Source organism: Parasteatoda tepidariorum, chromosome 7, assembly GCF_982258835.1.
Source record: "Parasteatoda tepidariorum strain Cologne lab strain chromosome 7, Ptep-v5.0, whole genome shotgun sequence".
NCBI classification, from domain to species: domain Eukaryota; kingdom Metazoa; phylum Arthropoda; class Arachnida; order Araneae; family Theridiidae; genus Parasteatoda; species Parasteatoda tepidariorum.
Genome location: NC_141761.1, coordinates 64611518 through 64737721, shown reverse-complemented (window position 1 = coordinate 64737721; position 126204 = coordinate 64611518). Strand labels below are relative to the sequence as shown.

Below are 126204 nucleotides of genomic sequence, written 5' to 3'. Positions count from 1 at the left end.
GTTTGTCATCGCTTTGCTTGAGGAATTCTGAAGCTCCAAATTCTCAACTTACTGAAACCCCAAGATGTTTAAATCAAAAATTAAAAATGAAGTCAAAATCTTAAGCTGATTAATAAACATTTGTATTTCTGTCTTTAGGAATAAGCAAGCACTCGGGAACCGTTGAGAATCTTACTTTCTATAAATTGTATTTAAAAAATTTAAAAAGAAATCCATTGTCTAATATTTTTTAAAAATATAAGGAGTGACCTCCATTGTTGCTTCTCATTCATTATTGAAGAACAAGAGGGAAAAACTATTTGTTACCATTTTTCGAAGTGATTTCAGCAAAAATACAATACAAACAGAACAAGTTTTCGTTTTCTTGGAAACGGTATGACGCATTTTTCTCTCTCTCTCCTTTTTTTTTTTTTTTTTTCTTTCTTTTTTTTTTTTTTTTTTTTTTTTTTTTTTTTTTTTTTTTTTTTTTGAATTAGGAACCGGGCTGGAGAAATTTTTAACGAACCAAACCCAAACAGAACCTAAACCATTAAAAAAATGATTTTCTTTTCTTATTTTTGTACAAATGTAACATTGAGTTGCTCAGGCTTTAGTTTACAGAAATTTTTTCCGGGTCGATTACTGACGATGTGGTTTCGGGAACGTTCACAGTGTCCTCTCAGAAAGCGTTTTTTGTTGTTTTCCATTTGAATTTCAAGCCATTTCCGCAAACGAATAAGAGTAGCCGGACATGAGTCATTACAATATGCCTTCATTACCTACTCTAACAAAACTTACTTTTCTTCCAATTTCTGCTGATTTTTTCAAATTTCTGAGAGATTTTTGGAAGTCTTCTGGACAGTTTTACGATGAACAATTTCTAGAACCTTTCAAAGAATTGAAAAATTAAATAATTGTTTTAATTAAAGGTAAAAATTTTAAAATATCTGATCTCCTGGAATAAACCAATTTTTGACGGCTGGATGGTGCAATTTCTATCCCGATAATTTTATAAGGAGCTGCGATTCAGAAATAGAGCGTCTTGTTTCTCGCAGCTCTCCTCTTACTTACTCTCAAAATCTTCAGTGACTACAACTCTCCCTGAGAAACAATACTTAAACCTTCTCATGCAGGCAGCTAATATTAAATGGTATACACTCTTAAGGAACTTGGTGGAATAAGCAGGTAAGAGACGTCTTAGTAAATTCGAGTAGATTAGTTTTTAAGTTTATACGTTTCAAGTTTTTGATACTTCGCTCAATCTTTGATGTTTTTAGTACATTTATGTTGGTGTAATTCATAAAGTCTTTGGGTTTATATTTTATTGTTTTTATGGTGGATTTTTAATGATTTTTAGCGAATATATTTTTGTTTGAAATGTTAAAATAAATATATATATCACTAAAAACTAACAAGGTTGGCTATTTCTGACCGGCATGTTTACCGTGTGCTGCGTCTCGTAAACTGCAAAAGGGGATCCTAAAGTTACCTGTTCGATCTTTTATACGAGTATTGGCGATCGAAATGGGCTGCAGGTGGCGTAGAGCAGAACTCTTTTCCTATGGCAACACTTCACATGCTTTCCCCATTAGCGTGTGGAAAGTCATAGAGGAAGGAAGTACGTTAGTTTCACTCTTGATTTTCATATAGATTGAAATCTTTTAACTTGAAAAACTATATGGAACTGAAAACTACATTAAACATAGTTCTAAAGAAAAGTATTATGGAAATTTTAAAAAATATTCTTATTAAATAAAAAGGAAAAATATTAAGAAAAGGGAAAATATCGTAGTACATTCCTATACAACTGAAAAGAGGAGGAGAGGGAAGGGAGAAGGGCTAAAAGCATGAAACCGGTCTCTCCCCAGATGGCGTATTCGAGTGTTGCGATCGCGAATAACACCCAAGAGAGAAAATTTATCCTCCGAGTCAGCAAACTGTGAGCTGTTTGGGCCCGGGTTTCACTCAAGATGAGTAGAAAGGAGTTAAGTCTTTCTCGCTCTTTCAATCAACTGGTAGGGCATGTTTAGCAACCTGCTAGAGACTAAGTTCTGCATCAGAAGAGTGCCTATGATCTCTGATAGTTTGGGCTCTGATAGTTTTTATCAAATCAAAAAACTGAATATTTTTATGTTTCATCATCATCTACCCAATTCCTACCCCGATTCACTATACCATTTCACATCTTTGGCATCTTCAGAAGTTCAACAAAAGATCTTATTTCAGTTGTCATTTATGAAATGATGTATTTTGATCATTGTTCATTTTATAAAGCTTTTAAACCTACATTTATGGGTGGCCCTAAAGTAAATAACCAAGTAGAATCTGCAGTTATTTCACACAATTGGACTTTCTCAAAGAAGGTTCATACTGTGGGGGCAGTTTTTACCTCGGAATGTCATTAATTACATTCCCATTCAGAATAGTCGAAATTGGATTATCTATACCGGGTATAAAAGTTGTTTGTTTAAGCCATAAGAAATCCCGTCATCGAACTACATTCTATCATAATTCGTATGTTTAAAATTGTGCAAAAAATCAACGATAAAGGTTTTAAAATTTTGCTTTTCTGCACTTATCGGAGTACCAGGAAATGAAATCACTGATTCCGCAGTTAAATCTTTCTTTCTAATAGGCTTATTATTCGATCTGATGTAATGACGACAGTTACAGAAACTTTACGTATAAGTTGGAGAACTATATGGGATACAGATGTCGTTAATAAATTGTATACATCTATTTAATGTCTTAAATAGGTCCAGAAAAATTGAAATACTGATAAACAGATTACGCATTGGCCATACAAAATTAACCCATATTAGACACTCTTTATTAAACATACCAGCCACTGCTTACTCCAGTTGCAGAAAACCATAAGTATAAAGCACGTCTTTATGGTCATGATTTGTTGGTCAAGGTGTGCTTTATGGTTATGCACCAGTAACCATAAAGTACATCTTAACCTAATGTTCGAATTTAAAAATTAAGAAACATCGTTATTTTAACTGCGATTCTCCTACTTTACTTAAATTGGTGCAACTTCACTCGAAATTTTATTGACTTTTTAAAGACTCGTTCATTTAAATTTCGGTTTTAAATTGACCAAGTCCTCGGTATAGCCTTTTTTGACTCTTGCGCAAGAAAACGGAAAATGTCAAATTAGGCGCTGCGTGTCTTTTTGAGGACCTTATGCCTTTTTACCCAACCAAAGATCAATCACTCGACCAAACGGACGTCACGGTGAACGTTGACATCACTGGACTAGTAATTAGTTTTTACTCTATATTCACGCCCTCTAGTGAACAGCGGTGTTTCTTTATTGTAGTTGTCTCTTTACAGCAACTCTACATAATTTAAATTATGTACAGATAAAAAAAGAACAATTGTTCTTTTTTTATTTGGTTTTTATATGTTGTAATGATTAATAGTAATTGATAACATTCAGTCTCTTTGCCAGAAAAATCCAAAATTCGCAAATTTTATGAAACATTTTTTTTCCAGATTTTTTTTAAAGATTTATAATTCGTAAATTTTAAAATTAAAAAAAAAACTGATATGTTCTTAAAATTTAATTCTTTATATCATTCTGAAATTCAAATATTTGAAATAAAACAAAGCACAATTTATGTACTTACAATAAATAAATAAATAAATAAATAAAATAAAGAACATTTTAGTAAACATTCCAAGCTAGTCAAAACATTAAATTTCATATAAAGCACAAAAAATTGGAAAATGATAATAATTGCTGAGATATAGTCTCATTATTGCCTGTTAGCGTTCAATAAGTTGGCCAGTAAAGCGCTTTCGTGGTTTTCATTTGTGTGTAATGGAAATTCTAATCATTATCATTCAAAAAGTCTTTCAAAATATAATTTTACTCCTCTATTTCAATTACAAGGTACTTTGATAGCTGGTAATTTTCGCTAGCATTAATATTTTTTTCTTCTTCTTTTTAATAGGTAGTTTTAATTATTATAATTTTATGAATATTTTTTTTTAACTTACTAGTTTTAGTTATTATAATTTTATGAACTTTGTTTGGATCGTCTCATAAGTCAAAAACTTTTCTTATTATTCTTATGTGAAAAATAAAATAAATTTTTTTTTATACTTGGAAACGTTGTTGTTTACAAAAATATTTTTTTTTGAAAATTGAAGGCCTTATTGTAAAGCAGGGATTTATAGTGGCAAAAGTTTAGTGGACAATTTATCTATTTAGCCATCACTTTAATTCCAATATGGCAATTCGGAATAATATCATTTAAAATTATATTGCTCACTGAGATTCACAATATTTTTCACTATATTTCTCACTATGATTACTTCGGTTTCTTTCAAGGTGAAATTAGCAATACCTTCTATCATTTCCAGAGAAAATAAAAAATTTAAAAATAGCGAAAAAACTCATTACTTTCTCAAGGTAAATCCTTTTATATCTACCTAATTTATTAATTGGTGTGTAAAGGAAAGTAACAAATGTAAGAAATAAAAGACAGAAAGAAAAACAAACAATAAGGAAAATTTGAAATTGCTTTCATACATTAAATAGCAGGAAACAAATTACTAAAAATAAGCTTGAGCTACAAAAAACGAAATTTTTTTTTTTATAATTTTTATTTTATGTAATACTTTTATAAACAATGAAATAAAAACGGAAATAAATATGTTTATATTTAACTGAACGCTTTGGGCTTTAAAAAGTTACGATTGAGAATTTACTTGTGCTGTTACAGAGCAAATTTTAAAACTTTGCTTAATTTCTCTGAAAACGTTCTTGCATATTTAATTACTAGAACAGCTTATATTAAGTGAAGCTTTAAATTTTACTCTGTAACAACCCTATGTAAAAAAAAGAAAAAATAGTTATTAGTTTAAATTAATGATCCCTTCTTTGTAATATGTTTTCTAGAGAATAAGAAATCAAAGTAAATTGTTTGAAAAAATATTGCCTATGATAGAAAATTAAAACAACATTAATTTCATGAAAAAATAAAGCTTTTAGCAATTTCAACTTTTTAAACTACACACTTTGTTTGGAAATTTAGGGCATTTTATATTTTATGTAACTGCTTTAGTGTATTTACAATTTTATTTGATTTCATGCACTTTTGAATGAACATGTTTCATCATGTCCATTTCATCCATTTCATGAGTTTCAGTACGAGAAATTTGTAGTATGCATTTTACTTTCGATTTTTTTCTTAAACCGTTTGTTCGGCGTTAACGCAGCATCTTTTCTTCTTCGTTTTTTGACTTAGTGTCATTAACTTCTACATCCAATTCAATTCTTTTTTCTATTCTCAAACTTTCGAATTCATATTTTTTTTCTCTTCGTACTTTTTTTGTTGTTGCCATTTAACTTTTCCTCTTTTTTCTCCTTTTCATCCTATTTCTTATTCTCCACTTTTTCTTCATCTTTTTTGTTCGACAACAATAATTCCCACCAATATCTTTGATATTTTCTGCTTCATAACCACCGATCATATTCTGTATCATAGTTTCATTCTCTTTTAAACTTGACCCTAAAAAAATTATCAAATAGCATTTTCTTTCCCTAAGCAAATAAGCCATTTCTTTATATTAAATTACTGACTGGAGAAATAAAAGAAATTGCAAAAATGTTTCAAAATTAAATTTTTACTGCTTAATATTGGACTTCGATGAATTAAGTTTTAGTTTTTGTCTCATAACATCTGAACAACATGCTTTACTTAATAGCAAAATCAAAGATCAATAAATTCCGCATCGACTGATATAATTAAACGTTAAATTTGATTTAGCGATTTCGCCAGAATCAGAGATAAAAATGAAAATTTTTTTTTGCTTTGGTTAAAAAAAAGCATTATGCTTACTTTTAAACGCTGTAGCCCAAAAATGCATTTTCAAATGGAAAATATAAATTGCGAAAATTTATCTAAATCTATTTTATGCTGTTGCTGTTGTTAATTTACGTCGCACTAGAGCTGCACAATGGGCAATTGGCGACGGTCTGGGAAACATCCCGGAGGATGATCCGAAGACATGCCATCACAATTTTGATCCTCTGCGGAGGGGATGGCACCCCCGCTTCGGTAGCCCGACGACCTGCGCGCGAAGTCGAGCACTTTACGGTAGCACAGTTTAACGAGGACCAATACCGCACACCCTCGGTCCCAAAATCTATTTTAAGGGCGCATGTAATTTTAGTATTTTGTTAATTTCTAGGCATGGATGCAAGCAAATAACTAAAAAAAGAAGGCAAAAAACACTTATTTATCTTTTATGTGGATGTGGCTTTCATTCTATACCTTTTACACAATGTCTTAAGGCCTGTTTACACGGTCCAAGTTCTTGAATTCGAGAAATTGGAGGAATTTCTCTGTTCAAGAAATTGGATGATTCGTCGACACTATCCAAGCTCTTGAATGTGGTCGGAAGAAAAACTTATGCAATGTTCATTTTCAACATTATAAAATCATACTTACATAAGTTTAAAATAACTATATATATTCATAATAACCCAAATAAACCGTATCAGATCAATTTATTTGGACTAAAATATAAAAAAACAAACAACCAAATGACATAATCTGATGCCTGCTTGTTGACGTCACAAAACCTAAGAAGCTGATTGGTTAAGGGAGGAAAAACTTGAATGGAAAGTAGAACATGCTCTACTATCTTCCAAGGACTTAGACCAAGTACTAGGATGATCGTTTTCACTATAAAAGCTCAAAGCAAAACAAGTTTCCATCATATCAATCAATCTTCGTACAAGAACTAGGATCGTCTACTAAAAACAGGCCTTTAGTAAACAGGCCTTTAGTACTTTGAGGGAATCATCCCCCACTTCTGCATAACAATAAACTTCCATTCAAAATTATCCAAAATTTACCTATAAACAGAAATATTGAAATTTTTTATGAAATTCAAATCCAATTAAACTTGTTTTCAAAAAGAAAAAAAAAGCTTTATGAAATGTTTTATTTCATCCATAAATCGTTACATTAACATTCGATTCCATTAAGTTTCGATGTCAGGAAAACGTCTTATAAGAAATTATAAATGTTAAGTAATTGTTAGAACAAAATACAAAATTTGAACAGAAAACATACAAATTTTAAAAATTGAAAGCAGCAAATTAGAATTTAAGTCTGTTACATATTTGTTACAAAACCCCCAGAAAATTGTTACTGTTTTGTAGATTGTTACTGAAAATTAGTCTAAAAAACCAAGCGCTTGTGATTTAAGCAATAGAAGATAATAGATAAGATTAGTGAGTAGGGTGGGGAGAAGGAAATAACATGACCAAATATAATATTTTTTTCTATTTCCCAAATTTTACTCTTAAAAAAATGCTCTTCGAAATATCTAAAATCTTTTTTAAAAAATTAAAAAAATGAATTATAAAGTTATAAATTTTAGAGAACAGTTTTAGTAGGCCCGAAAAAATTTGGGGACACACTCCCGGTAACCTCCCTTTTAATCCTGCTCTGGGTATCGTAGACAGTGTTTTTTTTATATTTACTTCAAATTTTGTGTCTCATATAATAAATTAAAAATAGTTTTTATTATTTGTACGCACCCTCAATGGCTACGAAAGTACTTCCATCTGAAACAGGTAAATATATGCATTATTTAAACATTTATGAAAAAATGTATCTGTGAACCTTAATAGTTGTGGCACATTGCATAGTTGGAGCAAATTTACTTTTCATTTATTTCCTCGGTATTGAGTCATACGACCTATATTCTGAAGTTTTAAGTTTGATTATTTTTAAAATCCGAGTAATTTTTAATGTCATTAAGATTAACATTAAGAAAACGGTCATGAAAGTGCCTATTTTTTCATCCTTGAAAATTATATGAAAATATGTGTATGAACAATATATATATATGTAAAATGATGCAGTCGGACCGAGCAGGAAAACAGACACAGGCTTTTAATTAAATCAGAGTAACTTTTATTTGATCATTCTTAGTTGAGTGGGAGCGAAGAAGTGATGTTTACTCCATCAGCAAACAGTCTTTCTGGTAGGGAAAATCTTGCAAAAAATCCTAAAATGCCTTTATTTAGGGAAAAGAGGGAAATCTCAGAAATTACTATTGGTTAATTAAATGGATCACGCGATTCTCACAAGGCTTAAAAGGAAAAATATCTTTATTTAAATTTATGTATAGTTGGCTAAAAATAGATTTAGAAACAGGATGTGGTTTTTTAAAAGTATCATAAAGTGCTTCGATTTGAAGAATTAAGTAGCAATAAATTAGGAGTTGTTTTATAACGAAGAAACTAACATAAAAAGATTAATTGAAGCTTTTTATGTTACATCCCCCCTCGCCGAAAATTTTTTGACTACTATCAAAAATTTTAAAAATTATCCCTTTGCAAAACTTTCCCTATGATGACACAATTAAAATTAAAAAAACCAATTTGCACTTTTAACAAGATTTCAAATTAATATGAATTATAAAAAATACATATAAGTACACAATATAAAAAAATTTCATGAAAGTCTCGAGAAAAAAAAATTGATGTAGCGCTACCATCAAAGTGAAGTGTTAGATCTACATTTTCAATAGTTTTTTGTGATTTAAGTTTTTTCAGTCCTTTTTGAAAATCACTGTAAATAAAGTTATTACTCATACTAACACAATTAAAATAAACTTTTCACTATAAGAAAATTTATAAAAATTTTCTTTAAAATGTAAATATTCAAAAACATGAAAATACAAGTGATATGAGATATACAAATACAAATTGACACTTTTTCCAAAAAAATTTTTTCTTCAGGATTTGTACATCTTGAAAATAAAATGCATAAAAAAATTTGACACAATGGTCTTTAATCTGAAATTTAGGATTTCAGTGTTGTTAGGGGAAAATTTTTGCTGGATTAGGGGCTGTATTCCCCAAATGGAGGAAAACAGTCCCTAATAGTCTCAACAATGATGTGCTGGAAGATCCTAGTTTCAATAGATGCTTAAGTTTAAATTTTTTTGGTTTTCACCACAGAGAGAAACTACCATCGCCCCATATCCTTTTAGATTGGGTAAACATTGAACTTGAAGAAGAAAATTTGAAAGGTCGGATCTTCCAGAAAAAAGGGGACCACATGTTCATTGAACCATGTGTAATGTTGTCATATTCGGTGTTTTTAATTTTATTTTAACAATGAAAAATCATTAAATTTAATATAAAATATAGTCAATTCCATTTAAATAATTACATGTTTTTTAATCGTAACATAATTTAAGTTTGTCAGGTGGGTGGTACCTTCGCAATTTTGATATATGAACTATTTCTGTATTTTCTTTATTATGAATATTCTTTTTATTTATTTTATAATTAACATCAGAAATTTTTTCAAGAATTATATATGAACCGGAAAAAGTTGGGGTAAGTTTCCTAGTATTGGGGTACTTAAAATCTTCATACATTACAGTATCACTAGGGGAAAATTCAATATGAGTGAATCTTGCATCATAATAAATTTTATTTTTTTCATGATATTGTTTAGTTCTTTCAACTGCAATTTTTCTTGCTTCTTCTATTGGTGGAAAAATTTCTTCAGATAAAGGATGATTAAATGGGAGAAAGCCAAACATTAAATAAGCTGGGGAAAATTTAGTTACCGAATGTGGAGTTAAATTATATTCTTCAGTTACTTCTTTTAATAATTTAGGCCAAGGAACTTTTTTAGAAGAATCATTAATTTTGCATTTTAAACGTGTTACAATGGTTTGTCCTAAACGTTCAACTTTTCCATTAGTTTCAGGTCTATGGGCTGTAGTTAACAATTGTTTGATTTTGCTATGTTTAAGAAATTTTTTAAAATGGGAAGAAGTAAACGCGGCATTTCTATCACTCAAAATACTTTTAGGGGTTTGAATTTGAAAATTTGGTGCAAAAAATTTACATAAGTTTCCGTACTTATTGATTTAGATGCAAAAGACCACATATATCGAGTATGATGATCAATTACTAAAGTTAAATATTTTTTGGTAGAATTGTAATAATTAAAACCACCTACACTATCGATTGCAATTATTTCAAAAGGTTTGTCAACTGGGGGCATTTCCTGAAGTAACCCAAATCTTTTCTGTCTAGGTTTTTTATTAATTTGACAAGTATGACAATGTTTGTTAAATTTTGCTATGTCCAAAGTAATATTTTCCCAATAGTAAACAGGAGTAAGTAAATTAATAGTTTTTTGAATTCCGGGATGGCCAAATTTTTTATGAGTAATTTCAAGTAATTTATGCCTTAAAGAAAATGGAACAACAATTTTGGTAAAACCCTTTTTACGTATACACAAAACATTATCCATTTTAATAAAATTTCCAGTTAAATTATCATTTTGTTGGGCTTCGCGAATTTCATCTAATTGCAATAGATGTGAAAAATGGCTTACATTATTTAAATCAACATTACTTTTGTGTTCAATATTGTCAGGAATATCACGGGATAACATGTCAGCTTCAAAGTTTAAGGTGCGTTTTGTGTATTTTATATCATAATCATACATACTTAATAGTAAAGACCATCGGAACAATCTACCTTTTAGATTTTTAACATTTTTTAACCAAACTAAAGCCGCATGATCTGTATGTATGGTAAATTTATTTCCAAATAAATAGTGATAAAATTTGTTTAATGCATCAACAATAGCAAGACATTCCAGTTCTGTGATTGCATAATTTTTCTCATAGTCTCTAAGAGAACGAGAATGGAATGCTATTGGATGTAAGACACCTGAAACATCTGGCTGTTTCAAAATTGCTCCAACACCACTTTGACTTGCATCAACAAAAATATGACATGGTAATTTAGGATTAAATATTTTCAAAATTGGTTTACAAAGTAAAGCATTTTTTAAAATTCCGAATGCTTCTTGACATTTGGGAGTCCAACACCATATTGTATTTTTCTTTAAGAGATTATTTAAAGGTGCTCTAATTTTAGCATAATTATTTATAAATTTGTTATACACATTTATTGAACCTAAAAATCGTTGAAGAGATTTAACATTAGTTGGAGGTTTCAAGTTTTTAATTGCTTCAATGTTGTTGTTATCAGGAGTTACTATACCATTAGATATTTCGTATCCCAAAAATTGAATTTTAGTTTGCAAAAAAGAACATTTAGAAGCTTTTAATTTTAAGTTTTCAAATCTACATATTTCAAAAATTTCCTTTAGATGATTTAAATGTTCTTCAAAACTATTAGAATAAATTATGATATCATCAAAATAATTAGCTGCAAATGAAACTTTATATTTAGTGAGTATTCTACGTATTGTTCTTTGAAAAATACTAGGGGCGTTCTTCCACCCAAATGGCAATCTTAACCATTCGTATAACCCACTTTTGGTGACAAAAGCAAGTTTTTCAGTGTCTTCAGGGTTGATTGGAATTTGCCAATAACCACTTACCATATCTAGTCTACTAAAATAAACACTGTTCCCTAATTTTCTTTCTTAATGTTTTCTCCATAGTCGCACCATTCCAAGAGTAAACACGACAGTTATTTGAAAAGGGGAATACACCATCTTCTTCGTTAAGATGAGTCACTGACTAACGCCGAAATTAATAAATTTGCAGACTATGCTTTCGATTTCTGGGTAGAAGGGGAAAGTGTCGCCAGCCAGGGTCAATGTTCATCCAAATCCAATTAATTTCGCAGCATTGGCAATGAATTGCTAAGCATTCTCTGTGAAGTCATCGATCCGTTCGTTAATAGGCTCAAATCTTCTAACATAGTAGAAGTGTGTTCTTTTAGTTAATTTTTTATTTTTATGTTTTGAAGAAGCATTTAATATTATCCTGCGCCCGTTTCATCAGTTCTTATAATCCTGCTCGGCTTGTAAAATGATGCAGTCGGACTGAGCAGGAAAACAGACACAGGATTTTAATTAAATCAGAGTAACTTTTATTTGATCATTCTTAGTAGAGTGGGAGCGAAGAAGTGATGTTTACTCCATCAGCAAACAGTCTTTCTGGTAGGGAAAATCTTGCAAAAAATCCTAAAATGCCTTTATTTAGGGAAAAGAGGGAAATCTCAGAAATTACTATTGGTTAATTAAATGGATCACGCGATTCTCACAAGGCTTAAAAGGAAAAATATCTTTATTTAAATTTATGTATAGTTGGCTAAAAATAGATTTAGAAACAGGATGTGGCTTTTTAAAAGTATCATAAAGTGCTTCGATTTGAAGAATTAAGTAGCAATAAATTAGGAGTTGTTTTATAACGAAGAAACAACATAAAAAGATTAATTGAAGCTTTTTATGTTACATATATATTCATTTTTAATTTTTATTTGTTTTTAGCTTGAAATTTAAAAAAATTGAATTTTTAGAAAAGCCAACATTCAGGGTTACTATGACTTAATGTTGGTTTTCCAGCAAGCAGAGAAAATTTAAAAAATATGTGTTTCAAACACAGAATTTTATTAAATTTTCGTATAATATAAATAAAGATTGGTAATTTTTTATTGTGTGATAAATTTCAAAGCATGAGATACAGAGGCCAATGTCACAATCTTGACAGTAGTACCGAGTTTCCTTCCTACATCTAGTTTAAAATTAACTAATTATCTACAATTACCTTGAAAATATCCTGGTACTGCCATCTGGTGTGTAAAATGAGAAATAAAATGTTTTCCGGGCAAAAGAAATGAATTAGTTTTATACTTATTGGCGCGTTACTACTGAACACACTCTAGCCCGGAAATATCACGGGAGCGAGAAATAGAGGGTGAAGCCTCACCTCGTCATTTTCACTGGAGCGAGAAGTAAGGGGTTAACAAAATGTTCTCTCTTTTTTATTTGGAATACATCAAATTTTTAAGTGAAAAATAAGGATGAATGTGAAGCAATCACGAAGTTTGTAGAAATAAGTGAGCAAGGATTTGGTGTATATTAGTTATTAAAAAACATTTTTAAATGAATTAATTTTCGAAAATATTTAATTAGAAATTTTTTTTTTAACCGAATTAAAAATGTGTTTTTATTTTTTAGTGGCCACGGCATTAAATTATTAAGTTTATTAAAATGATTACCAATCTACTTCCACACCGGATATAAATATAAAATTATAACGAGTTAAAAAAATATATTATTACATGAAATATATTTCAAGTGTCATATTTAAGTGAAATTTTTCTAAAAGAAACAAAAACAGAAATATGTATCTACTTTCCAATGCCCATGACTTTAAATTAATAACTTCATTAAAATAAATAACTATCTACCTTTTCCCCAAATATAAATAAAAACATGTAACTTTTTAAAAAAAATATAGTATGAAATTTTTTTTCTGGAGTATTTAAATGTAATATTTATATAAAAAGTAGAAGTAAAAATTTGTACCTACTTTCTTACCCCTTGGACATTAAATAAACTTCGGTAAAATAAATTATTTACCGTTACATCAAATACTCATAAAACATTAATTATTTTCTTTAATAAAAATATTTGTCTTATGAAATATTTATTTAGAACATTCAAGTGAAATGTTTCTGTAAGAAACAGAAGTCAAAATATATACTTGCTTTCTAATAATTATAACATCAAATTAATAACTAAGTTGACTTAACTACATTATTTGCATAACACTGATGTTTGGGATAAAATTGTAATCATTTAAAAAAAAATAATGCATGAAATGTTTTTCAAGAGTGTTTAAGTAAAGAATTTTTGTTTTACCATAGTAAAAATATGAACTTGCTTTTTAGGGTCGATAGTTTTAAACTCATTTCGTTAAAAACTGTGCATCTTTTCACTAGAAATTTATATTAGTTTTTGAAAAACTACGATGTTCTTTTAAATAACTTTTTTCAACTGTGTTTTCATTTGCTGATATTCCTTTTTTTAAAAAAAATAATAAATCGTGATATTTTTCTTTTGTACACAAAGGAACTAACTCAGAAATTCAAAATATTTCGTGAAATGAGATTTACGAAAATGAAAACATTAAAAATGTAGCACTTTCATGATATTACTGGCCGAAAATCTTTTAGATTTCCCTTTGGGAAAAGAGTTATTTAATTTTCCTTAAGCAATCTTCCACATGTTTGCAACTTTGTCAATCATAATAAAAATTGTAGGTGGGATTTCATTGGGGCGTTGTCTTTCTTTTTTTTTCCCTTCCATCTAATTTGTATTTAATAGCGCAAAGCGTTAAAAATTTTTCTTCATTTCTCTCTCCTTCAATATTAACAAATATCGCTTCCAGAACTAAGTCTAAAGGATATCGATCTAAACTTTATTTCTAGATATTTCGTTTCTGTTTATCCTTCCCTTATAAAAGCATTAAAAAAAGACGTCATAGTCCGAGAGTCAAAGTAAGAAAAATTTCGCTAATTTATCTATTTTATCTCAGATATATATATATATATATATATATATATATATATATATATATATATATATATATATATATATATATATATATATATATATATATATATATATATATATATATATATATATATATATGCTGATTATAATGAAGATTGTAATAATAGGTCGGCTCACGCATTGCTTAATTATTTCATGAATTGCTTAAGTCGATTAGTTAATGCCTGAAATAAATTGCATTTAGATTTCAAACTGAGAAGAAGTTTAGGTTTCTATTGGTTTAGCTTTTAGCTGTTGATATCGTAATGGCGTGACAATAATGGACAATCGATGACCGTCTGCGTTTCATCCTAAATGGTGTTCCTGCGACAATACTGGTACGTGCGCAATCCACAGATCCATGCGCATATTATCACAATTGACATAGTAAAACAGATGGTGATTAGTGATCAACCGTCCTTTACACTATATTTCCTAGCAGTACGTGGATTTTTCTGATCAGCGGGGACTCTTCATTAGAGTGGATTTCGAAATAACAAAACAAAATCAAAGAAAGTGCAGTCAGACACAGTACAGAGACAATCGACCAAGCGCAGTCCGGAAAATTGGACCTCGATTCAAACTGTGGTAGGATAAGACTAAACCCATCACACCGTCCTGATAAATCAAAGTTACTTCACTGCTGACAATCGAGAAGAATCCTTATCACCGAGTGTTATTGTCTTTTCATAAGACACAAGACTGTTTTTGTAAGACACTGTTTTCTCTCTCTGAGTGATGCATTCCTGTAATTTGTACAATTTCTTATTTTATTTCATGACTCATAGTATAATTGCATAGATCTTGGGCAATGAAAATAAAATAAATGTGACTATGGCTTTTTAGTTGTTGAAGCAAATTGTCCTTAGAATAGTAGAAGAATGAAAAAAGAGCAGAATAAGCTTACTTGAAGTTAGATAAATATTAAACATGTTATTGTTTTTCAAAATTTAACTTATCTAATTAAAAAAAAAACGAATTGATTTTACAGGAAGGGTTTTAGTCTTGTCTACTATTTTTTGAGGAAGCTTAAAAATTAACAACAACTATTTTCTACTTTTCCTACGCTATTTATACTATATTTCCTATTACTGCGAAAATTCAGAAGAAAAAAAACGCTGAAGGGTATGTGCTTATGCCATATTTTATTTTATTTTTTTATTTTAGATTTCCCGGATTGCTTGGAAAAGTAGAAAATAGTTTTCTTTTCAGTTTTTTTCAAAAAGTAGTTGGCAGGACTGAAGTCTTTTCAGCATACAGCAGTACAAACAATGCAAACTTTATTGTTTCTTCCTGTAGACTCGAAAAATACACTCAAGTTGAAGAAGGCTGGTGTTTGTGAAACAATATTTGGCTATTTATTCGACTGAAAGAATATGTGCGAGGAAGATAAAAAGAGAGAATACGAACGAGTGTCCAATTTTTATGATGGAAAGTCTTTGTTTATCACTGGAGCAAGTGGATTTCTTGGATCGGTAATTACCTAATTTAATCTTAGTAATTTTATGCATACAGTGATTATTTGTGTATTACATTTATATATATATATATATATATATATATATATATATATATATATATATATATATATATATATATATATATATATATATATATATATATATATATATATATATATATATATATATATATATATATATATATATATATATATATATATATATATATATGTATATATCTTTATATATAAGAAGAGAGTGGAATGATAACACATAGCCAATCACAGAAGACTCCTGGTTAGTAACGCACGAAACAGCCAATCAAAATTGAGAAAGCATGTGTGTGAAGATGTAATAATTTTTAATAATGCTATCTGCAGAAATGTTACAACTAAACTTACCAGCTAAATCTTCTTGCGATTTTTATTTTATATTGAATGTGTGAAATATATTGAACAGAGTTTACGTTAAAATACTTATATCTCTTATAAAAAGATTAACTCGCATAGAAGTAGAGAATACAAACATATCGTTGCCAGATTAATAAATTAGAATTATAATAATTTTCTAATTGGTCAAAGTTAGTCCCGCCTACAAACTCCAATTTCACCGGAATCGTGCGGAATGGCGATTTCGATTCCGGATTCCGATATGCTCATGTTGCGGCACAGTGGGTTTTACGAAATTGGCAATCCGATGAAAGCTAGTTTCCGATCGGAATCGTTTCCGAGCGGAATAAGTTTCGATGAGTTGGTAATAGGGCCCAATCGAAACTTAGATAATCGCTTAGATGATAGCTTAGATAACTTAAAATCGCATTAACTTAGAACTGAAAGCTTAAAAATTCATACATTTTCAACAATTTTGTGTTCTAAAAGCCAAGTTTGTGTTTATTTGAAGTATAGAGAGTAGTGTAGAGTGAAATTACAACGTAGTATTTTCAAATGGCTTCACGTACAAAAATTAATATTCGCCTCCAAACAATGATTGTGGAATACCTAGAAAACAATCCAGATTAAAATAAAGGAAGCCTTACCGGCATATCTGGCGTAATTACCACTATAAATATTAAATACCAAATCACTACTATATAAGACATGTTAACTTGCATCCACGTTAAAGTACCATAAGATAGTTGAAGGATAACACAGTCGATAGTAAAATCTCCACACATGCATATTTCAAACAATATAGGAAATTCTAATAGCTAACTTTGGTAATTCCTTTTTTTAGCTAAGATTCTATTGTTTTTCGTACATATTTTTTTTATGTAGCTTTTGTTATTAATTTTCACAATCCGATATTATTCATTTCCACTACTGAATTTCGCCTATGAGTAACACCATTTAAAAAAAAACTAATTTCCAACCTAAATTAATTTCTAAATTCTGTTGTCGGGATATTGGAATACCCAAAATCCTTTAAGCCGATAGATCTTTCTCTTAATAGTGTTTCGATCACTCTCTTCAGCAATAGCTGGCTGTATGACGGAAAACAGCGCCATTTTGTTTACTGAAATAAACAAACTCTTATCGGAATCTAGATTTCGCTTACTCTTAAGGCCTGTTTAGACGATCCAATTTCTTGGACAGAGATTGATTGATATTGATGGAAACTTGTTTTGCTTTGAGCTTGGATCGTGTAAACAAACATCCAAGAACTTGGTCCAACTTCTTGGACGATAGTAGAGCATGTTCTACTTTCCATCCAAGTTTTTTCTCCCTTAACCAATCAGCGTCTTAGGTTTTGTGACGTCAACAAGCTGGCAGCAAATTATGTCATTTTGTTGTGGGTTTTCATATATTTTAGTCTAAATAAATTGATCTGTTGAGGTTTATTTGTGTTATTATGATTTTATTTGAATTTATTTAGTAATTTTAAACTTATGTAAGTATTATTTTAAAATGCTGAATATGAACAATGCGCATGCGCAAGTTTTTCTTTCAACGAATCAGCGACATTCAAGAACTTGGATAGTGTCAACGAATCATCCAATTTCTTGGACAGAGAAATCCGACCAATTTCTCGGATTCAAGAAATTGGACCGTGTAAACAGGCCTTTAAACCTGCCGGAATGGGATTCGTAATAATTTCGCATCGGAATTTAGTTCCGAGTGGAATCAAGAGCTCGTAATACGACTTAACTGACATTCACGGATTTATGACGTCACGAGAGTTTCATTTCGATCGGAATCAGATTCCGTGAAGCTGGTAATAGGGCCCCAGACGTTTAAATGAAAACGAATAGTATGGAAAAGAAATTGATAAAAAATGTTTTATATAATGAGGTTTTAATTTTATCATTGTTTATCCTTGCTTTCAATTGTTTTTTACTTACTTTCAAAAAATCGTTCAGCCGGAAATATTAATTAACAGTTCATATTTGTTTGAGATATTTCTTAAATAATGCGTAAAAGTGCAAATCATTGGTACACAAAATGATGTGAAAAAAAATCAATGAAAAATGTACATAGTGAATATTCAGAATTTGTGAATATTCAGAGATCTATTGTAAATAATTTTTAATCTTATTGTTTTCACCTTATTTTTTTATAACAATTCAGACAAAAATGTTTATTGATCATTGATAACATAATTATTTAATTTTTCATTTGTTTTTTTTTATTAGTATTAAATATGACAAAAAAAATTAAATTGCTTAATTTAATTTGTCGAATTTCAGTTACATATGTTTTTATAATATAATTTGTTTTTTGTCTGATCGAAACTGAAATATTTTGTTATTCGACAGTATTGAAGTTAATTGGGCTATTACTTGCAATGGTTTTCGCTTTTGAAATATTACTCAGCATCAACTTATTAATATTACATGTTTTAATTTGTTTGCCATATTTTAAAATATTTTTTTCATTTGGTTTTAATTGCTTTCAGTTTAAAATTTAAATTACAGGGGGGAGGGAGATGAAGCACCATATAGGGAGAGTCCGGCATCCTATAAGATCAACAATGATTTGAGTTAGGGGTAAAAATATACTTGAGGGTGCCCCTTGGCAAAATTGGCGACTTATGTTTGGCGCCATTCCTATTTGTTTGGAACACCGTGGTAACAGGAATGGCTGACAAAATATAATGTATTTCAATAAAACATTGGAAAATTTCAACAAAACATCGGCCAAAACCTTATAAAATTGCAGAAACCCGATATGAGCAAAATTAATAAGCCAATAAAATGCATTTTGAATCGAAACAAAAATTAATGGAGTAAGCACAGAAAGAAAATTTAAAAAAAAACAATTCACTTCTTCGTTAAGCATGAATATTCTCAGATTTAGGTGCACCGAATTCTCTAATAGCAGTTAGATACTGTCTAAATTTATCATGAATAGAATCTGTGTACCTCCGTCGCCACATAAATTTGGCGAAATACGAATCGAAAATGGCGTTTGTGGTACCGGACTACGATGACATTTTTTTTCTAAAGTATCTTTTTATGATGACTGCCCGCATACCTTCGATCTTATTGACCATAAGCAAAACTAACCTTACCAGCCGGTATCCAACGTAGAACTAACGGACGTCTGAAATAACATATACCGTTGAACATTCAAAAATAACGCTAAAATCTAAATCAATCAGAATCACGATTAGGTTACAACATCGCCCAGCTTGGCGATCACAACTCTGCCACGCGTTATGTACGGAGATTAATCACCGGCTAATACCCTATAGTAATGTGTTAAATAATATTGCTTTCTCGCTTCATATAAGTTTTTAATATTGTTTGTATTAAAATTGCTTTATATAAGTTTATAATGCTGATAATAAAAACCTCTGACATTTTACAATCCTATCATATTCTCTCTATGTGATGTTGGTGCAGAAAAATTGCCAGCTAATCTCCAGGAAAACGACTTTAATTTTGTTGGCGAAGCGAACAAAAATGTAATTGCGTAGCAGTTATCGGGGGTTGGCGAGCGTATATATATATATATATATATATATATAAATTCTATGTAAAGTCATAATTGTCAGGTGATAATATACAGCTTTATTGCTTTTACGCGGCAGAAACCGGTTTGCACTTGTTTTACGTTCGTGTATCAACTGGTTAAGATTGTAATGCAATACGTTAAAAATAAATACAAATAGGAAGTTTATAAAAAATCTCTTGAATAAAAGCCCTTTACATGTATGTTTAAATATAAAAACATTGCATAAAAACTCGTGCAAAACATGTAATTATTAAAAAACTATAGTGTGTGTAAAAATTTTATCTAATTATTACAATATAATAATATAATACCTGATGCAATAAATATTCTATATTTTTATAATATATCGTCTAATTTATCCAATCGTCGAATTTATATTACATATCGCCTAATTTAACCAGTTGACATACGAATGTAAACAAGTTTCAAACCGGTTTCAGTGGCGTAAAAATAATAAAGCTGTATAGTATCACCTGATAATTAAGATTTTACATATAATCTTATAGTGTGTCTAATAATTTGTCTAGGGACTGTATATATATATACACGCAAATTAAGCAATTAATAAGCTTTCATTTCTATGTAGCGTTTTTTATTAGTTACTTTAATTGGTTATTTCAAAAACACCTTATTATTTAGAAACAACTATTCATCATCTAATTAAAAGCTTTTTAAATGAGCTTTCTGTTCACACATCTCGGTCGCATCTGTTCAAGCGTTCCCTATAGGGAAATATGATTTCCGGTATAAAAAAATTTTTACCGCCTTATGAAACACTGATTCCGGTATGACATTGAATCCGGTATGACAGTAATATACCAGACCCAATATTATACCGAAACAGGTGTTTCATAAGCTGGTATCATATGAGTTCCGTTACGATACCGGATTTGACAATCATATCGAAACCCGTGTTTCATAAGCTGGTATAATACTGGTTCTGGTATGGTGTCAGAGCTGGTGTTTCATAAGTTTGCTTCAAACTAGATCCATCGTTATACCAGGATCTCTGTTTTATAAACCAGTTTCATACTAGTTTTAGTGATACTGGTATCTGTCATAAAACCAAGACCAGCATTATACTGATATTAGCATTGTTCTACCCCCAATGTATTGGAATTTGTGCTTTAAAAACTGGTTTATTTGTTTGCACCACCTTACGAAAAAGGTTAACATGATGTCCAAACCTCTGTACTATAGACATAATTATGGTAGCTATACTAATTACATCAGGACCTACTTATCTTATTAAGAGATTCAATGAGATATTAATACAGCTTCAAAATTTATTTATACAACAGCATTGAAAAAAATACTAAGACATTATAACTTACAAGATTAGTTTCAATTATATATAAATTGCCTCACTTTAATAAACTCAAATAAATAAACATTAAATATTGATATTGTTTGCTTAACATTTTTATTAAATTTTGTAAAATGCTTCTGATTGCATTTTTTAAAAAAGTTTTTCATAGGAGAGTATAATTAAAATAGTCTCCCAATTATTCACAATTAGCTGTGTTAAACACTTTTAACCGTTGGAAAGTCCTAAACTAAAAGAGGTATGTGATTTAGCAACAGTCATCACATTCTGTTTTATTTATTTATTTTTATGTAAGAGATTATAATGACCCGACTCTGGAAATGTGAAGTTGCAAGGGAAACTTGCAAGGTAGTTTTCCATTCTTGCTAATACTAGTCTGTTTTACTTAGACTCAGACACCTGTGGCAGCTTTTTATGTCACACAGTAAATGTTCTATGCAGCACAATGTGTACTATGTCACCAGAAAAAAGTTCTCAATCAAGGAATACTTACTACAAGTATAAATTTGAATAGACTTTTTTAAGTCTCATTAGAAAAATTTTTCAAGAGCTTCAAATCTGGTCTTATGCAATGTATAAACTCTAATATTTCAGATTATGGATTTTTAAGGGCATAAATAACGTAGCTAATTGAGGATACAGAGATCCGTGTAAGAGGGGGGGGGGGGGAGGTTTCCTTATTTTTTAATATCTTTTATGTTTTGAAAGGATCCATACTAGTTTTTTTTATCCGCATAAGATCGAACATTCTTGAAGAAACAATTGTCAGCTAGACCAAACAATACAAAGAGAGACCTAAACTCGTGAATAGATGCAGCAGAGAAAGATCATTGAGTTCTCAAAATAATGAATTGGAAAAATTTGGTCTCTTTCGAAGCTGTTAAAAAAATCTTCACTGGTCCATGAAAGACAAAGAATTTTTTCTTTGTAGAATAAAGCACCACCTAAAATAAATAAACCTGATATGAAATGAATTTAGAAATTTTATTAAAATAAGTCAAAAATGCTGAAATATTCATCAGTATCAAAAAAATATCTAGATTCTAGAGTAGACTGACAATATTGTCTGTTAATAGATGAGCTTGCTATAATATAGTTGTCAGGTTAACTTAAGCATAATAAATATCTAGCATTTTTAATCAAGTTTGGTAAGGTTTTAGACATAATGCTAAAAATAATGATTTTCACCATCCTGTCCAAAACTAGTATATTTACAGAAACTTCATTTTAGAAGCATTAAATTTTTAAAATTTTTTAAATTTAAGTACAAAACAAATTAAGCAACCTATAAATTAAGCTATTATTTACTGTTTTAAGTGAGCAATGGTCTACGTGTGATCCTTCGTCGCGAAGCAAAGGTAACTGTTGTTAACAGAGCTTATAACAAAAATGTAAATTTACTTTTATTATATTGACTTCAACATTCTCTCAAATCTAATCAGACATCGGTTTTGAAGGGTGCTTGTTGACATAAGTGTTGGTACTAATATCAAGCAGCATATAGTTAAAAGATTTATTTTCAAAACATTGCCCACAATTGAGAAAAAATATGAAATTTATATTTCTATTTAATTGAAGACTTTATGGCCACTAAGTACTGGTAGGCAGCAAGCTGTTAGAAGCCTGAACGAATAAGATATTTTTAATATAGATTTTATTTTTTAATACTTTATTATAATTTAATTAATTATATAATTAATAATTATATAATTAATAATTATATAATTAATAATTATATAATTAATAATTATATAATTAATAATTATATAATTAATAACTATATAATTAATAATTATTTAATTAATAATTATATAATTAGTAAAATTATATAATTAATTATAATTTATTAATTATATAATTTTATTAATCAATTTTAATTGTAGGAAGTAAAACTAGGAAATTTTTCTTTTGAATGACTGAATATTCATTATCGATATAATGGCCATCCAAGAAGTCAGATGGACTGGAGATGGAATAATTGAAAAGAAAAATCACACAGTTATCTATAGTTGTGATAAGAAGAAACACATATTTGGAACAGGCTTTATCCTGAGTAAAAGGATAAGGCCATTATTAATAGATTATGTCACCAAATCATCCAGACTATGTAAAATTAGGATTAAGGGAGCTTTTTTCAACTACAGTTTCATTACCTTTCATGCTCCAACTGAAGACAAGGACAGTGTGGAAAAGGAGCTCTTTTATGAAGAACTGCATGCTTTATATGCATCCTGCCCAAAAAATGATGTCAAAGTGTTACCAGGGGATGCAAATGCAAAAATTGGCAAGGAAAAAGAATTTAGATCAATAATTGGCAAATTTAGTCTCCATGACATTTCAAGCGACAATGGAAAGCGACTTATTGACTTTGCTGCAGATCATAATATGATCATACCAAGCACAATGTTCCAGCATAAGAGGATACATAAAATGACCTGGCGATCTCCTGATGGGATCACATACAATCAAATCGATCATTTTTTGATTGATTCCAGGCATAAATCGGATATTGAAGACGTAAGAACCTACCGAGGTGCCAACTTAGATTCAGACCGCTTCTTAATAATAGCAAAACTACGAGCTAGAATCTCCAACATTCGAAAGATTCGAGGAAAATGTTTGGAAAAGTTTGACCGTAAACAACTAAAAGATGAGGCAATTAAGCTCAAATTCCGGAATCAAATTGACAGTAACCTTGAAGAATCTAAGGATAACCATGGGGAGGAAGATGCATAAACGATAAATGGAACTCTTTGAAGGAAACAATCGTTAAGACTGGTAACGAGGTTATTGGAAAAGCTACGAAAACTAAAAGGAAATATTGGTTTGATTGTGAATGCTACACGATAACAGAAAAAAAGAATGAAGCATATAAAAAGATGCTGAATAAGAGAAATTCTAGAAATGCTGAGATCAAATACAAAGAGGGAAGAAGGGAGGAGAAGAAAATTCATAAAACAAAGAAGGCATTTCTCGACGATCTTTTAAAAAATGTTGAACATTTAAGGGGATCTAATGAAAGCAGAGCTTTCTTTCGGGAAATAAACCTAGGACGAAAGGAATTTAAACCCAGAACTACCTCATGTCGTGACAAGAATGGGGCAATCTTGACTAACAAAATGCAAGTATTGGAGAGATGGAATGAGCATTTTTATGAACTACTGAATGGAATTAGAGATGAACATGAACCACCTACAGAAGACATTGAAATTTATAACCAACATATTGTGGAACTGCCAACATTAGAAGAAGTCGATGACGGAATAAAAAAGCTAGAGGACAATAAAGCACCAGGCCCCGATGAAATCCCATAAGAATTTCTAAAAAATGGGGGAACAAGTGTCACGAAGAAAATATATGATCTGGTACGAGCTATATGGGAGCAAGAATTAATCCCTGAAGAGTGGAAAACCAGCATGACCTGTGTGATACATAAGAAAGGAGATATACTGGATTGCTCAAACTACAGAGGAATTAGCTTGCTCTGTACAAGTTATAAAGTATTTTCTAACATCTTTTTCAAAAGACTCTCCCCGCTTGTTGAGAATATAATTGGAGATTATCAGTCCGGATTCAGGAAGGGGCGATCCACCTCAGAGCAAATTTTCAACATCCGGCAAATTTTGGAGAAGACAATAGAATTTGGTATTGACACGCACCATCTATATATTGATTTTAAAACAGCCTACGATAGTGTTAGCCGAAAAACTCTAATATCAGCCCTAAGAGAATTTAATATACCGGAGAAACTAGTGAAGTTGATTAGCTTGACACTAAGTGAAACCAAAATCATGATCAAGATACAGAATAGTCTTTCCCATCCAATAGAAATTAGAAATGGTGTACGACAGGGAGATGCCTTGGCATGTCTTCTCTTTAATCTAGCATTAGAAAAAATAGTAAGGGACTCAAACATCAACACCCGAGGAAATATCTTCAACAAATTAGTTCAAATATTGGCTTTTGCTGATGATTTAGATATTATCGCTAGAACGCAGACAGCACTAACACAATCCTTTTTATGTTGGGAGAAGGAAGCCATTAAGATGGGATTAAGAATCAATGAAAATAAAACTAAATATATGCCATGCACAAAAGCTGGCTATAAAGAAACACAGTTTGAAATTGGAGCATGCAAATTCGAAGCCGTTGATAGCTTCACCTATTTGGGATCTAAGATTAACAACAAAAATGACACTACACAAGAAATACACACGAGCATCACGATGTCTAATAAGTATTTTTATGGCCTAAGAAAATATCTTAAGTCAAGCCTAATAAAAAGAAAAACAAAAGTGTTACTCTACAAATGTCTTATACGATCAGTGCTTACATACGCATGTGAGACCTGGACAATGACCCGTGGAGATGAAAATATGATAGCTAGTTTTGAGAGAAAAATACTGCGAAGCATTTTTGGTGGAATAAGTAAAAACGGTACTTGGTTTAGAAGATCAAACACGGAACTCTACAAAGCATATAAAGAACCTGATGTCATTAAATTTATCAAAATTCAAAGGATTAAATGGGCAGGCCACATTATAAGAATGGAGGATAGCAGGACAACCAAAAAAGTTTTCTGTGCCAGGCCAACAGGTACAAGAAAAAGAGGACGACCAAACCTAAGATTTTTAGACTGCCTTGAAAAGGACCTACAAATTTTAAAGATAATTAACTGGAGAACCTTAGCTAAGGGAGCCTCGGCCAAGGCCCATCCTGGGCTGTCGTGCCTATGAGAAGAAGAAGAAGAATATTCATTAAAAAATTAATGAGTAATTGGGAAATAACTTTAAAAACAGAACTAAAAACTTCGAGAAAAAATTAAAATTTCAAAATGCATTTTTAAATGTGAGGTATTTATTCAAAAAAAAAATTTCAGTATATTTATTAATCTAACATGCTATGGTAAGGCAAAAATGTATTTTTTTTTTCTTGAAAAATATTTCACTGTGCCAGAGGTTTTGAAAAATAAATTTATTATTTAAATTCCTGAAAGCATTTACTGATATTTAATTATGTAATTCATTTCATGTTTTGTTTGATTTGATATTTTTTTAAAAATAATTTTTATCTTAAAATAGAATGAACAGCAAACTAAATGTAAGCTGGTATACATTATTTATCTAGAAATCAGTGCATATATCTAACGAATTGAGGATAACAAAAAACAAATTTAATTATTAATGAGTAATATAGATTTTAAAATATGTATGAAATTAAATATAAAACCATTAAAGAAGCAAAATTTGAAAAAACAAATATTATAAAGAATTCTCTTTCCATATTAAATTTATCTGTTTAAATTTTAACTACCTATAATGCTAGACAATTGTATGGTTCATTTTTAGTTTCTTCCATTAAGTTTCTTTCAGCCTTTCGGAAGAAATAGGTCTGATCTGAAAGATTTCCTTGCCTTGTTTAAGTACTTATGTTAAGTTTTACTATGTACCTTGTTAAGATTTACTAAGTGCTTTTATAATATTTTTTCAAGTTGATAATATTTCTTCTACTAATTTACTTATGAGCATGGATTAAATTTCAATGAAGAAGGTCGAACAAAGGGCTGAAGGTCGAAATTAAAAAGTATACTTTCAAGTATACAAAACTGATTAACAATGTATATGATTATACAACTTACAGCCTATAGACTAAATAAAGCCCTCAACTGTTTTGCAACTTTTTGCCTCCTACCTCTAAAATAATAAAAAATATTTATTTAAAAAAAAATTAAAGAAATATTTATTAAAAAAAAATTAAATAATATGTGGCAAAAAATTTAAATAATTTTTTTTAATTTTATTCATTAATTTGAAACATTTAAAACAAAAATGGCTGAAGTATTTCAATAAAATATTAAAATTTAATCTGCAGTTGGTCAAAATAGTAAAAAAAAAAGAAGATTTTCAGGGACCAAAGCTTCGGCCACAGTACAGATTAAGCATTGAACAAACGTTGAATGAATATATAATATCATATTATACTCTATATGTTTTGACATTTATAGCTTTGTGAAATATTTTCAGATTTCAGTGTATTTTTTATAATTGATATCATCAATCGAAGTATTTACTTTTGCTTTGCACTGGTAGTGCCAGGAAAACAGATAATTAATAATATAAAATTCAGATAATTAATAATATAATACACGTGCTGAATAAAAAAATAATCAGCAAATGATAAAAATTTAGACTTTACTTATTTTTTGATAAGTCTCTACTTGTTTGATACTTTGTTGATAACCTTCATCAATGACTATGAAATTAATTAAATTTTTGTGACAGATTTTTTTGAAAAAAGACTAAAATATTATACACATAACTACTATATAAAATATAATTATGAAAGAAACCCCTTAAGAGTTGTCATTATCGTAAAATTTGTCCTAATAAATAACAATTGTCTAATTAATAATAATGAATTGTTTTTAAAAATTTCATATCTAGATATTTAAAGAATGTTTCCTGCAATATTTTAATAGCTTCGTTTTAACAACTAAAATTTCTCTGATAATTAATGCTTGAATATAATATAATGGGCAATAGCCCGAATGACAGTATTTTTTATTATAATAATAGTTGTAAAAAGAATATTCAGAACATAAATTGTTATAGGCTGAATCACAACTTATTATTTCGCCAGTTCAAAGTTGTGGCAGGGTGGCTGACTTCGTTTTATCTGTAAAAATGGAGTTAAAATTTCCAGTTCTATGCAATTAGTTTCTATTTGGAAATTTTATGATTATTTTTAGAAATGGAAGTTATTAATTTCCCCTGAATAGATATTAATTTTTAAGGAGTGGAAAATACTTACCTAATTAACTCTTTGTTACAACACGAAGACACACAGCCATAGCCAATGAGAGTCAAGATCTCTCAGTAAGTTCGTAATTTTATCCACGGAAGTGCTAAGGAACACGGCAATCAGATGTGTTTGAAAACTATAGTAAATATTTCAAATCTTTTTTGAGTGAAATAAAGTATTTTTGCTTTAGTCAATTCATTAGCACTTAAATATTTTTAAGTGGGGAATTTTTAGTTTTTTAAATATATTTAAAGGGTAATTTTCAATTTTTTATTCGAATAACTAAATATTATGTATCATGTTAAAACTCAATAAAATGAACACATAGGGCTATTTGATATTATTATGAAACAGTATTATTTGCATTTCATAATAGAAAATAATTTTATAAGAAAAGATTTCCTTTTGCTTTTAAATTCTGATTCTTTTTCAATATAAAAAGAATGAGCTTCATTCAAATGCATCATTTCTTATTTTCTAAAATGTAATGAAATATTGGATTTAATCATACATTAGAAAATAAGAAAAGATACATTTGAAAAAAGAAACGACTACGAGACTAAAAAATACGTCATATTATGTTAGAAAAGAGACGTCGTATTATGTTAGCAAAGAATTACTGGCATTTTCATAAAATTGTTATTAAAAATATAAGCTTTACAGAATTATTTCAGTACCTCGCGAAAAACATTTGAATTCCAAATGGAAATAATATAAACGTAAACATACTTTATCTGCGAACAACAATTATTCGCAAATAAACCATTCATTCAATATAAAAATGAGGTAAAATAATTTAGCTAAGTGTTTTGATCCTTAAGATTGTAAAACTTTAAAATAGTAGTTATTATTTTCAAAAATAATGTACCTTTTTAAATTTTTTAGTTCTCCAACTGGTATAAAATATTACTGCGCAATAAAACTTATTTCCACTTTTGAAATTCTCACTAAAAATGTTAGCAAAAAAGTGTACTCATTTGAAGTCTCAAAGAAAGGCTTAAGAGAGGAAAAAACAAAGGATAAGGACTAAATAATTTTTTATTATGGATGGTACTTATGAAATACACTGCAAATAAAAAGATGAGAAAAAATTCTTGCAAGTAAAATTCAAAAACTAATCCAAATCTAAAAAATGCAAATTTACTCAATGAATCCTTAATGATTAAGGAGTTAAAGTACCAACAGAACAATTATAATTTTTTTAAAAATAAAATTAAAACAAACAATTTTAAGGCTGTATGACGTGCGCACTTTAAAGGAAAATCAATTAATTTTCACAAGTTAGTAATAAGGATAAGATTTTTTAAATATTCAAAAAATATATATTAAATCTACCAATTTCTAAATCTTAAAAAGCTGTAAGTTTCTGCATCATTTTTTGCAAATTTTTTTTTCTTCAGCATTACGGTTCCTGCTGTAAATCTGCTCATTCATTTGCTTATATGTGAACTAGAAAATTTTATGTAGTGCCCGATATATGCAAAATTGAGAAAAAAAATCAAATGCACTGTATAACATGATGCAAAATTTTTTTAATTTTCAAAACGCTTATACAAAGCGCAATTTTATGAAGTATATTAGGCTGATTGTAAAGTAAAATTTACTTTAAAGTTCTATTTTCAAAAGAAAAAAAAATCCTACGTACTCAAATAGAATGTTAGCATCGAATCATACTAGTGAAAAAGTTTTGTTTTTGCTAGAAAAATCACTGACTATTTGACAAAAAAAGCTGAAAACTATATAAATAATGTAAAATAGAGAAATGAAATTTTTAGTGGTTTTTTGGAATTATTTGAAAATTTAATATAAGCATTAAATTATTTGTCAATACTTTTGTCTAGTTGGTTAATGTGACAACTTAAAATTAAATCACGAAATTTAGTAATTAATTTTAATGTCTGAGTCTATGCCGTAGATCACTCCAAGGACTTTACTCCGAGACTACTAAATATTGGTGTGCAAGAGAGTTTCTGGGGAAATGACTTCGGTCTTTCTTTTACTTCATGTGATTCCTTCTGATGTTTATTGTTCTTCTTTGGTGAATTTGATTGTTTTCCCCGCCATTGGAAAAGTTAGAATTGAAAGTTTTTATGAGAAATATTGATGGAATTTTTTATAAGTGCCTATCCCTTTTACAATTTTTTAAATATATTGTTACTGAAAAGAAAATATCTTTTTTTTGTGAAATTTTTACTTGAGTAATTTTATAATAATAACCGAAATGTTGAATAAATTGCGAGTTATTGTTTGGACATGGGTATAATTACTAGTTTAAAAAAATCATTGCTGGCTAGAGAAGAAAGAAACTCCTGATTCAGGGAACTCTAGTGATTCTTCCACTGAACACGTTTTTTAGAATTATAGCTGTAAATTTCGAAGCATTAGATGTTTGAAATATAACTTGATTGTTTTGCTTGCAGGTTTTGTTGGGAATTCTTTTCCAAAATTTGCCTGAAATCAAACGTATCTTCATTCTACTCAGACCAAAGAAGGGGGTATTGCCAGAAGGAAGAAAGAAGATATTATTGCAGAAAAAGGTAGAAATTTTTAGACTTGTATAAGTTCAGAAATGTTGCAAATAAACCAATGATGCAAAATAATTTTCCAGCTATAGATTTTTTTTAAAAAGACTCATTTATTTGAAAATCTTATTATCCGTACAAATGTGTGCATCAGAATTTTATTCGATGATATTTTCAATTGACTGGAACTAATAAATATTTTAATGGTTTCTATGCGCAGGTAGGGCATAATAAATAAAACAGATTTATTTAACCGTTGCTGTATTAAACAGATTTATTTAAACATTGCTGATGGGGTGTAAATTAAAATTATGCAACATTTTGAAAAAATGCTGATTAAAAAGAAAATTTGAGCTATTCTGGGAAACAAAGTTTATATATTAATTTGCTCTGTTCTAATGAAACACTTCAAAATCACCAAATAAATTTTAATGGCAGACATAGAGGTGTGCAAAAATATGAAATACTTTTAAATGAATCTTCTATAAAACACTTATAGCTACTTCTATTACTTCTAATTTATTTAAATTCTTAAAAAGATTCAATAGAAAAGGATAATTAAGAGTATTTATACAAATTTTATATAAAATGAATTATAAATATTTAACATAAACATTGAAATTTGGAAAGAAATAGATTAGTTACGATTTCGATGAAGAAAAACCTTTCAGAGCTTCATGCAATATTTTCACTGTTTTTGCTTCCTTTTATAATAAACGCTCTTTCATTAATAGATATATCACACGAAAATTATTGGAAACGAAACCGGTAAGTCAATCTTATGCGCAACCGTATCCTCATCCTCCTCGAAAAATTGCTGGAAAATACTTGTGTAATATAGGAATCGCAGTTACCCGAAATATCAGCAACCGCTTCTCTCCTGTGAGAAAAAATTGACTATAATTAAGATCAACTCACACCTGAACCATCAGATCGTTAGCATTTAATGACGTTTCAATTTTATGTGATGACATTCATCATCATGAGTTGACATTCATCATCAATAATCATGGCGGAAATGGAGATGGGGAGATTGTTTGAATAAAATTTTTCTTTGATGAAATTGAACCCTTTGAATTTTTCTTTGATGATGGAAAAATGAACAAGAAATATAAAAGAGGTCACTATATTCATCCCCCCTCCCAATCAGGCATTCACGAAAGACAGATTAGGACCAGAAATTCATTTCATATTATTTGTATATCTTAAGTATGAAAAAGGCAAATAAATAAGCAGTTAAATTAAAAATTTAATAAGTTCTATTAAAAAATAAATTTAGATACGAAGCAATATTAATGAAGATATTGTAACGAAATGCAAACATTAGTTCTTAAGCATTATTGATAGAATTTATTATGGATAGTATAAAATTAACTCTAAATAATAACTATAATAACTTTGTTAAATTTAAACTAAATATTCGAATAATGCACAGAAATTTTAGGTGAAAAAGGGAATTTTTTTTTAAATATATTTCTTTTATGTTTTTATGTTACTCCTCTTATGTTTTCAGCTTTTGACACTTCCTCAGTTTATCTTTGCGTCATTCTATTTTGCATAATGTGCCTGAAATGGAAATGTGTTTTTGCATGCTATATAAACAGCTAATGAAACCGATCTCTTTTCCAGTTTAAACTTAGTTGAATGGTCTGAGCACATGTCTTCTTCTGCCTCTATTGTTTGTCTCCGCTGCTCATCGACTCAATTGCGATGCTATTACTCATTCGTGGCCTCGAGGCCTTTTGTGCTGGAGAGTAAGCCTGAGTATAATCATTGTCTGCTTGGCTTCATTTGTTTCGCCAGATTCTGGATTTACCTTTTGGTTTATTCTCATAGTTCAGAAAAAAAACTTATCATAGGTGGACCTCAGTAAATATTATTTTAAATTACAATGGTATATGCCAATAAATTATAGTGTTCCTTATTTCTCGCTATGAATTTGGAATATTTATTTATTGATATTTACCATGGGCAGGTATATATCATTTCTCCTTAATGTAATTGTATGAATTTGATATGGGTCAAAATTTTACAAATAAGATTATTATTCCTTTATTACATTACTAAGTAATCGCCGATATTATCTGATTATGAGACATTCTTTGATAAATATATTTAGTTTCCGTTTTAAAATTATTTAATAGTAAATAGATACATTTATTTTTATTATAAATATTATAAAAAATGATTTCAAGTAACTTATATAATCAAAGTAATTACATTATATAACTATTTAAAATTCTAAAGATGAATTATATTTAAGAGCAAGTGCTAAGACGAAACATATTTAAGGAGTTTTTATAGAAACCATAAATTAAATAAAAATTAAAAAAAAAAGAGTCTTTGGATGAAATTTCATTGTTAAACGAGCAAAATGATAATATTTATTTTATCTAGAACTCCAAATAAACTATTTCAGAACTAACAAAAAAACAAATTTTTGTTAAAATACCCCCTTTTAATATTAATGACTTCAATTGTGAAAAATTTTATTGAATAAAATTTGTGGAATTGAGAAAAAAAATGGAGCAGCTTGAATGGTGCAATAAGTTTAAAGTAACAAATATTGCTAGAGTATTCGAGATATTGAATAAGAATCGACCTTTTTAACAACTTGAGATGGTTTAAATTAATTTATTACTACTGTGAAATTCCATATTTAGTAAAATTGCAAAAGTTAAAAAACCGTTAGAGTCAAAGAAGACGACTGCAATTCAGATGACTAAAAGACATCAAAATATTACCTGACAATAGTATAACCTAATTCATCATCTATTTTAACAAAAAAGCAAATAAACCCTACCGGAAGTCTTGGGGTCCTCTTCTAACCTCATAGCATTGATGTGACTATTTTGCACCCCGGCAAGAAAAGTGACACAAGTCAAAAAACAGCAATTTCGAGATTATGTCAATAAAAAATATGTATGAAGTGCCTCATTAAGTTCAAATCTCGAACTCACAATTTATATAGCTGAGGGCAGTTGCGTCAGTTTTGTGTCTATTTCAGAATAGGTTTTATAGTATTATTTAAGTGGATTTTTTTCAAATGCAGCATTTTAGAGTAATGACACTGTTCTTGACGGGGTGCAATTTTTTTTTTTTTGACGTCCCGAGTTTGTTTGCATATACGCGGAATACTCAGTTATTCTGAATTTAATTTTTGTGCTGTATTTTTGAGAAAAAATGTGTTCTTCATATTTTAAAATATCAGTTGAAGATATGAAAAAAAGTACTTTCTGAAACTATCCTATATTGACATGCAATTACCTGATCGCTAAGATGTGGATTTACGCAATTCACTTTACACCAGCAGAAATTCTTCTTATTCTTCCCAAGTAAACTCATTCAATTCTTCCTGCTTCCTAATAACTTATAAGCCCCCTAATAACTTCCTGCCAAATTTAATATAATCAGTCTAGTTATACAAAACACTAATGCATGGAGGAAAGTTGCCTAAATTATGAACTTTTGATTTCTAAAAAAAGCATTGTAGAGAACGCCCTAGTAAATAAATTAGAAAGCTTTTTCCTCGTTGAGATCTTTGCAAAAGAGTCTGATTGATGTATTCGTAATTAAATTTTTTTCTTATTTTTATTTATTTATCATTATTTTTAAAATCATTGTTTTTATAAATTTTCAATGTAATTTTTAAACATCCTGAGTAAGAAAAGCAAAAGTTTTGCACATAGTATTAAAAGTATCATATAATTTTTAAAACAAATTATTCTCTTATATTCCACTTTATCCTTCAGTAGTTACTAATTGTTTGAGGATAGGAATAACGCATTTAAAACGTGGTGTAATTGTGTAAATTATACCACTTGTGGGCTCCTAACTCTCATCGGTAAGTGATTTGCCAATCCAGCGACTTTTAGAGACTCGCTCTTCTGTTCGGTATTTTCTTAAATAAAAGAAATGCTCCAAAAAGGACAGCGAATTGATAAAGGCCGCTGGATTTTAAATTAACCACCGTAACAATAAGAAAGACTATTCCAGTTTACTCCATATTTACCGTATAAATATAGTATTAGTTTTATTTATTCGTATAATTTAGCCAGTTGAGAAAAAGTCACACCTTTGCACACGATTGTAATATGTACATGACATCATTTTGTCCTTATCAGAGCTCATTTAAGGAAATGCAAGCCTGCTAATCTACGCTATGTATCATGGGTTAGAGTCCCGTTAACCTCAGTCTTATCATGCTTTCCTTTCAATGTAATACAAATGCGGGTGAGTTCCATTAAAAAACCTCCACGAAGGCAAATTTCTCCCAAAACTTGATCCAGGAGTTCACTTGTCCTCTGGTTAAAGCTAAAAATTTCAAGGCTACGTGTGGAGCATTGATAGTCGTAAACTTAGAATTGGGTTGGCTATTCGACGAATAATTAATTGAATGAAGGAATGGGATTAAATAAACTTCAGCATCTGTCTGTGCAAACAAATTTTGTATCGTTGAATCTGAATCTGCTTGAGCATTTCTATTGCTACTGCATTTGCCCCCTTCCTAAGATTTTGAGATGCTGGTAAAAGTTAATATAAGTTTATTTTTTAAAAAAAAAATGAAATTTATAGAACTAGAACAAAACTTAATAGTTATGAAGTGAAAATTTAGTAGAGATATGAATCGCTCCAAGAAAAAATTAGCTCTGTAATTCAGCGATTAGAATAAAAATATATACTCTAAGGTTAGCTGTTATTTTTGTTTTGTTTGCTGTAACAAATAAACAAGTGAATTCAAGACAAATAAGCACTTCTTTTAAGATAAACAACCAAATCATCAATATAATGTGCTGACCATTCTCATGCAAAGTAATATATAAATTTCTGAAAAATTCTGCTAAATAACGTTGGAGCTTGTGACCAAAAAAATAAGTTCAGTTTTGAAATTTTTTTAGAGTGTTCCCTGGGAACTTCTTGACAAACTCGTAAAACATCACATTCAAAAATAATGATTCCTATGAGATGAATTACGTTGTTTGCATAAGCATTCTGCTTTACAAAGAATAAACGAATCGTTGTTGCATCACGGTGTTATTTAAATCCAGCTCAATTTTAAATTTTATCTTCACAGAAAATCACCAAGCCCGGGCAAATGTATACAGGGCAAATCACCATTTTGCCCGGTATACATTTTCCCGGTATACCCTACACTGATGTTTTTTTGAGGTCAATTGCCATTGCCCGGTATATATTTGCCCGATACTCCAAACACTGATGTTTCTTCTAATCTATCGTCAGTAAGTATTAAAATACAGAATAAATATAAATATATCAAATAAATATAATAATATCAACGAATAAATTAATATAAAATTGGATATAACAAATATTTCGGACATTCACCAAAGCGACTATGTGATTGTTGACATACACCGGTGAGGGTCCGAATGTACAAGAATGTAATAGAAGTATTCGATCTTTCACCTATGTATTTGGTGTTTGTCGACATTCACCAGTGAAAGTCAACAACCACCTATTTCGGTCATTCGCCGAATATATATATATATATATATATATATATATATATATATATATATATATATATATATATATATATATATATATATACACACACACACACATATATATATATATATATATATATATATATATATATATATATATATATATATATATATATATATATATATATATATATATATATATATATATATATATATATATATATATATATATATATATACACACACATATATATATATATATATATATATATATATATATACACACACATATATATATATATATATATATATATATATATATATATATATATACACACACACATATATATATATATATATATATATATATATATATATATATATATATATATATATATATATATATATATATATATATATGTGTATTATTATATATATATATTATAAAGAAAATTATTGTATCCATTCTCATGAAATATAAAATTTGTAACTAATGCGTAACAAGTGGTAGAGTGCACACGAAAAGAATAACTTTTTTTCGAAGGATCAGATTTTTACGTACTAAGTGTCGATCTTAGTGGTTGATGGTTGTGACCTCAAATATGCTAATTATTTGGTTCTAACTATTAAGTTATGAAATTGGTCACGAAAATGTACTTTCTCTGAATAAGCATATATTTCAAGTATTTAGATTTTTAAACTTAGAAATACTAACTGCAATCTGGGAAATAAAGTTTGGTCAGTCGAGAGATCCCCCTAGTGTTATTCTCACTTTTTCCGTGGCTAGTCATATTTTTTTTAAGCAATTAAAAAAAAATATTGAACCTGAAAAATATTGCGCCTTAACCAAAGTTAAATAAAATGCTCTTACTCCTAGAAAATTAGAAGAGATTCTGAATTTACTATGTTAACAGATAATAAAAATCAAAAAATCAAAGTAATCTGTGGAGAAATTTTTAAAAAAATCCACTTTGAGCATTTTTGCGCACGAAGTATGATATTTTGGAAAATCTGGCGTTGTTTTATATCTATTGAAAGGAAAAAATGATTTAATAATGATTTTTCAGTTGTAATTCTATTAAACTTTTATTATTTAAACATTTTACTGCTGATAAAGTATGAAAATGTAACATAATTTAATTATAATTACATCAATTTAAACATGTGAAGCATTATATCTACAAACAGTGCTCGAAAGGTGTTTAGAATAATCCGGGTGATTTGCAGCAACCTTATTAATTTTCCAGGAAGACTTTAAGAAATCAAAATGTACGGACTCCTTCGCCTGCTCCCCAAAAAATGCTAATCCTTCACCGTTTTTGTCACAGAACTGTTCAATGTGAAAAAAAATTGCATGAATCTTTGGTGTAACGCTGACACCTAAGTCCATGTAGCTCTTTTGGAAAGCTTTGTAATTTTGGTCAAGATTATTTCTGAAGCATGCAGAAACCAATTTTTTGAAGTCGTTAAATACTTTAACGTACTTCAATATTGTTAGATTTTTAAACTGGCGCAGAAGTTCTTCTTTATCCAAAAGTGTTTTGCATGTATTTCCTTTAAACTTAGAACATCCTCGTCTGATTTCACGTTGAACGTGCCAAGCTTTCGTCCATGTCAGCGATTCATTTTCACACTCTTTCAACATATGCGTGAAAACAGTGTTAACAACACCAAGCATAAGACGTAATTCTGGCGGTGGAATAATGTCTAGGAATGTTTTGCCTCCAACAGTTGCAATTAGCGGTGGATGAATGCAATTGAAATAATCTTTCGCTTTGTTTTTGGACCTTTTCCTTCAGTCAGCCAACTTGTATAATATGATGAAACATTTTCGGGGGATCTCAATTCGCCATAGCTGCTTAGCTCATCTTTCTTGGCATAACAATAAGTGCATGGGATTGCGCTGCTGTGCGACATTATACCTGCTAAGATATTCGCTAACTTCAAATCGGTTGCAATTGTGCCGTGGAAAGGACTTATATTCAAAGTTGAAATGAGTTGATCTACATTCTTATAATTTTCTTATGCACTCGGAACGGCTGCTAGAATGAATAGTCGTTTAACTCCAGAATCCTTAAATTCCCTTGCAGCTATCCCCTCATCATCATACTTAGCACGCTTACCGCTGCACTCGAAGTCCAACTCATTTGATTGTACAGAAAGACATATTTTTAAAAATCCACCTCCTCCATCAATACCCATCTTTAAGTGAACATCCAGTACATATCGTTTATTTTTCACATACTGAACAAAAGCAGGAACATCTTTGCAGTAAACTTCAAGCGCAGGAGCATCCGAGACTTCATCGCCTTTTATACAAACGAAAGAAAATTCCTTAAAATCAAAATAATCATCAACAGAATGAGCTGTGATATGAAGTTTTGTTTTTTATCCTGGTCCAATTGCTTTTCTACTTCGTGTACACACACGAATGAAAGCTGCCGTTTTTAAAGTCACAGTGCTTGTGTCGTTAAAGTCGAATTAAGTTTTTATTATTTTTGTTTTTTAAATAGTGGTTCATCGACTACAATTAACAATTAGAAAACTTCTAATAATTATAAAATTTATTATAAACGGTTATTATGAATATTTAATACAAATATGTTATTTGTTTTCTATTTATAAGTACAAAATGATAAAATGATGCTAACATTTTTGAAATATCGTACTTCGTGAGCAAAAATGTTCAAATTGGATTTTTTTAAAAATTTCTCCACAGAATATTTTAATTTTTCGATTTTTATTATCTAAGAACATTGTAAATTCAGGATCTCTTCTAATTTTCTAGCTGTAAGAGCATTTTATTTAATTTTAGTTAAGGCGCACCGTGTTTACCTTACGAGAAACTTGACTTACGCGCTCGGAGCGTAAAATGTCATTCACATTTTTTTCGCTAATAACTGATTGCTAATCCTTTTTTTTTCATTATAAAGTAATATATTACTTTTTTAGTCGGCTAAAAATTTATTCGCAATTTTGTAAGAAAATTTAAAAAAAACATCTTATTGAATAAAAAACATTTTATTCAGCGAATTTCAAGTTTCATAAAAGTATGTTTCTGATAAAATGTTATTATACATCAGCTTTTATAAATCTTATTTTTTAGTTTGTTTTTTCTATAATTGATACAATTTCAATAGTATACGTACACATGAATAGATTTGGAATAATATATTTATCAATTTCTTCAATATATATTTTATAATTATTAATACGAATACGTAGTTAACATTTTAGAGCATCTTAAAATTTCTCAGCCTCTTATATATCGTCTTAATCTGAAATAAATTTTCTAATTACTTGTCCGCGCGTGTTTCGTAGAAGTATTTTACCAACTACTTAATTAAATTTTATCATTTCTCCAAATCTTCTATACGCTATCACGCATACTATTTCTTCATTATACTTATCAATTTTTTTAGTACTTTAATTTAGGTTTTCCTTTAAAGGGAAATTTCTTTTTAAATTATTGTCAAGTTTTTATTAAATTAAATTAGAATTATCGCTAGCTGGCTGAGAATCAAATCTTGTTAAGAATTTAAAAACATTCTGCTGTTTAAAATTATTCGGTTCAAAACAGTTGACTATTTGCAAAGCATAATATTAATTCGGAAAATGAAGACAAATTATTGAGTAATGAAAAGTTAATGCGTATGTGTGCACAGCAAGAAATGCAACAGATTGCTTTGTTTTTATACGAACAAAAAATTAAAGACAGACAATTTTATTTTGCATAACTTATTCTCAACCATTAACTTTAGGAAAATTGCCCTTTTAAAAGGTTAATGTTGAAAAATTTTGTTTAAAAAAGTAGTTAATATTATTTCCCAACATTAGCACAGCTCAAAAGACATTGTTATATCAGGAAAATGCTCGATGCGCCTTAGTTTGTTAAACAGAAAATACACAAAAATAAAAAATTGCAAAAATATACCAAAACCAAGCAATTTTTAGAATCAAAAAATTGAAGTATCGAAAAATTGTTAAAAATCTCAAAAAACTGTTCTTTCTCTAAAGTTAGAATTTGTCCAAATACAAATTATTTTATAGCTGTAATTAATGTGTTCAGCGAATAGTTTTATACTTTTTTAGAAATCATAATTTTTTTCAGAATTTGTTTAGAAATTGTTCTTTTAACTCGCCGTAAGAAGACAAGAATGTTAGTGTCTCATTTATGTTTAATTGAAGCGCAATAATGACTTAATTAACTCCATAATTGAAATCTGTTCAGACATAACATTAAATTGCTTGAAAAAGCTAGAACAATAAAACTTTTTAAAATTGTTAGGCATTAAACTTATTCTTTTATTTTATTAAGAGTGACAGGAGAGATGAAGAAAATTAGTGTGAAGTACCGTTTACCATCATACTTACTATTTATACAAGTCATATATCTTGAGGAATTTAAGAAAAAAATAATAAAATGAAAAAAGAGTAAAATAAAGATCCTATTGAAATATGTCCTTAAGTATACACAAAAACATATCTAGAATAGGTTTTGGATCGATGAATAAAAAATATATTTTCTAAAAATTTCGAAGGGGGCAGAAACGTTGTTCTTGTTTGAAATAATTGACTACTTGATTCTAGGAGCGAGAGGTCATTCCATTGTCTTTCTTGACTCTTGAAATTTCAATTGTAGACGGAATTATTTAATATCCTTGAAAATATTTTTCAGAGCAGCAGTCAATAAATAAATAAAACAAAATGAAATGAAATAAAAACAAATAAATAAATGAATAAAACAATTTACTGCTTTGAATATTTTAGAAAGTTTTGACAAATTATATATTATTATGTTTTTTTCAATCTATGAGCCATAACCATTATCCAAAGTAAAACTAATTTTAATATTGCGTTAAGTATTTTAATTTAATATACTGTGTCATGAAATGTAACTGAAGAAAAAAGATGAAAATTTCATTACCATAAAAAATATGGAAAACAAAAGTCGACGTGTTTTGAATGCTCAAAAATTCACGTCGCGAATCATTAACGTCTAGAGAGCCCTGAGAGCCCGGTTTTTACACTTTCAGTTATGCATTCTCGTTGGCAACTTTACATTTCTGTTTCATATCACACTTTTTTCTCTTCATTATCATGTCATGCAAATCTTTAGAATGGGAGTTTATTTTCTTTATATTTTTTGAAGACAATGAAGTTCTTGCCATGAAGTTTAATATGTTACATTTGGATCATTCTTGATCTTTAATTTGATTAGAATTTTATGTTGAAAGAAGCAAACATCTGAAAATTATTATTTCAACAGGGTTCATGCTGTCCTTAAAACACTTAAAAAATAGTGACACCACCTACATTGAAATAAAGAAGCTATCTTTAACTTTAAAATCGAAATTTCGAATAAAGATTTTGTAACCAGATGTTTGAAGTTATATATATTGAAATTGAACATTTAATGTTGTGGTGAATATGAAGGCAATAAAATACATTTATCTTCTTAGTTTTTCTTCCATTATTACAATTTTTAAGGATCTTGCGAATTATGTTTAAAAGAAGACTATCGTATCAGATATAGGTATGCAATGATGATAATAATCGCAAAATAAGTTCTTAATAAAAGAAATAAAACAAAGAAATTATGGCAGCACTATTTGGTGATCGTAACTGTTAAACGTCTTAAGAGACATTTTATGGTGAATTTATGAAAATCCGTTTCATAATATATAAAAAGGTCTGGATGATATTTGCAAATTATTTTCATCTAAAAAAAAGCGTAAGTCATATATTTGTTCGAATGAAACGATTTCTTTAAAAATGAGTTATACACTATTCTTTAACATATATATTTCAATCTTTTTAAAATGTCACGTAGCATTCACTAATAAGAAATATCGTGATTTTTATAAAAACCTTATGAATGTGAATTATAGTCTTTTCCAGATATTTTACAGTTTTTAAGAGATGCTTTTTCGTTATTTGCCCTACTTTGCATATAGATAAAATACTGCAAATTAGGTTTTAGTATAAAATCTTCATATTTAAAGAAGTTAAAAAGAACTTAAAAATACTAATAATGCTTTATTAAAAGTTCACGTGTTCAAATACTAAAATCTTGGAAAATAATAAATAATTTATAAATCGATTAAAATTTTATTTTTAAAAGAGGAATACGAAAGCAATCTTTGCTTTTTGGGCAGAAATCAACTAAAAATGAATCTGTTGCCTAAAAACTTCAAGATATTTTACTATTAAATATTTAAAAACGGAAAAAAAGCCTTTCCGATCCGAACCAGCACAAAAAGAAAGGCTTCAGTTTTCATTTCATTCATTTCTGATCTCTCAACTTAGTTGCTTAGCAACGGAATATTTCTCTCTTGTCGATTGCGCAGTTAGAGTAAAGCTATATTAAATTTATCCTCCGTCTCTAGGGAGATAGTTTTTGGCCTTTTTTAAGGACGATGCCAAATATATATAACTTCCCAGCATCCCAATTTTTGATCCAATTTTTCCGAAATCTTGCCTACCTTCCCATATTGAGGGTCAGGGATCCAAATATGCAAAAAAAGAAAAAAAATGATTGTCAAATGCTTTTTTAATCAAAAAGTGCATTTTTGTGTCTGATTCTTGGATTCAGTTAATAGTCAGCACTAATTATATTTGATTTGAAGCACATATTTGAAGTCACCCCCAGAAATCATTAAGATTGCACTTAGTATGTGAAAATTCGATCATTAGAACGAAAGTTATTCAAGGTGATATATTTTTTTGTGCGCACTGTATATTTGAAGTTTTTAGTCTGTTAACACTTTTCACATTTGCAGATTTTTGGGCATTATAATGCTTTTTGCTATGTCTGGGACATTTTTTGGACAGTCTCGGAAATTTTTGGACATTTTGGCGATTTTAAGCAGTATAACTTGCGTATTCTGACCAAAATCTACATCCTGGTATTACTGTCTCTGATACTGAATGAGGATTTTAATATAATGCATATTTTACAGCTGTTCCATCGTCTTCTTGAGGAGAATCCGAGTGTTGCAGAAAAAGTGATTGCTGTTCATGGTGATGTCAGTCAACCTAATTTAGGAATGAGTGATGAAGATTATGCCAAAGTTACTGAAGAAGTTACGATTGTCTTTCATATTGCAGCAGTTGTAAGTTTCACAAAACCTCTAAGGTAAAAATACAGAATTTTAAGTTCTTGTTTCCAATTAATAAAATATTTTTGTTTTAAATACAATTGACTAACAATAAACCATATTATTCGATACATTATTTGTCTCAGATGAAACTTGCATTTATAAATTTGCGTACAATTCCTGTTCATTATTGTTGATAGAAATACTAGAAAATCCTTAAATTTATGTAACATATTAAGCATAATAGAGTAGTTAAATTCATTCTCTCTTTATATATATATATATATATATATATATATATATATATATATATATATATATATATATATATATATATATATATATATATGTCACTGCGAAAGTCCGAAATCGGTGGTTGTTGACTTTCACCGGTGAATGTCGACAAACACCAAATACGTCGGTGAAAGATCGAATATTTCATTGCATTCTTGTACATTCGGACCCTCACCGGTGTATGTCGACAATCACAGATATGCTTTGGTGAATGTCCGAAATATTTATTACATTCGATTTTATATGAATTTATTCGTGGATATAATTACATTTATTCGATATTTTACCCTACACTGATGTTTTTTAAAGGTTAAGTGCCACTGCCCGGTATACATTTGCCCGGTATAGCCTACACTGATGTTTTTTTAAGGTTAAGTGCCACTGCCCGGTATATATTTGCCCGATACTCCAAACACTGATGTTTCTTCTAATCTATTGTCAGTAAGTATCTATTAAAATATAGAATAAAAATAAATATATCAAATAAATATAATAATATTAACGAATAAATTAATATAAAATTGGATATAACAAATATTTCGGACATTCACCAATGTGACTATGTGATTGTTTACATTCACCGGTGAGAGTCAGAAAAAAGGGTATTTAGCAAATATTTCGGACATACACCAAGCGACTACGTGAACGTGGACATTCTCCAGATTTCGGTGTTTCACCGTAACACAAACACACACACACATATCACACACATATATATATGTCCTTGAGAATAAACAATTTTCTAAACTCGGGTTCAATAACATTTCAATAGAAATTTTGGATTTCATTAAAATCTCAAAAAAACATCTCGAATCTAAGAATAAATATATGATTATTAATGAATCTATTTATCCATACGGTCTAAACAGCAATATAAATTTTAAATTTTTTTAATAATAATGAGGTATTTATAATCTTTCTAAACTTATTAAAAATTACAATGAAAATAGAGATAAAAGGGTAAAATACTCGCAAGAAAAATAAAATTAAATATGACTTCAAAAATTTTGTTAATGAATGCATTAATTGTTATGATCAACCTAACGCATTTAAATCTACTAAAATTAAGATTTTGGAGATTAAGCTTGATTTTCATAACAAACTTCTAAATTTTTTAAAATTAGATAAAATAAAAACTAATTCAGAACAAGATATTTCAAATTTTTTAAACTTAGTTAAAGACCTAGCTAGATATAGGTTCAAAATAATTATAAGTGCAAAAATATACCCAAACTAGACTATTTAATTTAAGATTTTACTAATAAAATTTTTAATAATCTTAACTTAAACACAATTCTTAGTAAAAATAAAAACCTTCTTCCTATTCAACTAAATTGTAAATAAACTTTTAGATATACAAAAAGTTTAAAAATTTAATTTGCAATTATAGGAATTTGGCTATAGATAATTTGAACTATTTCTGTAATTATAATGAATATAAAGATACTTCTTTTTCTGATATCTTCGTAATCGTGTTGTTACCGGAGATTTAGATATTGATAACGATAAAATTAAAAAACTTATGTCTTTGGGTTATAAAATTAAACCATCTTTTCCAACCTCAAAAAATAAGGTTATTTCTATTTTTATTAAAATTCTTGATGAGTTTATTTTAAAATTATCTTACAGACAGAATTTTCCAATTGAAGGTTTTTTTTGAATGGAGAGAAAATATCATTAAAGATTTTAAAATTGGTATTAAAATGAACAAATTAGTTTTTTGTAAAGATTTAAATTTTAACTCGGTACTAAGACAAAAAAATAAAAGAATTCAAAATAAATTTCGTATTACAGCTGTTGATAAAGCTAGTAATAATTTTGTTGTTAGTTTAATTTTACTTTATAACTAACTTTTTTCCAATGAATTTACAGCAATATAATACTCAAAAAACTCACCATCAACAGTGCTATTATTATTAATTAAATAAATGCTATTTGTAAAAGACTGAAAATTAAACCAAATTATATTAACAATTTTCCTTCTATTTTTACTAATTCAAAATTCCATAAAAAAAACACCCAAAAAATTCAGGTTTATTGCTAGTAGCGTTAACAGTAACATGAAAAAATCGGGATTTACTTTGAAAATTTTCTTAAAAAAGTAAAGAATAAAATTAATAAGCATAGTAAAAATATTAATCACCTAAATTGGAATATTGAAAATAGTGTACAGATTTTAAAAACACTAAAAACTTTAAATAATTGTTATTCTTTGCATTGTTTTTATTTCGAAAACAAATATACTTTCCTTCCAACTAATAAAATTCTTGATGACCTTCTTCAAATTCATCTGGAAATTTCTAGTTCATAATATTCTCAACAACAATTATATACTATTTAATGACTGCCTTTTTCAAGAAATTAATGGTATCACCATGGGAAATAATTTTATTACTAATATTCGCAATATTTTTCTTTTTCTACAAGAATATAGATTCGGGAAATCATATGTTAATCTTCCTACTAATTAATTCTTTCTCAGATTTATTAATGATCTTTTAGTTATTAATTTTAATGATTTTTATATTTTAGCTAAACAAACATATCAAAGTGAATTAATTCTTAATAAAACTAATAGTAGTAATTCTTTTGCAACTTTTTTAGATTTAACTCTTAATATTAATGAATATAGTAAAATTACAAATAAACTTTATGAGAAAATAAATTATTTTAACTTTCCACTTAAAGTAATTCAAACTATGAGGAGTTTGTAAAAGAAACTGATAAAATTAAAACAGATTTAATTAATGGCTATTTTCCTAGTTCATTTCGTAAATTTTATTTCAAAAATATATTAACCAACTTAGAACATTAATTTTTTATAGTCTAATTTTTCTGTTTTTAGAATTAGCTCTGATTCATTTCTAACGTAGGAATTAACTATGATAAGCTATTCCTAAAGCCACTGGTTGGAATAGTTTAGACGTGTGACCTTTTATATTTGATTAGTGAAATTTTTTAAGTAAATTTCTAAGTAAATTGTAGCCTTTTTTAAATTACTGTAATTATTTAATTTAAATTGTCCAGTATAATAAACAGTTCATTTTTAATTTTTGCAACTATTTTTTTTTTTGTAAGAATGGAAAGGGTTCTGGTTATTAAACAGCCACAAACGATGAATGCAAATAATTCGTGTATACTTTAAAATTATAAAAGGATGTATGGAAGAAGGTTAAAGTCTATAAACGACTTTCTATCCATTGTATTCTGTATGCAGACTCTGATTTATAACAGTCACTGTATGAAAGATGGGATGCCAATTAAATGGTTTATTCCTGATTTAAGTCTGTAATTAAAACTGCAACGGTTACCTGAATGTGATTATTAAATGTCTTTTTTTTATTTAAAAAAGTAAAAAAAAAGCTTATTTGCTTATTTATGCATTTTATATTATTCATTAAATTTTCTTCCTATTAAGGGTTCTGTTAAATACATTTTCCAAATAATTTTAATTAACTGGAATAAACCAAATAAACTATACTTTTCTTATGGATGGCAGCACTGAAATGCTATTTGCTTCGTATTTTTGCTACCAAATATATTTTAAAAATAATTTTGTTCGCCTTAAGCTATAAGCACTGTTTTTTATTCTTTTCTTCCTTCGCGAAATTTTGTTAACTGTTAAATTAGTAGTCTATTTGGTGCTGTCTCTCCTATTGTGCTATCTGTCCTCTTCTACTTGACGAAGGTTTATAAGCCTATTTTGAGCACACAAGCCTGAAAATTTATGTAATTGCAATTACCAATGTTAAATTAGTACATCTATCTTTAAAAAATGTTTACTTTTGCTACACTCCGGTAAGTTTGTTTCCTGCTTTCTTTTATCTCATACTCATTTTTAACTGCATTCTTATTTATTAGCGATGTAGACACATTATAAAGAGTAATTTCAATCTTAGGATAATTATTTTTTATTCAGAAATATCGCATTTATTGTGAAGGATGTGTCCTGATGAAGATCTTTACGCTTTCCCATTAAAAGTTTTTCTAGTTTATTTTATTTTTCCTTGTGTTTATATATATATATATATATATATATATATATATATATATATATATATAACGATAAAAAAACAAAGAAGAAAACAAAAAAAAAAATAGAAAATTTGTTTAAAAAAAGAAACAGAACCTAGAAGGCAAGAAAACTTAATAACGAAAAGATATAATCTTGTTGTCAGCTCACACGATTATATTTGCAAATTATAATAGTTTCTAAACATTCTATTGCATTAGCCAATTAAAGTTACCATCGTTACATTAGTTAAAAAAAGCAGGACTGTCTGGATTTTTTTAAAAATCAAAAATCTTTTATATGTGCATGTGTGTGGCTAGTTTTTTCAACAAAAATTTCATCATTTTTGTCCTCAGCAGAACAAGTCTCACTTCGTAATTAGGTATCTCACAACTTCGAGATGTCTAAGTAATTTACTCCAATTTTTTTTTCTTTTTAGCTAATCAGACTTAGTTAAGCTAATCAGACTTAGTTAAATACGACTTTTTATAAGCTTATCCAGAATATGTGACGTTGTTGAAATTTGGCCTCGTGTAACAGATTTGCACTCGATGTAATTATCGACATGGCTATAAAATGATTAATTTTTTACAATGTTTTTCTTGCTTAAATACGGTTTATATCATTTTTTTAAAAAAATATTTAATTGCATATTGAACTTAATAAAATATCTCAATTATTTGATAATGCTATTTGAGTACCAAAAATTATCAAAAGCAATTTCTGAAGAATATTTTCATAAATGAGTTGTAAAATGAATGAAAATTTTTTACTTTCAACTTCATGTTTACTTCTCTCTGTATATTCAAGAAAATTGCAGGAGACTGCTGTTTTGGGTGTTTAACTTTGATATATATTTTGTTTTGTTACCATTAACTTATTAATTAACAAAATCTCTCAGAAAATGTACAAAGAGTAAAAGGAAATAAAAATATTAAGACTCGATTATATTTTTTAAGAACAATCAAACGTTAAATTGGTTGTAAAAATACTATTCTACGCGATCTATAGTCCACTGAAACTCTTTTACAGAGTTGAAATTTGATGTGCAAAAAGAGTCTTTTCATTAATGAACTTAAAATAGGTTACTTCAAGCTGAAATGCTTTTCCTGAAACTTTTTTTGCTTCAAAAGTTTATTTATATCTCTCGAGATCCTCTTTTCATAAGATCGCGTTTAAATTGATCTCAAGGATTAAAAAAAGATGAATAAATGAAATAAAAAATAAGTGAGAGAATAAGGAAGGGAGAGAGAGATTTGTTACCAGATATAAATCTTAAAATTTTTCTATTGGAATTTAAAAAAAAAAAATTTAAATGTCTCAAGAGAGTTAAAAACGTTTTCAATTTGAATTGCTATTCAATATAAGGTTATGGTTAAATGTTTTCGATATTTGAACTCACGTCTCCTTTATTGCTTCGTATTGTTTTGCACATTCCATATTCCAAAGTTTAAATATTTTTCTTATCCTGTGCACAGTTGATGACTTACAATTTCAGGAAATCATTCATTTCGTTATTATTAATATATTAATAAAATGTTCTTACTCATTAAATAATGTACATAACAATTGCTTGCTAAATTAATGTTTCTTCTTTAAATATGGTCTTCCAAGGAAAAAAATATATCAGAAGGAACGCTGGGATTGGTAAAATGAAATAAAATTTCTCTACTTTTTTCGCAACAAAGGATACACTGTCATTGTTTTAAGCAGGATGTAAAAAAAAATGTTAAAAGGAGTACATCATTTTACAAGAACTTTTAAAAAAAATTGGAACTGCAAAAAAAAAAAAACATTCTATATTACTTTAAATAAACCTAACTCAACCTTAAATAAACCTTAAATAACTATAGGCTAATATCCTACATAAATATCCTATATTAAATAATTCTCAATCTCGAACTTGACATTAAAAACTTACCCCATAGCTCCTTGCTGTTGCAATTTTTGGGATTTCAGAGTAGCACACGTGGTATTTTTTAAGGCGAGTTTAATAATTAATAACTCATTAATTGACAACCGATGTTTCAAATTCCATTTTTAATTTGTATGTTTTATTTGTACTCGCTTCACTCGCTACTAACTTAGGTACATCGCAAATGCACAAAATTCTAAGAATTCAAAACAATAATTCAAATCCATATAACAACTTTGTTTTTTAAGAAAAAATTACATCTTTTTAGTAAATACTAAGTCATTAAAATAAATTTGAATTCAAATAAATGATATGTAAATTATTAAACCTATTAGAGATTTGCTATAGTATAAAATCTTAAGATAAAATTTCTAAAACTGATATCTCTTTAAAAAGGTTAAAATTCTGGGTATAATTAAGTCTATTAAAAATTTAAATAAGTGAATTGCAATGGAAAAACCTGCATAAACAAATAAATTCGTGATATAAATTAAAAATCGTCAAATAAATTCGTGAAAAAAAAACGCTTTCGACAAAATACAAAAATAGAGATCTATCGACAAAGACTACTCACTTCTGCCTAGCTTATACTCTCTCTGGTTATTTCCGTTTCCGTTTTTAAAAGCGCTATATGTTGTGCCATCTCAGCTAGATTTGGCATGTGACATTTTTAGAGGCAATCATTGGTCGATTTTCTAGCGTTGCCATTCGGGGAGTTGTAATGAAGCTTTTTTTTGTCGCCGTGTAAGAGAAATATATATATAGATAACAAATTTAATAATTAAGAAAAAAAAATTAGAATTCAACAATAAACTGCAATTGATGTTTTTAATAAGAAAGAGTCTCAAATAAATAATTCCAATAAACTTAAGCGGTAAGATAATTCCTGTTTGAAAACATTCGCTTCAAAAATATATAAATATGAAAAAACAGTCGACATGTTTCAAGCGCTTCAAAACTCGGAGCCTATTTTCAAGATGTTCCAGATGTGAATGTAAAAAACAAAGATTTGAAGTAACAAAAGTAAAGCTGCCAACGAAAAAGGAAAAAATAAAGGTTAGAAACAATGCTAAAAAGACCACAGGAGCCGTGAGAGAAAAAAGATGAACAGTAATTTTTCTTGCTCTGCTTTTTCTGATATTTTTTGTCTCTCAGCTTTTGTGTTTTTTTTTTTTGTTTCTCACTTTTATTTCTTTATTTCTTCGATTTTTCATTGGCAGAGTGTTTTAAAAATGTCAAATAAATTTTTCTTTACATTCATTCTTGGCAAATCTTAAAAATGGGCGTCTAATTTTCAAGCCCTTGTAACATGTCGACAGCTATTTCATATTTGAATATTTTTCATGGGAATGAAATTTTCAATCTGGTAATAAGGAATAGTATCGCTCAGAATGACATTCGCCTAGTTCGACATACAAAAATCATCTTAACAGTTTAATAATATAGGATAGCTTAGGTGCCACTTCTATTTATATTCACCGTAGATTCATAGAATAAGTTGAAACACACTTATTGCAATAATTTATCAATTTTACAGATATACAGCAAATCAAAATACCATTGGTGTGAAACATGTGATAGAATTTGCGCGGAAATTAAAGAAATTAGAGGTAAGAATATCTTTCATTTGCAATAAGAATTTAATATACAGTTTCTAGAAGTTAAGAAGACAAGATATATTTTAGCCTTAAATTTCAGGCTTTAGTATACACTTCAACTGCCTATTCAAATTCAAATCAACATGAAATAATAGAAGAAGTTATTTATCGCTTGCCTTGGACTGGAGAAAGATTTTTAAAAGCACTGGAGTAAGTAAATTTGTTCCAATATATATATATATATATATATATATATATATATATATATATATATATATATATATATATATATATATATATATATATATATATATATATATATATATATATATATATATATATATATATATATATATATATATATATATATATATATATATATATATATATATATATATATATATATATATATATATATATATATATATATATATATATATATATATATATATATATATATATGTAATACAAATAATTATTACTATACTAATATTAAATACTTTTGTATTAATAAAAGAATTAAAACTCTTTAGTTTTCATTAAATGTCCTTGTTAAAGAATAAGCGTAGAGAGATTCTATTTTGGGAATTCAAGACTGAAAACAGATTTATATTTATAGAATTTATATTATCAGATTATCATTATATTATTATATTATCAAATTTATATAAATAGATTTATATTTCAAAGGAAGAGTTATTTTCAGAATCTTTCCCTCTTTCACTTCCATATAAGGAAGCAGTAAATGATTTTCCTTAATGCGTAAGGTTACAAGGAACGTACGAAGTGTGCCTTTTTACCTCAAATCTGTGTTCTTACGTTTTATACCAACACAGAAGCTTTTGTTTCCTAATGATTTTTTTGATTTAACCACATAAAAAATTAAATTTTTCAGAACTTTCTTTTGAACCTAACGATGAAGTTTTCAAATAAACTTAAAGAAATTTGTAATTCTTTTACTTTTTCGGACTTGGTCAAAACTAAATATTCCTATTCTAAAAATGTGAAAACTTATATGCTACCCAAACAAAAGGACAGTTAACACTTAACAAAATTTGTGAGTTTCCCTTTACGACAAGCGAAATTTTTAACTCAGCTAAGTTTTTATACTTGATACTGATTTACCATATGCTTAAGTAGGATTGTAGACTTGCAGGGATTTTTGTTTGTTTATTGATTGTGTCGGGCCAGTTGTTATTCTATTTGGTAAGAGACTGATCATCTCTGCTAATTCTAAAAGTGACAACTTATCTTTGCACATTAAACAGCAGAATTCTCAAATTGTTAAGGTTAAAAATGATGAAAAAGATGTTTAAAAAAAAGTTTTTTTTTAATTTTTTTTTATTTCCAATGAGCTGCACAATCGGTCTTGCCGATAAGCAGACCTAGTGCGTTCTCCAGAGGTGGTATCCACTCTTTCAGGACCACCACAATGGGTGAGATACCGTTGTTCATGTTAATTTGGACGTCTAGTTTCTGCCACATTACATGGCAGCACCGAGACTCTTAAAAAAAAAGTAAACATCGAAAAAAGAAAAGTTAATGATGTTTCAAAAAAAATAAGCATCGAAAAAATGAATGTTAAGGATGTTTCAGTAAAAGTAAACATCGAAAAAATAGAAAGAAAGAATGTCCAGAAAGTTCAAATGATTCGAAGATAGATCTAGGTAATGGATGCGTTCATTATCAGGTGAATATCGACGAAAAAATAGGTAAAAGGTAACAAAAACAAAAAATGAAAGGAAAAAGAAAGAATGACCAAGAAACTGATTTCAAAATAAATGAAAAGAAATTTAAGTAAACAAAATTTTGAAAAAGTACATGTATCAAAGAAAAATATCACAAACCACAAATGTTGAAATTAAATTCTGATTAAATGACACTTGTTGTCCAGTTCATTTGCATAAAAATTTGAATATTTTTGTATGAAAAATGTTTTGAAAATTTTAGTTGAATAGTTATATTTCATCAAGTAAAAAATCATTTAACCACACAGAATCTTAAATTCTGATTAAATGACACTTGTTGTCCAGTTAGTTTCCAAAAAAAGTTGTATGTTTTTGTGTGAAATTTTTTTTGTGAAAATTTTCGTAGAATAGTTTAACATGTTTCATTTTTCTTTCTGTTTAGTTGTCTAAACAGATGAAGTGCATTATCATGTTGTTATTTTTGTCTTTGTAAATAATTGTTTTTTTCTTCTTCACATAATTGAAAAAATGTTTGTAGTGGGGGAAAAAGGAACAGTCGTACCTACCTAAAAATTTTAAATTGAAAGTATTCTAAATTTTTTTGTTTTGGCTTACCAAAATTTTTTTTTTGGGGGGGGGGATGTATTACAAAAATTAAATACTTTTGTATTAATAAAAGAATTAAAACTCTTTCGTTTTCATTAAATTTCTTTGTTAAAGAATAAGCGTAGAGAGATTCTATTTTGGGAATTCAAGGCTGAAAACATACCATTGAAATATAAATAGATTTATATTTCAAAGGAAGAATTATTTTTAGAATTTTTCCCTCTTTCACTTCCATATAAGGAAGCAGTAAATGATTTTCCTTAGTGCGTAAGGTTACAAGGAATGTACGAAGTGTGCCTTTTTACCTCAAATCTGTGTTGGTATAAAACGTAAGAACACAATTTTTGCGTGTCCTTTTCATCATGATGTGATCCTGATAAGCTGTTCCGGAATTGTCCGGAGTCTTGTCCACTCCCCCTCCTTTGCAGGAGTGGGGACGTGAACTGTTATCAATACCAGCCTACCTTCAAATAAACCTGTTTAGAACGTATGATGGCTTACGACTGCATTATTTCAAAATAAATACAACACTGATAACAGGGTTGTAGCCCTGTGTGTGTGTGTGTTATTACACACACACACACACACACACACACACACACAGGTACGCAAGAACCTGCAACCGGGGACGTGTGTGCCAGTACCCGCGAGCGAGGACCTCCGTTAATAATGGGTGTATTTTGATAAAATTTGGGTATATATATTCTAATACATGGTAGATAATAGTTTAATGCTCAAATTTGAAATATTTTTATTTTTTCGAAGTATGCAATTTTGCAAGGTAAGCGAGGACTTCGATACACAACATACACACTTTACACAGCTAATCGAGGACCTTCAGTAGAAAATATCGCATAGCATGCATTTTTGCTGAATTACTTTGTTCCAAGTCATTTAAATTTTAAAACATTTAATTAGGAGATGTTTATACTTTGTGTTTTACATTTTATTTAAATGTTATTGCAAAAAAAATGTATATATATATATATATATATATATTTCGTGTTTAGATGCTGAATTTTTTCATACCTTTTTGTTCCGAGAAATATGACAACTCGAAAGAAAATTAATACTCATACGGCAAAATAGACTTTTAAAAATAGACTTTTTAAAAATTCAATTTTGCTAAAATTTAAGATACTTCCTTTCAACTCTCAAATACCATACTTTTTTTCAATTTTTCCCCATTATTTTGCTTATGTTAGGGCACTAAACTCGGTTGCGGATGAAAGCTCATCCAGATTCAGATCAATAAAAATAAACTTATTTGGGAAGTAAAGGTGGTCGGCGCGCAATGCAGACAACATTGCCAGTACCATTCCTATAAAACTGGAGTTACTTGCGCATCACGGATATTTTGTTCTCATGATTTCTAGTTTTTTTTTATTTGCTTATTCTTGCCATTTTTTAAAATATTTAGTTAAGAAGTCTGTTTAATTTTTTATTGATGAAACTTATAACATGTTCATAACTAAAGTTGTTTTCAACTGCAAAGTAGCGAATGAAGAATGAGGAATGCTTAAAGTATCTTAAAGTATCAAGGAAACTCTTAAATATTTTATTAATTTCTTTTCTGAAAGCTGAATATGCGAATGTACAACTTTAAATTTAAAATTTACAAATGTGTGTGTAAATATTTTCGTCCAAAATGAGTGGTTTCAAAAAGTTAAATCGGAGAATTTCTTCGAGAAAATTTCTGATACACACATGCTAAAGTACATTCACAAAATACAAAAAAAATGGAATAAAAAAGAGTAACATACACGATTATTTTTGTATTTCAATAAATATTTTATTGAATGGAAAAGCCTGAGAAATAAATTTTTTTGCACCGTTGGTATGTTAAATTTTACAGAAACGAAGAAATTAGGTGTTTATTAACGAGAAATGTATTTTAAACCCAAACATATTTACTACGAATATTGTCCGCAAAAAAATGGCAACTAATATATTTCAGTTCACGGGCCACAAAAAAAGCTTCGCAGGCCGGATGCGGCCCCCGGGCAGCCAGTTGGAAACCACTGTTTCAAAAGCAATGAACTAATGAACGAGAAGTTAAAAAAAAACTAAATATAAATAAATGATATTTTCAGACATATTTTTGAATTTTCTAAGAATTATTTAAAAAAATTTGAAGTAAATTCAGATTAAAATATAACAATTTTAAAATCAGTTACTTTAAGAACGTGCATTGAGTTCGCTAACAAGGTATTTCGGAGGAACACTATTAAGAAAATTTCAGTAGATCTCATAATTAGCTAAATATACTTTACAGGAAGCACTAAATTTACTTTTTTTATCATGCTTGAGTTAGAACAATTCAGATTCTGATTTAGAAATTTAAGCAAAAATCAGTATTTAATTAATATTTATGATACATTCATCCATAATGAATTTAAACCTAAAATTGAAATTTTTTATGGATGATCCACTTATTTCAATTTATTTTAAAAACTACATTCATTAACGGTTGATTCGACGATGAAATTATAACTTTCTAGCGATGCGATTAGAACATTCTAGTTAGCTTTTAACTATTATCTAAGTTCATTGCGACTCAACTTAGTGAATTTATTTAGCGGAATTAGTTATAAAAATATGTTCAAGAAAATTTGCGGTCTCCCAAATTCGTTTGAAGATATACATATAGTCTTTCTATTTATTTATTTTCAAATTGATTTAATATTAAACTGATCGCTTAATCTTTGATTAGCTTAATCACAGATTCACTCCTTTGCCCAATACGAGCCACTGACCCCTCTCCAATTCAGAAATACATAGATTTCGTCACAGATTTATAGCCGTATTGCAAATTTATCGGTTCATCTAATCACTCATTCATTAATTCATTTCCTATATTCCTAAATTATAGTAATTAGTTTATTTATTCTTATTGATCAATCACTTACTAATACAAAATGCCTCTTGTTAAATAACTTTCGACTGAAAGAAATGGTGTTATATTAGGGAATCAAGGATCATTAGAAATCAATATTGTTATTATAAATCGTACAAATACCTAAAAACTTTTGCGATTTTTCCACATGAGACAATATAATTTTTAATCTAAATATTGATTATTAACCGAATTCAAAATGCGAAAGAACTTTTACAACCCGGAATACTCCAAGAGTATACGTACTAAAGAGTATGTATACATGCGAATACATTACGTAATGAGTCTATCGTATTAAAATTCATTCTTTGTGATTTTGGGCTGCTAGAGAGAGAAAATTTTGATATCGTAAGCAGTGAAGGGAGAATCACGCGATTTCCGTCCTTAAGGAGTTAAAAACAATATAAGAGAAGATCTCACTAATTTGATCGTTCAATAGTTTGTTGTTTTTTAACTTTAGAGAATTACATACCAATTTTTTGTAAACATTTCTAAAATTGTCTTATTAAATTATCCAAAATCTAAAAATTATTTTAATAATCATCATGTAACTATAATTATTTTCATCTTATTAGTTAGTGTAATATATAGATAGCGAAAAACACACAAAGATCACGAAAATTTAAAATTTTTGCTAATTATTATATTACAGCAAGATCTTACGACTTTAACCAGGTTTTTTTTAGCAATAGTACGTGAACAAATATTAAGCAAAAGAGATTAAAGGATTAATAAAAAAATTCAAATAAAAATATTAAATAAAACGATAAATTATGTTAATACTAAATTCATTCAAGAATTTAATTTAGGAATGCAGATGGGACATCGGTGTCTCTTATGTATATAATATTTCTAACTCTTTAATTACGATCAAAAATATATTTTGGTATTTTTTAAGTATAAAAAACAGTTTAATAGTTACTAAAAAAAATAAGTTAGTTTATTGGATTTATATTTGGTTAAAAATATAAAATCATCATTTTATTCATATTCAAAAATTTATGGATTATTAATTTTGCAAAGTAAAAAAATTTCTACGATGGTTATCTGTTTATCTTAGATATAATGACTTTAATTCAGTACAAAATTGAAAAATTATTGTTTGGAAGATGAGCCATGTTCGGAAGATTTTTCCTTTAAGATAGAAAAAGCTACTGGTGTTTTATGCTGTTTTTTACAACCAAATATTATTAAAAGGCTAAAAGGAACGATATTATAATGCTCACTTATTTTGTCCTAAATTAATACAAAATAATGAAAAAAGTATGAAATAAATAAGTCCGGCTCAAAAGAAAAATATGGTTATCTTATTGTAGTTTAAAATATGATAATTTCGTTGAGGGAAAAGTTTTAGCATTTTACTTGATGTATTGTACGTTCTTTTTTATTTAAATTTTTTCTCAGGGTTTTCAAATTTTCTTCATATGCTTTACATTATATAAACATCTTTTTTTTTTTATTAACAGTAGCTGCTAAATAATTCCTGATTATTGGAATTTTAAAAACATTTAAATTTTTGCTTCCTTAGAATGTGAAACTCAAGCCCTTATACATGCTTCAAGGTTTGGTTGAAAGTGTAAATTTCTGTGAGATTATTTGCAACTTTTTTTTTTTTTAGAAATTTTATATTATTTTAATTAAAAATGATTTTTATTCAAAATAATATGATATGATAATATGATTCAAAATAATATGAATATGATATAATACTTTTGATTAGAGAATGCAAATTTAGAGACAAAAATACTAAATTTCATTTCGTGCATTGCCTTGCATATAGTGGAAATTTTTTTTTAATTACTTGGTAACTTTACTTCTTTATATTTTATTTCATTCTGAAAAAAAAAAATTTATATCCTTTTAAATAAAACACTATTTATAAGATAAGATGTAAATAAATTAAAATAAAAGATATTTTAAGAAATAAGATAATTAAACCAGTAAGATAAGATAACTAAACCTAATTATTGCAGAAAGGTCACTGTCCTTATACTATTTATGGGCTTGACCCTTCCTTTTAACGGTTCATTTTGAAAAGGGAGGGAAGTCTCTCCCCCACTATGCTTTGGGGCAAAGAAAGGCTGCTGCCGGATGGTCACGTAAAATGGGCCCTGCCTAATTCGTGAAAAGATGATTCCCAGAAATTCCCACTCTTTCTGCTTTCCCGCGCTTTTACAGAAAAAGAACACATGTAATGCTCCCTTTGAAAAGTGATTTTTATTTTGAGAGAATTCTATTGTACTTTCTTACTACTTAAAACTGTATAAATAAATGTATATATATATATATATAATTTTTTTTATTATGTTGGGAAGTTAGGAAAATCATTTACACTGATTTTTTTTGCTCGAATGTTGAATGTATTATTTGAATGCCACAATAAGAACAAAAATAAAATAATAAGCAACTTCTAGCTTATGTAACAAATAGAGATTTTAAATTTAAAAATAATAAATGAAATGTCAATTTAACTGCTTTAAAAATAAATTGAACTGTGAAAAGGACTCGAAACTGTATTCGAAATTTACAAAATAACCAGGAATGCACAAAATCTGTTTTCAAATACAAGTTGAAAATTGCAAGTTTTACTTTGTTTCATTCTAAAAATTTATAAACTTAATTTAATTATCAAAAGGAATATTGTTGAGTTACAGAATGTAGTCCGCATAGAATTGGATTGAACGCAAATTTCAAGCAATGCCAGAAATTATTGGTGTTAACATATTCCTTTCATTCTTTTTCATTTTTATTTATTTATTTTCATTTTTTTTACATATGTGCCCTTTTAAATTAAAGGGATTTTTTCTTCCTTTTAGATTTATTTATTTGAGCAACAGTGTCCTTGAGGTTTATACATTTTTTTAAAGAATAATTTCAAAATATATGTAATAATTGTTGAAAAGCGCTGTTTATCTATTATTGTCAATGGTTAGGAAGTTTACACAGAGAAATATTTATATTTTTAAGTAAAAATAAGGATTTTTTCTCTCATTTTTTAAAATTAAAAAAAAGCAGAATTTATATATATTATATATATAGATATAGATATATATATATATATATATATATATATATATATATATAGATATAGATATATATATATATATATATATATATATATATATATATATATATATATATATATATATATATATATATATATATATATATATATATATATAGACGTATTAATTACGAGTAAAAATATATTTTGGTATTTTTTAAGTATAAAAAATAGTCTAATAGTAACTAAAAAAATCTGTCAGTTATCAGAATTATATTTGTATGAAAATATAAAATCTTGAAGAGAAGTTGTTTGAAATTTCTTTTTCAAAATTTATCAATAGTTGATTTTGTAAAGTGAAAAAATTTCAACAATGGCGAACTGTTTCTCTTAGATCTAATGACTGCAAATGAGTACAAAATTGAAGAATTATTGTTTGGAAAATGAGCCGCTCTTCGAAAATTTTACCTTTAACGCAGAAAAAGACCCTGATATTTCATGCTATTTTTCATAACCATAAACTATTAAAATGCAAGATATAATATTTTTCACTGATTTCTGATTGTAAATGTAATATATAATATTTTTCACGATTCTGAACTATAAAAAATTACAGTTAAGTCAAGTATGTATGTTATGAATTTTTCTTTTATGAATCTAGACAGTGTACGTTATTTCGATTTTACAGTATATGCTTAGAATTTTTTCTTAAAGATAAGAAATTAATAAATAATCAAAAAGAAAAAAAAAAGAAGGAAAGAAAAAGAGACGTAAACATTATAAAAAGTTGATTTACCAACCTTTTTAGACAATGACTGCATAATTACTTCGAATTTACTGCAGCACAGCTACATATTTTAAGTTTTCTTTCTTTTTTTTAGATTTATAATTTTAAAGTTGCATTTTAATTTCACTTAAACTACAGTAATTTTGGTGAAAAGAGCTAAAAGTTCTTTTTTTTTAAAAATAAATTACTGATAAATTACTTCACATTAGCTGCTAAATAAGTGCTCTGCTTTTACAGTTAGAATGCAATAAAAAAAATCGGCAGTTAACTTCAGAAAAACAACAAAACAACTTCAGTTCTGTAGAAAAACTGCAGTGTATTTCTAAATAGGTCCCCATATGCTTAAGGTGTTAGAAATCAGAATTCGTTGAAAAAAAGGATATGTTTATTCAGAAAAGATACGGTTTTGTATCTGATTTCATAACTTGCTATATCGTTTGCACTGATTAAACTACATATTTTAGATCACTTCCTGAAACCATTAAGATTAAATCCTTGAAATAGAAGACCTGATCAAAAAGTATTCAGGTGGTCCGTTTATTTTTTTTTGCACACAATACAATATTATAATTCATAAATCAAAGCCTCTAGGATGGTTATTACATAGTAATTTGGTAATGGTTATTGAATAGTTAGGAAACATAAAAAAATAATTAAATAATTACTTTTTTCAATAAAATTGATTTTTTCTCGACAATTTTTTAAAAAAACTATTCGCACTTTGTTTATCACGCGAAAAAAAAAACATTCGAAAAATAGCGGTTGTCGATTTTTGTCAGACAAATATTTCTTTTTCTTTTGTATAATTATCTACAAATTGATTCAATTGATTAACTCATTCAGTGATTAACTTATTCATTGATTTGCTCAATCACAATTTAGTCTAGTTGCGTATTCACTGATTCTCCGACTCATAATATACCAATTATTTTCCAGATTCTAAGATTCATAACTGAATTGCAAATTTACAAATTCACTTGACCAATCATTCATTAATTTAGTTCTTATATTCCCAGATACTACTAATTAGAGTGGTAATTCTTATTTCTTAACAGTTTTCGTCTGAAATATATAGCGTTCTGCAAGGAATTATATCTAATTACAAATCAATTCAGTTACTATATCAAAATTCATCGTACTAACTTTTAACGTTCTTAAATATTATAAGACAATATAATTCTGATGGTAAATATTTGGAATTTTTGTTATTTATTTTTAATCACACCATAAGAGAAGATATTACTAACTTTGTAGTTCTATAAATTATGGTGCTAAATTTTAGAGAATCACATACTAAAATATTAGAGATAAATATTTAAGAGAATTCAGAGTTCAGAGAAAATTAAAAGTATTCAGAGTTCAGAGAAAAGTTATTAAGTTAGATACTGTTTAAAGTGGAAAAGTAAAATAATTTGAGTTTATAATAAATAAATAATAATGAGTTTTTTAAATTCAGTCTTAAAATAAGTTTCACTGCATTAATAAATAGGATTAAAATGATTTAATTGTGTTAATTGTATTTCAAAGAAATTATTTAACACTGTTTCTAACAAGATTTTCAGTTCTGGGAAACAGTATTTAAAATACATTTTTTGAAAAAAAATTTTTATTCATTCAAATGCTTTCTTTCTAAAAAGAAAACCCACCTGAGGGATTTTTCTGGATTGGTAAAATCAGAACAAACATCCTTACTTCTGATAAATTTTTAAATGTCATTAGATTACAACCGAATTTTTGCTTTAAAGTAACTTTGTCACTCAAGTAAGGTTTCTTAAATAATTCTCTTGATTATTACGCTTGCATCATAAAATAATTTTTTTATTACTCTGGAACGATTAACGAGGTCAAATTTTTACTCAATAAGTCGTAACTGTTTTTCAAAGGTGAAATTTTTACGCATGACAACAGTAATTTAAAAATTTCTAGGGCATCTGATTGTAAGGCATCTGATGCAGATTAACCAAGTAAATCCTTCGATATTTCTGATACACTCATGAAAAACACAACTCAGGATGTCCTATAAAAATATTTTTCATGCAAAAAATAATAATAAACTCAAAGATTTAAACTATAAAGCACCTGTAAAACCCATTTTTCATTGTAGCTTACTTCCCCCCAACCGTAAATATATAAAAGTGCAATACATATATAAAAGTAAAATGAATAAATGTATTATATTTTCAGACGTCATAAATGATAAATTTTTATTAATCATCGAGTTTTAGTTGATAATTAGAATTCACATCTGTGTAGACTAAACAATTGATATGGCATAAGCTTGCTCGCAAACGTTTTTTTAATAGATTTGTTTTTAATTGTACAAAATGCTTCAAAAAATTTTTAAAAGTTGAAAATTTAGCGAAACTAAAATGAAATTTTTTAAATTTAAATATTATTTTAAATTAGTATTATGTATATTAATTTAAACAAATTGCAGATTATAATTAAAGCAAAAAATGTTCCGAGCTAAACAAAAATGTTTATTTCTTACTTTTTAAAGGGGAAATATTTTTTTTAAAAATTCAAGTGAACAAATAGTAATTGTAACTCAAATTGCAAAGGTATTTTCCTCAGTGAATGTTATACTATTACCTTCTTGCAAATTACTTTATGGTAAATAAAAAAAAAGTTTTTTTTTTGGAATTTTATAATTTATTATTTTACGTAGAAAATAAATAACTAAAATTTTAATTAAGAAATAAATCTACAAGGATTTTAGACTGAAAAGAATGCTGACGACCCACCCTCTGGAGAAACACTTGACCGGCTCTAATCGGCGCTCACAGGAAACACATTTAAAAAAAACCGCGAACTCCTCGCTCCTTCCTGCCGCATTGCGAGATCAAACACATTGTGAGTTTTAAACGAATCCACTATTCTAAAAGCTAAACAGTGTGAACTCCAAGACCTACTACAAAAGATTTCATTTTTTTTAAAACTTTTTTTTTAATATTTTCAATTAATTCATACTCCAAAGCCACAGAGAATATCATTAATATTTATGGCAGTCGTTTTTTCCACGGTTATTTACAGCGTGATGACAACATAATAGAGAGAAAAAAAATTATTTGTTTCCTCAGATCTTCAAAAAAGCTAAGAATCCACTATATTTCTTAAGATTTGTGAAATTTCATAATCATCTCATAATTTTATGAATAATTAATATATCATAATCAACTACAATAATCAATAAAAAATCATAATCATTAGCAAATATTCATTTTTTAATTAATTAAAAAAAGTAGAATACTTAGCTTTCTTTGTAACACTATAAAACAAAAGCAACTACAACTTTAATTATGTTCCTAACATGATTTAATTTTTTTTATATTGCTTTGGATTTTTTCGAAGAAAAATCGAAGTTAATTTTTAAAAAATTGCGGTGATTTATTTTGATGCTTGCAGATTTTTTAGTATATGCAAATTTTATAATATTTATCAAATCAATTAACATTTTTTCAAGGAGTTGTACCCCCCTAACGTAAAGCACCGATAATTCTTGGCAAATTTTCTGCGTATTCTCACTATTTATATTATTTATTTTTATCTCAATTATAACACATTTTTTGTATGTTATGTAAATCGTATTCATGTTAATCTTATGTTAACTTCAGTCACTTTCCCAGCATTCTTCTAGAAAATATTATTATATTTTTTGATATATTGAAAATATTCTTCAGACATATTTATACTATTCCTTGTATATATTTAATTATACTATGTTTCAACTTTTGTTTATTATTTTAACAACATTGCGTCTTTCCATCGTCCCGTAATGGATTTATTATGGAATTCTTAATTGGGATTTAAGTTCGATATTGGAAAATATCTCCTAAAATATTAAAACCAATTTTGTCATGATTTTTTTAAATTCGATTATCATACCTTTTCTAAATTGATGATTTCAAATATACCAAGAAATGGATAAAAATATAATGTTTTGGAGTAAAATTAAGCACGTTATTTTGATTTTTGATCATGCAGTCACATTGTAATTAGCGATACTATTTCGAACTTTTTATTAAAATCTTGTCTACTTTTTCAAAGAAATTTTAAACAAACTCAAAATTGCTTAGCATCATACTTATTGAAAGTTTTGAACTCAAAAGATTTAATTCTTTGTTTCAATTTGCAAAACTCAAAACTCACAACACCTTTCTTTTATATATATTGAACTATGAGAAGAATTCATGTGCTAAACATTAAACTTGTTTATCTTATAAAACATTTTTGACAAAATTTTTCTAAATTTGCGTTTTTGTGAAAATCCTTCTGAGTCTTACCTGTATGATAAAAGTTCTGGCATCTTTTTATTTCAGTAGAGAAATGAAATTTAAGAATGCGACTTAATTTAAATTTCATTTCTCAGAAATGATTCAGCCGATTTTGCTCATAATTTCGCATTTTATGAATAATAGTAACGTACTTTGAAATGATGTACAAATGTGTATACCTTATGATTTAAACAAATTTGACCGTCAAGAATAGCGTGCAAAGATATTAAATAGTTCATGAGATATGACATACTATGCAGAAAGGAAAATTAACATCAAAGTACTTAAATTTTCGTTCACTCTCTACATAAACTATTGTGACCATATTTTCCAAATTACGGCTACTTTTCTTCATAATATTGTGATGATCAAGAATCCAAAATTGTAGAAGAAAAAGCATGTTTCTTCAGAGAGTTTTTGCTTTTGATTTTGTAACTTAAATTATCTCCTACGTAATCTAATTATCATACCTGTTTCTAGCCTCATGAAATATTGTGAATGCATAATAGTACATGACACTGTACATTTAACAATTTGAAAACATATACGCGGGGTCGAAAACACAAATCTAATGCTAGAAGGTTTCTAGGGGCTGACGCAGATGCTACATCGCCATCCAAGCGGCAACGATTGTCAGAGGTATAATAATATTGATAATAAAGTAGGAATCCATCAGAAATTCAAACCAAACTGAAGACCTTGCTTTAAACAAGCAATGATTTTTCTGAGTAGTAATGAAATTACTGAAGTTTCGTAGCGTGAACACTGCTCAAATCCTAGAAGACATGCCAACGCATAGTCAGGAAGACATGCCATTGCTTGTCTCATCATCTGAGATTCTGAACAAGACCTAATGCCCATTCCTTTAGCATTTGGTTTCTCACCGTGCATGTGAAAATCATTAGAAGCTACTTCAAGAAAAACTTCTTGCTTGCCGCAATAGGTTAATTGCATGCAGTAAGAATGGCCCCTTAAATATGAAACTTCGAATAAAATCTTAAACAGGAGAATCATATTTTATTTTAAGCTTAGCACTTTAAAACTTCATCCTAAATGAATCCATAGTTTCCCTTCCAATGATAGAATCATAGTTTAATTTCATTTCGAACAGCCCTTGCGCGTGACTGTCGACGCAGTACCTGCGTCAGACTCTAAAAAGTATCTAGTTAGAATTGCATTTCTAATCAGGATTGCTATTTCATCCGAGTTAACCGTCCAAGTTATTATTTCTTCCAATTTTGAGTAACTTTGCATAATTTCACAATGGGTTATTGTTTCTATTTTTATGAAATCTTTTGACTGCTACTCTTTCAAGACTTGATTTATTACTTTATTAAAGTACATTAAATTGTATAAAAAATGGATGCAATATATTGTCGATAAAAACATAAAATGTTCTAATGATGTGTGAGGAAAAGAAAAACATAAATGAATTTTAGATTATTTATTTTTCATTTAAGATAAGAGGATGTCAGTTAAATAAATGATCAATCCATAAGTTTAAAGAAAGATCGGGTTAGTAATTTTTAAAATTTATTTATTTATAATTTCTAAATAAGCGTATTTCAGGAAAATTGCCAATTTTTTTTTATCTCAAGTGCTTCTTTTGTATCAGGTGTTCATCTCAAGGTTTTTAAAATGAAGAAATTTGGTGCAGACATCTCTGGATCAGACTTTTTTTCTTTCAAACGTACTCAGCTTCTAAAATTTTATTGTGTATAAAATGTTCAGACAAATATAAAACAGTCGGCTCATTAAGGAAGAAATTTTCGTACAAAATTATTTTTTAGCACAACACACTAACATCGCAACATTACACATTACACTATTCTAATGTAAGTCTAAAATCCAAGATTTTTAATAATATAAGTAAAAAAAATAAATAATGAAATATTCCAAAAAAATGCAAAAAGAAAAGAAATCAAAAAACTGGCTCTGTAATATTTTTGAATTTAAATTTTTCCTTGGTAGCAATTTTTTATTAACATTCACGGGAATTTTCACAAACCGTGTTGTTAATGTAGGGTGGCTATGGTACAGAAATATTTAAAAAGTGATAACAAAATGCTGTTTAAAATTTCACCAATTTCAATTCCGCTTTCAAAATAAGATTTGAACAATTTTAACATACATATTTGATTTACGACAATTTCTTTTGATTAAAATGAAAAATTTTGTTCCGTTTATTATTTTCTTTCACTTCTTAAACTTTTCCAGACTCTTGCAATCCTGTCATACCTTCAAGCGCACAATGCGCAAAATGAAATTGCGAATTCTCTGAATAACTTCGGGTTTGGGGCTAAAATTATATGTACTGGGATTCTTAAGTCTGAATTGATTGAGAGCTAATTATCATTTACTCTATTTTAAGTTTTGAAATTAGATACAAAAATTTACTTTCTCTGAATAAATATACCCTGTTTTTAAACGGATTTGGATTTCTGACGAATCTCTGAAGATATGGAGGGTATTCTAAGCTGACTAGCGTCTTCAGAAAACTAAAAAAACTGGTGCTAAAATTTCAAAATGCGTATTTGAAAACCCAATGATTAACCTTCGCAATTAAATAATCAGAGAACAAAAATCCCTCGTCGAGAGTCTGAAAAAGATGTACATATTTTTTAAACAATACAAAAGGTAAAAAGATAAGTTTTAAAATGTTCTTTTAAAAAAATGTCTACTAGTTTAGTTTTTTGAGGACGCTGGTCACCTTGTAGCCACTATGGAAAATATGGCCCTCATAGTTTAAGTAGGAATGCAATCTTTAATGTAAATTGTTTTTACGTGTTTTGCTATATCTCGAGAACTTTTTAAGATATTCGAAAAGTTTTTACACACATTCATAAAAATCGTTTATTCGAAGATAATTCCTTGCAAATATTAATTTTTAATAATTGCTTATTATTATTCTATTTAATAATAGTCAAAAAATTTATGAATAATAAAGTATACATATTTTTATATCCGATACAGATAAAATGCAGTTTTATTGTGAGGGCGAAACACTCATTAACTGTAAGGTGCCTACACGCCCGAGCGCTTTCATTTCTAAATTATTGGAACTATATTTTCGAGATTGCGATTACATCTCATACTTTCAAGATCACAAATGAAAATCAGTCTAAAACAATATTGTCTTTATTCAGACAAGGAACATTTTTGAGTCTGATTTCGTACTTCAACATCGCCTTTACTTTTTAATTAGCATATATAAGGTGAAGCCTTCGAACCATTAATATTGAATCTATGAATATAAAAAACAGATCTTTAGATAATAATGTTATTTAGGGTGTTCGCTTTATTATAACGGGAAGAATGTTCTTTGAAAAATATGCTTTTACTATGTTTTTAAGATACAGTGTGATAATATGAATTACTAGAAGGCTCTGGTCCATACTCGTTTCGTTCTCCAATCATCACAATTGACTGTCATTTAAATATATATGTATATATATATAGGGGGTTGGGGGGATTGTATACTATTTATAAATATTTATTTTTGATAGGATGCTATCGAATTAAGAATACTTCAGTGACCCAATTTGTCTTCTTGATTAAATAATATAACTACAGATGAAATCAGACAATGACTTGATTTAAGAACTTCACTTAGAAATTGTTCGAGATTTTAACTATAAAAACTCTTTAACACATTTATTGGATATTATTAGTTAAAATATTATGGTATGATAAATATGTGGTTGAGAAAAATGTCTTCGTTAGTTTGTAACCCTTTCATCACTTTTCTACATCTTATACATTTTCTTTTAAATGTTTGTAATTAAATAGATTGCAATTAAGTATCAAGAGCATATTAGCCTGTTTTACAGTAAATGTCTACTAGTTTTAATGTTTATTAAGTGAGAGTAATTGCATTAATCATGAAATTTTCTTATAAGTATCTAAATGTTCGATGAATCGTATTTCATGTCACATATTTGTATTAAAAAGTAAATTAAATTAGATTTTACTTTTTAAAACTTTTTACAAAATTTGAAGAAAAAAATATTACAAATTAATTTTAATAAGTATGTTTTTCATGCTAAAGCATTGAGACGAAAATAAAAATAATAATGTAAAAAAATAATAATGTCAAATAAACTGAAAATAATGAAATATTAATATTAAAATAAACTATAATATAAAATTAATATTATGAATTATAAAAGCATAAAAAATTAAAATAAAAATTACTATGGATAATCATTGTAATAAGTATTTTTATTCCCTTAGTTAAAAGCTCATGGATTGAGGCTGTTCTCCAAAGGACTTCTGGGCTTTCGTTTGGAAACAATTCTTGGGGGGTCGGGGGTGGAGAACCAGTTTTACTCTCCCCTCAACTAGGAGGGAGAGCTACTTCCGTGTCATTGTAAATCCTTTTACTGCCCGCTAAACATTTTTATTTGGAAAAGCATGCCTTAAATGTGCAGAGTTTGTTTGAAATATATTTTTATCAAAATGATAATATTACATCTGATAAAAATAGATATACTGAAAACTTGCGAAATCTGTACTTGGGAATTAATAAAATATGATTTCGATAGAGATAGTTACTTGAATGTTTCTCATCTAATTTTTCTGATATATTTTAATTTTTATAAACTATTTTACTTGTTCTTCTGCCTTGAGAAGAATTTAAATTAAACACTTTTTAACACAACTCTTCAGAGTAGTTTTGAAAATTACAAGAATCAAACAAAAAGAATAAATAAATTAATTAAATAACTAAAGATAGTTGTTTAATTAAGTAAACACGTAGTTGTTGACATGGTGGTTGACATAGTTGCAAAATAAGTCATGAAAAATTCTTTAATTTGTGCAAAGAATTTATGTTTTATTTGAAAACTCACTGCAAAATTAATGTTAGTTTATTAATTAATGTCACTTAACAAAATTAATGTCCCTTAAAATTAATGCTTGGTTAATGTTAAATTATGAAAGTAAAATAGAAGATGAAGATTGAAAACTTTTTCACTAGTCCTTTGTAATTTTATATTATGTTACTCGTAGTATAATAGTACAAATATATATTTTTAAAGGAGAAGCAAAGACTTATCATCAGTGAATTTATAATATTTTCCCCCTCATTCTATAAAATTCAAGCGTTTGTGGCAATTTTGAAACTTAATTTATATCATAGAAAAGAAAATATTGATATATTATCTATATAAACCGAATTTTTTGCAGAGATATGTGGACCGCTGCACTGCCGCATTGCGTAAGATAACCAGGGTCTTCAGAAAACTAAAAACTGGAAGAAGCATTTTTATAAAAAACATTCGAGAAGTCACACTTTACCTTTCTAGTTATTTAAAATAAAATATAAAATAAAAATAACAGAGAATCTCTGCGAAGTATTTCTGTTCTCAGAATGTTCAATTTCATATATTAATTTAAAAAGTTTAGAACCAGTTTTTAGTTTTTTGAGGGCGTAGGCCAGCTTAGCATAGCAGATACATTCATGCCTACTTAAAAACGATCGTTGAGAAAGACTTTACTGAGGGGTAGCAAAAGGACAATAAGATTAGGAGAGCAGTTGTGGGTTAGGAGATCGAACGATTGCCACCCAACGGGGTGAACCAGGTTCGAATTCCGGCAATGCCTGGTTGATTCGAATTTTGCACCCGGCTCGCACCGACCTCAGTGCTGAGTTAAAATATCCCCAGTGGTAGATGGATCATGGGTTAAAGTCCCCTTGCAGTCAGTCTAACCGCGAGAGGCTTTCGCGGTTTTCCTCTTTATCTAACGCAATTGTTACATCAAAATGTCCTACAGGAAGTCAAATTTCTCCTAATACTTGATCCATGAGCTCCTTAGTCTTCTGGATTGGGTTCGAAATTGGAAGGATATGGAGATGGTAGTCGTATACCCTATATTGGGTAGGCTGTTCAACGACGGTTAATTTAAATAAATAAAAAATAATAATTTTAGGAATATTTTTCCTAATTTAAGTTATGTTATCTACATAGAAATTTAATACCGTCAATCAACAATATATATATATATATATATATATATATATATATATATATATATATATATATATATATATATATATATATATATATATATATATATATATATATATATATATATATATATATATATATATCTGATCGATTCGCTCATCAACCCCTATTACTTCTACACAATCATTTTTCTACGCAACCACATCAAATTAAAAAATAAATGAGAAAGGATCCCGAAATTTTTATAAAATCCTCGATGTAACAATTTCTCATTTGATTTTTTTTAAAATTTAAATGTAATAATTTTGTTCGATTATTTTCTCTATTTTTCTCCCACATAATTATTGTTCTATAACTATAAAAATATTTTAAATGTTTTTCACTGAAAAAAAAGTGTATAAATCGTGTGCAAAATTAATCCCTGATATTGCTCAAATATTTTATATGTTTATCATGCATTTATTATTTTAATTAATTGGACGTAGCTATACTTAAAAAATATTTTAATAGTAAATATAACTTAATTATCGTTTAATGATTGTAAACCAATAACTAATGTTTATCAAAAAATGTGTTGTAATAAGATAACATTATGAGAAATTATAATAAAGGAGCACCACTTTCAGCTATTATTTTTTTCACTTTATGTTTTTGATTTTATATTTTTGACTGCTTTTCAGAGTTCAAATAGTTGGAAATATCTTCAATACATTTATATTAAATACCTCTGTAATTAAAATAGAATCGAATAAAGATACCTTCAAATGAGATATAAAAAAAGGTAGGATCATGATTTTTATTAATTCCTCTTGACGACGGCGAACTTTTTTCAGATGTTTTTTGATTAAAAACACTAAGATAGAATTTTTGTGGTCAATAAGTATGCGCAGATAACAGTAAGAAACTGTAAGAATCTTTTGATGTTATAGAAATAAATAAATTTCATGCAAAAAATATTGTTTTTGTTCACAAGTAAAATCTTTTTGGTTAACTGTTGATTCGTCTTTTGCCAAATTTAAACACTTTTTTTTTCTTCAAATAAAGAATTTGCAATTGATTGCTGCGTATTTTCTGCAATTTAATTCCATAATGTTTCTGTAATATTCATTCTTAAGCTTTGACCTATAAGAGAACAGGGTGCTTCGTAAAATCTGCAATTTATATGTATATTTAAAATCTTTATTAAAAATGAAAACCAAGTAATTGGGGCTTGTAAATTAGTATTTAAGTGATTAAAAACAGAAAGTCTATCGAAATCTAACTAACTATAATATAGAAGAGTGTGAATGTCCAATAAGCAAAAAAATAAGTTTTATTGAGGTTTAAATGTTTTTAACCATCGTTTTTCAACTGTTTTCTGTTTCATTCCCTAATCAAAATTGCCTTGTTCTCCGTTTCATTTGCTTCACTGTACTGTGATATGTTATATTTCGATTGTATTTTTGTATTTTTTATTTCTACCTTGCGTTAATATAACTTTTGACCTCATATAAACTTATTTTTTGTCTTCAATTTCGACAAATATTAAATAAATAGTTTTTAAGGGTGGTATTTACAAAACACTCTGAATGACCTAAAGATAAAAATTTTCATGCCGAGCAATAGTAAATATTAGACTATTTTCAGTTAGTTTGCAATTTTAAAATTAATTTAAACTAAAGTCTGATGAAAAAAATATCACTAACAAAGTCTTAAAGTATAAATCAATATCATATGGTTGATTAGTCACTAATTTTAATAAAATTAGCACTTCATTATCCCTTAAAAAAGCTCAATTAGCCGCGTGTAATTAAGGTCCGCGATTGGCTGTGTGTATTGTAGGTCCTCGATTAGCTGTGCGTATTGTAGGTCCTCGATTAGTTGTGTGTATTATAGGTCCTCGATTAGCTGTGTGTATAGTAGGTCCTCGATTAGCTGTGTGTATTGTAGGTCCTCCCTTGGCTGTATGTATCGTAGGCTGTGTGTACGAAAGTCTTTCGCTAAGTTCTTTATAATAATAAAGTTCTAATTTGAAGAAAATATCTAAAACTGTTTTCCAGTTTAATCTCAATTAAAATCCATTTAAATAGCAAAAAGTATAATCGTTTTTTTTTTATTTAAAACAATTTATTTCGAATATTAAATTTAATTACAAAATATGTTTAATTTTATTTTTTTTCGAACGTATAGTTCTAATAAGTTCTAATTAATAATAGAGACTTAAATAATATATTAGTCCTAAGAAAATGTCAGATATAAATTTTTAGAAGCTTCTAATGTTATCACTAGATCATTTTATCAACAAAGTAAAAATAATTTGATTACAATTTATTAAAAGAAGTCTTATCATACAAGAAAAGTAAGAAAATGGTTTTCTTTGAAACGCGTGTCAACATTAAAATATGTGTAGGGCGAATTTTTAAAAATCTGTTATTTCAAAAGGTAATTCATGTTAAAATCATCTGAATTTTACTGAAAAAAATAATTTAAAAAAGGAGAGCTCTTTAAGATAACAATTTAATTTTAAATGACTACATTTTAATTAATAATGACTAGATAATGGTATTATTTTTCATTAACACGTTCTTCGTTATAAACATACAAACACTTTCAGTGAAATAAAAGTAAAGAAAATAATTAATTTCTCTTAAAATTGCGTGAAAACGTTTCTAAGCATTTCTTACATATCAAGAAAGTTAACAAAATATGGATGTGATAATATTTCAAATAGGAACAACCATTTATTCCTATACATTAACTGATGAGCTTTCATATACATTTAACTGATAAAAATGAAATGAAATCAGTTAATATCGTATGTAAATAAGTTTAAAGCATTTCCTTTATTTGTTTCATGTTTATTCGTTAAATACGAAAAAGACCGGGGTGGGTGTATCCGAGTAGGCGGTTTTTAAGTGCAAACGAGGACCCCCGCTGAACGTGTGGTTTTATCGACCAACCGAGGACGTCGTTTTTGCACGCATACACACTTCGACTCGGCTCTTTATACACAACTTTGATAAATGCTGACAATCGAGGACAAAATTAGATTTTGCTAAAAAAATTTCTGGGACTATTTCATGACCCCCTGAGTACGAAAATACCATTTTCTAACCGAGGACGTCCTCGGTTGGCACGAGGTCCTCGTTCGACGGTGAAATTGCCTGTGTGTGTCCTCGTTTGCCGGCCCTTGCCAACACACGCACGCACGCACGCACGCACACACACACACACACACACACACAGATATATATTATCTACTTATGGTATCTGCTCTGTTCGTCAAAAAATAAGTGCATCTTATCACCAAAAATGATGGCAACTACTTTGTAGCAAACTACTTAATTCGTGCTTTTTACAAAATTGTAACTAATATTGAATAGAAAATTAGAAAATAAATTTAAACTTATTTGCAGGTAATAATTTGATATCGCATGTAGAGGTCATCAAAATTTTAAACCAAGTCTGGCACAATTTAATTAAACAATTACTAATATATTTGAATTTAATTAAAGAATAAAATTGATAAAAAGTTTTTGCAATAGGATAGTAAATGTATTTCCATAAATTTGTGTGTGTGTGTGTAATTGCAAGTCCTTTTAGAGTCAATGAAGGCTAGAATTGAATCAATATAAACCGATTTTGTTGGAGATGACTGGTTTTCATTCTATTCTAACAAACAAATTTTTTCCAACAAAACTAATTTTACTGGAGAGACAAAAATCTCAATAAATAAGTATCTGTTTCATAAATAGAGTATTTTATTATTTGATATTAAGGTACGGGGACTAACAAAATGTTATATTATAACAAAACATCACCTAACTTTTTAATTTAAAAAGTAATTAGAACTTGGAGATAACCAGCCAATACTGGGCATTATTTTTAACAAGCGAAAATATTTATAAATTGTCATTCCGAAATGAAATAAAGACTTTATTTAAATCTTAGACTATATATTCATGAATATTTGAGTAGATTCAGAAATCTTTTACTCCATGACAATCCATGCTAAGCCACTTACAGATTTCGTCTTAGAAAGAAAAAAAACTTATTTGGTTCATGTTGTAAAATTCTTTTTGATGTTTGAAATTTTCTTGTGGTTTATGACAACTTTTCAAAAATATGCTTCCTTAACTGGTTAGGGTGTCACTTTTAGGGTACTTTTTTGTACTAAGAAAAAATTAATTTGTATAAAAGAGATACTTCAACATCACCAGGAGTAGTATTTTTATAATTAAAATTGCTATAAGGCGTCACATGAAACTGCTGTTTCTCCTTTCTCACTTTTCCATCAGAGCTTTTTGATAACACATTTTTCTTATAATGCTCCGGCCTCCTGCATTTGAATACAAGTAGCATACTATTTGTAGTCACCTCCTTTGCAATTTAGTTACATTTATACCTTCTTATTTCCTGGCAGATACCTTCTAGAAAGCTACCCCATTTATTACGAATTGTGTGATAAAAAAAAACATCAATAAAATAACAAGCCTAAACTAAATAACTCATTGTTAGGTTATGCGAATACATTTATAAGCATCAACAGTAGCCATCTAGAGAAATATTTCCAAGTTGATACTGAGAACAAGTCATCCCCTGGATATAGCATGTTCTTGAACTAAACTGAGATTTCACTGTACAAAATATACTTTACCAAGTAAGCACACATGAATTTTTTATATCCTTATAAGGTATTTACGTCAGCTAAGCTAATAAATGCAAGAATATCAAATTTGAAAAAAAAATGGAGATGGCTCGTTTTGAAATTCATCGAATCATTGGGATTCAACAAAACTCTGTTTACTCGGCAGTTATTTAATGCCGCCAAATGTTAAAATTAATTTGGAAAATTTATCTCAGGTGTAAATACAGTAATTTTTTCTGAAATGAAAAATTCTTTTATATTTTCAGGAGTGATGAAAATGGGGAATTTGAAAAATTAGCTGCCGAATGCAAACCAGAATGGCCCAACCAGTACACTTTCACAAAATGTTTAGCTGAAAATATCGTAGAAGAAATGGCATCGGATCTTCCAGTAGTAATCATTCGCCCATCAATTATAGTAAATTGTTGGAGAAGTCCATTGAAAGTATGTGTAATAGTGCTATGAAATGCAAAAAAAAAAAAAAAAAATATTAAATAATTATTAATGAAATACTTCAGTTTACAACTCTAGCTTAACCTTGGCTTTCTTTACCATAGAGTTCCGCTGCACTATAAAATTATAATAATGCAATAAAATTAAAAAATAATGCTATAAAATTAAAAAAAATATAATGCTATGTATAATTATGCAATATAATAATGTATAATAATGCTATAAAATTAAATTATTCTTATCAACTTCAAATAAACCTAACAAGAAAAAATAAACCTAACATATATTCTTATCAACATCATATTATAATTCAATTTTTTAGTGAATAAGAAACTGTTACAAATGATGCAAAGTAATTGCATTATCTTTTCAATTTATTTAGCTGTTTAGCTACTTAAAGTTAATATTGGACATAATGAATCAAAAGATAGTACTAAAATTAGTAATCAATCTTTTATAGAAATTTTTTGCATAATTTTTAATAATATTCTAGTTTGATTCAATATTTCAGTAAAGCAAAGGCTCAAACTTATTAAAATATAAGAATTTAATTTTTTTAAAGTTCGAGTTTAAGTAACTGCTATGATATTCACTAAATTAATATTTTTATTTTTTTAATTATAAATATTTTACCCCAGCAATTTTCATCAGTTAAAAGCTTTTCTATCATTTTTATACTTATAGGATGTTATTTTTAATTTTTTCCCAACTCAGAATTTTCAAATATGTAATTCCAACTTCTCTGCCCTGAGATAAATTTAGATTAGATAGATTGAAATGCACTTGAAATGCCTTATCCTACATTATTACTTAAAACCAGGCTTCGTTAGCATTTTTTTTAGTTTTAAAAATTTATAAATAATTTTTTCACTTATGATTCATTAATCACCTAATATCCAGCAATAGCTGATCGATACCAATTAAATTCCGCAACCGTTTCTCACTAACTATATTGCTGACGTAAAATATCCTCAGTGGTAGACAGATCATTGGTTAGAGTTCCCCTGTCGTTAGACTAACCGTGAGAAAATTTCGCGGTTTTCCTCTCCATGTAATGCAAATACGGGTTAGTTCCATCAAAAAGCCCATCACAAAAGCAAATTTCTACTACTTGATCCAGGAGTTCTCTTGTCTTCTGGATTGCGTATAAAATTACAGGACTATGGAGTTGAACCTCGGCAGTCGTAAACACAAAAAATTGGATCGGCTGATCTACGATGGTTATAAGATAATTATAAGTAGACTAAAATTTTTTGATTTGTTATTCCGCATTATTTGTTTTCAGGGCTACATAGAAGAAGGATTTGGAATAGTTGACTTAGTGAATTTGGTAAGCATTATTGATATTCTTTTGATGCTTTTCAAAATATTTTAAAGAATTACTTGAATTAAAATAATTTCTAGAAATTTAAATAAAAAATATTTATTTCCGTGGTTTTGCAAGAAATAAAATATTGAGTGCATGTCTCAGTTAATTTTCCAGATATTATGTTTATTTTATGCAAATTTTATCTTAAATTTTGTTGAAATTTTTTTTTATAAAAATAAAGAAACAGGATGAAAAGTAGTAGGTTTATCTGATGTCATTATTGTTATTGAATGACCTCCACCTTTTCAACCACTTTCTTTAGATTCGATATAGCATTAATCACATGTTCTATTTTCTATTATTGTTGTTGATCAATTAAAACTATTCATAATCTACATTATTAGAATTATAACTATGAGAGACGATTGTGATATGAGAATTACTATTTCAGTAAGTCAAAACATAACTTGTTTTTTTCTATTGTCACAATTTTTTGCCATAAAATGCAAAAAATAAAAAATTAGTAAAGAAACTCCCATTTCTTTATAATTGATAAAAACAATAGCCGTCATTACCAAATCATTCCATAAACTTTATTTAAAAAACTATGCCATGGTTATTATGCTTAAAACGGGATTTTAAAAAAATCAACTAGGTCAAAAATCAACTAATCTAAAATCAAATAGCAGCAGACGGCTTTGAACTTGGTGGTGAGGGAAGCTCTTTCTATAGACATACTATATTGACCTTCAGGGCAAAGGTCATTTATTTGCATGGAAGAGGAGTGAATCCTGGCACAATGCTTTATTAAAAGCAAGGGATCCTAGTGTTATTTTTCAAATTATGGTATCAAAATTTAGACTCTGTTTTCGATTAAAAAAGATAAACAAATTCACTTTATTCTGTATAATCATCTCATATTTTCCGGCAAATGACAGGATGTTAAAAAAACTTCTATGCATTCTATACTATTCTTCAAAGCATGAAAATTTATTGATATAAATGTCCACTGAAATTGTATGGAATGTAAAACAAAGATTTTTCTAATTTCCTTTCTCCAAAAACCATAATTATTCCTGAGAATAATCCATTTTTTTTTCTTCTATTCTTGGTAGCTCTAGGTTTCAGTGATCATACCTCGAAACTTCAGACTAGCAATACCCACTTTTTTGAACTTTATAGGAAAATATATTAAATATTCATATTATTTAAGCTGAAAATGTTGTTGCTTTTACTAATGCCTCATGCTAATAACAGCAAGCCTGCTTGAAATCAAGAGAATTTTTAAGGCGGGAGGTGCTTTTTTTCAGTGGCGCCATCTATGGCTAAAAATACGACTTCAGCCACACATACGTCACAGTCCGTTTTACAGGAAAGGCGCATTCATACTCTATTCATTCATCCACAGATCGTAATTTTGACCGGAACCAGAGAACGATCAATCTCCAGTTCCGTGACCTCCAGATGTATTGAATTGTTATGCAAACTTGGAGGACATTGTGACTCCAACAGCTTTAACATGCACCTGTCCAGTCACCATTTAATACATGGGGATTTTTCGGTCGGTGGGATTTGAACTCGTGATCTGACGTACACGAGCCCAATGTCCTACCGTCCAAGCTATCCCGGCCCTGCAACAGGAAATACAGTGATGAACAAAATTGTACTTTATATATTTTCGAGATAGCAAAGATTCAGCTCTAATCAACGTTCCAATAAATGGTATAGCCTAATTCATCAGGAATCTAATAAACTGAAAGCAAGGAAAAGGCAACCTGATTTGTATGTTGCTTCTTGCCTTTTTATAGCAGTTTTTCTGTCATTTGTCCCCGCCATTTCTAAAATATCGCTATAGATCATAACATCTTCAAGCTCATACTTTCAAATAACATTATTATGCAACAAAATTATTTGTAAAACTTTTTTATGTCACAAAATGTTTTGTGAAACATCTAACATATTAAATGCTTTATTTCTCTTTAACCACGATACAATTTTTAATCTAACATCACCAGATATTTTAACTGATAAAAAAATTTATCTTCTTTCAATGAATTTTATGAGGTTAAATTAAAACTTTATAATAAAAGAAATAAAACCAAATGTTTTTACAGGTAGGTAGAGGTTTCTGTAAAGTTATTTTAGCTGATAGGAATGCTCGCATTGACATAGTGCCGGTTGACACTGTGGCTAATATGCATATTGTAGCTGCCTGGAGTGTTGGTACAAAGAGGTATTGGATTTATTTACTAACAAAAACTTAAATTTCTTTAAATATTTGTGAACAATTAGTCGTTTTAATTCAAATTATAACCAAGTTTTTTTTCTTTTAAATTTAGGAGTTGGATTTCATTTGCATTTTGGCACGCATTTCCACTCTCTATAAATTTTCTTTGTTTATCGCGAATTTATTCATTTTCTAACTGGTCGTTAAATAAGAATGCTTTAACCTTTTTCGAGGCAGAAAATTTTGTTCCAAATATTTATTCTAGAAAAGCCTTGACAATTGTGGTCATCGCATGCATATCCATAACGAAGCCATTTGCTGAATCTTTACCTTTTTCAATACAAAAAGTGGTTGATTTAAAACCGCGTTGTTTAAGAGATAAGACAATTGCAGTTTTTGTGCCTCACCAATTTTGATGCAATTTTACTCAACACCACCGATAAGGTTAAACGTGCTGTGTAAACAGCTTTCTTCAGTGATATTTTTTAAGAGGCAGATATTTCTACATTCACTAAACTGTCATTTAAAACAATCTCTAACTACACTTTTAGAAATATTGAAGTCTATTTGGTTTACCCAAATTCACCCATAGTCGTTCGAATTTGATTCAAACTTGTTATGGTGCAAAAGTTGATTAATATAATAGTACTTCTTAACATGGATTTGGTATCCCAAATTTATCCCCTGTTTCTTTTGGTATAAAGTTTAATCCATATCAGTTTGATCACCGTAAAGATTTTTTTTAATCATAGAGTTAGTTTTTTTTTTACTTATAAGAGTACTCAAATTAAATTTTAATGTTTTACCATAGGCCGAATAATGTCTTACAATAATAGTAAATTATTTATTGTTTACGTTAGTAAAAGGGCTAATGTGTTTAGAGGTCAATTTGAGGTAATAGTTTGCAATAGAGGGCCTGTCTTACTCTTGGAATTAACTAAATACATTTAGAAATGAACTAAGATTGCCTTCATCATAGTTACGGCAGGCAGAAAAGCAAATAGCATTAAATATGCTAGTTGTTAGAGAAAGTGCAGTAATTTCTTTTTATTTAAATGGAGCTAAAATCTAGCAAGCATCACATTAAAATATTTACAAAAAAAAACAGGATTGTCTATAGTTAGCAATAAATAAATTGTTTAATTAAATAGATCTACAAAAAACACGGGATTGTCTACAGTCAATAGTGAATCAAAATTTTGCCCCGTAGAGCCATTGTTTAAATTTCAGGATGGTTCCGGAGTTATGAAAGCGGCATACAGAAACACAAATTCTTCCTTTTTTATTATAGATATACTAGGACGCATGAATCAAATCAGCTTTCCTCTCTTTAATTTCTTTACTTAATTATTAAATTTATTTCAGTTTTGAATGTAAATTAAACCTTAATTACATGTTCCATGAAACTTTGGAAATAATATGTTGGTGAGTTTTTAAATCTAGACGTAACTCGAAATGCGTGCAATGAACATGGATATGGTATTTAATTCCGTTTTTTTCCTTTTGTGAGTATTTCTTTTCTTTTTTAAGGAATAAACTAGTCAGTCCAAATACATTCTTCATATGATATCGTCTATTGACATAAATCACTTGATACAGTAGTTTTTTTAATTAAAATCTTTGAAAATCAACAGTTCTTTTAAGAGCTTGCCACAAAAGCAATCTATACATATATTTCTCTTACACGGCACCAAAAAAAAGCCTCATTACAACTCCCCGAATGGCAACGCTAGAAAATCAACCAATGATTGTTGCTAAAAATGTCACATGGCAAATGTCACATGAGGTGGCTCAACATATAGCGCTTTTAAAAACGGAAAAAATAAGCAGAGTGAGCATTATCAGGTTGTTCAATTCAGATTCATGCCCTAAAAACATGATAATATTTAATTTAAACTGGCTCAACATATAGCGCTTTTAAAAACGAAAACAATAACCAGAGTGAGCATTAGCAGGTTGTTCAATTCAGATTCATGCCCTAAAAACATGATAATATTTAATTTAAACTCAATTAGGAATTAATTAGGCTGGCCTTCTCCATGACTATAAATAAGTCACAAGGTCAGACTTTTGAGAAAATCAGTTTAGTATTGACTAAACAAGTTTTTAGTCATGGACAACTTTATGTTGGCCTGTCAAGAGTTAAGTCATTTGACAGTTTTTCAGTAATTGCTCCAAGATGCCAAATCTATAATTGTGTTTTCAAAGAAATTCTAAATGCTTAGTGTTATTTTCTTAGAGCTTTGCAGAAGAAAATGTTTTTTGGAAAAAATTTAATTGAAACTTCTATTGGCAGTAGGCAAGGGGAACTGCCAAAATCAAAACTCCCAGATTAGAAATGCAGCATGGCGACCTCCACGTGGTATTTCTCGGATAATGCTAACAGCCATGCATTTTAATTTATTGTACGTAAAACATCCTTATTTTGTTCTAAAATGTTATGTACTTTATCACAAATGTTAATTAATATAGAAATTGATTTCAATAATGCTGATCAACAAAAAATATTTCATTTGGCGATAAAACAAATTTTTGTGTTCTTGAAAATGAAAGACTTTTTGAGGGTTATTATCTCACAAGGAAAAGTTAGGGTTTAAAGTTTATATTTTTAAATAATAAAATTTTTTACTAAAACTTTCAGAATTTCTAGCATTAACTAATTTATTACACACATTTAGTTGAATTTAGGTGAGTAACTGTAATATTTGATAATTTATTTTGCTAATATGTTTCTTATTTAGCTAATGTTTTGATTTTTTCACCATGTACAATCTAAATAGCTAATATACCTTTTTAAAAGCCAATAAGAACATTGATAGAATTCTTCTACATAAGTACAATAATATGTCTTTGATGATAAAATACTATGTCTTTGATGATAATATACTATGTCTTTGTGCTAGAACATTGCGTTCACTGGCGAGCGAGCGCAGCGAGCCATGGTTCACGGCGTGAACTTCATAGGATTGCGTAGCAATTCTCGGGGGTTGGCGAGCGTTAGCGAACAGGGGGCGGAGCCTTCTAGTACACTTATAATAGTGGTTTTAGATTTATATTGTAGGAATGTAGAGTTTCAAAATTCACTTTATCGTTTAGAATTCTGACTATAAATACATAGCCTGAAAAATTATATCTGTAATAAACCTAACCATCTCGACCCTGAATAACGGGACATTGCCATGCAATGATTTTTTATTTATTTTATAACTGTCGTTAAACAGTCGACCCAATTTTTGAGTCTGTGACTACTAATGCTCATCTCCGTAGCCTTGTAACTTTGAACCCAATCCAGAAGACAAGGTAACTCCTGGATCAAGTAAAGGGAGAAATTTTGCCGTCGTGTTGAACTTTTTGAACTAAACCACTTTTGCGTTACATGGAGATGAAAACCACGAGAACCTCTCACGGTTAGCCTGGCGGAAAAGGGAATCTAACCCACGATTACTCTATCACTGAGGATATTTCATGTGGGCATTAAGGTCGACCAATCATCACTGGGATTCGAACTCGGTTCACCTCATTGGAAGGCGAATGCGCTATCACCTGAGCCATCGCTCCCTGCAATGATTTAATTTTATTTTATAACCGTCATTGAACAGCCGACCCAATTTTATGGGTTTATGACTGCTAATGTTCAACTCCGTAGCCTTGTAATTTTGAACCCAATCCAGAAGACAATGGAACTCCTGAATCGAGTGTTAGGAGAAATTTCACCTTCGTGGAGGACTTTTTGATGGAGCTAACCCGCATTTGCGTTACATGGAGAGGAAGACCACGAGAACCTCCCACGGTTAGCCTGACGGCAAGGGGACTCTAACCCATGATCCGTCTACCACTGAGAATATTTCACGTTAGCACTGTGGTCGGCTCAAGGGAGATGCGGAATTCTTATCAACTGGGATACGAACTCGGTTCGCGTCATTGAAAGGTCAACGCTCTATCCCCTGAGCCATCGCGGCCCTGTAATGATTATACTTATAGTGTTTAAATAAGTAAGTAAGCACGCGATTTTATGCTTAGTTGTTAAAGTTGGGTTGAAGAAACACATATTTTAAGCATTGCCAATTTTCGTAAACACGCATTTCGAGCTATGTCTAGATTTCGAAACTAATAATCAAAATGATACTTGAAATTAAAACTTGCTTAATTAAAAGAGTATTTTTTATGTTTTTTTAAGGTACTGCTTTACAACTTTTTAAAATATTTTTGTTCACCAAAATCAAAACTCTAGCTTGTTGGTATAAATTATTATATTATTATTTTTTTTTTTGAAATATAGAATGCCGTCCATGTCAATCATCAACTGTACTGCCGGACCCTGGTTTGTAACAAACGAAACATATATTAAGACCTATATGAAACTCTTCTCTCAGTTTTCGTTGCCGAAATCTTTTCAAAAACTCTCTTACTCCTTCGTAAAAAACAGATATTTGTATAAATTATTGGTAATATATGAGCATTATCTCCCAGCTTATGTTCTTGATGTCATATTTTCTCTTCAAAAACGCAAAGTCAGGTATATTTGTCATTTATTTTTAGTGCTTTTTGTTTCTTAAAATGCTATATAAAAGGTTCTCAAATTCCTGCAATTATATATATATATATATATATATATATATATATATATATATATATATATATATATATATATATATATATATATATATATATATATATATATATATATATATATACATACAAATAATAAAATAATATAAAAAAAGAAAACTATAAATAGGAAAAAACCAACAGTGTTCCTCAAGACACATCTATAGGTATAATTTAATGCGATATTTCTGAATAAAGAAAAATTATCCTAAGATAAAAATTACTTTTTATATGCGTCGATATCGCAAAAAAGTTTTTTTTGAAAAAGAGCATGAAATAAAGGAAAGCAATAACCAAACTTACCGGCTAGCAAAATGCGGTTTAGGTTTAAAAGTAAAATACTAATTAAACAGTTAACAAAATTCGCGAAGAGGTAAAAATCTTTAAACTTGTGCTTATAGCTTGAATCGAATAAAATAAAATTAAAAAATATATTTGGTGGAAAAAAATTTTAAGCAAGTAACATATTAGTGCTGCCATCTATGAGAAAAACTAGTAAAAACATTTTTATTCGGAAAAATAATTTAATGAAACCCAAAATGTAATTAATTTTATTACAAAAAAAAGAATAAAAATTGGCAAACGTTGCAATTTAATTAACAGACATAAATATACAGTGGTGGCCAAAAGTGTGGACAATTTTTGAAAGTTTCATGTTTTTCAACTTTGTGTGCTTGTAGAATTTATTAATTTTCACTTAAATACAAACGTTGTATATCAAATTGAAGGTAATTTATTGTAAAATTTAATAACAAAAATAGAATTAAAATATCTGTATTACAAAAAAGTTATGCTCATTTTAGTAGAACAAACAAACACAAATCATTTTGAATAAGGACGTGTTTTGTAATAAAAGCGTACTAGACAATCACAAACACTGTTCTTAGGACCAATCAAATGTCTGTAACTATAGTTTAGGTTATTTAGATGGTAAAAGAGTTATTGCTGTGGAAATATTTTGTGGAATGATGCATACTAGTACAACTAAATAGAGTATTACTGTTTTTGAATATTTAAGGTCCTTTTTTTAAAAATTAAACTAATTTAAACAATGTCATCAACAAGAAGAACTATTTGGACATCTACAAAAAGAAGCCGAATTGTCATATTGAGAGAAAATGGCCTCTCTTATGCTGAAATTGCAAGACAGTTGGTGGTTCAGCAGGGCCGGATTAAGACCTCTTGAGGCCCTAAGCACTGAAAATATTTTGGTGCCCCCCCCCCTCAAACAATTAAAATATATCTAGTATTAAGTCACGGGTTAATTCAAAATTTTTTGTAAAAAAAAGTATTTATTCAAATTAAATTAAAAAATATTAAAATCGAATCAATTGAAAACTTTTCAATTAATATTAAAAAAAATAACTTATGTTTGTGTGTATGTACAATGTGCAAAAAAGCAAACAATTTGAATGACTTATGATCGAAAGTTTGAACTTTTATATACTACGACTCAAAATACTTTAAATTAAAAAAATAGACAAGTACTTTTTCCAAAAAAAGCATGCCTTTTTTTTCAATTGATTCGAATTCTTGACTCTCGTAATAAATAGCCATGTCTCGAGAATTTTTCAAACGAACTAAAACATTTTAGCACACAATAATAAAATTCATTTACCTAAAAATAGTTCCTTGTAAAAATAATTTTTAAGAAGTATTAATCATTTTATATTATTTTATTTTTTAAGAGAATAGTCGAATGAACTTTAAATGAAAAATTTAACAAACGTCATTTTGAATGACAAAATACAAAATTTAATGTGTGCTAAATCAATCAAATAAACCAATTAATTATTCAATTTTAAGAAAGTTATATATTTGACATTTAATTTCTCAAGACAGATTTCGACAGATTTCGTTCAAATTTTATATTTTACCATTTAAATTAATATTCTTTAAAATTATATAAAAATTTGTATATTTTTAAATTCAAAATTGTTCCGACCATTAAGAATAAATAATTAAAAAAAACTATTTTTGACAGGGAATTATTTTTAGGTTAATGAATTTTATTATTAGGGGCAAAATTTTTTCAATTCGTTTCAAAAGTTCTCGAGACATGACGAAATGCCTGAAAACTACAACTGAATAAAAGAATCCAAACTTTCAACCTAAAAAAACTTTTGGAATCTTAATTTCCATATTGTGAATACCATCAATATTTTGAGAGGCAAATATCCAAATTCAACAACAACAACATTTATATATGTAGGTAGAAGAAGCACGTTTGCCTGATTTCATAACTTAAAATATCTTCTGCACCAACTAATTAGCATATTTTAAGTTTGGCCCTCAAGCCACTTAGATTGAGATCTAGTAAGTTAAAATCCGATCATTAAATCAATAGTTATTCTGGGTTTTTATTTCTTTTTTATTTTACGCACTGTATATAATAAAGCATAACTTTTACAAGTAATAATGCTTTTCATTATTCCTTTTTCCTTATTAAACCTAATATATTAATAATGATAGGAAGAGAAATGAGGGGAAAAATAGTGATGAGTAATTTTATAAATGCAACAATTATCTTTAATGATCCTATAAAATCTGGATTAAAAATCAGAAATGAACTTATTTCATAATAACAACTCACTCTAGATTACATCTGTGGAAAACAGAAATAATTATCTAATAGAATTATTACTATTTTGTTTTATATTTTGGACATTCTCGTAGTTAATTGACCTGTCAAAGTCAAAGGTACAGAAGAGCTTAAGAGCAATAAATTACTATAAATTAAATCTTAATTTGACTAGTGAAAAAATGACCATTTAGAAAAAATGATAGAAATCACTTAAAACTAATGCATTAAACCTGTACTTGAAATTCTCATAAGTGATAGCAGAAACTTGGGTCTTAAAAAGCTGTTACAGTAAAAAAACACTCTGTCCTCAATAAGTAAATAAATGCATAAGCAAAATGCTTTAAACAACTATAAATTCAATGATCAGATTTTCATTTACAAATTCAGAACATTCGTGCTTTTATAATACAAACAAAAACATAAATATAGCAAGAATGAATATAATATAAAAACTGAACTTAAATAATAATCAGTAGAAAATAACAGACCATCATTTTTAATTTATTCACTTTTTTTGTGTTACGATATTTTTTATTCCTGTATAAGATAAAGTTGAATGACAAGGAATTTAATTAATATGCTATACAGTAAATAAGCGAAGAGATATTTTATAAAAGCATTTAATGAAAAATAATAACAGCGAAATATATGTTTTTGCGAAGCGTTCTATTTACATCTCTTGATGTTGCCACCTTTTTATATGAAAGTGAAACTATTCTCTGCTGTAATAAAATTACACTTATGCGAACCTTACATTCGGCCCCGCTCAATGCTAAATGTAGATATTTACATTGAAGCGTAAACATTAAGGTTCTAGGACAGATTTTGTCTAATACGTCTTTCAGGCGGGCGTCGATTGCGTCGCAGATCGTAGCGGCTCGATATGATGTTCGGGTAATTTTCAGAATCCTGGATGTTTTCTACTGGATGTAATTCGGAAACTGATTCTTCCTCTTCTTCCGAGCTCTCTTCTTCCTGGGTGACTGGCGTATCTCGCATGTGATATGGACGAAGATGTTGTACGTGAACAACTTTCAAAAGATTCTTTCTTTGATCCATAGACTTGATCTCGTAGCATACGGCCCCGACTGGACGAACAATCAGAAACGGTCCTCTATAAATGGGAGAAAGTTTATGATCTCCTTGTTTAGGCCAGTCATACAAGACGAGATCTCCTGTCTTAAATGAATGTGACCGACGGTGAAGATCGAATCTGCGCTTATTATCTAGATGTTTTTCGTACACATTATTTACGGCTTCGGCCCTGGCTAAAGTAAGAAGGTCAAGTTGATCTTCACGTGGCGTGCAATCGATGAAATTTGCAATGTGCAATTCACGTGGAAGGCGTGGTTCATATCCATGAAGCAAATAAAATAGGGATCTTTTAGTTGAATTTTGTCGTGTGGTGTTGATTGCTAATAAAGCGTTAGGTAATAATTCATCCCATTTTTCTGGATGTACATCAATTATTTTTCTCAAAGTTGATGCAATGACACCATTGGCGCGTTCAACAATGCTATTAGCTTGTGGTGAACATGGTGGTGTCATGGACTGTTGTATTCCATACTTTTGTAAAAAGCGCTGCGTGTGGCGCGCTGTAAACGCAGTTCCTCTGTCTGATAAATACATGCTGGGCGGCCCATATCGAAGTATGATGTTGTGATATAGTGCGTCAGTCACTGTATGTGCTGCGAGAGAAGCAGAAGGTGTCGCAATAACATAGCGTGTGGCATGGTCAATCTGAACGAGCATGTTGGTGTTACCAGCTTTGTATTGCGGTAAGCAAATTATGTGATCAGCAGATACAATTTCCCATGGGGTTGTAGGAATCGGCAATTGCTGTAATAAGCCATAAGCGTTGGCAGTTCGACGATTAACAATTTGACATTTATGACAACTTCGAACGTATAATTTGGTATCCTTTCGCATTTGTGGCCACCAATAGCGCTGCTGCAAGTCGTGAAGGGTTTTCTTGGCATCCATATGTCCGACATCATCATGGCAAGCAATCAATGTTCTGTCTTTCATGGATTTCGTTATTACAACAACAGATTTCAATCCATTGTCTTTAAGTCTTACAAGCGTATTGTTCTCAATCTTGTAATTGGATATAATTGACAAAGTCTTTTTATTAGGGTTATCTTCTTTGAGTAGGCGAAAAATGTACTGACAAAAGTCATCTCTGTTCTGTTTTTCACAAATCTGAGATTCACGGCTTGCAGTAACAGTTACACAAATAGCTGGTTTCGGATAACGTGAGAGATGATCGGCAATAACATTTTCTTTTCCAGGTCGATGAATAGTTGTAAAGTCAAATTGTGCAAAATCCACCAAATATCGAGCGAATTTCCGATTGAGAGATGATTTCGTAACAACATATGCTGTCGTATAGTTGCCTGTTATCAGCTGAAATTTGTGACCAATAAGATATAGACGAAATTTTTCAGTAAGTGCCCAGTGTACAGCAGCTCACTCCAGCTCATTGCTGTGGTAGCGTGTTTCAGCATCTTTTAAAGTCCGTGATGCATATTCAATGTTACATCGTTTTCCATTTTGCTCTTGAGATAAACATGCACCTAGTCCTGAATAAGATGCATCAGTTTCTACAAAGGTTGGTAGTCCTTGTTTGAAGTACGCAAGAATAGGAGCGGTAGTGATCTTGGTTTTCAAAGTCTCGAATGTTCGATGTTGGTCATCAGTTAAAGTGATTGTCGCATTACTTGTCTTCTTTTCTAATCCTTTAAGAATATTTGTGAGCGGTTTTGTAACAACAGCATAATTTCGAATGTGCTTTCTAAACTGATTGGCAAATCCTAGGAAATTGCGGACTTCATGAATTGTTTTTAGAGTAGAGTAACGTTCAACTGCTGCTGTGCGTTCTGGATCAGGGCGTTCGCCATCTTGGGAAATAATTCGACCAAAAAGAGAAATTTCTGACTCAGCAAATTGCGACTTTCCTGGATTTAGCTTGAATCCAGCTTTACGAGTAACTTGAAAATTATTGTAAATAACTTTAAGGTGGTAATCACAATTATCATGTGAAGTTGAAATGTCGTCAATATAAGTATTTACATTATGTTCAGCAAGGTGGTCGTATGCACATTTTATTGCTCTTGTCATTGTAGATGGGCCGTTAGTAACACCAAATGGCATTCGAAGAAATTCATAATGTCCGTCGGCTGTTACAAAACCAGTTTTGTAGACGTCAGATTCTCTGATACGAATGGTATTGAATGCGGATTTTACATCCATTTTAGAATTAAAGCGTTTTCCTACTGTTCGTTTAATCACATCTTCCATCTGGTCGATTGCGTGCGGATCAATCTTGGTAATGGAGTTGATAGTGCGTGAGAAGTCTACAACAACTCGTCTTGGAGTGCTTTCTTGGAAGGGCTGATCAACGATGATAGCAGGGGCGGCGTAAGGCGAGTTAGAAAGGCGACAAATTCCTTGCTTCAACCATTTTTGAATTTGAGTGTTCATAAATTGGCGATCTGGCTCTGTAAGGCGATATGGTCGACAACAAATAGGCTTGTCATGTTAAAATTCTATTTTGAATTCCACATACGGACATAGTCCAATATTGTCATCGTCAGAACAAAATATGTCTGCAAATTGTCCAATTATAGTATCAAGTTGAGTTTGCTGAAGCTCAGATAGTCCTGCAGATTTTGGAATAAGTTCAATTTGAGGAGGATGTTTACTTGGCTTAACAACGTTGTCTAATGATGGTACTGAGAGTTCTCTGGGAGCAATGCAGTTAATGCTAGGTTTCGAAGAGTGAACACATTCGTATAGATGGAGTGCAGACGATGTAGAAATACATAGTTAACCATTAAAGTCGTAAGTGCATCTAGCTTGCACTTGGTGTAGCCAATCAAATCCCAAAATGAGCGGAAATGGAAGTTCGGAGCAAATTCCAACCTTGGTCATTAGATGGTCAATGTTTCCAACCTTTATGTTTAAAGAAATCCATCCAATAGGGTTTATTAAATGGTCGACGACTTGAAATTGTCCATCAGTCCATGGGTGCATAACAGCATTAATAGGAACGCAAGAATATTGAATGACGGTAATATCTGCATACGGATCACAGAGGGCTTGAATTTCTGTATTGTTGTCAATAGTAACAGGTATTAAGGCACGCTTATTTGTTTGAGTTTTAATATAGTTTATAGAATGATCATTTTCATTTGCAGGCTCAGATCTTGTGGGAGGAATGTTGCGATTTGTGTTGCGACGTAAATTTGGATAAATTGAAATGGTGGAGCTGCGAGGTTCATTATTACTTGAACTAAGTGAGTGTCTAGTTGACAGAAGCTGAGTTCCCGGTTCGTTGTGGGATTCTTGAACGGATCGTGAAGAATTACGTGATTGAGTTGTAGGTAAATTTCGTTGAGGAGGAGGTAAACTGCACATAAAAGAAGCATGATCTTTTTCACCGCATCACCAGCAAGTAATATCTTGAACATCGTCAGTAGCAGGGTAATATTTACGTCTTTGTTCAACGTGCGAAATGAAATTTTTTGACTGATTTTTCGGTACTGGAAATAAATTGTTAGCTGATTGGCGTGACATATTTTCTTGTTTGAAACTTCGAATTGCATCAAGTGCGGCAGCTCTGTCAATTAATTCTTCGACAGTAATGGAATTCTGAGTAGCTAATTCAATCTGCCATTTTTCTTCTGTAATATCACCAATTATCATAGAAATGCGATCAGCTTGGGGTATAGTAAACGGAGCTTTTTCAAGAAGAGCATCCTTAGCATAAATATAATCAACTAAACTTTCATTAATTTTTAATTTACGAGCGCTCTGATGAGCTAAAAATTCTTGCATTGTAATACGCCTTTTAATTCTGGCAGCGAGGGCAGTTTTCCATTCAGTCCAGTCATTATAAATTTTACCTCGTGTCATTTGCCAATTTTTTGCAGATCCAGCGAGGCGAGAAATAGCATTAGTTAACTTAAGATCATCTGACCAATTAGCTAGTGTCGCAATTCTATCTACTTCTTTTATCCATTCAGAAGCATTATCAATAGCATCTCCTTTAAATATTGAAATGGAATTTGCGGTATCATTAGTGGATGTAATTTGAATGATATTTGGTTGACTTACTTGTCTGTCCAGTAATTGTTTTTGAGTCTCCATAAATGTAGCGAGAATTGCTGCAATATTAGAATCAGTTTGCGAGAGAGGAGGTGAAGGGGCGAGTTGACGAATATATTGACTGCTTAAAAATTCCACTTGTTTCTAAAGTAATTCAATTTTAGTCAATAATTTTGAGTTGGGGCTGGGATAGCCTGGTCGGTAGGGCGCTGGGCCCATATCCAAGAGGTCGTGGGTTCGATCCTCGCCGGCCGAAGACTCCCCGTGTAGTAAATGGTGACTGATGCACGTTAAATCTGTCGAGTCTCAAAGTCCTCCATGTTCCAACAGCAAATCATTACCTCTGGGGGTACTGATCCAGGAGTTTCCTTGTCTTCTGGATTGGTTCAAAATTACAAGGCTACGGAGTTGAACGTAAGTAGTCGTAAACCCATGAAATTGGGTCGGCTGTTCAACGACGGTTATAAAATAAAATAATTCTGAGTTATCGAAGCAATTTCTTTCGGAATATTGTGTATTGTAGTCATTATTTGGCGATTGCATGCGAAGAGTTAAAAGTTCATCTAAAGTTCCATCATCTGTTCTTTTTATATTATCATTAACTATGCGCGATATTAAGTCATTTTTATTTCCATTGGGCGAAAGATTTCTTAAACGCAAGTCTGATTTTAACTGGGCGACAGTTAAATGAGTCAGTCGTTCCACATTCAAGGCATTCAAAACAGAATTCACGTCTGTTGACATCTTGGCGAGAAAAGTGCAGCGAATCAGTTTTGGCGACGTATGTTTGGCGAGAAGAAATCAGTATGTAATGGAATCCAATTTTCAAATTTTTTTCGGTTAAATGTTATTTTTTGTCAAAATAGGTTTACCTGGGCGAGTTGAAGCCAATGATGAATTCTTTTTTCCTTCGTTGGCAGTCAAAATTTCATAGAAAGAATTTAAAATGTAGCGATAGAAGAAGTTCGATGTTCAAAGAAGAAGTTGTAAAAAGGTTCTTTTTTTAAAAGACGGCTGCGCCATATAAGATAAAGTTGAATGACAAGGAATTTAATTAATATGCTATACAGTAAATAAGCGAAGAGATATTTTATAAAAGCATTTAATGAAAAATAATAACAGGGAAATATATGTTTTTGCGAAGCGTTCTATTTACATCTCTTGATGTTGCCACCTTTTTATATGAAAGTCGAACTATTCTCTGATGTAATAAAATTAGACTTATGCGAACCTTACACCTGTATGCATACGCGTACATAGTTTTACAGAAAATAATTTTATAGTTTTATAGAAAATAATTACGTAAGTTTTATAGAAAATAATTTTAAGTTTGGAAAAATATAATCATAAATGTAAATAATCATATGTATGTAATTTTATTAAACCAATATTTATCTTAAACCAACTAAAATCTACTTTGCCTACTAAAATTTTATGTACTAAATATTTTACATATTCTTTACAGCATTTAAAGACAAATTCGTAAAATAAATCGAAATAAAATTTGTGTATTGCTACATAAAATGTTTATTTTAAATCGAATAACTATTTTAACTATAACGTCATAGAATGAAATTTATTTCGATAAGATCAATCATTTAAAAAAGTTTATTACTTCTTAAAACTTATAATACGGCAGCCCCTCTTAAAAACATGTCACATTGTATTTTTAACAAAAAGTTGAAATTTGTTTTTATTACTTTTGAGTATTATTGTGTAATAGAATTCTTAAAATGTAAAACAATTATATAATTTTTAATAATTGTAATTTTATTTTTACATTTAAGTTTAATTAATTTTTTATTATTAAAATATAATACTATAGGAAAATTAAACTCTTCACTTATATTGATTTAGACAAAATCAATATTGATCGATAAATAATAATTATTGATAAAATTATTTGAAGGGTTTAGCTACTACCTGAAGCAATATCAGCTTTACACTATTACAGCATGCTTTCAAAAGCAATAATTTAGAATAATGTTTTAGTAGAATAAACTTTTTCTGTGCATTCATGTAGGATTCAGTGCCTTAACGTATATACGAGGGTGTGTAAATATGGGAAATTAGTTACTGATTGTAGCATAAATAATGTTATTGGTTAAAAATTATGTCAATCAAGAAACTTTTCTTTTCCTAGGCCACCCACTTTCTTCAATCTTAAGTCACCATTTATTTGTATCTCTAACCCCCCCCCCCTCGAAAGGAAGACAAGAAAACAATATGAATTTTCTGAGATATGCACCCTTTTTTCTTAAAAAAAAAGGAAAAAAAAAAGAAGGGGGAAAGAGTCACCTATAGGATGCTTAAAAATATCTGAGATGAAAGGATGTTTTCTGTCTGTAGTAAATCAATTGGTTACACTTGGACTTGTCTTGTCCTTAAAGTGGTTCTTCTTTGAAAATTTAGCTTTATATTCTAACACATATGTCGGTGACAATCGCGGTGGTCCTTTTCTGAAACCTTCGAATTCATGAAATCGAATGCTGGCAACAAACAGATTTTGTTGTTTTACGGGATTGTTTGTTATAGGCAGAAAGCAAGATCAAATTAAATTGAACCACGTTTACCAGCAGTCTGTTACTTATGATAAAATAACAGGAACAACAATATTTTTCCCACTACTTTATGCAGAATGACCAAATTTTTATTTAAAAAAGAATTTAAATGAACAATAGAAATACCTTAATTAATTATTTATTTATTTCATTCTGATGTACACACCAGCTGCAAGTAAAAATTAAGCACAACTATTAAATTTATTTTTAGTGACAGAAATAATATTATTATATTCAAAATATTTACATGTTCAAATAATTATCATAATAAAAGTTGATGAAATTACACACATATATTGCATATATATATAATCATTATCATTAAGGATTTTCCTTACTAGTTATTTTTATTAATTGAATTTAAAAATATGTTTAATATCTTTCTTAAATTTGCTATTTATTTTAAATTTGAAATTTTCAGTACTTTTCTTACTTCTTAGTTTTAATTTTTACAAATTTCGTTATAAGATGTACAAAATATAGTTTACTTACACTAAAACCAATTCAATGATTGAAAATTTGACTTTATTGCTACTTATTTCTTACACTTGATTTCAACATTAAATTAGTTTTAATGGGTATTCTTCTTAACATATTTTTCACAGTCAACGATCATCCGGTTCACATTGTGAATTTACACATCTTTTGTGCTCAATATATATATATATATATATATATATATATATATATATATATATATATATATATATATATATATATATATATATATATATATATATATATATATATATATATATATATATATATATATATATATATATATATATATATATATATATATATATATATATATATATATATATATATATATATATATATATATATATATATATATATATATATATATATATATATATATATATATATATATATATATATGGGTGATTCTCACGAAACATGATAATTCGGACCAGAAAATTCCTTCAAATTTAATTTCTTCAAAATAATCTAAAATATTTTTTGTATGCTTCTTTAGCTACACTAATTAATATCTTATAAACAGCAGTTTAGTTTATTGATATTTGCTCGTGAAAAAAAATAAAATAGAAATTCACCAAATCTTGAATGCCAGGAAAATGACTTATTACCTTAGAAGTTTAAAAAACAGTCATTTTAAGTTAATAGTAAGTAACTCAACTTAAGCCTTTATGTAAGATGAACCATAAATTGCTTACATTAATTCTTTTTATCCACTGTAGAAAGAAACAAAAAAATATTTGTTGCTGATATGTACAGAATAAAATTGTGTATAATAATCAATCATTAAATAAATAAATAACTTTGATTACCTCCAAGCGTAATACAATCATACATAAACTTGGTATTAGGTTAATATTTGCTTTCCCTCTATACAGTATTAGCAGTTAAAAAGAATTTCTGGTAACACTTCAATGTCCTGGCATTCATAAGCCTGGAAAATGACAGCCAGGATAATGACAAATTCGCCATTCTATAGCATGTAACTTTACTTTAATTTAATATTTTGGCCAAACACGCTTATATTCTGCAGAAAACAACAGTATTTCTTAAAATAACTCAGATAAATTTATGTAGACAAATAAATGATAAATAAATAAATAATCTTAATTAATCTGAAATGATAAATGTCAGATAAATAAATGACAGCAAAAAAACCTACTAACCTTGAAAAATTTTTTGAAATAGATTTTGAGCCAGAAAATAGGTTCTTTATTCATGCAACAAGACATGTTCAGACAGTAGGGTATCTAATCAATCTATTAACATAAGATATTGATTCCTGGCACAATCTATTTTGGTTATAAATCACTAAATAAAAGTAGCCAGGGAAATGACAGATTTTCATGGGACAAACAAATTATAGACAAAAAAAATTTTTTTAAACGAAGTTTTAGTAAACAATACCCTCTGCGTATATTCTAGAAATGCTTACATAGGATAAGATAAAAAAATTAGATTTTGAAAAATTTATGGGAAGTTTTGAAGCTAGTTATTATTGGAAAGATTGTTTGGGACATGCCAGGAAAATGACATTTTGATATTCAATTAAATTTTTTAAGTATACAAAACAGTCAATGCTGGTGCAAAGTCATTTTAAAATGCTAACAGCAATGCTATTTATAAATTTTTTTAAAAAAGAAGTAGTTCTTTTAGGATTGTAGTATTAGATCTTGGAGCAAGGGACAGTGAATTGTCATGTTTCGTGAGAATCACACACACACACACACACACACACACACATATATATATATATATATATATATATATATATATATATATATATATATATATATATATATATATATATATATATATATATATATATATATATATATATATATACAAATAGATATACATATAGTTATTTTTTTTTTAATGTTTTATCCTCAATATTTTATTTTATATTTATGATGATACTCAAAAAACCAGTTGATACAAATTTGGAAACACACTTAACTAAAATATAAAATTGGAACATACTTTTCATTAATTGTCTGCCATTTTGCCTTTATTATCGCAAAACTTTGTTTCTTCCTCAGCACGGTCTATTTAAGTGATATGGCCGTTTTGCCTTTGGTTATTCAAAGGCAAAGTTATACAATAAAAATAATATATATCAATATATTTTAAGTACAACAAATTATAAGTTAAATTAAAGGTTGGCAAATAAAATGAACCATCAGAAAAATTAAGGTCTTTTTTAATTCAACTGTTGAGGCCGTACATTTTCCAGATAAATTTTATCTCCTGAGTTTGAGAACATGAATTCACAGTAGATATCAAAAAGTAGAATTGCATGTATTAATAAAAAATGAGGATTAATTAAATGGCGTAACCAAGGAACTTCATAAAATATGAATAATTAGTTACGACTTGAATCTTTTTTTCGCAATTGATTTGTCTTATTTCTTGTAACAAAACTCTCATTGATAATTCATTGGCTATGTACTATATTATGATCCTTTTAACCCCTTCCTTCTCGCCCCCGTCAAAATAACGAGGTGAAATTTTGCTCTTTATTTCTCATACCCGTGATATTTCAGGGCTGGTGTGATCAAAAGTAATGTGCCAAAAAGATTAAAGCAATCTCTATCTTATGCCCGGAATCATATTTATTTCTCAATCTATGCACCAGATAGCAGTGTCAGACAGTTTTTCATGTGTTTAGAGATTTATTTTAAATTAGATGTCAGCACTCATTAAACATGTAAGCTAAAAATTCACTCAAAAATTAAAAATGAACACATATGTTTTATATAAACTTGGCTTTACGTAATTTTCTTGAATAAAAAAATGGACACTTTTATGATCGTTTTCTTCCCGATTATGCGACTATTAAGGGGCTAGCAAACCTAGTACAATTTTATGGTTATAGGCTTCATAATATTTGAAAATAGAGGGGTATATATCCTAACATTTAGAATTTTGCATGCAATGAAGGTCATAAAAATCATCAGTTGCATTATTACTTTACTTCTAGGTTGGTGAAGTTGTATAAATTACTCGACGAGCAAGCGGATCTATTCAATTTCTTTACAAGCACTGTATTTGATTTTAAGATGGGTAATTTTATTACAGTTGAGGAACAATTAGATCCCAGAGATAAGGAGGTAAGATTTAGTTCTGAGAAAGGTATATTTAGATTTAGGCTGTATCTGGGAGTAATGAAGCAAATTAAAGAAAAACACGCATTTAAGAACATTCATTTATTAAAATTTAAATTAAACTTTTTATAGGAGTGTAAAATCAGGAAACTGTCTGTCTCAGTTGCGCGCATACTTGTTGTCGGAAGCTGTTTATATATATATATATATATAACGTCGTTGCCGAGTGGAAGGATTAAAACAGGTCTTAGGTCGGGAAGGAGGGTACAAAATTTATTTATTAATTAATTATAAGACAGAGCAGTCATGAAAGTGTGTAAAAGTGTACACGAAAAGTTGCGCTCCTAGGTATTATGTTAGGGAAAATCTTGCTAATTAAAATCCGTAAAATGTCTTAATGTAGGGAAAGAGGGGAATCTTAGTAGTTGCTATTGGTTTATGATATAGATCGAGCGTTTCCCACAGAGAGCAAAGGGAAATATGTCCTGCTTTTAATTAATTGCATACTTGAGCCAAAAATAGATTTAAGAACAGGATGTGGCTTTTGAAAGTGTGAGAAAGTATTTCGATTAGAATAATTAATTAGGATAGCATAAAAAGATTAAGTGAAGCTTTTTATGTTATATATATATATATATATATATATATAGTTTTTCAAGTGAAAAAAGATGAAAATAAGTTTTATCAGCAACCAAATATTTTGACTTTGTTGTGTGATTTCGTATAGTAAAATATAACTTAATAGTATTCTTAATTTTTATATTTTATAACCATGGTTGAACATCGACCCAATTATGTTCAACTCCGTAGCGTTGTAATTTTGAACTCAATCCGGAAGACAAGGCAACTCTTGGTTCAAGTATTAGGAGACATTTGCCTTCTTGGAGAACTACCCTGCATTTGTGTTACATTAAGAGGAAAACTACGAAAGTCTCCCACGTTTCGCTTGACTGCAAGGGGACTCTAATCTATGATCCGTTTACCACTGAGTATATTTTATGGCATCACTGTGGTCTGTTCAAGCTGGGTGCTGAATTCGTATCGACCAGACATCTCTGAAATTTGAACTCAGGTCATCTAATTAAAAAGCGAATGCTCTATCCCGTGGTTTTTGGCACAATAGTTCAAAAAAATATATACAAATTAAAATAATCAAAATACATATAAAATTGTATCTGTGCAATGAAAAGCCTGGTGCTTCTCGATAGAGGCTCAGAAAATATTAGGAATTTTATCATCTTTATTCACTATTATTTATCAAAATTTTTCGGTCATAATTATTTTTATATCAATAGCGGTATTGCTCATACAAATACTATTCATTATAGAACATTAAGACATACAGACAATATGCCAGAAATTTATTCATGAAAACATTCTGATCTAATGCATAATTACCTAAAAAATATTTGTTAATATTTAAAATTTATATCTTTTAATTTAAATACACAACATATTTCTTGCGTAATTTTTATGAGCGTAATTTTTATGATTTTTAATTTTAATTTTTAGTGTAGGTACAAGATATTCCATACAGCCTTCTGTTTTGACTTCCCCCTCCATCTCCGAATCGTCCAAGTCGCCAATAACCTTTAATCTTTTTTTTTTGGCAGCCTCTGGGCCTGATTCCCATAGGTGTCCAGTTGATGTTCTTTTTAAAGCCGTAATTATTTTCTCTCCTCTCTATGTGTCCAGGTCTGTAAGACGCTGGGATTTGATTAAGCTAACAATATTTTTCTCCTGATGATTTTCTCCATTTCGTCCGAATTCCCTATTCTCTCTGAATCATTAATAAGTCCGAATATTCTCCTCAGGACCTTTCATTCAAACACCAGCAGGTCATTTTCATTTTTTTATGTCATTGTCCAGTTTTCACTACCATATGTCACAATTGGGCTGACAATAGTTTTATAAAGTCGATTTTGTAAGCAATTTATTTTTAATATCTTCCTTCTTGAAGATACACAATTTAAAATGTCAGTTTTCCCCTGTCATTTTGTTCACTATATTCTAAATTTCATTCCAATTTAAAAGGTAAAAAGCAACATTTCTAATAGATTCTAATACTGTTTGAAATTAAGGATTTCGAAACGAAATGTTTCTCAAAATTAACGCTCAAGAATTGCTGAAATCGTTGAAAGTGAAAGTTTTATATTTCTGAAAGTGTAGTTAATAAAAACAATGAAAGCAATATCAAAATAATAAGTGTGATTCTGGAGTCATATAGATTCACTTAAACAATATGTTCCATAATGACTGTGTTATTATTTGATTTTAGAATGATTTGATTTTTTTTTATTTTAGAAAAAAAAGGAAATATGCTTGTTAGGTGTCGTAAGTTATGAGGAAAATACCAAACAATCTATTTTGTCACTAATCGAGAAGGTTAAGGCTAAGATATCAGATCCTGTTTGATGAACGAAAACAGAAAGGGTTTCAAAAGTGATTTTAGAAACATCTACAAAACTCAAAATAGAGTCAAACTGCTATATTAATTTTCCTCTCTCCATTCACTTTAATTTATAACTAGTTTTTTAATTCATTGCAAAATTTATTTACCACTGACTCCTAATGTATAATTATTTTTAATGTATATTTCATGTATATTCAAAACATTTATTCGTTTACTAGATGTTTTCTTTGAGACGAGATGATATAGATTTAATCAAACTGCAGAAAGAAGTTCCAAATGGAAGCCCATATTATGATTGGAAAGTTGTAGATAAGCTGACGCCAGAAGAAAGAATGGAAAAAGTTATAAGGTATGTGTTTTATTTTTTCCAATCCTCATAGCAATTAAATTTCAAATTTCTGAAAAGAAATTATTCTCTTCCATAAATCCCTTGCGCTCTTATTATTTCTCTCTCTCTCTCTGTATCTATATATATATATATATATATATATATATATATATATATATATATATATATATATATATATATATATATATATATATATATATATATATATATATATATATATATATATATATATATATATATATACATATATAAATATAAATATAAATATATATATATATATATATATATATATATATATATATATATATATATATATATATATATATATATATATATATATATATATATATACACTCAAGAGCCAAAACATTATGACCACCTTTTAATAACGAGTTGGCGCACCTTTAGCCCACAACACAGCTGCTACCCGCCTTGGCATGGATGCCACAAGCCTTTAGTAGATGGCCGGAGGAGATTGAATCAGATGTTCAAGCTTCGGTCACGAAAATCTGGGATATTGCGACTTAGTGGTCTTTGAACTCTGATCTGCCGTTCCATGACATCCCAAATATGTTCTATCGGATTGAGATCCAGAGAGTTAGGCGGTTAGAACATTAACTGGAAATCAGCATCATGATCTTGGAACCACTCCAACACAATTTGAACCTTGTGACATGGGGCGTTGTCCTGTTGGAAAATCCCATTTCCCGCTGGAAAAACAGAGGCAATGTAAGGGTGCAACTGGTCCGCAATGATGTTCAGATACCCTGTAGCATTCATGGTCTGCTCTACCACAACCACGGGTCCCAGAGACGCCCAAGAGAACGTTCCCCAAGGCATAATACCGCCGCCACCGGCCTGTATATGACCTACTGTACATTGAGGGAGCAACTGTTCACCTGGAAGACGGCGTATCCTGACACGGTCATAGGCGTGATGAATGACTAACCGTGATTCATCTGACCAGGCGTAGTTGGCGATGACGCTTGGTCAGCAAAGGCACACGAGTGTGACGTTTGCTGTGTAGCCCCATATCTAACAGTGCCCGCTGAACAGTGTACTCTGATACTATTCTATACCCTGCATTGGATTGGGCCGTCAGCTGAGCCACTGTCTGGCTCCGGTTTTGCTTCAAAAAGCGAGACAATCTCCGATGACCTTTTTCTTTGATAGCGTTTGGAAGTCTAACACCTTGTCGTCTACTGATGGTTTCACCGTCATTCATCCAGTTTGAATAAGTACTAACAACTGTAGATTGCGAACAACCCACGAGTCGTGCAGTTTCGGAAATACTTGTTTCGAGCCTTCGAACCATTACAATCTACCCTCTATCAAAGTCGCTTAGATCCGCAGCCTTTCCCATCACACACAGAAGTACGTGAAAGAATAACTTCTGCAACAGTTAAATACCACTTCCACTTGATCACTTTCCTTCCACGTCATCCAGGAGAGTTCATTGCAAAACGTAGGGGTGGTCATAATGTTTTGGCTCTTGAGTGTATATATATATTTCAACATCTGGTAACTGAAACATCTGGTCTGAGTCAGGGTCATAGTTTCTAAGGTACTTAGTAGTTTCATCTTTTTGAATTTTTATCCATCTACACAACGCACCGCACAAAATCGTCAGCTTAAAGAAAAAATGTATCATGCCAGCACATGTGGGAATTGATAAGAATGAGACCATAGTTTTAAGTTGAAAAAATTGAATGGTTGGTGCTATACTTCAGAATGGTTGAAACTATATTATAGAAAATATTATACACTCAGTGTTGAACTATTATAACGTTCAAGTTTTCTGCAACATTGATACTGTATCGAGTTGAACCATAATATATAGATGAACAAGTTGAAGGGTTAATACTATACTACATAATGGTTGAAACTATCTTAAAGAAATTAATATACGTACACAGTGTTGAAGTATAATATCACTCAAATTTGCTGCAACATTAATATTGTATCGAGTTGAACCAATTGAATGGTACATACTATAGTTAAAACAGCTCTTGACCTTTTGATGAAGAAAGTCTTAACCTTTTGCAACTAATAACCTGGCCACCTAATGCATTTTTTCTATAATTAAAACAAGAAAAGTGCACTAAACGGTTTTTTTACTGAATACAACATAATACATTTACATAAATTTATTCAAAAATGTGACAGAAAGTACTCTATTTTATTGATCAGAATTAGTGAGGAGTTTACATTCAACATACAGAAATATAAAATTATAAGACTTTATAAAAAAATATCAATAAATGTGTTAAAAAATTAAATATTGTAATATAACGAAAAACCGCGATTTTCAGGTGGGGAAAACAGTTTTATATATTTGTCACTCCTAAAACGAACCACGTAAAGCGTGTACTTTACTCTCAAAGAACAAGAAGATATGGATCTAAGTTTATTTCAAATAAGCCTTTTTTTAGTGTTTCGTGAGACAAAAACAAAACTTTTAAGTCCACAAAAAATGAGGTCGTTAAAAACTATTTTATATTACCTTTTTAGTGCTGATGAAATGTTATAAATGAATCGCAAAAACTTTGCTACTTTCATAATCATTTAACGAAATTTAAATGCCTGAATAAGGATTTGTTTTATACTAACTTAAATACTCGTTCTTCGTACAGCGTGAGAAATAGAAAACAATCTATAAATTTGTTCTGAACACCATGAAATCATGCGCAAATCTAAACTAGACCGATACAATTAATAGAGTTTAAACAATTCCGCTTTTTATGCATTATTATTTGTTATTTGTCAATATTCTCAATGGCTTTACTTTATTAGATTTACAAAAATGCATTTTTAACTGTTCGTTCTATCAAAATAAAGATTATTGCTTGAGGCCGATTCTTAAGAGTCAAAAATTACCACTATCAACAATTTTCCGCAGTAGGCATCTTGGTACTTATATTCGTTTAATACCTATTGAAGCATTAATTAACAAAATAACATGAGTACTTAGTACCAAAATTAACGGGTGTCAATAATGATAGGATAATCTTTTATGGTTGTCCTAGACAAGTAAGTACCTTTTCTCCATTTATTAAACGTTTTAGAGAAAAACTTTTTTTTAATTCATACTTTGAGCCAATTACCAAAATTAATTCCTTTTATTCTAGATAATAATTAGTAATGATACTAATACTTTTGTAATCATTTTTGGCGAACTGTCCTTGATACTTATTTGCAAGGTCGTAAAAAAACCACAATTATTTTTGACGCAAGTCCTGCTTAAGTGTGGTATTACATACTACTGATATTGTTCTCATAAGTGATGTGATAATTAAGACCTATTATACGTATTTATTTTTCTAATATCGGTACCTTAATTGGTTATTTATCTCCTCCGAAACGCATAAGTACCCTGATATTTCTATAATACATATTCATGGTACCTAATACAATACCCTTATTTTTTATTACTTGTATATTCCGCTGTGGCTTCATAATTTTAAATTTAAAATAATATAATTAAAATTCTTCAAAATTGGAATTAACTATTCATATTTAGCACAATTTTCCAATGGCTAAAGAAATAATTTTCATTTCGTTTTATTACTTTTTGTGAGTGCCCACTATTTAAGTCTAAAAATACGCTCTACAAAAGCGTTACCATATATCTTTCAGGAAGAAATTCGATCACGTCATTACGAAGAGAAATGGGATACCTGCAAGTGACGTAGTTTGGGTATCTTGATCCTGTTTGAGTTTTGATCCTATATAAGTCTCGATCCTGTATATGATGGAATGTTAATTAACTTCGTAAATTAACATTCTTATGTGGAGAAACTTAGCTCGGCTTTAACAAGTGATCTTGTTTATAAACTGTCAACTGGCGCTGAAGTCATGGGTCACATGTCTGTGCATCAGTGATCATCTTCTCGAGTTGCAAGTAGCCTATTATTGTAGTTGATTTTTCTTGTGATAACCTAACCCAAAATAACTGAAGATATAAATTTATCAAAGCTAGCGATAAAACTAATTTTTAATTGATTAAATCTGCAAGTTAGAAAATAGATCATAGCATAAAATATTTATCAAATCCAGTGGGAAATTCATTTTTTGGATGCAACGCTTGAACCGGTGCTTGGAAGATTTTCCAAAATAGACATTTAGATCCACCGTGTCAATGACGAACGTATGTACAAAGAGTTACGTGTGAATCCACTCAGAAATGTAGATTTATATAAAGTAAATATAAGCACTCATAAATGTAAATATTCTGCTTTATTCATGTCGAGGATTTAATTTATCCCACTTTTATATAATTAACAGTAATTGTATAAGCAATTACTACTAAAAATAAATTTTTAAGAATTGAATACTTTAAATAAAGGAATTTATACTTAATGGATGTTTCACTCTTTCAGGCAAACTTACATCACACGCTTTATCCAGGTTACTGCAACGATATCTTTGAGTTACATTTTGTACAAAATCCTGGGCTTCATATCTGCACTGATTTTGTAGTTTGAACTGTTTTTGTATTAATAAAGTTTACTGTTATTATAAATAGTTAATATAATTAATTATTTATAATAACAGTAAACTTTAAAAGCATAGCATATCATTAAAAAGCAAAGGAACTAGAAGCAGTGGAGAAAAATAAAGACACTATTACATCTACAATAACGTTGTTTAATTTTATGTACTTGTTTGTAGCGTCGTTTCTTTTTTAATTTACTTAATGCTCAATTTCGTAAAATAAAGGTGATTTTATGTCATTTAGTCTATCAAATGAATGTATAAGAAGAGCATGTAAAAACTTATGGAGCATGTATATATATATATATATATATATATATATATATATATATATATGCATTACCTTTCTTTTACTTTACATAGCTTAATATTCATCAAAGAAAATATATGATAATTCCGTTGTGCGGTGCTCAAAATTAAGATTAAAAACGAATCACACTGAATAACTTTATACTTAATGATCGGATCTTTACGTTTTAGGGTTCAGGGCGATAACCTTAAATATGCCTTTTTTTTTTTTTTTTAATGAATCCGCATTTCTGACACCCAAAATATAGAGAGTGGCCTTGATCTGAAAAATTTGCTCTTAATAGTTTGGTCAGAAGAGCGATGTAAAGATTGGACCCCTTATTGTTAATTTTTGCGCTTTTCGTCATATCTGGAAAATGTTTTAAGCGAATTGAGAATTTTTGCACACAATTATAAAATTTGTTTTCCCGAAGGTAATCCCATGCACGAAATGGATTTTATTACATTTTTATTATTTCATTTTATTTGATGATATTCGGAGAAATTTTAAGGTATTAATTTTTTTACATCGTTTTAAAGAATGCGATTTTACATGTCAAAACACAAAATTTGAATAAAATAGGTTTAAAAGTGCCTCAGAAACTTAATTTAAAAGAAAGTCTTATTTTAAATTTTTTTTTCCTCAGGAATTATTAAACCGATTTTCCTTAAATTTCCTATTTCGTTATGTAAAATTACATTCTTTAGGATGATGTAATTCTTATAAATGTATGCCTTACAATTCAAACTTTTTTCAATTATTTTTAAAAGGAAATAATAAAAAATAAAAAAAGAATACTAAAAGTTAATCTCTGCATAAAATTACTTTTAAATTAACGAGTTTTTTAATTCTGTGCAAATTTGTTTTAGTTCGCTTTAAAAGTTATCGAGGAGCAAAATATACGCAAGAAGTAAAATTAACATTAAGGGGTCAAAACTTTGCACCACTCATCTGACGAAACTATTGGAACCATTTTTTCCAGATTGATGCCACCCCCTCTATTTTGGATTTCCGAAATCCGAATCAGTACAAAGAAAATTACGTTTATTCAAAGAAAGTAAGTTTTTGTGTCTGATTTTGTAACTTGAAATATCGTCTGGAACGAATTAATTAGCAATTTTGATGTCACCCCCTTGAACCATCAAGATTGAGTCCTAAAACGTGAAGATTTTTTCATTAGACCAAAATTTCATCTGGGTGGTCCTTTTTTTGTTTCGCGCAATGTATATTATGTTTCCTTACAATTAAAATGGGACAAAATAAAAATACCTTTAAATAAGAAATGAATTTATAGGTAAATATCATTATAAATTTTATTATTTTTAAACTTATTTTAGTATTCGTTTATTAGTTTTGAAATATTATTGACTTAATTAACTTTGAGAATGTATTTTATTACATTCTAGAAAGATATAAAAACCTTTTGAAAAGTCGAATGATAATCGTTATCACTTATATACTCTTTTTCTCGTTCTTTCCGCTTTAAGATAGTAAATTAACTATAAGTACTTATGCTAAGACCATGGACAAACACACAACGCAATTGGAAACAATAATTGCTGACACATTTCAAGCATTAGAAAAACTCATCATTTTAGAAGGACTATTAAATTTGTCTAAGTAATAAATAATTTGCAAGTGAAAATAAACACTCACATTACTAATTTTTTTAAAAAAAATGTATATTTAAAATATTTCATTACAAAATCGCAGCACTTACAGAGAACCAACAACATTTTAATTTTCCATTGTCCCTAAAACTCATTCCTTTCTATGACCTCTTCCAGTGATTCTCTCGTTCTGCATGACTTATCTGGGGTAGACTCCCTGCTGAGCCTGTGGTCAACGTCACGTGGCATAACCATAGAGTTGAAATACTATCTCAACTCAATGGGTATAACGGTGCAGGGAACTAATTGAAGCCGGATGAAACCATGCCATCACGATGTGCTAATCTGAAAAAAAAAATACTAACAGTATAATGACGACATTATGTGTGGTTGGAAGTTGTATGGTATAATAGACTAATTGAAGATTGAGATAAAAACAAGGTTGAAGTACTTTGTACAACTAAAAAAGATTCTTTCCACAACACTTAAATATTTACTTTATTTTCTTCATATATAGAGAGAACAGTCTGCAAAGAATTCTGTTTGGTTAAAAAACATTTCGCAAAAAAGAGCGAATTCTAAAATTAAAATAAAAATAAAAATTAAATTAAACAACTTAAAAAATAAAAATGCTGTTGTCAGCCATAGAATTTTTTGAAAGTTAACTTAGCAACATAAATCCAAATGACATACAAGTGCAGCTAGATCAAATTTATGATACCTGAGCTCTTGACGTAACAAGGTTAAGGAAAATGAAAGTTGAAGATGAAAACTGGATCATAATTTATTTAGTATTTGTAGAGCTTGAGATACAAAATTAAATTTATCCATAATAATACTTTCTAAGTTAAATAAAACATGCATAATAATATTAATTAGGAGAGGCCATGGGAGATAAATCTCCCATGAAGTGATTAAATTGCAGCACGGGAAGGGATCCATTGTTGGTGATTTATTGAAAACTGACTTAGCCTAAAATAAAGCCACCCCCAAATAATCAATATAAATTTGAAAATAATTTGGCGAAAGCGAATCGCCAAAAAGACTGTGAGAACTGAAACATGTAACTGAAACATTTTTTAAAAAGAAATATAGAATTATAAATAGATTTTTGTTTTCGATTTTATGGCGCCAGTGAATTAATGAGTCTCACATTAGTATTGAAATAAAAAGCTAGCTGTTACATTGATTGTTAAGAAAAGAATAAAATATCTTATATTTGTTATAATTATTTATTATTTGTATGATTACATTTCCGTGTGGCAACAGTTTTTTTGTTGTCGTTTGTTTTTTTTATAGAACGGCGAAATGTATCGCAGTATGTAATGTGTAATTTCTTTGCTTAATATATTATTTATTTAACCAAGTTGAATCGTTTGTGAATCATTCCACTAAATCATAAATAACAGGTTATGGGCTCCAGCAAGCTATTTATGCGAAGTCAAAATAATGAAATAATTGAGTTTGGCGATAGTTAAGCGGAAGTGTTAGTGCTAAGTTAATTCATATTCCGAAAGTCAGCAATTACAGTTAGTTTAAGTAATGGATCAAGGAAAAATCCAAGTGAAACCATTAAGTGGTAAAAGTGATTGGGCAATCTGGAAATACAGAATTAAGTTTGTTTTGAATTATCATGCAGATGCTCTGGAAGTTGTTGAAGGAAAGATGTACAAGCCAGAACTGCCTGAGCCAACAGCTTCTGAAACTATCAAAAAGAAATATAAGGATGATCTCAGAGATTTTAATAAGGCAAATAACTGTGCAATGGTGGTGTTAACCAACTCAATGACAGAAGACACATTACAAAAGGTAATGAGATTTAATAGCGCAAGAGAAGTTTGGCTGGAACTTCAGAAAATTTTTGAAGATTCTTCTGACAACCAGCTCTATAACATTTGTCTTAAATTCTTTAAATTTAGTTGGTCGGATGATGATATGTCAGCTCATTTATCAAAGCTCAAAAATTTATGGAATGATTTGAATAGTGGTCTTCAGAGTAAAAATGAAAACCGGCTACCAGAAATGTTGCTAATTTGCAAAATTTTGGACACTCTTCCTCTGAATTATCGCCATTTCAAGTCAAGTTGGTTACTATTAAGTGATGAAAAACGAACATTAGATGAATTAACAACGCAACTATGCACACATGAAAGAGAATTAAAGAAAGATCCAAGAGTTACAGAAATTAAGGATCAGGAAGCTCTATCAGCCAGCTCAGATCTAAAGTACAAGTCATTTTCGGGCAAGAAAAGCAGCAGTAAGTGCAATTATTGTCATCAAAGAGGGCATTGGGTAAAATCATGCAAGAAATGGATAGCAGATGGAAGACCTCCCAAACCAAGCCATCCAAATATCAGTAAAGGTAATAATAACAATGCTGTAAACATGACACTTTTGGCTGTAGATGATGAAGTATTTTCTGCTGAAACAAGTACTGAAGACTGGTTCATTGATAATGGAGCTTCAAGACATGTAACAAATAACAAGTGCTGTTTTATTGATTTTCAAAACTTTGAAATTCCTCATAGTATTACAGTAGCAAATGGAAAAAGTTTACCAGCCATTGGTGAAGGAACCATTAAAATAATGACAACTGTGAATGGGAAGAATCAAGTCAAAAACTTAGAAAATGTTTGGTATGTACCAGAAATTAGCAAAAACTTATTTTCTGTTCTTGCAACTCAAGATAGAAATCAGAACAGTGTATTTGAATCTACATTCAAAAATTGTTATTTAAAGATTAATGGTGAAATAGTACTACATGGTATACGAAATGTTGGAGGTGGTCTCTTCAAGGCAGTTATGAAAAGTTTAGTTCCAGAAACCCAAGTTGATGTGAACATGACTGTAAGTAATGATTCAATTCTTCAACTTTATCATGAAAGATATGGCCATCAAGATAAACAACATATAAAATCAATCATTGAAAGAGAATTAAATGTCAAAGTCAAGGCTGATACAAAACTATGTGAAGCTTGTGTCTATGGAAAAGCTCATCGTTTAAAATTCGGCAGGAGGAAGAAACCTACAAAAGCAGGAGAATTGATCTCAACAGACATATGTGGTCCATTTGATGAATCATTCCGAAAATTTAAATACTTTGCTGTCTTCAAGGATGACTTTACTAAATTTAGGTACGGTTTCTTCTTGAAGCAAAAGTCAGAAATAAAAGATATTCTCGAAGATTTTATAGTACATGCTAAAAATCTAGGCCATGACATTAAAGAAATAATCAGTGATAATGGAGGGGAATTTGATAGTGAAGCAGTCAGGAAAATTTTGAAGAAATATGGGATAACTCAAAGATTATCTGCTTCATATACACCTCAACAAAATGGCAGTGCCGAACGAGAGAACCGGACCATTGTTGAGATGGCTAGAACTTTAAAATATTCAAATGAAGATGTAAAATTTCCAGCATCTTTATGGGCAGAGTTCATAAAGGCTTCAATTTACATATTGAACAGAACAGGAAAATCATCAGTACCTAATACAAGTCCTTATGAATTGTGGATGAACAAGAAGCCAAGAATAAAACATATGCGCATCATAGGATCCGTCTGCTATGCTCACATTACAGCTCAAAAGAGAAGAAAAATGGACAGGAAGGCAACAAAGGGCTACCTTGTTGGATATGATGGAGACGAGAGGTACCGCATCTATATCAAAGAAAAGAAGATAGTTATTTGTTCTAGAGATGTTGTATTTGAAGAAAAACCCTCCATGACAGAACATATAATAACATTGCCTCCTGAACAAGTTGAAGATATATCTGAACATGAAGAGAAGAAATTCGTAGATGAAAATCCACAAGATAAGGTAGAAAAGACAGAGCAGACAGGAAATAGATCTAGAAGACAAATTACAGCTCCTAAATGGACTAAAGATTATGTTATGGAAGGTTCTGAGATGTTTGAAGAAACTTCTCCAGAAATAAACAGAGTGACAAGTAAAGAAGAATCCAGTTGACAATTAAAGAATGTGTCCAAGAAAGCTCTTCAAAGTGATCCAGAAACCTTGGAAGAAGCTTTAACTAATCCAGATGCAGAAGAATGGAAGCAAGCTATGAAAGAAGAGCTAGAAAACTTAAAAAGAAATGAAACATGGGACATAGTACCTAAGCCAAAGGGAAGAAAAATAGTAAAATGCAAATGGGTCTTCAAAAGAAAATTTGATAAAGATGGACAAGTGGAAAGATACAAAGCAAGACTAGTTGCTCGTGGATATACCCAAGTAGAAGGAATAGACTATAAAGAAACCTTTTGTCCAGTAATAAAATCAAAGTCTATTAGGACATTATTGGCATTTTCAGTTGAGCAAGATTGGCAAGTCCACCAACTAGACGTTACAGCTGCCTACTTAAATGGAAAATTGGATGAGACAATTTTCATGGAGCAGCCGCAGCTAAATCTAAATGAAAGATCATACGAAGAAGTTTGTTTGCTGAAGAAAAGTTTGTATGGTCTCCACCAGTCTGGTAGAGAGTGGAACCTATGTCTAGATGGTTTCTTGAAATCAGTCAACTTAACAAGATCAAGAGCAGATCCATGTGTTTACTTCAATAAGGAAATAGAATTGATAGTTGGGGTTTATGTGGACGATTTAATTATTGTATCTAGTAGAAATTCTACAATTCAAAAGTTTAAAGAAGGCATAAAATCTGTTTTTGAAGTTAAGGACTTGGGTGAAATACACCATCTACTATCTATCAGAATAACCAGAAATGAAGATGGTTCAATGACTCTAGACCAAAATACTTATAGTAAAGAACTACTAGAGACAACTGGCATGTTAAATGCCAAGGGAGCTTCTACACCATTAGACCCAGGCACGAAATATAGACAGGCAACCGAAGACAATATGGTGAATGCAGAAGGAGCTTTAAAATATAGACAGGTTATTGGAGGCCTCTTGTACTTGGCAGGGGGAACAAGACCTGATTTAGCTTTTGCCACAACATATATGAGCCAATTCAATAGCTGCCCAAGTAAAGAACATTGGGCTGGTGTGCAGCATATATTGCGTTACCTGAAGCAGACGAAAGATTTGAAACTGACTTTCCAAAAGACTGGAAAGAACTTAGAGGTATTTTGTGATTCAGACTGGGCTAATGATAAGATTGACAGACGTTCATTCAGTGGCTATGTGGTATTGCTCGCAGGTGGAGCTGTTTCATGGAGCAGCAAGAAACAGAGGACAACTGCTCTGTCAACTGTTGAAGCCGAATATTTCTCAATGTGCCATGCCGCAAAGGAGGTATTGTGGTTCCAAAAATTCTTGCAAGAAATAGTAAATGAACAGTTCCTAAGCTTTCCACAGAATGTGCATGTTGACAATCAGAGTGCTATTTCTTTAGCCAAGAACCATGTAACTTCTGAGCGAAATAAGCACATAGAGCTTAGATATTTTTTTCTTCGTGAAAAGGTTAAGGAAAAACTATTGGCGTTTATTTATGTACCTTCTGGGTCAAATGTTGCAGACATGTTCACCAAAAGTGTGCAAAGAAAGTCTTTCCACAACCAAAAACTTAGTATAGGACTAAGGGAAATCTAATCAAGGGGGGGGTGTTATAATTATTTATTATTTGTATGATTACATTTCCGTGTGGCAACAGTTTTTTTGTTGACGTTTGTTTTTTTTATAGAACGGCGAAATGTATCGCAGTATGTAATGTGTAATTTCTTTGCTTAATATATTATTTATTTAACCAAGTTGAATCGTTTGTGAATCATTCCACTAAATCATAAATAACAATATTCGCTTTTTATATAATGTAATAAAAATTCAATAACTGGTTGAAGTTTATTAAAATTCTGTTGAGAATGATTTAGAGAAAATAAGTTTAAGAAATTAAAGAAATTTTAAAGACTGAAAATATGTAATGCCTATTGAGGTATCACAAACAGTTTTATGCTACTGTAACAAAATTTTGATCAAACTAGTGGTTTTCGCTCGATTTTTTCGAAAAATGTCCGTTTCCTGACTCAATTGAACATTTTTCGTCTCATAACGGCGCAATAGCTTGACTTCGAAGGCTACGTTCCATAAAAATATTTCTGACCAATCACAATGCAGATACTGTCCTTCTAATTGCGGTGTTGGAGAGAAACCAGGGAGATAGTAAGATAAAAACTTGGTTACATGTTATAATCATGCCGTGATAATTTTATGTAACGAATACGCTGAATCAACACCGGTATACTAGCTTAATTAAGATATTCAAATATTTCAAATTACTTCTTAGCATTTCTTAATTGTTGAAATGAATGCTTTTTTAATGCAATGCATAATTTGCAGCACAACTTATCCCATTTTATATTTTCTTATCTATTATATCATTAATGTTCTTTAAGAAATGCGATTATATTATTTACTATTATATTATTTACGACTATATGATATCTTTGCACTTTGCAATGCTTTATTAATATGCAGATGTAGGATTACAATTATAATTTACTGTAATGTGTTCAAAGAAACAGTTATTTTTTACTTTATCGACCTTGAAAACCTGTGAAAATAATGCAAACCTACAAATATATACGATTGCATTATTTGTTTGAATTATATTATTTATGTATTATAATTTAAGAAGCAGCAGGCAACACCGATAGTCACGTGCTTAATAACTTTATTTACACTTGATACCTTAAAATCTTACATAAATAAGCGACATGCTTTATTATTAATGCGTAATGTGTTGTTTTGCAGTTACAGAATAATAATATTTATGTACTATCACGTAAGAAGACTCTTGCAGGGCGATAAATCATATTCAAGCCATATAATCTTATATCTAATAACGTAAGTCACACATAATTACGATCTTGTGTGGTTATTTATGTGCAGTGCTTTATTTCCAAACAAATTTTAATCTTACATTAATTACGTTAAGATTGAAAAAGTTAATCACAGTCAAAGAGACTCCAAGATCTTATATTTGATACAACAATTTTCACAAAAGTACGATTTCAATTATATTGTTAATGTGCAATTATTGCATTAAGATATTTATGTAGCATCATGTAATGAGACTTTAGAAGCTTAACGAATCTTATTCATTATGATCCAATACGTAAAAATATAAGTCGTATCTAATTAGGATCTAGTCCTATATGATTTATGCACAATGCTTTATTTTAAAGCTAATTTAGTCATTGCATTGATTATGTTCATGATTGTAACAGATAATTAATAAAATGAAAGGGTGACATTGAAGTTCAACTAAACAGAGTTTGAAATCTTATAAATCTAAAATCTTTCAAATTTCACCAAAAACTCGAAAGTACTATATAAACTTATACTTCTAATGTGCAGATATAATATCATAATAAAGTATCAAGAAAGTAAATTTTTTTTTTTTTTTTTAATGTGAAATAAATTTGATCAGTAATCATGAAACTTAATCAGTCAATACCTTCCATTCTGCTTGAAGAATTTTGCCATCTTTCTGGTCCTTGGTCATTATCAGCGAAAATTCAAGAAAGTGTAATTTGAAGTCATAGCTATTGCTGAAATTTTTATCATATGAAAAGTTTTGTAAACTTCGAAATAAATTATAAAATGACGGTTCAAGATCTATGTAAGAGAAGAGATTCTAGATGAGAGACGTGACACCACATCCCAATTAAGATCCAATAATTTTGTCCGTGTTCCTCAAGATGAGTGAGGATTAGAATTGTCGTGTTGAAAATTGATTCCTTTGCAATTTGAGATTCCCCATATAGCTCCAACTTTGCACCATTGGTTTATCATTTATTTTGAAGTATACAAAACTTTTAAAATGGTAAATATTGATAAAGGTATTTTGTTTATAAAGATCAGAAGAAGTGTTAAAGAATTTATAATAACACTTGATCATGAAATTACCGTAAAGATAGAAAAAAAAGTCATGGAACAGAATTTTATAACCGTCGTTGAACAGTCGACCCGATTTTTGGGTTTATGACTACTAATGTTCAACTACGTAGCTTTCTAATTTTAAACCCAATCCAGAAGACATGGGAACTCCTGAATCAAGTAGTGGAAGAAATTTGCTTACCTGGAAGACTTTTTGGTTGAACTAACCCGCATTTGCGTTGCTTGGAGGGGAATACCACGAAAACCTCCCCTGGTCAGACTGACGGCGCGGTGACTTTAACCCATGATCCGCCTACCACTGAGGATATTTCACGTCAGCACTGTCGTTGGTCAAAGCCGGATGCGGATTCGTATCGACCAGCCATCGTCGGGATTTGAACACGGTTCACCTCATTGGAAGGCGAACCCTCTGTCCCCTGAGCCATCGTGGTTAATGGAACAGAATTGAAAAATATTGCTGATTTAAATTCCTTTTTTGTGAAGAAAAATTTTTTTTAAAATTTTACCCCAACAAAAAGTCGAAATTATACTTTCTGGACAATTAATATTTATATGCTATATTGTAATGAGAATCTGGCAGCATGACAAATCACATTCCATATGATGTTATCTGTCTCATAAGTACATCACACCTAATTGTCTCTCCATCTAAGGGTTATAGAAATATGGTTTCAAACCAGGAGATTTTATTATTTCTTTTATTTGTCTTTCACTCCATGTTAGTTTTTGTAACGGGATGAGTTTTTTTCAAAAAGTTACAAATTTTAATTTTCATGCGACTTTTTAAAAAGTATTAATACAAAAATATTACACGTAAAAGGTAATAGAAAGGAGAAAAAAACAAAACAAGTTATCTTAACATAAATGTTTATCGAGATAACGATATTTAAAGTTTATATCGGCAATATTACGGGGCAGTATACTTAGTCCACATTAGACAGATACACTTCGAGAAATTCAACGATTCGAAGAAAAATGAACTACCGTGAAAATCGTTTTATAAAAATGAGATTGTAATTAGATTTGCTCATGAATTTTCATTACAGATGCTTAATTGAATAAAAGCGTAAATTGTTTGAAAACGTCATAATTGTTTGAGAACAGCAACAAGTAGATTGAGCTGGGGTACCAGTTTTGCAGTGACCGAGATCTCCAGATCTCAGTTCTTTCGGTTTCTATTTGTGGGGACATTTGAAATCCACTTTCTATGCAACGACATCTAACGATGTGAGAAAACTTTTCAATAGAATTACAGATACATGCAACAGCATATCTCATGAGGAAGCATGTCCACCACTCTACATCTAAAAAATTTCACGTATGAAGTGGAGTAAGCGATGGGCCCATTGAACTAATTTTTTTGTGAGAAGAGGGCTCTTCTTTAAATAAAAATTGAAAGTAAATAAAGAACGATTAATGTAATAATCGAAATATGTGCGTTTTCTAAGTTTAAGTTACTTTTCACTATGTGTTGTATAATAAAATACACTCTATAGCAAAAAAATCGACACAACAAGAAGCAATCATCCGATTGCATTGAAATTTCGTATGCATGAATGTTTTGAACAGATATGCAAATGATTAAAATTTGGTGTCCAATGAACGAATAGTTTGATCTCTGGCGCATCGGAACTGCGCATCCAGGAAACGTAATAAGGAGCAGTTCTTCAACAGTTGTTAAGACTTTCGGTTTGATTGCGTTTCAGATTACCTTTCAACAACTTAAAAAATGCCTCGCTGCGGGATTCGCGCTCATTACGAGCGACTTTCAGAGTTTGACAGAGGTCGTATCATTGGATTGAAAGAGGCCGGTTGGACAAATCGGAGAATCCCTCGTCATTTGAGTCGAAGCGATGCGGCGATTCGAAGATGCTGGCAAGAATAGGTGGGAAATAGCAGAGCTCAGCGTCAGGATGGTAGCGGTCGACCTAGGGCAACAGCAGAGCGTGAGGACAGAGTGATTGTCCATGCATCTGTCACAGCGCCTTCTTCATCTCTATCAACCATCAGACGTTCAACCCAAACACCAGTGTCCACCATGACCATTCACAGACGGTTGAGAGAGCGAAATCTATGCTCGCGGCGACCGTTAAGCCACCTGCCACTCACGCCTGCACACTGCAGAGCCAGATTACAGTGGTGCATGGCTCGATCAGGCTGGAATGATGCCGACTGGGGATGTATAGTCTTTAGCGACGAATCCCGCTTCCTACTGTGTCCTGACGATCATCGAATGCGTGTTTGGAGACGCACAGGGCAAAGGGGGGATTCTGCCTTCACTATTGCACGCCACACCGGCCCTCAACAAGGCATTATGGTATGGGGTGCCATTTCCTTTGACAGCCGGACCCCTTTGGTCGTCATTAGAGGTGCACTTACTGCACAGCGGTACGTCGACGACATCTTAAGACCTGTTTTGCTACCGTTCATTTTGCAGCGCCCAGGGCTGGTTTTTCAGCAGGACAATGCCAGACCACATACGGGACGTGTTGCTATGAACTGTCTGCAAGCTTGTCAAACTCTTCCTTGGCCTGCCAGATCACCATATCTCTCTCCCATCGAGCATGTCTGGGATATGATGGGAAGGCAATTGCCTCTGGCACGGAATGTTGATGACTTCGTTCGACAATTGGATCGAATTTGGCAGGAAATACCGCAAGAGACACCATCCGGAAGCTTTATCGGTGTATGCCACGCTGTGTGGCAGCTTGTATCCAGTCTAGAGGCGGGTCAACATGTTATTGAACTTGTTTCTGTAACTCTGAAATAAATTATTCAATTGTTCTGAAATTTTAATCATTTACTATTGTGTACATTGTCTTCCCATCCACTAATTTTTGTTTCAATCGGACAACTCCTTCTTGGTGCGTCGATTTTTTTGTTATAGAGTGTAGTTTAATATAGTTTATAGTCATATTGTCACATAGTCATATAGTGCTTATCGTAAAAATAGTTAATAGTCATTGTAATATACATTATTGTAAAAGGAGCAAATTATTAATTTTACTTTATAATGATGTTTTTTTGTATTACCTTTTATTTACAGACTTATGTTTCAAATATGAGAAAAATATGTCATAATGTGTGCAGTTTCTTAATGAAAATAGTAGGTGCACTTTTCATAATTTCACTTTATAAATAATACAATTTTCTGAATTCAAGAAAATGATATTTTGGGTGTTTTAATAAGTCAAATTACGATTAATTAGCAGTTAATTGTAAAAAAATTGCAAAAATGAAGAAATATTGTTTACTTTTGTTTTTTTTAAAACTCCTTTCTTTAAAAATTTAGAAAAAAATATTAAATAACAAGAAAATGAGATTAAAAACTTAGAATATAAGATAAAAGTGTTACGCATTTTTTTAACTTACATTTTTACTCGAAGCGAACTTCAATATTTTTATCTATACTAAGCTAAATTATGAGTTAAATTGTAAATATGTAATGGTCAATTATCCGTAAAATAAACTTTATAAAAATTGTAAAATATGTTACTTTTACTTAATTGAGATTTTAGTGCTTTAATTTGTTCTTTTTTTTAATCTTTTTTATTATTATTAACGCATTTTATTTAATTTTAGTAGATCATCTCTCTATATAAAAGTGAATGTGTGTTTGTTTTTCTCTATAGTCTCCTAAACCATCCGACAGAAAGCTATGAAACTTGGCATACAGATAGTTCAAAGCACGAGGAAGGTTTCTGTCGACATTAGAACATTCTGCGACAAACCGTTCCAGTGGTATCAGCGAAAATCGATATGGAATTTTCTGATTGGCTAAAAGTTAACCATTGTTTTAAATTTTGATATAAACGATACAGTTTTCAAATATCTAGAAGATAGCAACAGTGATATTTTCTATCTTTTAGCTCTATTCAGTTAGAAAAGTAAATTACATATACTTTAATATTTAATTATAATTCGCGCAAGTTTCATTTTGTCAGGTGAGCACAAGCAAGTAAAATCATCGAGAATATATTTCGCAATTATTGGTCGTATCGTAGATTTAGTATTCGCGATCGCAACGCTCGAGTACGCCGTCTAGCGGGAGCCTGTAAATATCGGACATTAATTTATCACGTTTTCATTTAGTTCCATCAAAATCATTGACTGAATAAGACGCCATTTTTTAGCAGCAAATAAGAAATAAAATTTTCCTAAGGAAAAGGCCGAAGAACTTGAAAAAAATCTCCTGAATATTAGTAAATCTTTCAGGAACAGAACACGCCAAACATTTGAAGAAAAATTCCTCAATAATTTTTAATTTCTATTATCAACAAACTTGCAACTGATGACTTCCGATTTCGGATACTGTTACAGATGTTTGTATTAAGGTAAAATGCATTTCTTCTGTCTTCAATTCATTACGAATTAAAGTGAAGTCAACATTGCTTTCGTCATTCCAGTGCATAAATATGAATTCAGAACATACAGAATTGTAATAGTTATAGCATATTCTTCTTCGTTATAGAATAGTATATATTTCTGTATCCATATAATTCGGAAAACAACAATAAAAAATTATCCAAGTTACTTGAAATAGTGCCATTTGTGCTGATTCTTAATTAATTTGTATCGTTTTCTTGGTAAGTATTTTTTAGTTTTGAAAGAATAAGTTCAACTAGAATTCAGCTATTCTGTTTTTAGCTACATATTCAAATTCATATCAATTATAAAATATTGCTGTGTAGTATGTTATCTAAAAGTAATGAAGGGATAAACTATGTATCTATTATTTGAGAATAAAGTTTTCAAACAAGGAACTTATCATTTTTGTATTCTCCGGGAATTATAAATCAGGTAAGTGCAATGATTTTTACAATAAAAAATTTACTTGTAAATATTTTTTTTTCATTTGATGATGGTTCTCTACAGAATGGTTTTTTACGTCTGATTAAGAACTATAAGAATAATAAAAAAAGAAACAATATGAAAGTTTTCATTTCAATGTAAAGAATTCTTAAAATCGTTCTTTTATCCTAAGAATTCTTTATTTTCCGTTTTTTAGTTTATAATTTTTTGATAAAAATTGTTCTCAAAATACTTTTTTTGAAAAATTAAATGGTATAACATTATGTGTTTATGTATACTTCTTGTATATTCCAATGTTTGAAGTAATATGATTCAGAAAAGTATGGAATAAAAATTCGGTACTTACGTATTAACGCCACCACCGCTACAGATTTGGCGGTTTTTAAGTGCCGCCAATCTACACTTAAAATTTTTGCGACAATTCCTTAAAATAAAACACTTTATTTAAAATCAAAATAGTCAATCGGATTTCGGTGGAAAATGAGCCGATATAGAGTTTATCATAGATTCAAAACAATCATATCGCCATATGAACTCTGATAAATAAGATTCCAAATGAAATAACATTTCCAAAACGTACGTTTACCAAGATAAAGTTTCATGTTGTGGGAATTGGTACATTTTGTTTTTTCGGTAAAATATTTCCCTCCTGAAAAAATAAAATTTCATCTTGTTTTGTTTTTGGCAAATCCCAAAGACGAATTTTCGTAGCACTAAAAATGGCGACAAAAAAGAATTGTTTTTTTGTTTTTGTTTCGTCAGCATTCTTTATTTTACGTTTCTTAGTTTCTAAATAATGTTTTTTATTGAAACTTGAAATTTTTTGATAAAAATTGTTGTCAAAAAACTTTGTTTACAAAATTAAATTTCATAAAATTATGAGGCTTATGTATACTTTCTGTTCATTTTAATTTTTGAAGTAATATGATTCTTAAAACTATAGAATGTAAAGTTTAAATGGGCCTTCATGTTATATCATTAAATTTAGTAGTACTATTTCTCGGGCATTAGGTTTTAACTCTTATAAGAATATACATATTTTTTTCTGTTAATGTACAAATATTTTTCCGATGTGTTTTGGATATTCCTTCTCTAATAAAAAGAGATACCATTTTGTTTTCGTTTGCATAAGAAAGAATATCAAGCATTTTTATTTTTTAAATTTAATTAGCCACAATAAAGAAGGAACGTTGCAATGCTACGTGCTACATTAACGACGTCTCTAGAGTAACTGAATGACTGTTCATATAGAAATCGCAGGTATTAGTCTCATACAACAACGCCCCCTATAGTTCGTTGCGATCGCGAATTGTGAAAACTGTTTAATAAAAATGAAGGCAAAGGCAAATTTCATTCAAATTGCGCGTTTTCAATAATTATTTATATTTAGTATGCAATTTTAGGTTAGCACAATTACATATAGTTTTTGAAGGTTTCATTGCTGACAGTTGTCATTTCGCGATCGCAACGCTCGAGTGCGCCGTCTAGCGGGAGCCTGTAAATATCGGACATTAATTTATCACGTTTTCATTTAGTTCCATCAAAGTCATTGACTGAATCAGACGCCATTTTTTAGCAGCAAATAAGAAACAAAATTTCCCTAAGGAAAAGGCCGAAGAACTTGAAAAAAATCTCCAGAATATTAGTAAATCTTTCAGGAACAGAACACGCCAAACATTTGAAGAAAAATTCCTCAATAATTTTTAATTTCTATTATCAACAAACTTGCAACTGATGACTTCCGATTTCGGATACTGTTACAGATGTTTGTATTAAGGTAAAATGCATTTCTTCTGTCTTCAATTCATTACGAATTAAAGTGAAGTTAACATTGCTTTCGTCATTCCAGTGAATAAATATGAATTCAGAACATACAGAATTGTAATAGTTATAGCATATTCTTCTTCGTTATAGAATAGTATATATTTCTGTATCCATATAATTCGGAAAACAACAATAAAAAATTATCCAAGTTACTTGAAATAGTGCCATTTGTGCTGATTCTTAATTAATTTAAATCGTTTTCTTGGTAAGTTTTTTTTAATTTTGAAAGAATAAGTTCAACTAGAATTCAGCTATTCTGTTTTTAGCTACATATTCAAATTCATATCAATTATAAAATTTTGCTGTGTAGTATGTTATCTAAAAGTAATGAAGGTATAAACTATGTATCTATTATTTGAGAATAAAGTTTTCAAACAAGGAACTTATCATTTTGGAATTCTCCGGTAATCATAAATCAGGTAAGTGCAATGATTTTTACAATAAAAAATTTGCTTGTAAATATTTTTTTTTTCATTTGATGATGGTTCTCCACAGAATGGTTTTTTACGTCTGATTAAGAACTATAAGAATAATAAAAAAAGAAACAATATGAAAGTTTTTATTTCAATGTTAAGAATTCTTAAAATCGTTTTTTTTATCCTAAGAATTCTTTATTTTCCGTTTTTTAGTTTATAATTTTTTGATAAAAATTGTTCTCAAAATACTTCTGAAAAATTAAATGGTATAACATTATGTGTTTATGTATACTTCTTGTATATTCCAATATTTGAAATAATATGATTCAGAAAAGTATGGAATAAAAATTCGGTACTTACTTATTAACGCCACCGCCGCTACAGATTTGGCGGTTTTTAAGTGCCGCCAATCTACACTTAAATTTTTGCGACAATTCATAAAATAAAACACTTTATTTAAAATCAAAATAGTCAATCGGATTTCGGTGGAAAATGAGCCGATATAGAGTTTAGCATAGATTCAAAACAATCATATCGCCATATGAACTCTGATGAATAAGATTCCAAATGAAATAACATTTCCAAAACGTACGTTTACCAAGATAAAGTTTTATGTTGTGGGAATTGGTACATTTTCGTTTTTTCGGTAAAATATTTCCCTCCTGAAAAAATAAAATTGCATCTTGTTTTGTTTTTGGCAAATCCCAAAGACGAATATTCGTAGCACTAAAAATGGCGACAAAAAAGAATTGTTTTTTTTTTTTTTGTTTTTGTTTCGTCAGCATTCTTTATTTTACGTTTCTTAGTTTCTAAATAATGATTTTTATTGAAACTTGAAATTTTTTGATAAAAATTGTTGTCAAAAAACGTTGTTTACAAAATTAAATTTCATAAAATTATGAGGCTTATGTATACTTTTTGTTCATTTTAATTTTTGTAGTAATATGATTCTTAAAACTATAGAATGTAAAGTTTAAATGGGCCTCTCATGTTATATCATTAAATTTAGTAATACTATTTCTCGGGCATTAGGTTTTAACTCTTATAAGAATATACATATTTTTTTCTGTTAATGTACAAATATTTTTCCGAAGTGTTTTGGATGTTCCTTCTGTAATAAAAAGAGATACCATTTTGTTTTCGGTTGTACAAGAAAGAAGATCAAGCATTTTTCTTTTTTAAATTTAATAAGCCACATTAAAGAAGGAACGTTGCAATGCTACACGCTACATTAACGACGTCTCCAGAGTAACTGAATGACGGTTCATATAGAAATCGCAGGTATGCGTCTCATACAACAACGCCCCCTATAGTTCGTTGCGATCGCGAATTTGAAAACTATTAGATTGCTTATTGTTACAAAGTTTTCGAATTCACATTCATTTCATTTCCTTCATTTAAAAAATAGATTTTTGTTTTAAATTTATCATTATTATATTTATTATTTAACTTATTTCATTTTTATTGCTTTTTTATTTTTTAAAGTAGATATGTAAATTTTCGATTTATCAAATTTGCGACCAATGTCAACTTTTACATTTCTTTTTGTTTGAGAGAGAATATTTGCAAAAATATGCCGCCTAAACGAATCACTATTTGTCGATAAATATCTGAAGCACGAAAAAAGAAAGAACTACCCGTGTTTCAGAAGCATTGGTGCAACGGGAAAATAGACTTGAAGCTATTCGAGAACATTTGCTTTAGCCCGTTCCTTAGAAACATCTGAGCAACCGGAAAGAATCAACTACGCGGAACGTTAACAAATCAACTTCGTGCTACTCAAGTCCGTTCGTTGAAAACATCAGAGCAACGGGAGACTGTTAACGAATCAACTACGCACTACTCAAGCTCGTTCGTTGGAAACATCAGAGTAACGGGAAACAAGAATGAAGATAAATCAAGAACGCACTTCACTATTCAGACGCTGCCAATACTCTGATTTGAATCTCAGTGCATTTCATTTTGATCCGACAACGAACTATAATCTTCACCCAAGCGTTATCATCGGAAAAATCGATCAATTATATATGTTTTGTAGTGCTCTCAAATTTAAGAATGAAACAGCTGGAATTTGTTGTTCTGGTGGAAAAGTGAAACTACCACATTTAACGTCACCAACCGACACATTATCAACATTGTTATCGGGTAAAGTAAATCAATAGAAACTTTTCTTGGCGAATATATGTCGGTTCATTCGTGTTTCAAATGACTTCATTCGGTACTACAAGTATCGGTGCGCATACGGGCAGCCAGAGTTATTTATTACATTCTCATGCAGTCCTGCTTGAGCTGAAATTAAAGAGCTTTTGTAACCTAGGCAAACATCATCGGATCTTCCTGATGCATTTCCGCACGTGAGTTAAAACAAATACTAAGCTCTATACTTGGTTTCATTGCGAAGCGTCGTGTTTCTGGAGAGACACGATATCTGATGCATTCTATTGAATGGCAAAAAAGATTATTGCCACATAATTTGGCTTATTGAAAAAATCACTCCATGCTTAATTGGTCAGATCATATCAGCAGAAATACCTGATGTCGCCAATGATTCTGACCTATTTCAGATCATCATCCAAAATATGTTTCATGGTCCGTGTGCTTCACCATACATGTCTGCTTGAAAATGCACCATCGATATCCTAGAGAATTAATGTTGAGACTATCAGTGGTTTTTTCACCATTAAATAAAATTCTCATTTCAAATCAAGATCGCAAATCTCATTTACACACTTAAATACAAAATTAAAATTCAAACTGAAAGCGTTGCAACGCACGCAGGGTGCAGCTAGTAATTTTTATAAATTTTGATTTTAGTAGAGCAACTTTTATAATTTTCCTTCATATAAATAAAAAGAAAATGTATTAAAATATTTCATCGAAGAAGAATAAATTTTGATGCAAAACTACTGTTATTTTGAAGAATAAGAAATTGCTAACTGTTAACCATTAACTCTTTATACATAATTTGTAAAAATAATTAAATGTTAAGTTTAACTACTTCATTTCTATCAATCTATTTCACTTTTATCGTGGTTTATAAGACTTCGTGAGACTTCTAAGACTTCATTTGCGTTACAGAAGCATGCGAAATTTAAGTTTTTAAAAAATACAAGCGAAGTTAAAATTGATTTATTGTCATATTTAAGATTATTTGATGTTCTGATACCGAAAATGACCTTCATTTTTCACCATTACACCAGGACTTTTTTGAAAATTGATATTGATGTATTTACTAAAATCCTATTAGGAAAGGAATTCTCTAAGACAATTGTGCATGTACTAATGAGTAACTGTCGTCTTTATTCATTTCTATCGATGTAAAATTGAATCTTATGAAGGTAAATTAGTTTTTGAGCGACTAACTAATTTTTTTATACGTTAAAATGAATTAAAAATACTGTTCCCAGATCGCACAAGTCGAGAGAAAAAAAATAAGTTCCTTGAGAAAAAACTTTTCACTTCAGTTCTAGAAAAAAATCACCAACATAACATTTTAATTTATTTTTATTAAGGTTACTTATGTAAAATTGACGATTGATCAAAAATAGCAAATATTGCGTACGTGTATATGAAAATTTGAAACAAAAAACAAAAAATTTTTTTCTATATATGATTCTATTCTATATATATATGAGATATATATATTTTTATATATATCTCAGCCCAATCCCGAGTTAACATCTAACAGTAGTCGGCGAGCATGTTCTTGTCCCATTTTCCTTAATATTTACACTCCATATCTTGATGGAACCTTTCACTTTGTTCTTTGCCAACTGCTCCTACATTTTCGGGGTAAAAGTCCACATATGAGTGAAGGAAAAGCATTTTGACACTCGTGGAACAATCCAAAGTATTAAATTTGTCCAGCATTTTCATTCGAAATGCTTTACAGACAGGACTCTTGTATTACCACAAATATTTACTGACGACATCTTTGAAGACAACCTAAGCTTCTACTTTTTTGGGTCAGCTAAGCTGTTTCGAATAACATTCTTGGAGCCTGGGTCAAGAGTTTGTCTTTCAGCCATTATTTTTTGACCCAATGTTGAGTCTTGCCATGGCTGTCCCACTGACAAATGAATCATGAGAACTTTGTAAATCCACCTTGCTGAACAATAAGCATAGAGATAATTTTAAATCTCCACAAATGGTCCAACTGTGGTCGATGTATTTTATTTTGTCCTGGACGAGAACCAGGTTTTCATAGCATTCTTTTAAATATCCCGAGTGTTTAACTGGTACAGATGCATACTGGCTCCCATGATGAAGAGGGAGAGCTTTGAGACTTCTTTCAGATGAATCTATAAGGGGCAATCCATACAAAATTTACACCCATGATATAAAAATGATATAATTTATTTTTATATTGTTCTTTATTGAAAATAATTCGACACGTATTTTTGCGTTTCTATTAAAATTGCATATTTTTGACTTTACGAATTTTTGAAAATTTCCTTTTTTTGCGAGCACGACTTCGCAAGTAATTTTTTAACGCATCGCCATCCGACAAGAAAAATATTTAATTACACTTTCTTGAAGTGATTTTTCTCAAATTTTTAGAAAATCAGCATTAAAATATATAATTTTTTGTTTTTAACATTTTTGAAAAAAAATTTTTTTTTGCAATTTGGACATTTTTGATTTTTTTTATATTTCGACAGAGTGAAGTATAACTATAATGATATTAATTCCAAATTTTTGGAATGGTAAGACCCTTTGTTCAAAAGATATAAACAAAACAGTGACGGCGCGCAAGCAGCGTATGCATGTAGAATGTGGCTCGACTGTTATCGAACTCATCCGCTACGTACTAAACTAAAACGCGATAATTGCATAATGTTAAAATAAAAACTGATCGTTATTCAATGTATGACATAATTTTTCCCTATAATCTGATGAGGAACACATTAACCGGAATTGGTGACGCCTTTCTTGATAGCAATGCGTTATTTGGCAGCAGTAAAGCTAATTAACCCTAATTATCTGGATAGCTGCATAATATCGAAATGAATTTTTT

General features: G+C 29.4%; 1 protein-coding gene across 4 annotated transcripts; it reads left to right on the top strand.

The window, feature by feature from the left end:
- The first annotated feature begins 14151 nt into the window (after positions 1 to 14151).
- On the top strand, positions 14152 to 104615 carry LOC147807200 (fatty acyl-CoA reductase 1-like). 4 transcript variants are annotated; one of them, XM_087167953.1, is made up of 13 exons: positions 14157 to 14308; positions 15531 to 15838; positions 30325 to 30441; positions 42857 to 43032; positions 50753 to 50825; positions 50914 to 51023; positions 74931 to 75108; positions 76403 to 76447; positions 78541 to 78659; positions 82933 to 83169; positions 96997 to 97126; positions 99752 to 99882; positions 104262 to 104615. In XM_087167953.1, the coding sequence occupies exons 2-13, from the start codon at positions 15740 to 15742 to the stop codon at positions 104359 to 104361; spliced, it is 1515 nt and encodes a 504-aa protein (XP_087024079.1). In that variant the 5' UTR covers positions 14157 to 14308; positions 15531 to 15739; the 3' UTR covers positions 104362 to 104615. The 4 variants fall into 4 exon arrangements, with proteins under 4 accessions (XP_087024081.1, XP_087024079.1, XP_087024078.1 ...); XM_087167952.1 differs by having other exon boundaries at positions 14162 to 14308; positions 15663 to 15838; XM_087167954.1 differs by lacking the exon at positions 14157 to 14308 and adding an exon at positions 14959 to 15073 and having other exon boundaries at positions 15663 to 15838.
- Positions 104616 to 126204: the final 21589 nt, after the last annotated feature.

Bases quoted from the DNA above. Each gene is read 5' to 3' on its own strand.
- LOC147807200 (XM_087167953.1), top strand. From the start codon at position 15,740: ATGTGCGAGGAAGATAAAAAGAGAGAATACGAACGAGTGTCCAATTTT. The intron at 51,024-74,930 runs GTAAGTAAATTT...TTATATTTTCAG, and splicing joins AGATTTTTAAAAGCACTGGA to GAGTGATGAAAATGGGGAAT. The intron at 75,109-76,402 runs GTATGTGTAATA...ATTTGTTTTCAG, and splicing joins GTTGGAGAAGTCCATTGAAA to GGCTACATAGAAGAAGGATT.